The sequence below is a fragment of the Symphodus melops genome, assembly GCF_947650265.1.
Source record: "Symphodus melops genome assembly, chromosome: 13".
NCBI classification, from domain to species: domain Eukaryota; kingdom Metazoa; phylum Chordata; class Actinopteri; order Labriformes; family Labridae; genus Symphodus; species Symphodus melops.
In genome coordinates, this window is record NC_136703.1 from 15,510,837 (window position 1) to 15,638,302 (window position 127,466).

The 127,466-nt window shown below is 40.7% G+C and overlaps 11 protein-coding genes across 15 annotated transcripts in view; all 11 read left to right on the forward strand.

Moving 5' to 3' along the window:
* The window catches only part of uba1 (ubiquitin-like modifier activating enzyme 1), a 15,985-nt gene extending 7,026 nt beyond the window's left edge, over positions 1-8,959 (forward strand). For both annotated transcript variants that reach the window (XM_079359361.1, XM_079359362.1), the window contains exons 10-26: positions 1-35; positions 363-539; positions 718-825; positions 929-1,009; positions 1,581-1,733; positions 3,711-3,876; positions 4,009-4,205; positions 4,496-4,560; positions 5,234-5,429; positions 5,905-5,979; positions 6,076-6,265; positions 6,395-6,480; positions 6,622-6,714; positions 6,855-7,046; positions 7,384-7,485; positions 7,584-7,684; positions 7,787-8,959. The exon at positions 1-35 is cut by the window's left edge and continues 112 nt beyond it. In XM_079359361.1, the coding sequence (XP_079215487.1) occupies positions 1-35; positions 363-539; positions 718-825; positions 929-1,009; positions 1,581-1,733; positions 3,711-3,876; positions 4,009-4,205; positions 4,496-4,560; positions 5,234-5,429; positions 5,905-5,979; positions 6,076-6,265; positions 6,395-6,480; positions 6,622-6,714; positions 6,855-7,046; positions 7,384-7,485; positions 7,584-7,684; positions 7,787-7,922 (2,153 nt within the window). In that variant the 3' untranslated portion in view covers positions 7,923-8,959. The remainder of the gene's footprint in view (positions 36-362; positions 540-717; positions 826-928; positions 1,010-1,580; positions 1,734-3,710; positions 3,877-4,008; positions 4,206-4,495; positions 4,561-5,233; positions 5,430-5,904; positions 5,980-6,075; positions 6,266-6,394; positions 6,481-6,621; positions 6,715-6,854; positions 7,047-7,383; positions 7,486-7,583; positions 7,685-7,786) is intronic.
* An 82-nt stretch (positions 8,960-9,041) lies between these two features.
* Positions 9,042-14,909, forward strand: arhgef3l (Rho guanine nucleotide exchange factor (GEF) 3, like). Of its 2 annotated transcripts, none has more exons than XM_079359363.1 (13): positions 9,042-9,607; positions 9,914-9,959; positions 10,081-10,131; positions 10,649-10,702; positions 10,851-10,958; positions 11,058-11,216; positions 11,532-11,594; positions 11,728-11,824; positions 12,071-12,147; positions 12,348-12,605; positions 13,380-13,550; positions 13,782-13,971; positions 14,396-14,909. In XM_079359363.1, exons 1-13 carry the CDS (start codon positions 9,570-9,572, stop codon positions 14,641-14,643), a joined length of 1,560 nt encoding a protein of 519 aa, XP_079215489.1. In that variant the 5' UTR covers positions 9,042-9,569; the 3' UTR covers positions 14,644-14,909. The 2 variants fall into 2 exon arrangements, with proteins under 2 accessions (XP_079215489.1, XP_079215490.1); XM_079359364.1 differs by having other exon boundaries at positions 10,084-10,131.
* Positions 14,910-15,139: 230 nt separating this feature from the next.
* On the forward strand, positions 15,140-21,646 carry usp21 (ubiquitin specific peptidase 21). Its single transcript, XM_079360432.1, has 12 exons — positions 15,140-15,297; positions 15,685-16,070; positions 16,493-16,549; positions 16,640-16,757; positions 16,861-16,972; positions 17,230-17,349; positions 18,008-18,072; positions 18,173-18,360; positions 18,991-19,069; positions 19,172-19,279; positions 20,688-20,802; positions 20,978-21,646. The coding sequence occupies exons 2-12, from the start codon at positions 15,915-15,917 to the stop codon at positions 21,075-21,077; spliced, it is 1,218 nt and encodes a 405-aa protein (XP_079216558.1). The 5' UTR covers positions 15,140-15,297; positions 15,685-15,914; the 3' UTR covers positions 21,078-21,646.
* Positions 21,647-21,978: 332 nt separating this feature from the next.
* LOC306834027 (rho-related GTP-binding protein RhoA-C-like) lies at positions 21,979-27,014 on the forward strand. 2 transcript variants are annotated; one of them, XM_079359756.1, is made up of 5 exons: positions 21,979-22,068; positions 23,288-23,443; positions 24,699-24,819; positions 24,926-25,056; positions 25,150-27,014. In XM_079359756.1, exons 2-5 carry the CDS (start codon positions 23,288-23,290, stop codon positions 25,321-25,323), a joined length of 582 nt encoding a protein of 193 aa, XP_079215882.1. In that variant the 5' UTR covers positions 21,979-22,068; the 3' UTR covers positions 25,324-27,014. The 2 variants fall into 2 exon arrangements, with proteins under 2 accessions (XP_079215882.1, XP_079215881.1); XM_079359755.1 differs by lacking the exon at positions 21,979-22,068 and adding an exon at positions 22,081-22,312.
* A 136-nt stretch (positions 27,015-27,150) lies between these two features.
* Positions 27,151-37,770, forward strand: rbm10 (RNA binding motif protein 10). 2 transcript variants are annotated; one of them, XM_079359168.1, is made up of 23 exons: positions 27,151-27,317; positions 27,747-27,827; positions 27,927-28,476; positions 28,585-28,755; positions 28,862-28,931; positions 31,294-31,367; positions 32,278-32,364; positions 32,503-32,563; positions 32,696-32,854; positions 33,045-33,205; positions 33,316-33,413; positions 33,514-33,601; positions 33,729-33,933; positions 34,031-34,113; positions 34,195-34,276; positions 35,057-35,148; positions 35,238-35,432; positions 35,598-35,792; positions 35,951-36,007; positions 36,156-36,350; positions 36,507-36,554; positions 36,674-36,729; positions 36,964-37,770. In XM_079359168.1, exons 2-23 carry the CDS (start codon positions 27,811-27,813, stop codon positions 37,052-37,054), a joined length of 2,835 nt encoding a protein of 944 aa, XP_079215294.1. In that variant the 5' UTR covers positions 27,151-27,317; positions 27,747-27,810; the 3' UTR covers positions 37,055-37,770. The 2 variants fall into 2 exon arrangements, with proteins under 2 accessions (XP_079215294.1, XP_079215295.1); XM_079359169.1 differs by having other exon boundaries at positions 27,930-28,476.
* A 1,271-nt stretch (positions 37,771-39,041) lies between these two features.
* Positions 39,042-40,887, forward strand: lrrc23 (leucine rich repeat containing 23; the record flags this gene model as incomplete). Its single annotated transcript, XM_079359172.1, has 7 exons — positions 39,042-39,184; positions 39,312-39,432; positions 39,540-39,681; positions 39,915-40,045; positions 40,144-40,280; positions 40,402-40,606; positions 40,698-40,887. The coding sequence occupies 7 exons, from the start codon at positions 39,042-39,044 to the stop codon at positions 40,728-40,730; spliced, it is 912 nt and encodes a 303-aa protein (XP_079215298.1). The 3' UTR covers positions 40,731-40,887.
* A 750-nt stretch (positions 40,888-41,637) lies between these two features.
* On the forward strand, positions 41,638-50,235 carry tktb (transketolase b). The gene is made up of 14 exons (XM_079359170.1): positions 41,638-41,941; positions 44,113-44,230; positions 44,709-44,822; positions 44,927-45,024; positions 45,906-46,097; positions 47,200-47,327; positions 47,417-47,613; positions 47,744-47,908; positions 48,113-48,269; positions 48,351-48,481; positions 48,581-48,664; positions 48,777-48,873; positions 48,989-49,108; positions 49,338-50,235. The coding sequence occupies exons 1-14, from the start codon at positions 41,835-41,837 to the stop codon at positions 49,508-49,510; spliced, it is 1,881 nt and encodes a 626-aa protein (XP_079215296.1). The 5' UTR covers positions 41,638-41,834; the 3' UTR covers positions 49,511-50,235.
* A 2,925-nt stretch (positions 50,236-53,160) lies between these two features.
* Positions 53,161-65,530, forward strand: LOC306834242 (extracellular matrix protein 2; the record flags this gene model as incomplete). Its single annotated transcript, XM_079360078.1, has 9 exons — positions 53,161-53,250; positions 53,337-53,570; positions 53,663-53,909; positions 54,187-54,302; positions 56,918-57,050; positions 57,133-57,290; positions 57,434-57,573; positions 64,711-65,037; positions 65,345-65,530. 9 exons carry the CDS (start codon positions 53,161-53,163, stop codon positions 65,511-65,513), a joined length of 1,614 nt encoding a protein of 537 aa, XP_079216204.1. The 3' UTR covers positions 65,514-65,530.
* A 4,915-nt stretch (positions 65,531-70,445) lies between these two features.
* bgnb (biglycan b) lies at positions 70,446-85,534 on the forward strand. The gene is made up of 8 exons (XM_079360165.1): positions 70,446-70,702; positions 76,890-77,154; positions 81,409-81,521; positions 82,125-82,338; positions 82,491-82,601; positions 83,201-83,294; positions 83,891-84,029; positions 84,125-85,534. The coding sequence occupies exons 2-8, from the start codon at positions 76,905-76,907 to the stop codon at positions 84,320-84,322; spliced, it is 1,119 nt and encodes a 372-aa protein (XP_079216291.1). The 5' UTR covers positions 70,446-70,702; positions 76,890-76,904; the 3' UTR covers positions 84,323-85,534.
* A 1,240-nt stretch (positions 85,535-86,774) lies between these two features.
* b4galt3 (UDP-Gal:betaGlcNAc beta 1,4- galactosyltransferase, polypeptide 3) lies at positions 86,775-97,145 on the forward strand. The gene is made up of 8 exons (XM_079360262.1): positions 86,775-87,104; positions 87,632-87,724; positions 87,811-88,347; positions 88,467-88,702; positions 89,934-90,124; positions 90,210-90,332; positions 91,061-91,165; positions 94,010-97,145. The coding sequence occupies exons 3-8, from the start codon at positions 88,065-88,067 to the stop codon at positions 94,365-94,367; spliced, it is 1,296 nt and encodes a 431-aa protein (XP_079216388.1). The 5' UTR covers positions 86,775-87,104; positions 87,632-87,724; positions 87,811-88,064; the 3' UTR covers positions 94,368-97,145.
* Positions 97,146-99,922: 2,777 nt separating this feature from the next.
* LOC306833704 (V-type proton ATPase subunit S1-like) lies at positions 99,923-112,841 on the forward strand. The gene is made up of 7 exons (XM_079359173.1): positions 99,923-100,132; positions 108,306-108,343; positions 108,898-108,980; positions 109,808-110,046; positions 111,122-111,172; positions 111,296-111,539; positions 111,872-112,841. Exons 1-7 carry the CDS (start codon positions 99,999-100,001, stop codon positions 112,106-112,108), a joined length of 1,026 nt encoding a protein of 341 aa, XP_079215299.1. The 5' UTR covers positions 99,923-99,998; the 3' UTR covers positions 112,109-112,841.
* The last annotated feature ends 14,625 nt before the right edge of the window (positions 112,842-127,466 follow it).

Consider the following 127,466-nt stretch of genomic DNA (forward strand, 5'->3'; position numbering starts at 1 on the left):
AGAAACACAACCACCTTCCTACACCTTGGAGCCAGGTAAAACACACCCACAATGGAAATTGATAAGCTTATGGTTATGGTTTAAAATAAACAGAATCACTATTAATGACTGGTTATAGATGCACTATGATCACTATGGCTATCAGTGTATTAAGGAATAGACTATTGACCTTCTTAGTTACCCATTTTTTCATTTCTTAGCAATAACAATTTTTCCCCTTCCAAGCTAAATCATGTAATTCAGCCTCATTGCTTACAGATATAACGACTGTACAATAACCTGTGACTAAATGGAGCACAGCATGAAAGCAATCACGCAGCTTTTGTTCCATGTTGTAACATACCGAGCCGCATGTATTCCAGGCTGATGGTGATGAGCTCTTGGCATTGGCCAAAGAGGTGAACTCGGCCCAGACCGGTTCAGCCAAAGTGGAGCAGCTGGATGAAGGTCTCATCAAAAAGTTGTCCTATGTTGCTGCTGGTGATCTCGCCCCCGTCACCGCCTTCATTGGGGGTCTGGCTGCACAGGAAGTGATGAAGGTAGGTCACTATGACAGTATATTCTGTTTTTTGTTTTTTTTTTAAATGAGACTCCTTTGGGAACACTGTGTGACCTGGTCATGGATTACCGGTCTTTGATGAGACATGCCCGGACATGTACTGCTGTAACCTGTCAGAAATGATTCTTAACCTGTTTGAATGCTCTTTGTCCTCGTAGGCGTGCACAGGAAAGTTTATGCCCATCATGCAGTGGCTATACTTTGACGCCCTGGAGTGCCTGGCTGAGGAGGACGACGTCATGTTAACGGAGGAAGAGTGCGCCCCTGTAAGGCTGCAGCATTACTCGCACACTGCTGCTGATGTCTAATACACTTTATGGTGACCGTATGTGTTAAACCTTCCCCACTGTCTCTTACCTGTTCTCCCAGAGGAACAGCCGATACGATGGGCAAATTGCTGTGTTTGGCACCAAGCTGCAGGATATGCTTGGCAAACAGCGCTACTTCCTGGTGAGTGGGCCAATGGCCATTTTCCCATTTCCTCCTGTGGTGTTAGTTAATGGAGAAAGAAAGGATGTTTTCTTGTAATATTTTCTACATATCCGTATATGCTCAAAAATCAGCAACTGTTTGAATGGAAAAGGCCAACTAGATATTAGAAACGATGCTTTCAATTGACTTTTGTGCTAAATGATGATGGCTTTATTAGTTTGTAAAAAGCAGCGATAAATAACACGTTTACATTTCTAAAGTGTTCATGTGATTTTCTATTTTAGTAATGTTAAAGTAATGCAAAATCTGGATTATTTCTCAAACTATAATCAAGATTTCAAAATTGTTGAGTCCTTCTCTTCAACATATTTTAGGGATTTACTTATGACATTAAGCTAAAAAAAGAAAAAGTTAATGTTGGAAGATCTGAGTCTCAAGTGCAAACAAATCAGTTTTGTGTTGACAGTCAAACTGTGGCTAGTATTGCCTGTCTTGTGCTGCTCTATCAGAAAAGAATAATGCTCATCCACTTGAGTGTTTTTTATTTTGTTTGTGTTTCATGCTAACAGAAGTTTGTATGAAATTCCAGGTTGGAGCTGGTGCTATTGGCTGTGAGCTGTTGAAAAACTTTGCCATGATTGGACTGGCAGCCGGTGAGGGAGAGGTTATAGTGACGGACATGGACACCATAGAGAAGTCCAACCTCAACAGACAGTTCCTCTTCAGACCCTCAGACGTGACGGTCAGTGTCTTGTTTGCTCAGCTTTGTCCGTTTGGAGATTATGAAGTGGCACGCAAGTTGGCACTTTATTCGCTAAACATGGTACTGCCAAGAAGCGCTGTGTATGGATTATGTAATCACTGCAACTCTTCTGGAGTACTCTCAATCTCCCCACTGCAGATAGCTGATGATATTGTGACGTGTCAGATGGATGATGCAGCACCGGCTCATTCATAGATATTTGAACTATATCAAGGTTTCATAAAACGGTTGCTTCAGTTGATTAAACAGTGATATGATGTTTCACAAGAAATTGTGGGAGAATTAACCACATCTGGCTTATTATGCGTTAATAAGCTTTAATCCCTGTTTGCTAACTTTGTTGAGTTCAATATTGGGTCATGGAATACAAACTTGTATAAAGGGGACAGATCAGTCAACGGCCATCCCAGTTTTTAAGCATGTGTGTTCTATAGCCAGGGTTGGTTTTGTAACTTTGGGAATATAAATTGAACCCGTCCAGTTTTCTGTGCGCATGTGAAGTTGTGTTTTTTTCAAGTTCCATCTGCTTTCACTTTGTGGAGTTTGCACTCCTACTACCAGCTACAGTATGGTAGTTGAGCTCTGAGCTGACCCACCTTCACTGGTCACTTGTTGCCTTTGAAGCAAATGAGCACTCCACAAGGTTCAATTCCTGAACCATCGTTTCTCTCTATGTCCTAATGAGGGAGAAAAGTGGCACTGCCAGCCTGGCCTGTGTATCCCATAGTGGTGGGAATCACCCCAAGATACGATATCAGGATACTTGAGAAACTGATTCTATTACGATTTTAACTATTTTGCGATATGCATATGAGAATTGTGATTCAGTATATTGCGATTAAGCTTTTTAACTGTGAAGTATGTCACTACACTAAATCAAGAACTGTTCTGTCAATAAGAGAAAAATATGTCAGATCAAGTTCACAGACCGATCAACACTGGTCAAATCAAAAGACTGTGTACCTCACAGTGGGCCTCATTCAGTAATATGTGCGTAGAAATGTTCTTAATCACCTCTTAAAATAAGTGCATATGCAAAGTCACTGTCGGACATGTGCACACCAGAGTGTGTTAGTGAATCTGAATCATTGTAAATCGTCGGGCGTGTGCCCACAACCTGCACTCGGCATACTACCACACCCCTATGACTCCATATACGAACATCTGATTGGTGTATCAGGACGAGAGCAGAGAGGTGGAGACGCGTGGGAGATGTGTGTTTGGGGGCTTAGATGCCGTTACAGTGAATGACATGGTTGCAGTTGTATTGCATAGGCAGTGGGAGTCAGCTGATCACTCATCTCTTCTGTCATGTTTCTACAATCTGATGCACTTTCTTCTAAAGGCTGCAGCAAGGCTGGATCTTAACACTTTTTGAGACATAAATCCCAATTGTGTATATGTTCCCCTCATGCTCTTAAATAGGCTCCAATCAATCAGCTGGTTTTAATAACAGATGTGATATTTCATGGCAGTGGGAGTGGTCGACGATTAGATTTTAGATCAAAGGATGAAAAGGCAAACATTTCATGATTACCGGTACTTACATTTAGTCAATGGATTAGTTAATTCCTGTTTTTAATGCTCGTCTTTTCAAAAATAAAAGGTGTGTATATATTTTATGTTTTCAATTTCATACATTTAGTAAAAAGAGTGTATGTTAACATTTTACAAGGAAGCTGGTCAATCATTTCTGCGGATGCATGGTCTGAGGAGGTTCTACATTTAGTTCAGAGTTGAATAAATTCAGGTAAAAACATTGATCTCAGATTTGTGCTTCAAATGTTCGTACGCACCGTTTGAGCACAAGTGAATGAGGCATTTCATAAGGCCCCAACGACGGCACATGTCAGCATTTCAGAGGACGCAGCTGACTTTGTTTACAACAAAATAACTATTAAAAGTGCAACTTTCTTTTCCTTCAGTGTTTGATTAATTTTGTTTCTGTGATCACAGAAAATGAAGAGTGACACAGCTGCTGCCGCAGTGAAACAGATGAACCCTTCCATCAGGATCACCGGTCACCAGAACAGAGTGGGTCCCGACACAGAGAGGGTCTACGACGACGACTTCTTTGAAAGCCTTGACGGAGTGGCGAATGCACTAGATAATGTCGACGCACGTAAGAGACACTGCACTTTGAACGCATTCAAATGTTTCTCCCTCTCAAAGAAAGAGGTTGATGTCCAAATTAAGGTGTGAAGATCGTGCATTTGAATGTTCTAAGAAATGTTTCTCCTCTCCACCATTCAAGGTATGTACATGGATCGGAGGTGCGTGTACTACCGCAAACCGTTACTGGAGTCTGGTACTCTTGGCACCAAAGGCAATGTCCAGGTTGTGATCCCCTTCCTCACAGAGTCATACAGCTCCAGCCAAGATCCGCCTGAGAAGTCCATCCCCATCTGCACCCTCAAGAACTTCCCCAATGCCATTGAACACACACTGCAGGTCAGTAGAGGTCACACACATACACACGGCTGCATTTTAGAACAGCACAGGGCGGAGGGCCGGACACCAATACAGTCGTAGTGGATGTAAAGATTTCTGCAAAAAGTCTTTGATCAAAGGAAACTTTAGGATCATCGGCGAGAAACTGTACTGCCTCTAAAAACATTTAAACTTCAGGGAGGGTTTTTTTTTTCTTCCCATGCATGGTGTAACAAAATTGCCGAAATAGTTTTTCACATTTACTGTCGAAAATGTAAATTAGCAGTTTCATGAATGAATCTTCTTTTCAGTGGGCCCGTGATGAGTTTGAGGGACTATTCAAACAACCCCCAGAGAACGCCATACAGTACCTCACGTAAGTCGACTTCACAGCACTTACAACACTTACAACACGAGCTGCTTAATTCAATCATTTAGAGGTTTAAAGAGAGCATTTTTCTCTTATGCGCTTGTTATCATCAAACGCCCCTCTGCTCTCCGATGATGATCCAGCCATGCTAATACCGATACACTGTGGAGATAGTGTCTATCTGCCTGGGTGTAAGTGAGTTGAACTCACCTTCTCACGCTGATGGTTTCAGTGTGTGCTGAGGAGAAAAACAGAAAAGTAATCACTGTTTGTGATGTCTTTCTCAATCTTTTTTATTTTTCTACGAGATTCATGCAAAGTTATTTTTTATTTTTTTAGGTCCAAACAACGTTCATATAGACAATGGATTATTTAGAAGCTGCGGCTCATGGTACTGTTTTTAGAGATTGTTGGAACATTTTGTTGATCTCATGAACACATGAACATGCAGATGTAATAGCTGTACCAATCTGTGAATAGTGCAGCGTGGACCCCTTTTGTTAAGGTTTAATAAGAAGGTACTTTAAATATCGATCTTTATAGGGAATAAATCCAAATCCTATTTAATTTATTTTTTTTATTCCTCAAACTGCTGGTAGAACAACGGACGAACAAAAAGTGACTGCTCCTCTGAAGTTTAAAATCAGCTTCTTGGGTTTCTTGCTCATTGTCCCTGCAGAGATCCAAAGTTCATGGAGCGTACTCTGAAGCTTCCTGGAGCGCAGCCTGTGGAGGTGCTGGAGGCTGTTTACAAGTGTCTCGTCACAGACTGTCCCCACAGCTGGGCGGACTGTGTGGCGTGGGCACGCAACCACTGGCAGGTCCAGTACAGCAACAACATCAGCCAGCTGCTGCACAACTTCCCCCCAGATCAGGTAAATACTGAGGAACACTGCAGTCGCTTGCTGCCTTGTATCTCTAACTATTGTATGAACCAATGACTTGTGTTCAGATAGCAGGTTCAGTGTATCCAGTTTGGTTTGCACAAACGGTATCTCACAGCTATTCAACCCCAGCAGCATGTAATCGACTGCTGGGCATAGTCACATGAGGATTAGAAGCGTTTAGTTAAAAGCCTATGTCTCGCAATTGTTGGTTTGTAACAAACAAATGACTGTTACTACGGGACATTGCAGACACGACTCTTGTGAAACTGCTTCTATTCAGCAAACAATTTAGGTAAAGGAGAGACGTGGTGTTCCTGCAAGATGTTAACTTCTCTCCTCATCTGTTATTTTATTCATCATTGACATGTCTGTGTCGTCTCTGTGAACTGAACGCTCTTCTTTTTCATAGGGTTTTGAATCACTGTGGTCCTAACACATAGCCTTTCAATGTTTTGTCCTTCAGCTTACCAGCTCTGGCGCCCCCTTCTGGTCTGGCCCAAAAAGGTGTCCTCACCCCCTAGAATTCAGCACTAGCAACGTAAGTTTGGGTGCATTCCATTTCTCATTCATACTTAGGTCCAGTCAGTTTTTTCATTTTGTTCTTAAGATAATGACGAAGGCTGCTCTTTTGTAGGAGCTGCACATGGATTATGTCATGGCAGCAGCGAACCTGTATGCCCAGACGTACGGCGTACAGGGCAGCACTGACCGTGGAGCTCTAGTCAAGATCCTGCAGGAGGTCAAGGTGCCTGTATTTACCCCTCGTTCAGGAGTAAAAATCCATGTTTCAGACCAGGACCTGCAGAACAGCAATTCCTCTGTTGGTAAGATGACAGTATATGAATGTACATGAGAAAGTATTTGTCATGAGATTTTTATTTTATTTTTTATTTTTTTTGTTTGGCTGATCCTCATTATACTGACTCGGGTGTTTCACTGATTTGTCCATATAGATGACTCGAGACTGGATGAGCTGAAGGTCCAGCTGCCTTCTTCTGAATCTTCCCAGTTCAAACTCAATGCCATTGACTTTGAGAAGGTACACACTCTCTCTCTTCTCCCCCCCCCCCCCCCCCCCCCTCGCATCAGAAGTTTTCTTATAAAGCCTAAATGATGATGTTAGTCTTCAATGCATCCTGAAGCTGCAATAATGGAAGTCCTGTTAACCTTGTGTTTCAAGGATGACGACACCAACTTCCACATGGACTTCATCGTAGCAGCGTCCAACCTGAGGGCAGAGAACTACGACATTCCCCCCACAGACAGACACAAGGTGTGGGCAAATGTTTTACACTGACTAATGGCTTCTAAAGGAAATCAGTAAAAACAGAATGTTCTATTTCATTTTTTTTGTTTTACTGATACCGTCTTGTCATGCGACTAACTGGTTTTTTTTCTCTTATTCCAATTAAGAGCAAACTCATAGCTGGCAAGATCATTCCTGCCATTGCCACCACCACGGCAGCTGTGGTTGGCCTCGTCTGCCTGGAGCTCATCAAAATTGTTCAAGGACACAAGAAGCTGGAGTCGTTCAAGAACGGCTTCATGAACTTGGCCCTGCCTTTCTTCGCCTTCTCCGAGCCCATCGCTGCTCCCAGACACAAGGTTGGTCCCTGCACACGAATCACAGCTTGATATAGGTCACAAAAAAGTGCACCCTTTTACATATTGTATGGTCTAATGCCTCTTAAGGGCTACCCCCAAAGAGGTTTTTCCACTCCGATGATGATCCAGCCATGCTAATACTGATGCACCAGCCAGATGGCGTTCATCTGCCTGGGTGTACATGAGTTCAGCTCACTTTCTCACGCTGATTGTGTCAGTGTGTGCTGAGGAGAAAAATCAGTGTCTTCATGCCTTTTTTTGCGTTGTTGCCAAGAACAGTAAATAAGAGTGTGCCGTTTGTTGTGTCTTCCTCAGTCTTTGCTCTTTGTCTCTGCAGTACTATGAGATTGATTGGTCATTGTGGGATCGCTTTGAGGTCACGGGGTTGCAGTCCAATGGGGAGGAAATGACACTCCGACAGTTCCTGGACTACTTTAAAGTATGTTGTCCTCGACGGGTCGACTTTCTCTGTGCAAAATGTCACCCCTCGAGTTTGCTGTACAATTAACCATTTTACCCCTTCTGTCCTTTTGCCAGAATGAGCATAAGTTGGAAATCACCATGCTTTCTCAGGGAGTGTCCATGCTCTATTCATTTTTCATGCCTGCTGCCAAACTCAAAGAGAGACTGGACCTGCCGTAAGTACACATTCACATTACACTAAATCACCTCTTTCAGCTCGAGTTGCATGCGACGAGCGTCTCCCTTATTGATGTAACTGTTGTCCGTGTCTCCTGCAGGATGACGGAGATTGTGACCAAGGTGTCCAAAAAGAAGCTCGGCAAGCACGTAAAAGCGCTGGTGTTCGAGCTCTGCTGTAATGACCTGTCAGATGAAGACGTGGAAGTGCCCTATGTCAGATACACCATCCGCTGAGTCCCATGTTGAACCCAACCGACTGTAGGGTGGGGGTTGCGGGGGTGGAGAAAGGGGGGTGGGGTGTTCTGAGTGAAGAGTTGGGGTGGGGTGAGTTGCTCCAGGTCAACTCTACTGGATCAATCAGTTTTTTTTTAAAGGCGTGTGGTTTGTGTAAACCTGTGCCTGAGTGTATATAGACCCTGTAAGCTGATTTAAGAAAACCTGTACGTGTGTTATGGATCCAGCTGGTGCATCGCTGTGGGATCAGGGGTGTCACTGGAAGAAGGGAGCATGTATACTGGACCTCCTGATGTTTCTCAGTAGCAGAACCTCTCAGCTGAGTTTAATTCTAAGCCTTAGTGTTCTCTTGACATTCTCTCTGAAATGTCCTCACTCTCTAACTAGCATTCAGCACAACAGAGGGACCTTTTCTCTCTCTTCCACTCTACTTGTTCCCTTCCTTCCTTTTTGTCCCCCGTCTCCTAGACCTGATCCCACATCACTGTTTTTTTGTTCGTTTGGTTTTTTTTAAAATTTTATTTCAAAGATGCTCCTCATTTAAAAAAAAAAAAAAAAAAAAAGTCAGTCGAGAAGAATCCCTGAAATGTGTCACATTCATTGAGAATCCATTGTGCTCCCCCAGGCCATATCACTGCCCTTAACTCTACCTGACACCCCAGATTGGAAAGGCATAGAGGCACTCAAAAGATACAACCAAGACTGAATCAACAACTTCTGCAGACTGGAAAATAATCTGAGTATCTCATGCTGGAACTGTTGCCCTTACACCCACTTCATCCAGCACTCTGTGGCTTTGGAGGGGCTCTTGCACATTACATCACTTCTCTTTATTCTCTTTGCATTTCATGTGTATCGTTAATTTCTATTATATTTTGGGGGGTGAACAGTGGTTTTGGCACACACACCTTCTCCATCATTAACTGTCTTCTTTCTACTTTAACTCCAAATGACATTGCAGTATAAGAACAAGGCAATGAGATGTATCTTGAAATGGGAGCACTTAGTGTGATAGTGAATAAACAGGTAAAAACATACCTGAATTTGTGTGCGTCTTCTTTTAATATTGTCCATTTGTCTTCACTTCTGGTTTAGCACTTAGCTCACACTGACTTGTACAAGTTTGACATTTTCCTCCGACCTGCTTGTGGCTTTTTCATCAAAGGTTTCATTTCAGATCATATCCGGGAAGCTTGAATCAGCTAAATGCCTACCTGACTTAAAACGAAAACTAATCAGATGGTGACTTTTTAAAATCCGGATCGCATACAGAAAGATCAGGGAAGCTGATGTACTTTTAAAATGAAGTTATTAATTTATGCTTGAGTAATCCTGTGCTGCGCAATATTTTGATTACCTCAAAGTTTAAAGTTCCCTCAATTGAAAGAGGTTTGAACACGTTTGCACAAGCTTGAATTTTAAACCTTCCTCCCCTCGAAGAGCGGATACATGAGTATGTGCAACTCAAAAGGATGTGGTCGATTGTGAGATGAGGAAGAAAGTGAGGAGGAAGGAGTGCACTGAACTCTGACAAACAAAAACGTTTGTTAGTGGAACAGAACTCGGTGTAAAGTTGGATCGTGTGGACCGGTCTTATTCAGAAAATGTGTTGTGATTCTGTGGAGATGCACTGAAGACAAAGACGCGATGGAAGTGGAGGAGACTGGTGAAACAAGGACTTCCTGGTATGATACCTCGTATGTTTTTACGAGTAGTTTTCAAACATCCTACATATTGACAGTCAATGCTAAGCAATGACTGAGGAATGGATTATTGTTTATAGAATGATTTAAGTATCTTTTAGGAATATCACTGTTTAGTTTTACACTTTGAAAATACAATTCACTCTAGTGAGACTAGAAATAATGAAAAGTCACATTGAACACTAATTGTGTGCTTTAATACAAGATTTTCCAAACCATAATAAAGACAAGAATTTATTAGAATAATGAGAATAATTCTATTTGAATAATTCAGTGTTGCTCGTTTAGGTCCACAGCAACAGAAGAGAGACACATCCTGTGTGACCATGCTGGGGTATTTTTTTTTTTTTGTTAGCAATTTATCGCTGTAAACTTTTTAACCTCCTTCCCTTGTCTGAAGCCTTTCTCTTAAACAAACAAAAAAAAGTGAACCTAACAGAAAATTCTTCTTTTAGAAGAAGAGAAAACAAGACCCAGGCCCTGCACCTGTGATCAGAATCACAGAGGTGAGTGTTAAATCTCATATGAACAATCAAACTGCATTTCTTCGCTTGTTCTTCATGTCTCTCTGTAACTAGCGGAAGTTATTCAACCGTACCTTTGTGACCACAATACTCAGTGCAGAGCTAACCAGAGAAGTTAAGCTGTGCACCCACAGAGGCTTTTTAGACGAACAAAACTTCAATTCCTTTTATACTACGCCTAGTTGTTTCAGAATTAGCATTTGCTCGTTATGTCTATAAACAAAAATAGAAACATTCAGAGTTAAGCACCTTTTCTTACTGCACTGAATAAACTAAACGGCTGATGTGGTATTTAAGTCAAAAGAAACAAGCATACATCTTGTGTTTTACTACACAGGCACAGTTTCAACCTTCTTCCTCTTTGAAAGTGTCACACAGGAAACGAGAGATCTGCACCATGCAACATCTCTCAACCCTCCAAATATCTCACCCTCTCTCTATTTGACCTGAAAAATATTCTGTACTGTGACCTGCAGTGTGACTTGTGCTGTTTAATTAGGATGAAGAGGAAGCTGAGGAGGGTGAAATGTCTGACCACATGAAGGATTCAGAGGTAAGGTTTCTGATCTGCAGGTGTGACGTGGGTTAATACGTTTACGTCTCGTGTAGTCACTCGTCGTCTACCTTGGTAAACTCGGGGATCACTAGTTTGCATGTGTCAAATCCAAAATTAGTAACTTTTTAACGTTGATTTCACTCAGGAGCCCAGCAATAAGAGGGTCAAACCAGTGGTCAAGTCAAACAGCCTAACAGGGCTCATAACCCCAACGAAGACCCCCGCCCTGAAACGCATTGGACAGTCCATTTCGGTAACAAAGACTAAGCACACTTGCACTCTCTCTGTCACACTGAATGAGGGACAAATGTATTTTACGTGCTTGCATTTGACTGCTCACCTCTTTTTACAGCGCTCTATCAGTTTTCGCACAGAGGCTCGACCTTTGCCCCCAGCCCCCCTGCGCACTCGCACCAAGGCCTCGTCGTTTCCACGCAGACGAAATAGCCAATGCTGGAGTGACACCGTGGAGAGTCATGACCTGACCGCAAAGGAGATCAAACGGCAAGAGGTGCGTGATGCAGCACACTCATTTTCCTCTCATGCACCTTTTAAGCAGGTGTATTTATTTCATAAGGTGCCATGTGTTTTTTAAAGGGATATTTGGGTCGTGCTGTGGTTGCATTGTGGGGCTGGCTTACCAGTGCCTGCGCTATGTTTCTGTGAAGCAGCTCTACACAGCAATTACGAAAGAGGATGTGAGCTGGCACTTTAGGCTCAACTTCCTTCATCGAACAATCAGCTGTGAAAGCTCCTGCTGCCTTGTAGGCGAGACTGTGTTTGCATGACATCCTGTACACATGATGGTGTTCCTCCTCTTCTGCAGGTGATCTATGAGCTCACTCAGGGAGAAAGACAACTCATCGATGACCTCAGTCTGGTCAAGAAGGTACAAATGCATTTCGTAATATCAGAACGCATTCTGCTGCTGCAAGTTCTCTGAATTGAATAACACATACTGGCATTTATTTCTTATTTTTTTCTATACTTATTCTATCCTTACAATTGATTCATGTTACTAGGTGTATTATGAGCCCATGCTGAAGTTGGATATTATGACAGAAAGTGAACTTGGACAAATCTTCGGTACACTCGACTCTCTCATCCCTTTGCATGAAGGTAAACCATCTTTCTGCTTTGCACCTCTTACTGCATAAAGTTAAACAAAGAGACTGTTCATTCATGCACTTACGGTTGCATTTGACGACTGCAACGTGGGTTTGCCATTGTCATGTTTGTCATGTTTGGACTCCAAATGAGCGTAGTGAGGTGTTTCGTCAAGCTGTAGTAACACCAGTGTTTAGTCAGCAAAAAAAAAATAAAAAATCAATGCCATTTAGTTAGTTCTTTTTTTGTTTGCTCTAGATCTCCTGAGTCGTCTGGAGAGGCTGAGGGGATCAGAAAAGACAGTCGGACAAGTGGGACCTACTCTGATGAACTGGGTGGGTATCTCCATGGAAACAAAGGACAGAAAGATAGAGGAGGACAAAAAAGGGTACAACCCACCTTCCCTCACTCCAGTTCCTGCGTTTTCTCAGTTTTGTTCCTCAATGTCACAGAGTTCCGATTATGTGCATCTCTGCTTTTATCTGACACATTTCTCGTCTTGTCCCTCCTCCCCTCTCCCTCATCCTTCCTGTAGTTTCCTTATTTGGAGGCCTATGTAACATATTGCTGTAACCAGGTGGAGGCTAAAGCTCTGCTGGACCAAAAGAAGCAAGAGAAAAGAGTGGAGCACTTCCTGCGCCTGTGTCAGGAGTCTTCATTTAGCAGGAAACTGGACTTGTGGAACTTCTTAGATCTCCCCCGAAGTCGTTTAGTAAAATACCCGCTGCTGTTGAAAGAGATTCAGAAGTGCACACCTCCAGATCACCCAGACGAGGACACATTACCTGACGCTGTAAGTTTGTGTTCACACATGCACATGCATAAAAAAAAGTTTAACACCTGTTCAAAGTAAATGCTGAGTTTAAATGTGCAGCAGACCTAGTCTAGTACAGTATTGTGTTAAAGTTGATGAATGATGAAGCGAAACTGCAATCCGAATTCATTTGACTTACATGGAAATTTGAAAACACTGAAAAAATCTTCTATTTATTGCTCCCTTTTGCTTTATTTTCCAATTTCACAGCTTGTCAGATTTTTTAGAAGCACAAAGGCTGCGGTTGTCATCATGCTGTAGGTCCAACTCCCTGTCTTGATGTTGTTTGGTGCACGTCACCTCGTACTTTCTCTCCTCACATTTCCTGTCACTCTCACTGGAAAAAAAAAAAAAATCCATCAGTTTGCAAGCAAGGCAATTTGGCTAAAGCTCCATTATACAAATCTGAAGCACTTCACACTGAACTGCGTCCAATTGGCAGCAAACAATGTTGTTAGCTGACACTGCAGGGGCCAGTAATCCTGTGATATGACAGCAGTAATATGAAAATAACAAGGTCATTATGACTACCGGTTTGGCTGGTTCATTGTTTCTTCTAATATCTGCCAGTTCAGATGACGGTTTTCAATATAAGGCGCCTTCAATCTTCAAGTCATGGGCAATAATTACTCGTATTGGAATCAGTATAGAGCATGGTTTTTTTTTACACTTAGCACATTTCATAGGACATTTCTTTCTTAATCAACCAAATGATAAAAACTTTAATTCTACATCACACTTTGTTGTGTTCAGTTGGAGTTAATCCAGAGCATTGTGGGGGAGGTGGACAAGAAGACAGGAGAGGCCGAGTGTCAGTTCTACAGGCGAGGTCTCAGCTACCTCGATGAGAGTCAGAGACTACCAGAGATCCAGATGTCCCGCTTCCTGTACTGCCACGGAGAGCTGAAGAACAACAAGGGCCAGGTAACTTCACCCTGTTGCCGTGTGTTAACACACTTACATTTCAGTGAGACACATCTTTGGATTCCAAGGCAGAGTAAATCTCATTTACACATCTTTGCACCTCTTTGCCCCTACTGTGAACGTATTTGTTATCCGCCAGCACTTCAGCACTGCATATCTTGTTCCATGGCTCTTCTTAATGTCGCTCTGTGTATTGATGAATACAGTTCAAACATCTGTCTTCTTTGGCAGCGGCTGCATGTCTTCCTGTTTGAGTTGGCGTTGGTGCTGTCCAGACCAGGGGAGGACAAGGATGGAGGTCAGGTGTTCAATGTGTACAGACAGCCTCTTCCCAATGCCCTGATTAATCTGGAGGAGATCCCAGACGGGGAGGCCGCTGGAGGGGGCTCCTTCAGGGGGGCATTCACTGGAAATGATAAAGGTAACTTCTACATGCTGCGAAACAAACATAAATATTGTTAAACTGATTATTTCTGCCCTGTAGTGTTCATTGATAACTTAATACAGTATATGAACAACAGTGTAGAAGGAAAGATTCAAACTCAAAAGGTCAATTTGTCAAACGGTTTCATTTCTCTGAGCACTTATTCCAAACCAAATAATGATTTATTGTAATTAAAAAGGAAAGATTGTAGGTTAACAAGATGGTTAAATTGCACACATTTTAGGCTCATTTATATTTTGCTGGAGAAATAATGGACAGGATAGTTACGCTAAGGCAACAGCAAAGCCCATAAATTAGGGAAACAGATTGCCACACTACCCAACGAGTTGAAGAAATACCCTCATACGCACTTTCACTAAACGCCCTTCCTTCACCTCTCTCTTTCTCTCCTTCTCTTTAGTGAGGAACTGTTTCCGTGTGAGCAGCAGAGGGCGCTCCAAAGCAAACCCTTACAGCCTGCAGGCCAACGACTCCTTCAGCAAGCAGCAGTGGATCACTTGTCTGCGCCAGGCCATCGTCCAGTCCAGAGACCGCACAGCTCAGACCAGACAGTCGCAGCTCTCCCCCCATACTGATCCCGCCCTCTACCACATAGCCGAGCTTAGCCTCAGCTCGGACACGGACATGGAGGACCACACCGGCCGCTAACTTCCTTTTTTTGAAGACTGAACACAAGTGGGCCTTTGGGATGTCTATAGATCTGTACATTGAATTTGTTGTAAATAAAATATGAAGGACAATTGTGGTTAGACATCTGCCTTGAATTTCCAACTTGGGTGGTTTTCATGATTGGGATGTAGTGTGTTACACATCTTTAACAGTATTATTGAATGTGGACTCTCTTGGTAAAGTTGTTTTTTTCTATTATTGTTGTTGATGTTTTTTTTTAAATAAACTGACACTGGAAGCATGTACAGGTACTCTTGGCAAAGTACACAAAGACAAGTCTAAGTATAGACGACAAGATTTAGAAAGAAAAGATTAGTGATGCTTATCCCCCTTGTTCTCGCTCTCTTTCTCTCTCTCTCTCTCTCTCTCCCTCTCCCTCTCTCTCTCTCTCTCTGTCTCTCTCTCTCTCTCTCTCTCTCTACCTACCTACCTATCTCTTTATCTCCCTTTGACACCAGTGACACGGCAGGAGAGAGACAGAGAGAGAGAGAGGTAGACTTTCAGTTCTAGCCTACAGTCAGTGCTTACAGTGTAACAGTAGACGTCCCCTTCTGCATTTTTAACAGCTCAGCAGGTGATGGGAACAGTTCAGTGGGGACAGTTTGTCCACAGATAGAGTGACTGAATGATCAGGTGAGTCCAAACTGCTCTGTTTATTTGTCAATGTAATGTATTTGTAAACTAACTTTGTAAGATTTCTTCCACTTACTAGTATGAAACAACAGCGAGAGTGTGCTAACACCTCAAAACAAAGTTCGACAGTAGTTGTAACATTAGCATGCACTGTTTCGTAGACCACTTTATTCATTGATGAAACTTGAATTTTCATCTTCAAATAGCATTTCATTTTGTCAATATATGAAGTCATCAAGGCCTCTGTCAGACCTTGACTCTATGAGCTTCTCTACATGCTGTAATTATGGCCGAGAGAAAGTGAGCCAGAGTGGATCAACTCGATCTATTCAAGACAAGGATTTACCTTTAAGGGACGCTCATTTACAAATGTTCTTTTTCCCTCAGCTGTGAATGACGTCCCTCGTTATTTGCCTGGAAACAGATCATTTGCTTCATACTTTCATTAAAGCAAGAGGAAATTGTGACTCTGCTAAACAGCTCTTGACCTTCCATCTCTTTGCATTCACCTGTGACCCTGCATGTGGAAAAAGCTGAGGTGCAAAACCACCTATTTGTCATATCTCAAGGAAGCCTTTCTGAGGCTAAACACATCTCCTGAGGTTTAGTGAAACAGGATGCCCGGAGCCAGTGGCGTCAACATAGAGCCCTCCTGCAAGGCCTTGTGTCGAACCCTGGTGTCTCAGAACGGTCTGCAAAGAGAGACCGCCGACATTTCCCAGTCTGTCCTCTACACCTCACTGATGGGGCTGCTTCTGGTCGCTGACAATGAGGTGGGTAAAACACAACACTGTAAAAACTGTTATCGTATGCACAGGCATAGAGAACAGGTGTTAAAAGATTTCAGTAAAGTGGGATTCATGGGACGCCAAGGAGACAAACGTGAACACAGACAGAGATATTGTGTAAAGGAATTAATGGAGAGTACACATTGACACACACGTGTTTAAACCCCTGTCAGCACTCCCTGGGTTTCTAATAGGATGAGTGCTTGGGACTGACCTCCTTTTAGCCTCTCTTGTTATGTTAATGTGATAAGAGGGCTAAATCTGTCCCATCTATTCTGTACACACACAGACATTATGGGGTTAAAGAAGACAGACAAGTACCATGTTGTCGGGCCCTTGCCATGGATCACATTGGTCTTGATCAATTTTTGGGTAAATAACTTCCTTTTTTTCAAATGTATTTTTAGAAAGAGCAGCTCACCTTGGGAGTTGGAAGGGTCGGCCTTAGAAACATAGGAAACACAGTAAGTTTCATGATGAAGAAAATGCTTTAAACATATTTACAAAGCTTTCATGTGTGAACATACCATTTCTTAATTTTTTCTCAATGCCAGTGTTTCCTGAACGCAGTAGTTCAATGTTTGTCTCACACACATGGCCTACGAGACTACTGCCTCCTCAAGTCCTACAAACAGGAAAAGTTCTCCAAAGAGGATGCTAAACTCATGGAAGGTACCCTACCCTCAGATCGCTCCTCTGCTATTATATTATTTCCAAATAGTGATTTTCTTCATTTTTTGTTTTTGTTTACTTTGACGTGTCCCTCTGCATCCAGCCTTCTCCCAGGTGCTGTCAGGCCTCTGGGATGTCAGTGACGGAAACACAGTCAACCCGCGCCAGTTTTACAGCCTATTCAAAGAAGCAGTGCCTTACTTCAGTGGTTACAGGTAAGAATGTACTGTCAATGTTTTTTTTCTTTTCCTAAAGGTAAGCTGCTCTCATTAGACTTGTGTGTAAAAGGCATTAGTGCTGCACAAAGCAAACACACACATGAGTCTGTGAATCACAAAGCTTTTAAAATATTGTGCTACAAATGAAATGCAGTCAACTTCTGTGTCACAACAACAGCTTGAGGGCAAGGGAGGAACTTCTGTCTGTACCCAAGGCATTTAGACATCTCACTGTGTGTCTCTGTTTATTCCAGTCAACAAGATGCTCAGGAGTTTCTGAGGTTCCTTTTGGACAAGCTGCACACAGAAATCAACCGCAGACCCTATGTTCGACGAACAGGGAAGGACCCTGAACAGAAATATGCCAGATTTAGGTGTGTACTCGGGCTGTGTATTGGCAAGTATCTTATGATGGGGGCGGCAGTATCTCAGTATGTAGGGACTTGGTCGCCAGTTCAACTCCCGATGCGGATCAAAAAATGGAAGTTGGTCTGGCAGCTGGAGAGGTGCAAGACCACTTCTCGAGCACTGTCGAAGTGCCCTTGAGCAAAGCACTGAACCACCAGTAGCTGAGGGGGCGCCTCTGCAACCGCACCTTGAAATCTCTCCATTAATGCATGTCCACAGGTCCTGCTTGTGCATGTGTGTGATTCAGGCCTGTGTGTGTGAGAAGCATGTCTCTAAGATAACAGGGTGCGAACCAGAATTTCTCCTTCGGGGATTTATAAAGTATATACACATTTTTTAAAAATAATAATGAGATAGAGATTATGGTACATTAGTTAGGATTCTATATATTGTGATATAATTCCAACTCTATACCAACAATTCAAAAAGGAAGGGGATATAATGCATCAGTAATGTTAAGTATATCTCTGCATGTAAACAATTACTTCCAGATTTTTCTTTTTGGAGAATAAGATTAAATTTCTTTAGAGAGAGGCGGTTCAGCATTCCAATATGAATATGGATTTAATGGAGGAAAAAAAGATAGAAGTTTATCATAATTTTGACTCTTTTTCCTCCTCCCAGGATTTCAGAAGAGGCAGCAGCCATGTGGAAGAAACACTTGGAGAGAGATGATAGCAGAATAGTGGGTAAGGAGAGCAATCCAGTCTCGGTTATCCCTCAGTCTCAACTGTACTCTAAGGTTTAAAGAAGGAAATGTATTCATTATTCCCACCATCCTCTTCACAGATCTGTTCTCGGGCCAGTTGCGGAGCTCGCTGCATTGCTCTGTGTGTTCCCACTACTCCAACACATTCGATGTGTTCTGTGACCTATCCCTGCCTATTCCTAAGAAGAGCTCCTCAGGGGAGGTGACGCTGAGGCAGTGCCTGGACCTCTTCTCTCAGGAGGAGAAACTGGACAAGGAGAATTCACCTGTAAGAGCAAAACCAAGGGATTACATTCGGTCTTGAGGTCAATGACAAGCACAGTTGAGCTAGGAACACAATAAAGCAAGGTTTCTTTAACAGCTATTTTCAATTTCTATTTTCGACTTTATTTGTGAGGGACATTGTGCAATAAAAAAACATAAATATAACCATTTCAAGCATTGCACCAGAGCTAGCTTTAGGCTAATTTACATCTGCAGTCCTTATAGCGAATTGATACTTTTGTTATTGTATACATTCAGTTAATTATATTTTTGCATATTTGCTATTTATGGGGAGTAATACTAACAACTGCATCAGTAGATGTGTGCAGAGAAAGTAGGAAGAAAGTTGCTTTTACGTTGTCTTCATCAATGTAAAACAATTAATTCACATATATCACAGACATCAGACGAGGCAGAAGAAATAGAAATAGCACATGAGGAATTTAGCAATCGAACTAATTTAAAAATGTGTCATTGTTCATTTACTTGAGTCTTCTAGATATGGAGGGTTGAACTCTATGCCAACAAATACTTACACACAAACAATTGCTCATTGAATAGTTAACAGCTACAATTCAGTCTGTGTTTCAAGATATGGAGTTGTTTTTTTTGTTTTGTTTTTGGTGTATTTCAGATGTGTGAGAGGTGTAACAGACATACGGAGTGCACAAAGCGGCTGTCCATCCAAAGGTTTCCCCAGGTTATTGTCATCCGTATCCTTTGAAGTATTGAAGTATTTTTTTAGGATACTTACCTAATCAGAAACTTGTGTTTGTCTTCAAGAGGTTATGATGAAGCTTAACTTTCTCCATCAGATTTGAATCGATTCACAATGTCTCGGTGGTCGATCAGTAAAAGTACTACATACGTGTCCTTCCCACTCACTAATCTGGACCTTGGACCTTACGGGCCTCTCGACTGTGGTAACAAAACAAATGCTTTCCTCAAGTTTATCCTTCCGCAGGTTTCATCTTTTCCCTGGGCCTAATCTCCTTTTGTAAACATAGAATAGAATGTCTTTATTGTTATTATACGATTATATAACGAAATTAAAGCTTCACCTTAAAGTTCATACATACAGTCAGCCACAAAACAACAAAAACTCCAATTCAGGTGTATTGTAGAGTATGTGTAGAGTATTTACATCAGATAGTATAAAAAAGTGTCTTGCCAGATAGCAAATATTAAATAAATACAGAAACACACACACACACACACACACACACACACACACACACACACACACACACACACACACACACAGACATCTTTTATTTGAGGTTAGTCAAAAAGACAAAACATGAAGCCAGAGGTCAAACCTTTATAGGAAAGTAACTCTCTGTAACTATCTGCCATCATAACTACATAAAGGTTTTTTTTAAATGATCTGCCGAAAAATCTCCAGCCATACTCAACAACAGATTTAGACGTTAGACTTTATTGTCCCCGAGGGGAAATTCTTTTTCACCATACAGTACAATTTAAGGGCTGCGCGCCAACAAAGAATGACAGGGGGACATACCTGGGGGACAACAGGACATACAGTGCATATGGAAAGACAGGTGAATGGGACTGAGGTGGATCTATGTTGAGGACTGCAATGGCTGCGGGCACTAGACTTTCGCCGTATTGCACCCTCCTGCACAACAGGGACCTGTATCTGCGTCCGGAAAGCATGATGGTGAGGTGGCAGTTGAGAGGGTGAAAGATGTCTAGTGCTATTGTGTGTGCAATGCGTGAGATGGCCTTTGCGTGGAGTTCTGACAGGGTTGGGTGTGGGGAGTCCGATTAGTGTGACTGCAATGTCTGTGACACGTGTGAGTTTGACCTGGTTTTTGACTGTAAGCATATTGAAGAAGCAGGAGGAACAGTAAAGCAGGACAATGCTTTGATATAACAGTAGGAGGAGATGGGGGGGGCGACATAGAGTCCTTTCTATAGAGAAAGATAGAGTTCTATAGAGTTTCCAGATGGCATGCAGTCTTTGGTGGTTCCTTTTTTTGAATGTCCGTTGTGTGATTTATTATGTTGGCTATTTCATGTCTCATAATTAAATGTAAGATGCTTGATTTTATGATGTGAAAAGTTGACTGTGAAAGTTTACCAAAAGATATGGTTTACTGTTGAATAATTGAAGTAATCAACCGACTAATACATAATAATAATAATAAAATGATAACATTGAAAATTAGCAAATAATCACTAGCACATCTAGAGCTTAGTGTCACTTTCTCATCGCCTATTTAAAGTTCTTTGCATGTGATCAATTACTTTATTTGTGAGATTTTTTTCAAAAAGTTGGTAATTATATCTTTTTTGATATCTCTACAGGCCCAGTTCTTTATGATTTATATGCAATCTGTAACCATGCTGGAACGGTGAACATGGGTCACTATACTGCCTGCTGTTCAGATGAAAGTGGTTGGTGTTTCTACAATGACTCCAGGTAACTTTTATCTTGCACTCAAATTATTTTTTCAAATGTGTTCCCAGCCAACTACTTGTAGAAGACCATCTTTTATAAAGAGTATTGTGTCTTTGGGCCATCTGTAATGAGACATCTTTTAAATAAATCTGAACAGTTTCACAGTTTGTGACCAAGTCCTCCTGCCTTCCTACAGTGTGACTCCAGTCTCAGAGAATCAGCTTCAGACCAATCAAGCCTACGTGCTGTTCTACCAGCGCAGCAACAGCACCACCACAACCACCGCCAGAAAGTAGACCTGAGACTGGCTGAGCTGAAGAGCCAATCAGAGCAACTTTACCTCCAGTGTCCATAGAAACAAATGAAGCAAAGCAGGAGTATGCTACTCTGGAATCTGGGAACTTCTCAATCTCATTAGATTAAATAAACTCTGAGGAGGAGGATGACATTGAGAGGGGATGCACACTAACTTTAAGGGTGCTGTCAGAGATAAGCTACTTTCATGGAGAAGCTTTTGAAGAATCTCAGTGTGATAACTGATACAGTTCAGACAGACTCCGTGCCCTGGTCCTCAAGGCACAGAAGAGTCCTCTGTTCCCCTTGCTGGAGTGAGAGATATAAATGCATGTGAGGCAGAGAAGACTGGGATTCATAAATTCAAATGTGAAAAATAAATCTCAGCTGGCTAGATGTAGTAGTCATGATTGTGAGCAATTTTTGTGGTACTTCAAATAAATATAAATTAATAATCTGCAACTGATACTATATATATGCTGTCTTTCATACATATTGAGATGTAAATACATAAAGTCCTTTACATCTAAATTAGCCTTCCCATGGATGGATAACTATGATGGTTGAAAAAAAACAACCCAAAAATGGTCATATAGTACATAAATCCATAATATGACAAAATAATGTATCAATTTTTTAAACAAAAAATGTGTCTTCTTCAAATATACATATGGACGGAGAATGAATTAAATATATTGTATTATTTATATATACTTTATATACATTTATTTATAATCAATAAAAAAAGTAAAGTTTTATATTATCATTTGATGTGTATTGTAGATGTTTTTTGTTATATTACTATATATTAATTATATACTTATATGATGTCCTTAATTGATTCAAATTCATTTTTAACTGAATTTATAAATATCGCTTTAAGGAAATGTGACGTAGCCTTCTAACTGATGACGTATTACGCCTTTTGAGAAGTGGGCGGAGTTTTCCAGTCGGTCAGGAAGAGGAGAAAGGCGGACACAGAAACATCAAGCGGTAACCACTCTTTGAGATAGCTTGTAATCTTTAAGCCGGTTATTGCTTCGGTAACATACGTTTCTCAGCTGTACCATGAATAACTGTAGTTTCGGTTTTAGGGAGAAAACTCTGAATGACAGCAGTTGAAAACCATTGAGGCTAGGTTAGCTCTCTTGCTAACCTAGCTAATGTTAGCTGGTTTGACAGGCCCGGACTGAACTACAAATGGGAACACTGCATGGAAATGTTATGTTTACACCCTGTACTTCCGAGGCCGATCCTCTGTTTGCATGCATGTTATTTTGTGTTTTTGCGGGTCGTAACTCTGGACAGTTTAAAGTAATTATGAAGTTTTAAGGACACTAGTCTTTATCGTTTCTAACGGGACTTGAAGCATCCCTCCGAAAGATGGTAGGACCCTTGAACTGATGGTTTTTATATCTGGTTCATACAAAGACCACATAAACCTCTCAAAACCCCCGTAAGAGCCTAATGCTTCTTCAGGGGTTGGAAAATATTTCGCTTTAAACGTTTACCTTTTCTCAATTACTGTATCACGTCGTCAAGTTAAACAAACGAACTTCGTTAAACTGGAAGTTCATTTCAAAATAAAAGCACGTCTTTATCAAACCAGAAGCAAAATAGCCTTAACTTAGCACTTTCTACAAATACAAAACAGAAGCAGGACAAATAGCATTATCTTGAGAAAGTCCCATAGATTTATAGCCAACCTTACTTACATTACTTCTGATGTTCTGGTGAAGTAATGTTTTGGTGTATTATTAGTGAAGAGTCGTTCAGTTACCTGTAGAGATTTACTCAACGTATGATACGATTCACGATACTGAGTTCACGATGCGTCCTTCTCATGATTTATTTTTAGAGAATCTGGAGGTTATTGAAGCTTCTCATTGTGCTGTCGATTTAAATGCTGCATAATGTTGTTTGTGAAGTTCTCTGTCTTGTTGTAATATTCACACTCGGTGTTTGTCTTTTATTTTCTGTCTTTGGAAGCCAAAATGCTTTCACTGTCATGATAACACCTGCTTATTATAACCAACCCCCTCTGCTCTACAGCTGCCGATGCGTCACGATATTACTGGGATTAATTTTTCAGAGAACCGATTCGAACATTGACACCTTTGAATCGATTTTTAACCATGATTAATCTTTACAGCCCTAGTTAATTTGATAACTTGAGTTACGTGTTAACTTCCTTTGAACTTTTTTTTCACAGATGGCTGCTATCAGAAAGAAGTTGGTGATAGTTGGAGATGGTGCATGTGGGAAAACTTGTCTGCTCATCGTCTTCAGTAAGGACCAGTTCCCAGAGGTCTACGTCCCCACTGTGTTTGAGAACTATGTGGCAGACATTGAGGTGGATGGGAAACAGGTGAGATTTTTTAGGGGGCAAGATCGCAAGGGGAGTGCACAGGGGATTTTCATATATATATATATATATATATATATATATATACTATTTACCATTTTCTTAGGGTATACTATATATTTGTATATTATGTTTCTATTTATATCAAATATGTTTTTCCCCCCTCAACATTAATATAGCAGGCTGTGAGATGACGTTGCTATTGTTGTGTCAGCTACAGAAATGGTGAGAGTAAACGGAGTGAAGTCGAACCGACAGTTTGACTAGATCACGTGTGTTCTTGACTCGATCTGTGTGCTTTTATACTAAAAGTAAAAAGGTGCCTGTGGTGGCTGTCGCTCAGTGCGTGTTTGTGCAACGTTGCGCTGTATGTTGGTGTGTCTCAGCGTGCTCCGCTATGATAACACTGTTACGACAGCAGGGAGAGGAGCAGGGAACAGTAGTTGCAGCTTCATGAAACGCACTTAGTACTCATATCTCACACACTCTGTGTCTGCATGCGCTGCTGGTGCAAACATAAGATAGCGAGATAGACTTTATATGGCATGGATATCACAGCCAGATACATTGGACGAACCAGATGCAGTGTTTAAGTGTTTTAGCATACATGCTAATTCTCACCCCCTGTCCACAGGAGGCATAAAGAAGTGTCAAGCTTGCGTTGGTAATCAGGCTTGAGGAAGCTTGCAACTTGGTGTTTGAGGTGACATTGAGGCAAAATTAAGAAGCTCTGCCCCTAGAAGTGCACGCTCTCTGCAGGACGCATACTCGCACAAGTTAACCTGAGTTTTTTTGGAACCTGCCTGTCCAGCAGGAAGCAGGCCAACACAAGTCTCACCCTGTCTCTGGAACGAGCTTTATTTGCTTGGCGTTTCACTTCACAATGATGATGTTTTTTTCTGTTCTTAGCCACTATGTCCACCATATTCGCCAGTTCGGATCATGTCCAGTTGCAGAATTGTATCCACTTCCAAAGTCACTTGAGCGCTCAGTCATTTGCTGAGGGAAAAACACCAGCTCCATGCCCAGAACCAGAACATACCGAACTTTAAAACACGGGCAGGGACAGTGTCTTTTAAGACACAGTGACTACCACACATGTATGAAGGCTCATAAGTGATGCAGTGATGTACATCACTTTAGTTTAAGTCTATATTTGAATTTTTTCAGTAAAAAATCTACTGACAACCTTTAAGTTGAAACTTAAATGCTTTATTTGTTTGTGTTAGTCCTTACATGTAGCTCTGTCTCATTTCAGGTAGAGCTAGCACTTTGGGATACAGCGGGTCAGGAGGACTATGACAGACTGCGGCCTCTTTCCTACCCTGACACTGATGTCATTCTTATGTGCTTCTCAGTCGACAGCCCTGACAGTTTAGGTATTGTCTTTGTTTGCACTGGTTGTATCATTTATACTGAACGCCTTGCAATTGTGACAACGTTTACCTATTTTTTAAAATTACTGCATTTTTCCTTTTACCGTAGAAAATATTCCAGAAAAGTGGACACCTGAAGTGAAGCACTTCTGCCCGAATGTTCCCATCATCCTGGTTGGCAATAAGAAGGATTTGCGCAATGATGAACACACCCGACGAGAGCTTGCCAAAATGAAACAGGTTTTTTTTTTTTGTGTGTTTTTGTTCAAAACTGATGCCGTTTGTTCACATCGTTAATGTGATGTTAACCTGCACATTCATATTTGTCTTCAGGAGCCAGTTAAATATGAGGATGGCAAAGAAATGGCCTCCCGCATCACTGCAAGTGGATACCAAGAATGTTCTGCCAAATCCAAAGATGGTGTGAGGGAAGTCTTTGAGATGGCAACTAGGGCAGCGCTGGCTGCCAAGAAACGTTGCAGGAAGTCCACCTGCCTTCTGTTATAGGCTCAGGGAGAGGAGGGGGCTGCTGTCAAGAACCGATGAGAGGGCAGCTTCCATTGAGACTTGACATTTGGGAGAGTTTTGGGAAGGGCCCAGAAAAGTTTTGCAGATGCTCAATTTGTCATCACCCAGTTATCCCTGGCAAATTAATGCAGATCTTAAATGATTTGATGCTGTCGGCTTCTACACCTCAATCCTTGGTCTCTACATTGGTTATGTACCATTTTTGGTTACAAAATGAAATCTCTAAGGGCAGATGGTCGGGGGTGATTTGAAGTTGAGTACATGTAAACTTGTTGAAATGTGCCATGATTTGAATGAAGTTGGAAACGGTCATAACCAGGCCAAAGACGATGGGGACGTGAAAAAAGATGGAAAAAAAATTATGTTAATGTAAAATGGGTTAAATTAAGACAATGTCTAAGTGGATTATACACAGTATCACCTACATTTAGTGCCTTGAGAGCAGGGGTCAAGAAGAGAACATTTAGGGGTTATGGTTCATAACTTGAGACGGGGTATCATTTTGTCATTTGTGTCCATACATCACATTTGTGAATGCTTTCTCCCCCGTCATTGGCTTGGCTCCTTCAGGCATATATTCTGACTCAGGCGCTATGCAGGGGTAAACTAGATTGTATGAGATATTTTCCCATGCCGAAATATTTACATGTACTTACAAGTGTGAGTGTGAGTGTGTGCGTGTGTGTGTGTGTGTGTGTGTGTGTGTGCGTGCGTGTGTGCGTGTGTGTGTGTGGTTTGTTTTCTCCAGTGCAGGTCTGCATGCAGTGAATGTGTGTCTATTTGTGTGGGTGGGTAATAAGTGTCTACGTACTGTATGCATGTAAAGGCCTTCTGCGTCACTGACCTAACCCATTGTTTTCATGCCAAAGTTACCCCCTGAAAGCCACATTTTACGGCTCAGATGGGTAATGGAATAAACAGCTACTCAGAGTGACATAGAATCCACCACTTTACTGGAAGACATTGTACTCTACATAGAGGCACAATCAGGTTAATCATGTTAAGTTGAGTTTTTAGGACCTTTTTTTGTGTACTAGAGATTCATTTGATTGTGTTAATCAGTTGGTTGAACATGAGTGATGTATTTCACAAGTTCAATATTTTTTCTTTAGACAATAGCCTTCTCTTCTATAAAGTATATTATGTACTGTATGTCTTACAAGGCCTTGTAAGGACATGTTATTGATGTGTGTTTCAAATTTGCCTTTAACTCTCTCCATCTCCCCTTTTAATGATACTGACCTTATTGTACTATATCTTTTTATTGTTGATATCTTTAATTCTCGTAGTAAATCTTAATCGTTTTACATAATCCTGCTGTCATCAGCTTATGTCAGTTTACTGAAAAACAAATTGTAACCTTAGACTTGTTTTGTTTGATTAAAGGTCAACCTTAGGGTGCATGGCTGGCAGTTGCAAAGGTGAGATACAAAAACAGTTATTGTACCCATGTTTTATTTTGCCGTTTGTTTTTTTTTTACTTTGACACATTAGGATATTTGGATTTCTGCTTCCAAGTAAAGGTGATAGTAGGGTTTCTTTCTTTTTTAAAGGTATTTATGTGTTTCTTGGATCCATTCATTTGTTTATGCTTGCAACAGTCCACACTATATTTCTGGCATTAATTTACTATGTTTCCCTAAAATAAAACATCCATAACCTGAAAAAAATGTGTGATTTAATTTCATTTGATATGAAAATATGTGTGGTCGTTTCAGTTCATCCTTGGCTTCAGGGTTGGCGTGCTTGTCTTGTCCAATCATATTTGTCGTTAAATGTTTTCGCGTTCCAAAGACCAATCACATGTCAGAGTCGGTTATTGGTCCCTCCTACTTTTGAAATGTCTTGCTGTAGCCATTTTACACTTGTTCCCTGAAAACATATTTGCACTTGTGTCCTTGGAATGAAATATTAACACCATTTCAACCTTCACTTCAACGTGTCAGAACAGTTGTCAGTGATATGTGTCAGTGGTAAGTGAGAGTTTTTCGTGTTTAAGCAGCCGCTCCTCTGGCTTAGCGAGTTAGCAAACATCAGGCTAAGAGAGTTAGCATGCCTGCTAAGCGAACGTCATTGTTAAACACTCAGATTTTGTTTTTTAGTTTATGCATGTTCCCGACTAAGAGACATGCTTATTGTTGATGCAGGCTTATGCATCTTTTTTTTCCATGTGTTGCTTTTTGTGCATTGGTTTCCAGATTGATGTCAGTCTAAGTTGTAGAAGGGTTGTGTTCAAGTTATCTAGCTAACCTGGGGAGATGCACCACAAACAGGCTGCGCCTCATATTTTACTGTGATGTAGTCGCTGTTTAGTGTTGACTGCGTTTTCATATAAGGCCTTACAGTCTTGCTGTCAAGTAAACGTTGCTTTTCCAATATTAAATTGTTTCTGTTTTTTTTAGAATCTCTATTGTTGTAATTAAACAGAAAAAGGACAGGGACCAGAAGCAGAGTCTGTTCATCAATATGGACTATGAGCGGAGGTAAGTGAAGCGGTCAGATTATATGGTTCCCCCATGCACAGAGAGAAGGTGTGTTTGAGTACGTAACATTAAAAAGCACACCTTATCTGTTATGGTCAGCAGGGGTGGGCGAGGAGATCGCACAGGTCGCTATGGAAACACCCACAACGATCACAACTTTCGGGACATGGACTATCGAGGTTATGGCCAAGAAGACGAGGAGGCTGGGACGGGATTTGATGTCAGACCAGACGGGGACAGACCTTACATTCAGGAGGAGCAGTCCCTGGGTGTTTTTGACTTCTCTCCAGGTCGACCCCTAGGCAGGGGGGGTTTTCACCAGAGAGGAGAGGGACGAGGGGACGTGGTGGGGCGTGATGGGAAGAGACATATGTGGCCTCCTTGCACTCAGTCTCAGCCTGATCAAGCCATTCCCATGCTCCAGAAAGAGGAAGAGGGATCAAGTCGGGAGTACGAACAGTTACACACAGGTCCACATGAAAGGAGTCGGGGGAAAGGTGGAAGAGTTTTTCCAGAGAACAGTGCCTCACATGCAGGGGTCAAGGATGGCTTCTGGGGTTGTGGGAGCATCCATTCTGATCAGATGGAATACAATACAGCAAGACCAAGAGAGGAGGATATGTTCCCTCATGGGGCCATGAAGAGGAGGGTGAGTCATATGTTATTTCTGTTTGGGTTTTTTTTTTCTTTTTTCTTAGAGCAGCTTCACTTTTGTTCTTGTCTTTACATGCTGCTTATTTGTGACTGTCCTGTGCAGTCTTTTCCTGCGGGGGAAGAGGAGCACAGTTGTGAGAGTGCAGGACCAGATCTCTCACTTGATGAGTTGGATCAGAGGGACCAGGACTACCGTGCAGATCTAGACCACAACCAGAGGCCAAGCAACATCATAATGCTTCGGATGTTGCCTCCCAATGCCACCACCAATGAGGTAAGTGTACATCTCCTTTGCACGTTTTTTGTGTTTTTACAATAATCTGATGTTTAAAGTTTTTGTCATTAAGCTTGAATTGGAATAAAGCCTCTTTTGTTCATAGATCCGCGCACAACTCCAGGAACAGGGGATCCAGCCGAGAGAAGTTCGCTTGATGAGGAACAAATCTTCAGGTGAGAATTTGTCCTATGCCCGGTTATTTTTGTTGTTGTTTACTCTCCCCTTTCATCCCACCGATTCATTACCAGCTCTTCCATTTTCATTGCTCTGCCCAGTCTACTAATTAATGTCAGCTTTTCTTCTCCACCTCTCCGACTGTCACTATCTGTCATCATACTCTGAGTTATAGCTGATGCAAAGAAGACTAATTTATGTACTGCGATACAGGCTTCTGCTCAGATTGCTGCTTTGGTCTGCTGGAGTCTTAATTTTTTGCCAGTGCCCACCGGGCAACAAAACATCCAAGTCTTCCTCAAAAAAAAAGAGTCCTATGAACATTTTCCAGAAAAAATAATGCATGCATGCTAGGGGTGTAGCGGTACAGAGTAGTCATGGTTCAATTTGTGCCCAGGTTTTGGTGTCATGGTTCCGTACAATTTTGGTACAACGATGCATAACTCAAGGATTCTCTCATTTATTTTGAACAAACAGTGGTGCAAGTTGAAAGGTTTGTTTTTGGACTTTTCATGCCTTTGTTGAGAGATAGTAAAGTGAATAGAGTCAGAACTCTAGGAGAGAGAGAGAGAGTGGGGGAAGATAGCCACAGATCTGCTTCAAATCCAAACTATATTCTCTGTACATGGAAACTAACCACTATGCTACCAGCATCCCAGCCTGTAGTGTATTTAACTTTAACCAATAAAAAGACAAACTAAAACAAACGATTCAAAATGAAAAGGCAACACAGAAAAGAAGAACATTTACTGATTTGAACATGAAGAAATAAATAAAATGGAAGACATAATACAAAACAAAATGCATACCTTTTAAAGACATGTATTACATTTTTTATAAACTTCTGAGTCTGTCAGTTGAATATGCACTTCTCACAAAGTGTATAATGATCACTCCAAGTTGTTAAAGTTGTGCAGTCTGTGAGATAAACAGTGGGATGAAGTTACCTGTTGTCTTTGTCTTTCGCCGTGCTCCGGCGATGGCACCTCTGGGTCATGGCGTCTAATGTTCATTATCATATTTGTTTCCAACGATACCTCACTAGATTCAAGCTTTCCCCAACTTGTTTAAAGAAGCAGGCAGGTCTTCGAGTTCTGCTGGGTCATTTGACAATATTGCACTTCTTCTTCTTGTGTTTTGTTGCGTCTGCATCTTCTTCTGCGATCATTGCCGCCACCTGCATTGGGAAGTGGATGCTACCTTACCTCCACTTAGACGTGTTTGTTGTATGACTGCATGCACCAAACCATGACGTCTGTACCATCAGACGAATACAAATACCGTTACAGCCCTAACGCATGCAGTCATAGGTCCCAGACCTTTGCCACATTGCTTGAGTTTTTTTCTTTCTACCTGGCATTCTCACTGTCTTTACCTTTCCATAATTCAGCCTCATCCATCATGAAGTGAGTTCTGTCTGAGTAGTAGTGAATAATGTTAGACGTGAGCAGAATGACAATTAGTTTGAAACAATAGCTATGTTTGAATGTGTGAGTGTTGCAGATATGTGTACATGCCATCCATACCCACTCAGAACAGCTTTTTCTTAAGGTGTCCTTTTAAGGTCATTGTCTTATTGGCCACCTTTCCTGCTAACTCAGTGGTTGCCTGTGAAGTGTGCCTATCTGACTCAGGTATACTTTAAGTCTTCCTGCGCTGCTCTGTCTCTCTCACTCCTACATCCCTGTTCCTCTGTGTAACTAATGACCGTTTCTGATTACTGTCCATGTGATACCATACACCAGTGCTGTTTTAAGAAGCTTATGAATCTAAATATGCTGTCATTCATTTATAGTACTGCATGGACAGGATATGGATCCTAAAGAGACATTACACCACAGTGCTACATAGTTCAATCTGCACTCTGACTCTCCAGAGGTTCAGAGTTGTGTGTGTGTGTGTGTGTGTGTGTGTGTGTGTGTGTGTGTGTGTGTGTGTGTGTGTGTGTGTGTGTGTGTGTGTGTGTGTGTGTGTGTGTGTGTGTGTGTGTGTGTGTGTGTGTGTGTGTGTGTGTGTGTGTGTGTGTGTGTGTGTGTGTGTTCTGACTGGGTGCTTCATCATTCAAAGCCACAGAGCTCAAACTGATGAGTGGGTAGGATCTCCCCCCCTCTCTCCCTCATTCCCGGACCCTGTGGAGATACTTGACATTGTGTCCTCCCACCCTTGAGGAGAATTTGACAGCAGCTCTCAAACTGTGTCAAAGTGTGTTGCTCCCAAGGGAGGGAGGAAGCAATGACTTGAATTTATTAGTGCTGATACAGGGCCTCTCTCTCTCCTCTGGACATGAAGCACTAACCCCTCACTGCGTTGTTGTCATGTTGTTGTTGTTGTTCGGTTACCATGGCGCTGGGCGGTGTCCAGGTCAGAGCAGAGGATTCGCCTTCGTCGAGTTTAATGTCATACAGGAGGCCAACCGCTGGATGGAGACCAACCAGGTCACTCTCCCCTACACAGACACACATACAAATACACACAAACAATGAGATGAATGGGTTACATATCAGGTCCAGAGCACAGTCACACCATGCCCTCCCAAGTGCACATGATGCATTCCAGTATGGCTTACATAACAGAGGTAGGTAGGTAGGTAAGTGTTATCCTTTGATGGGGAAATTCTCTCTATATATATTCTACTTAAACAGAATTCCACAAACAGGCAAATGATAAGTTGCTATCCGTCTGTCTGGGACAAAATGAATTAGTTGCATACATGGGTCCTCCCTGTCACATTTGCACATTATCTGTCCAAAACAACCTTCTTTTTGACTCCGTTACATGTTCCTCACTCGCTGTCCTCCAAGTCTACACTACCATCACCACTAATAGAATGGCAGTCAAGCTAAATTAAATTTTTTCACATGGTATATTGTATGTTCAATCTGAACCAATGCCGTGCTTCATTTTCATTTTAACATACATGATTACATCTTTAGCAGGGAGCTATCGTCAATTTGGGGGGCAAAGGTGGTGACAGTGGGAAGGATGTGTGGAAAACTGTGAAAAGGTTTCCCCTTAAGGGGGGAGGGATGACACAGACGAACAGATTGATTGTGTCCTTAAAAATGGACTCAACTCACAAAACTACACATACACCATCTCAGTCCGTCCCAGTTTCCTAAGCTGAAGGTTGCAATTCTCTTGTGTACTCTTTCTTTCAGCCTCAGTTCTACTCTCTCTCTCTCGCTCGCTCTCTCTCTCTGTCCCCCTTTCTCTCTTCTATCCCTCCCTCTCTCTCTCTCTCTCTCATCTCTTGTGAGATGAGGCCTTTCTCTGGCATGTGTGACCCAATTATCTTTGATAATCATTCTTTGTTTCCTCTCTCTTTCTCTCTTCCTTTTCTTTCAGGGAGTGCTGTCGATTCTGGGACAAAGAGTGTCGATGCACTACAGCGACCCGAAACCACGTGCCAATGAGGACTGGCTCTGCAACAAGGTTGTGTGTTTGTGATGCGTGAATATGTGGAGATCTAAATATGTATGCCTGTATAGTGTGTGTGTGTGTGTGTATCATAAACTGTAAGGTGTGCTTTTGTAACACTTCTAACGGTTGCCCTTTTCACATTTTTTACAGTGTGGGGTGCAAAACTTTAAAAGGAGAGAAAAGTGCTTCAAATGCAGTGTGCCTAAATCAGGTAAAGCTAAGTTATACCTGGATATTGTGAATCTTCACCCTGTACTATAACGCAGGCCGTCTTTCACTATGTGATGATACATATCATTTCACTATTTCATGATAAGTAGGTAGCATTGTGTTCCCCTCACAGAAGCTGAGCTGAAGTTGCCCCAGCTGCAGAGGGATTTGCCTGTTGGTCTTCAGAAGGAGGGTGCCCAGGGCTTGTTGCCGTTGCCTGCACCATACAACACTTCTAGTCCTACTGTCAACCCAGGACAGGCTACACAGCAGGCAGATGTTGCCAATGACAGTGAGTCTATTTCTTTACATGATTTATCCCTACAGCAATCTGTTCTTCCATTCACTGTGAGTAACCTTGTCTAAAACTTGTAAAGAAGAAGGAGGCTCAACAGTGTACATACTTTACACCAGTGTGTTACTATGTCCTTAAAATGAGAGTGTTTAATGAAATAACATTCTGTCATCCTCTCCTGCACCAGCTCTGATACTGAGAAACCTGGGTCCACACACTTCACTGGATGCCATCTTATCGGCTCTGGCTCCGTTTGCTACCCTTTCCCCTTCCAATGTTCGTCTGATAAAGGACAAGCACACACATCTGAACAGGGGCTTTGCCTTTCTGCAGCTCTCTACCATAGTGGTAAGAAACTTGAATAGGCAGGTGGATGATGAAGCCTTCTCCTTCACATACATACCCATGCACAATTGCACTCGCACAAACTCAGAGTTCTCTGTTTGTGTTATCAACAGGAGGCCTCACAACTGCTCCAGATCTTACAGGCTCTTCAGCCAGCTCTCTCTATTGACGGGAAAACGATTGTGGTGGAGTTTGCCAAAGGCTCCAAACGGTAAACAATACTACCCAATTAAAGGAAACACAAAGGCAGATGCATTTTAGCTTTTTCACAAAGAAACTCAAACGGTCTCTTTGTGTCTTTTCAATACTAGTGATGTGTTCCTGACAGACGGAAGCAGAGTGAGTGCTGCTACAGTAGCCAGCACTGCTATAGCTGCAGCACAGTGGGCGGTCACGCAGGTAACCTTTCGAGATGATTTATCAGCGTGACATCAGAGTGAATCACATCTTCATTTTCTAATTGTTTGAATATTTATTGAATACAAGTGTTTTTTGCTTCATCTTTCGGAATATTTTGTATTTTCAGACGGCTCAGAATGGATCGGGTGGAGGCCAGAGTGTAGATACAACTGTGTATCAGCAGGGGGCAGCAGTGACCTATAGTCAGGAGGGAACTGAATATTCTGGACTAGATGGCACAAGTTTCAAAGCACAGGCGGACATCACAGTTGCTGCTTTGCCCAGTTCAGGGGCAGCCCTGATGGGGGCATACACAGGAGGAGCAGCCACAGGTCGGTTTAAAATATTTTTAGTATAGAGAGAATTATAAATGTAAGAGTTACATCGTTAGCACTTGTTTTTGTGTTCATTCACATGTGTTTGATACAGGGACACCAGGATCAGTGCAGCAGCCTCTCATCAAAACACAGACCGCTCTCCTCACCACAGCGAACACCACACAAGTCACACAGGTGCCATTTGAATGCATGCGTATAATCTTCAATTCTTGTCGTCTTGCATTTTTTAAAATGTTGTTGCTTCTGTTTCTGCAGGTTGAGATTGTGGGAAAACCACAACCAGCTGCTCCCAGCCAACCTGCCACCCCAGGGACTGAACATGAGCTCCAGCAATACCGTAAGAATCACAATCAAAAAACTAACTTAATCCCAGGGGGATTCTTGGTCATTACAGTTTCTCTTAAGTACAATATAACGCTAGAAAATCTAGCAGATATATATTAAAAGATCAAATGAAATGCAATTTACAGAATAGAATAGGTAAAGAGTACAAAGGGAAAGTATCTGAAGAATAATAAGCCACATAGAAGCATATCAGTTTTGCACACGTGTCTGAACAAATGTTGATGTTGGTTTATGGACAGATGAACAGTTAAAATAGGTAAACGCATAATACAGCTGAGAAGTTTCCAGTTGTTGACTTTGAGCTAAAATAAGTCCAGGAAGCTTAGACTAAGTGTCTGGAGTTACAGCGTTTGATGGCCACAGGCTGGAATGAACTCTGTGGTGCATTGTGGGGACTGAAGTCTTGCACTGAATCCGCTGCTGTGTTTTGCCAGCATGTCGTACAGTGGGTGGGAGTCATTGTCCAATAACTGGCAACTTAGACAGTAACCTCCTCTCTGACACCACCATTGGAGAGTCCACCTCCACCCCCACAATGTGACTGGCCCTGTGAATCAGTTCATTGACTCCAGCTTTATGTGTAAAGTGTTCCTTACGAGTTATACATGTAATCATGGTCTTAAACTATTTTAAAGCAATTTATGTCGCCCTACTGTATTTCTCTATATGCATATTAACTGTGATACTGCTGATTTCCACTTTTATGATCAACTAAAGGGATTTTATTTTGAAATCTTACCCTGCCAGAAATGTATTGTGTGTTTCATTGTAGCTGTGCCAGATGTGTCCACATACCAGTATGATGAAAGCTCGGGGTACTATTACGACCCACTTACAGGTCTCTACTATGACCCTACCTCCCAGGTAACAAGCTTTAAATCTGCTGCCTTCTTTATGTTTGATGAAAACTTCCGCAGTATTGAGTTTTATTGTTGTGCCCCTTCTCTTTGCAGTACTACTACAACCCTCACTCTCAGCAGTACATGTACTGGGATGGAGAGAAACACACCTACATCCCTGCTGCTGCTGCTGGACAGTCAAATAGTGAAGGGGCTGCTCACGCTGGTGAAGCTCCTTCAGACTCCCTTTTCGCCTCTCCTGGCAGTAAGGAGAAGAAAGACAAGCCCAGAAACAAAACGGCTCAACAGGTAATCTACATCCTCGATACTACTTGAGAACTGACCGGTTTGCACATTCATTATCTTGTACTGATGTTTTTTTTTTTTTTTTGGAGTAACCCCTGGATTTCAACATTTTAAAATTACAAATCTTCCTCAAGTCATTTCCATTTCTCTTATGTCTTATATAAATAGATTGCCAAAGACATGGAGCGCTGGGCTAAGAGTCTGAATAGACAGAAGGAGAACATGCGCTCTGTCTCTTCTTCCCCAGCTGTTGGCTCCACTGCTCCACCACCAGGTTTCACTAGGACACCTGGACACAGTCGCTTGGACGACCGGCGAGAATCTGCCAGCGCTGATGCAGGTTATGCTGTTCTGGAAAAAAAGGTATATAAGGCCCACAGAAATCCTTAGCTGTTAACATCTATGTATCAGGTTAGCATAGTGACTCGGAGGAATGTTTATCAACTTGAGGGCTCAGGCTTAGGTGTCTGCAACACCTAAGTAAAAACACATTCTCACTACTTTGCTTTTCTGTCCTACAGGGGGCACTGTCTGAACGGCCTCAGATTTTTCTGGACCAGATCCGACATAGTACAGAAGTAAGGAAAAGGCCACAGTGATGTATTTGTGAAACTTCTGTCTCTTTCTGCAGAGAATCTTGCAGAGCTTTTATATTTCGGAAAAATTTTACTCTGCATTTTGGTTTTTAACCTCAGTGTTTAATGATCTAACATGTTATTTCTGCAGCGATCCCCACCTCTGCAGCAGGGCCTGGTCCCAGCCTACAGTGGAGAAACTGACAGTGAAGAAGAAGGAGGCGACAAAGATGAGAAGGAAGGGCGAATGACAGATTGGGTTAAACTCGCCTGTCTGCTTTGTAGGAGGCAGTTCCCCAGCAAGGAGGCCCTTATCAGACACCAGCAGCTGTCTGAGCTACACAAGGTGCTAACACACTTCAAATATAGTTTGAATGATAAGTAAGAAATACATGTTTGTGTTTTTATGAAGGAACAAGGGTCCTGGACTACAAAGATGACTAAACACAGTCAATGTGTGATGTAGTAAAATGACCACCTCTTTACCTCTTTCTGCCCTCAGCAAAACTTGGAGCAAAGAAGATTACATCAGGAAGTCACAGGCAAAGAGGTTAGTCAAGCCTCATGATCTGAGTGTAGGAGTTACAGAAAGGTGTATGAAATAGGTATCTTTGTAACTGCATTAATCCAGATAATAACAATTTCACTGTCCCGTTTTTCTTGTTGCAGAGACATGTAGATGGACCTGAGGCTCCTGATGCTAAGAGGAGGAAGTTTAACCCGATGTAAGTTTCCAGGAATAAAAAGACCCTGCATGAACACACTCTTAGAGTTATTTGAGTTTAACAATTGCTGTACAATGCAAAGTGGTTAACAAGACTTTATGACCAAACATGCTCCTGTTCGGTTCAGGGTTTTTTTTTTTGTTTAATTATGACTACAGTAATACATATAGTAGATAGCAAAGTTCTTGATTTGTGTTTTTGCTCAGTGTTTTTTTTTCTTTTTTCTCTTTTTAGTGATGGGATCAGTGGCACTAGTCTTGGGGCCAGGATGCTACAAGGAGGCGTGAAAAAAGGGCTTCTGTTGCGACATATGCAAGTGGAATGAGCTAAAGAAGGAAAATGACAGTACCTAGCTCGCAAGACTTCACTTTTATGGTCATACAGATATCTATACATGAACCTTTTAGTTTGGTTTGACATCACAATTACCTCAACAGTGGTAATACACTCAAATGAACTGATCCTGTAGAAGAGGATTACAGGATATTGCACAGATTGCACTTTTTTTTGGCTTTCTTCCTGAATGATGCAGTTATGGGTTCTCACTTGCTTTGATGCTTGTCTGTGATAAACAAGCCTAATGTGGTTGGGAAACATTTGCTGTGGGAAATGAAAGATTAGTACAGATCTTAATGCAGTGAATGGGCTTTTTTAATAATACTGTCTATGCACCATAGATTTTTTTTTTAAATTTTGTTTTAAAGATATTTGCCTCGTCATTCAGTGAATGACTGATCAGGGCATGAACTGTGTAAACATTTTTAAAAAAGACTGTGGGCTCATGAACTTTATGGGTCACACTAACACTATTGTGTAGTTAAGAAGAACAAGTGTCATATTGCAGGTTTGAATTCACATTGTAATAGATAAAAAAGTTATTTTTTATTTCTATGATTTTTCAATGTGACTGTGTTTTTGTCAAGCTTATGTGAATTAATTCTGAATAACACAATTTCATCATTATAATTGATTTATGTCTTCTTTGTTCAAGTCATTATGCTTGAGCAAATCATTTCAACATTTAAACTTGACATTTCCAAAGCTGTTTTTGCAAACCTGTGGTTTTTTGTTTTTTTTTCCTTTTCTGAAGGGTTTATAACGTAACTCTTGTTATGAGGCCTTTACTGCAACTTTCTGCAGAAATCGTTGCTGTTTCACACTTACACTGTCTCTGAAATGTGTTCACAACACCTGTGCTTATGTTAAGGCAATAGACCAGGGGTGTCCAAAGTGTGGCCCGGGGGCCATTTGTGGCCCTTGAGTGGATTTTTTGTGGCCCTTGACTTCAAATCGAAGAATCAGAAGATTTTGGCCCCAGGCCTCATCAGATGGCATATTTCGTTCTTTTTTTCTTTTTCATGTTAGCGAGGGAGACCTATAAAAGCCTGACTATTCTATCCAAAAAATGTGAACAACAGTTTCCCACTGCAATTAGTTATTGTGTATTTACATTATTTTTTGAAGAGGTCAAAAAAGAAAGTTCCCTCCAATATTTAAAGAAAACAAACAAAAAAAACCCTGTGGCCCGTGAGCGATTCTAACGCGACAATTTTGGCCCGAAAGAAAAAAAGTTTGGACACCACTGCAATAGACCGTAGGTTACTCGGGCTGACTAGTTCCCATGGCAACGACAAACGCGGTTGCTTGTTTGCTTGGGGGAGGGGAGTATAGATATACCAGTTAGCTTCGTAATCATTAAAATTGATTGCTAAAATAACAAGATCAAAGTCGATATCTTAACTTGTAAAGTTGCCGTTCAACAGTCCCGTTTTGTACAATTAGCGTGATTAACCAATTTCTGAAGGCATCACAGGACGAGCTAACTACCTGTAGCCGGTTACTTTTTGTAATACTAAAGTGAGCAGCATGTCTGACATGGAGGAAGATGCCCTGTCGGACGTAGAAGGAGGTGAAGAAACAAACCAAGAGGGAGCAGGGGAGGAGGAGAAGAAGGTATGCCTATAACATCATGAATGTTTTTTACAGTATATTAGTCATGATTTAGGCTAAAGAGCTCACCCTTTTGACCAAGACCTCAAAGTCAACAGAAAAGTAAGTCTCGGAATGGAAATAGACACGAGCATAAGTTGTGGAGAGTAATCATGTTATGACTAGTAAGGTATTTACATAAACCCTGAAGGTTGCATTCCTAAAGCAAGTTTTTCTTGCAGGTTTGAACTTTAAAACACAGATTATGTCATTTTAGCTTAATTTAGGAGTAATCTTTCCTTCACTTGTAACATGTTCACAAACTTGTAGCCTTAATGTTTCAATCCTTGATCAATCTGTGCCACAAAAAAAGAGTTTGAAAAATGCAAATCCTATTGATGTCTTCTCTCTTGCAGGTAGAGGCTTGCCATTTGACCCTAGAAACCATCAGTCAAGGACTTTCATTACTGTGTCGAACAGGCAATGGACTTGGACATGCTTTTGTCAAAATGGACCTAAAAGATTGGTGAGGTTGCAAAAGAATACATGAAAACGAAATTTGCCCTTTAAATATATATAAGAATATTTCTCCATAAGTATGGCCATCTCTTGGATACTATTCTAATTTCCTCTCTCATCTCTGTCCTCCTCAGTGGACTCAAGGACATAACTGAAATCAGCAGTTTTATTTACATACGTACTCTGGATCTATCCAACAACCAGATCACTGATCTTTCTCCTCTGGCATCTTTGACCCAGCTGCTCTGGTTGAAGGCAAGGATAGTTTTTTCTTAATTCAATTAGAAAAAGACACCTCTAGGCAATCACGGTAGTATCACTCACTCTGTGGGTAAACCTCAAATGCAACTCTGCCTCTGTAGGTAGACAACAATGCTGTGGCGGGCTTCAACCGGCATACTTTCGAAAAGTTTACCTACCTGCAGTGGCTGAGTATGGCAGGGAACAAGCTTACAGATGTGAAAGGCCTGGTTGGCCCTGCCTTGGAGCGCCTCAATCTTGCAGGTTAGTATTTTTTTTTTGTTATATCAGGTTGTGCTCATTTTGAGTTTCCGATAGAGATCTCAGTCAAATGACAAATATTTTGTCAAATCTTTAATATTTGAAATGAGAGAAGTGGTCACAAACTCAGCAGTGATTTTTTTATATAGTATTCTCTGTTTTGTCACTCAGTCTTTGGGAAGACAACTTTCATCAGTATATTTTAATTCAAAAAAATGTTTTAACCTCTCTGGCAGGTAATGGTATTCAAAGACTGAATGGACTTCAAGGTAGCTGCTTTGCTAACCTGGTAACTTTAGAGCTGAGGGGAAATAACCTGGATACCACAGATGGCATCAACCTCCCCAACCTGCAGCATTTATATCTGGTAAAAAAAACAAAAAACGAACATGCTTGATGAAGAGATTGGTTTATTTTAACTCAGAGAAAACTGTGCCTGTAACTATGTTTGGTGCAACTATACAGGCTCAGACCACTATAAAACGTCTGGAAGGTTTGGAGGGATTAAAAAGCCTCACTACCCTTCACCTGCGAGACAACCAGCTTGATACTCTGGAAGGTCTTAGCTCCAACATGAAGTGTCTCCAATACCTCAATGTCCGGTACACAGCTGCATCATAACAAGACATTAGAAATGCAAAAAAAAAAAAAAAAAAATCATCAAATCACTTCACACCAAATATGCACAATGACATATCTCATATGTTTGTCTCTCTCCCTCAGAGGAAATCTATTGTCAGGCAAGAACTCCATTCAGTCTCTTGGACGTGTATCAAAAACTCTAAAGACTTTGGTCCTTTCTGAGAATCCTCTGATGGAAACCACAGACTACCGCCTGGGCGTACTGATTCTCCTGCCGAAGCTGGAACGACTGGACAAAGACCTCGTCTCCCCTGAGGAGACGACTGAGGCCTTAGAGAGAAGAATGGTGACCTTAAGGAGCATCTCATTTCTCTGTATGACACATACAATAATCTGCTTGTTTGCAGGTTGTTCTAATGGCATGCATATCCTTTCAGGAACTAACAAAAGAGGAAATACCTGGCCCATGAGATTTGCAATGTTGACCAACATGAGGAAGTGCTTGACTTCCTTGAAAAGTCAAGCTTGGTGTAATTGTGTTCTATGGAAGGTATCATAATTGTGAAAGATTTTTTTTTTTTTTTTTTTTTTGTGGTGCTTTGCCCATCCATAAATCCTTACACTTAAGTTTCTTGTGTCCTTTTCTTACATTGTTGATCTATTTTTTAAATAATTGTCTTTTTGATGTATTTTTACATGTCCAGATGCATATATTGCACTTGAGATAAAGACATGCTTCAGAATGACTTGTGAATGAATCATGAGGGATTACTTGAACCCTTTGTTGTCAGCCAAACAGTCCTGTGTTTCACGCTGAGTAAGGATGAGAGGGCAAAATCTGCCTCCATTTCCCTGTTGGCTGTCGTCCAGAAAAAGTTTTAAAGCGACAGTGACTTGGACAGGTTATGGAAAGAAGATACATACACAAGTACACTTCGTAGCCCACTACTACCGTGCTCCTTTTCAGAAGTATGCCCTTTATGTCTCATGACAGTTTCTACATTAATAAATACTCTGGAGTTGTTGATAATGTAGGCTATAGCATATCGGCCTATATTATAGGCCTATACATAAACTGTTTCTATACATTATATGTATCTACAAAGTTAAGTGCGATATTCTGTGAGTTCATATAACCTATTTACAGTATGTAGTTTTAATCTTAAAATGTACCAACAATATAACTAAATGTCAACCTCGATACACTGGCTTCCTAAATATGAGGGCTAAGTCTATTATAATAGAGAGCGGAAATGATAAACGCTGAGTGAAATCATATCCGCATTTTCACTGTCTGAAAATAAAGCTGCTTCTTCTGTACAAATTGCACCTATATAGACTGTAAAAGCCCCCAAAGACTGTTCTCCCAATGATTGGATTAGGTGGGAGTGGCTGTCACAGCAGACATAAGTCTCCCTCCTCTCTCCTCGTCCTCCTCCTCCTCGGTTGTACTTGCACTGGGTAGCTTAGCTGCAGCGTAGCACAACCTTTAACTATCACACTTGGGGTAGTATCTGTGTAACTAATTCAACCGAATTTAACATTTCACGCGGACAAGAAACAACCAAGACACCATGACCAGCTACCACAAACCCGATGAGAAAACTCTGCAGGGACTGAAAGACGTCGCTAACAAGCTCCGGATCAACTCTATCAAGGCAACATGCGCCTCCAACTCTGGGTGAGTTGTTTAAAGTTATGCCTGTTTAAAATCTATAAAGAAGAGTTGGGCACGAAGATAATACGCCATATTTTTACAATGTTACAATAAACTAGCAACCGCGCGCGTTATATCCACGGGGCCCTAATGCACGTGCTGCTGATTATTCTCACGCGGTGGACACAACGTAGCCACAGCAGACAGCTAGCAAGAAATTATTCATACTGTTGAAATAAACATTTTATATGAACGTGAGCTGAGCCTGAAGACTAAGCTAAGACTAGCCTACGCTGAAATGTGTTGTTATTTTGATGCAGATATAAAACACGTTGTGTCTGACGCTGTGGATAGTTTGATTGACTATACACTTAAGGCAAGCTAGCCGAGACTGGTGCATGGTTTCATCCTCAGTGAAGGTAGAAACTCAATGAAACAGCATTGGCCTACTTTCCTTATCTATTCAAAATCACATGATCGAGATAAAATACGAGCCTCTTAGTTGGACGACCTGTTTGAAAGTTGCAGATCCTGAAATGCTACAAAAATATTCTCATGCACATCATTTGAATCAGTCTAAAGAAATGTCTAGTATCCAATGGGACAGTCAAAGGGCACAGGTGGTGTTGCTTCATTTCAACTGCCAGGTTTGGCAACCTGACTAGTTCCTCTGCAGTGGAAGGGCCACTGTTGAAACAGGTCCAGGACTACATGAATAGTAACGTTGTTGAAAGGGGTGTAATTTAACAGCTTGTATAGATTATTGTGGCTGCCCTTTGCCTTCTCAGTCTTCAGTCAGGTTTATGATTGGGCTAAGCTGAAAGTAACTAATGAACTCAGTCCTGTGATTAAATCATTTATGGTGGATGACTGTCAATTAACACTCTGTTGTCTGCTATATGAATCCTTAAGTCTATTTCTGTACCATTGTTTTAAGTGTGGACACTTGGAACTACAATGTGTTTTCATGCTGTGAAGCTTGTTACACGTATGACACGGTTAAACCGTTGCAAAGTGTTGTTTAAACTTTTAATAGAATAGAAACCCTTAAAGTTATTAAACAATTTTACAATGAAATTAGAAATACTGTACGTTAAAGTGCACAAACGTACTCAATTCACAGCTTCAAACAACTTATATTGAAGATAAATACTAAGTACAATGTTTATGTGGAAAATATTTTGTGCCTGTCTTGGACAGAACTCCTTATTTGGTTAGTAAGCAAATAGTTAAGGTAGATGATCACACATTCTGTCAATCCCCAGGCTTGTTCCTCACTTATAGATTGTCCCTGTGCAATTCCACTGTTGAGTAAATGTACTTTGTATTGCATAATGGTAACCTAAAGGCAACTTCCAAACAAAAGAGGTTTGTGGGTAAACCTGTTTTGTGCCATTTCCTTGTCCAATGACACGGATGTGAATGTATTTTCTTCCTTGTGTCCTCACTATCAGGCATTTTTAATCTGATAACGTTGACACCTTTTAACAAAAGGTGTCTTCTAGTTTTGACACTCATCACGTGTAGTTCCTCATTATGTGACTGATATGGAACAGTGCATCTGGGCATCTGATTTCTTTTTGTATGGGATGTCTTGAATTTACTTCAGTTTATTTCCCACCAGGTTATCACTCAACAACGGACAAGTGGTAAACGGAGCACGCTGTACATTTTAATTTCAAAGTGAACCCATGATTTTTGTATTTATTAGATTACTGTGTGTTCCCAGCATGGTTGAGATGATACCATTTTTAAAATGTTACCCGCTTAGAGAAGCTGCGATGCTGTTGAGTAATGTGGGGATTTCTAAACGCGTCTATCACAATTTTTGGACCACAATGCAGCAACTAACAGTTAACTCTTCCTTCTTAGTATTTTTTAGGTGTCTTGAGTGTGGTAATCTAACTGACTTGAGTTTGTTGCCGATTAATAAACAATTTGAAATGTTCCTAATAAGAGTGATTTTCCTTATTGACTCATTGCTTGCCCAATGTATTATAGTGAACAACTCCACTGCACTGACTGATTGTGTTCCAGAAGTCCTTTCTGATTGTTAAACTAAACCAAAGTGCAATGATTCCTGAATGTAGCAACACATGCATGGTGTGATTTTTTTTTTATTTATTTTTTTTAAGTATTTTTTCTAAAGTATTGAATTGTCATGAACAATGTCTCCTTTCCCCCCCTCTCCTCAGTCACCCCACGTCATGCTGCAGTGCAGCAGAGCTCATGTCTGTGCTCTTCTTCCACACCATGCGCTACAAAGCAAAGGACCCTCGCAACCAGTGTAACGACCGCTTTGTTCTCTCAAAGGTCAGTAAAAACCTCTTATGTGGTGTTTATTTCACCATGACACCTAACTTTGGGTGATTGCTTATCTTAGAATACTTCCTTTTTTTTGGGGGGGGGGGGGGGGGGGGGGTGAATCTTTCTGTGATTGTCACATAAATGGCATATTAATGTGCTATTCATAAACATTAGGCATTAGTGTCAATCGCTCTGTATTGGGCTGTTCTTGTTTAATTGAGTTTTGAAGTTGATAAACATTTACGTCAACTGGCAGGCCCCTAAGCTCACCGTGCTAGTGAGAGGTAAAAGGTCAAGCTCAGTCTTGCAACATTGAAGACGCGAAACACGATGTGCAAGATAGGAAGTCGAACCTCACTGAACTGTTTGATGACTTTCCTGATCCTGGGCTCTGTGGACCACTGACTCGGCGCTTTAAATATCAGTTACCGATTTCAGTTCAGGTTTATCTTTACACCACTGTCCTTTTCCCCATCTCGTGTAGGGTCATGCTGCACCTGTCCTGTATGCCGCCTGGGCCGAGGCTGGTTTTGTGAAGGAGTCTGATCTGCTCAACCTGCGCAAGATTGACAGTGACCTCGAGGGCCACCCCACTCCTGTAAGTAACGGCTCCTCTCTGTTTGTTCTTCTCTTTGAAAACAGAGAGTCGTGTCAAAGTAACATTTATAACTGGTAAATGGCTTCTTTTCTCTTTTTCACCAGAAACTGGAGTTTGTTGATGTGGCTACAGGATCTCTAGGACAGGGACTCGGGGCTGCCTGTGGGATGGCCTACACTGGCAAACATTTTGACAAATCCAGGTGAGTGAATATACAGGAGAAATGCAGATTCTTTGAGCTTTAAGCTTAAATTATTCCTGCATTGAGTCGTCATTTTTAATTATTGGTTAACTCTTCTGCGGTGTATGAAGATTACTTGAGGGCAGGGGTTGTCTGCTCTCCAAATACTGTTTGTTTGTATTTTGTAAAGGTGGGATGTCATACATTCTGTGTAAACAAAGCTTGTTGAAACAATGCTGAGTCAACAACAGAGTGCAAGGCCTTCTCCAGCAGACGAGGACCTGCACCGTTTCAAAGCTGTGACTGATGCTCTGTAATCTGTTTAATGGAGGAACCTGTACTAGTGTAGTTGTAATTGGGTTAAATAACTCTCCCGACAAGAACCTGTAATGTAGCCAAAAGTGACCTGCACTGCTGAAACGCAGCAGTAACACTCTAGGGAGAAAAGGCTAGTGTAAAATGAATGGCCCCTATAAGTCAGTTAAAGCTGTTGGCTGTTGTCGTGATGAATTTGAATTGCTAACTATTAGCTGCCATTTAATAGTGATTGTTTCTTAAAGACAACTATAAGTCACATAGGGACCTGAAGTAGTTTGCATCTGTTGAGCCTCATAGACACACGTTTTATAAATAAAATGTGTCAAGGGTTCAGCTCAATAAATCAGACTTTGTGATCTCATATGGACACTTTGTTTGGGTCGACAGTTTTGTTTGTATCATTACACGTGCCAGTGATTCAAATGATTAGACTGGTTTGGCTGCACTTGTCCGGCAGAAATTCTGCTGTCTTGTGTTCTTTCTTTTTCTTGAGTTTAAGTCATGCACCTCAGAACTATATTGTTCATGTATCTGTGTGAATAATTTTTGGAGACACTAAAATCCTGTCTTGCATCATTTCGTAGTTACCGTGTGTACTGCATGATGGGTGATGGAGAGTGTTCAGAGGGCTCTGTGTGGGAGGCCATGGCCTTCGCCTCCTACTACAAGCTGGACAACTTGGTGGCGATCATGGATGTCAACAGGCTCGGTCAGAGTGAGGCTGCACCCCTGAAACACGACATGGAGACCTACCGCAAGCGCTGCGAAGCCTTCGGGTCAGTATCATACTTAACTGCCTTTTTTTTTCTTTTCTTTTTTTCCACAAGACATTTACAGACATTTTTATTTATCCAGGAAAGTCTTATTGAGGTTAAAAAAAACTTTTTCAAGGGAGCCGCCATGGGGAGGATTTTTGCTGATTTTAAAAAAACAAACTCCTCCTCCTCCCAGTCTTCCACATCACTGTCCAGTTCATGACATGATTGCTAAGGGTTTAAATCTCTCCTTTGAAAGATGGTTCAATCAGAGTCCATTCCTTAGAGCTACGATCTGATTCAGGGATTTTTAATTCAAATTCAGAACAATCTTAAATTCCTCAAAGATGCAAAAAATAGATCGAATTTTAACCCTAAAGAGTGAAATGATAAATGCTTCAAGAAATGTTTTCATTTAATAATTACATTACATTCAGGCATCAGTTGTGATTGAAACTCGTTCTACATCAGAGAGTTCTTTTTTTTTTTTAACTTTTCACTGAGAACAGTCACTCTCAAAAACACCATTGGGTCGTTGACTTTAGCCATACGGCTAGAGCCGCTACTGTTGACATCCTAGCACAGCTTTTACTTTACCATCTCAACAGGTGACCTTTGTCATTCTGTCGCTGTGTTTAATAATTTTTAGAAAGCGTAAACCTTCAGGAAGTCTCTTTTCTTCCATATCGGTTCAAATGACTTTTCTGATTTTGTAGAACTACAAACTGTTGACTTTGGGTGTTGTCTTGTCCTTGTAAGATAACTTTCGCTAGCTAGTTGATAGTCTAACTAGCAAGCATCCTAAGCTTGCATCACTGTAGTGAGAGTTCAAAGTCCTGCAAGATCAGAGACACGGTGATGGCAGCAGAACTTCATTGAACTGGTTCATATGTTTAAAACCAAGAAACCGTTCAAATCGTTTGCATCACTGATGATTGGCCTTTTTTTAAACTTTATTGAAACTTAATTGGTATGCCTGTATTCTTTACTGGCACTACTTTGCATCACTGGTTAATAAATTTGATGTTTAACATGTTTATTCAGCACTTAATGTCCCCATGTTTTGGGTTAATATTTGTCATAAAGTGTGTTTTGCTGTTAATGTGGAGCACTTTCTGTGCAGGTGGAACACGTATGTCGTGGATGGACATGATGTGGAGGAGCTGTGCAAAGCTTTCTGGCAGGCTCAGCAGGTCAAGGACAAACCCACCTGCATTGTAGCAAAAACATTCAAGGGCAGAGGACTTAAAAGTATGTTTGTTTTTTTTCTTTCGTATTTGCTTATTGTTCTCCTTTTCTTCAGATGCATTTATGAGACTTTTTATCATCCCTCGCTGTAGATATTGAGGATCTTGATAACTGGCATGGAAAGCCCATCCCCAAGGACAAGGTTGACAACATCCTGAGTGACCTGCAGGCTCAGATCCAAGTCCCCAACAAGACCCTGTGCCCTGAACTGCCCAAAGAGGACACGGCACCTGCAGACCTCAGCCCCATCCTGCTGCCTTCACCTCCAGCATACAAAAAGGGAGATAAGGTACGCGTTGGGACACTTGAAGCATGTGAGCTGTTGATATAGAATGTCTTTCTGTTTTATGGGGGTTTCCCTCTCCAATAATGTCATAGCCTTTGAAATTATCGATCTTGTCTCCCTCTCACACAATCAGATGGCTACAAGGCGTGCGTACGGTACGGCCCTGGCTAGGCTGGGCCAGTCCAGTCAGAGAGTGGTGGCCCTTGACGGGGACACGAAAAACTCCACCTTCTCAGAGACCTTCAAGAAGGCGTTCCCTGACCGCTACATTGAGTGCTTCATTGCTGAACAGAACATGGTAAACTACCAACTTATGAAAGAGGGATAAACGTCGCTCAGTTCACACTTCTTACCATAATCTGCTCCAACTTGGTCTAATCTGTTACTATTCATTCTCCTAGCATGATAATCCCATCCTCACACTGCTGCTTTGGTCCAGTTTAAGTGCCCTTCTGTTGTTAACGCTGTCCCCTGACACTCATGTCTTTGCTTCACGCTATAGGTCGGAGTGGCCATCGGCTGTGCCACCAGAGATCGCACTGTTGCATTTGCCAGCACCTTCTCTGCCTTCTTGGCTCGAGCATATGACCAGATCCGTATGGGAGCAATCTCCCAGACCAATGTCAACCTGGTGGGCTCCCACTGCGGCGTCTCCATCGGTAAGCTTCATGCTGAAACAACCGCAGTTTTCTTATGAGCAGAATATGCCCTGTTCCTAACAGATCTCCTGCCCCACTCAGGTGAGGACGGTCCTTCACAGATGGCCCTAGAGGACTTGGCCATGTTCCGTGCTATCCCAACATGCACTGTGTTTTACCCCAGTGACGCAGTGTCAGCTGAGAGAGCTGTGGAGCTGTCGGCCAACACAAAGGTTGATAAACGGCTTGTTGTAGGGTTTCTCCACAAAATTGTGTTTCCAAAAAGGGGCTAAAAAATATCCTTGTTGTAAACATTTTCTCTTCGTTCTCAGGGCATCTGTTTCATTCGCACCAGTAGACCAGAAACTGCGGTCATTTATTCTCCAGATGAGAAGTTTGAAGTGGGCATTGCCAAGGTAAAGATCAATCTCGTGATTTCCTACGAGCTCATCTTTGTGTATAAGTTGCTGTTAGAAATGGACACCAGAAAAAATGTTCATCTATAAACTATGAAGTCTGTTCTTAAAGGTGGTTCGTCAGTCTGACAACGATCAGGTCACTGTTGTTGGTGCTGGTATCACACTCCACGAGGCCCTGGCTGCTGCCGACATGCTGGCCAGTGAAGGTAAGACTCACATTGCCCTCTAGTGGATAGAAAACGGCATTAAAGTCACAGCCATCCTTAACTCCACTGTTAAGATATCCATGGGATTAATCTAATGTTTAATCAAATTCTGTAGGGAAGAACATTCGCGTGATCGACCCCTTCACCATTAAGCCCCTTGACGCCGCTACTATTCTGGAGAGTGCCAGAGCTACAGGGGGAAAGATCATCACTGTGGAGGACCACTACAAGGAGGGTGGGTTGTTTTGTTGACTCTCTTGAGTGTCAATTACCTTGATGTTCAAAGAGTTGGCAGACTTTGACTCTCCTTACTTGCCGTTTCTTTTTTTGCATTTTTTTGTTCTTTATGTATCATGGTCTTAAAAGAGCTAAACACTGTCTGTAGTTACTTTTACCACTCCACTAATAAGACTTGCGTATTGATGAATTGTCGTCCTCTCTATCGGTCTGCCCCCTCCTCACAGGTGGTCTTGGTGAAGCAGTACTGTCCGCAGTGGGGGAGGAGCCCGGCATTGTTGTAACCCGGCTGGCAGTGACCGGCGTTCCCCGCAGCGGGAAGCCCCTCGAGCTTCTCGACATATTTGGCATCAGCGCCAAGCACATTGCTAATGCTGTGCGTCAGACCTTTGCAAACTAAGGACTGCACACAGGATCCTCCGCTTCCTTATCTGTTGCATTACAACTACCCGTCTGTCCAATGTGCAGCTACCTGACCTGACCTGATCATGTGAAGCCCTGTAAACTTTTCTGGTTTAAAGTGCCATCTTCTGGCATCACTCAAGTGCAGTGTTCGTCCTCTAATATTATTATTGCAAAGAGATCTCAATAGAAGTGCAGTGTTGTTGAAGCCTGTTGTGCTAACATTTCTCCCTCTTGCGCACCTTCTTCTCCCTGCAGGTTCTAACATTCATTTTCTGATACACTTGTTTAAAATGGTATCTTGAAATTGACTGAGCCTAAATTTCTACAAAATAATAATTAAATGATTAAAATCTGTTCCAGCAGCTCATCTAGGTTTTGGTCTATTGTGAAATGTCAGTCCATGACCTCATTCCAACATTACCCTCCACATTCCTTTCCATCCATCATGCCCCATGTTTTCTCCCATAGTGTTCCTAATTCACTTTGTCTGGTATACGCCTTTTTATTAAATCATTTTTAGTTTTCACTTACAGCTTTTAGCACTTAACTGGGTTAAAAAACGTTTTCTTTAAACTCTGTGTGTAAGTGACTTTAGTTACAAACGGTTTGAACATTCCTTCAGTGATTCCAGGCCACACAGCATCACACTGTTACTGATGTTCCATGTCACCAGTGTTATCCTGTCATAGCTGTTGTGCTAAATAAAAAAGAATAACCAAATTCAATTGTCTGTTTGTTTTACCTGACGAGCTTCGTAACCTGTCTCTGTGAAGTGTTTTTAACTGGTCCACGTCCACCACCTTGTTCAGTAATACCGACGTGTTTCCCCATCCTTAAAAGTCCTCAAACTCTAATGAAGAGGGCTGGTATTTCCTCTTTTTATTAGATGGAGACCACTGCACAAGCTCCTTGTGAAAGACATGGTATGAATGTGTAAAAATAAATAGAAAAGAAATGAACATGGTCCCATTTGTTTAACAAAAAAAAATAAATAAAACCTGATCACTCGCAGTCAAAATGACTCCATGTCAAGCATTGAAATGGAGCGTCCATTCTATCCTCTGACTTTGATCTGTCACAATGGGGTTTAAAAAGGTGCAATTCTCTCACCTTTTATACAGGTACAATAACAAAACAGTCACAAGGGTTGACACTTGTTGCTGCTACCAAAAATGTCGCATTTTTGCCACTAAATAACTACACTAAGGTATCTCCAATTATCATGATACCTTGCTTACACTCCTAAGATTGTGATCATGCTAAACTTCCAAGACATGTAAGAAGCTAGATTGAAGCACCACTGTTCACAAGTACATCTTGACAGATGGAGACATGGCTGCAGACTTTGTTTAAAACGTGTGCTGCATGTGGCTTTTGCAGATACGTGTTTAACATGTAGAGCTGTAAGTGGTCACGTTGTCTGGGGTATCTTTAAATTTGAGTTGGAGCAGTTGAGCTCAGATAGACCTGAAAGGAGAATGTGTATTATATGTCGGGTGACTCGTAGGCTTGTGAACTGAGCAGTGGAAATTTTAAAGTCAGGGTGTTGTCTGACTGAGGTTTAGGAAGGGGTTGAATGTGGTCGGTGGATTACTGCATGTTCCTGTCAACATTAAAATGAATAGTCTCTGGAAACATCACTGTTTAACTTGGAATAGCACATTGTTTCAGTATTGAGTGTTAAATTGTCCAAAATACCATTTGGGATATGTTTGGATTTTACAGTTGTCTCTGTGTCATCAGCTGAGAAAGAAAAAAGGTGCAGAAAAAATAACAATTCATTAGCCTGTTGTTTATTCATTAACTAAATTCCTTTAATAAGTCACCTTGACAATCACAAATCTGTGGTCTTGTACATAATAATGACATGAGTTTGTGTGTACGTGTGTGAGTGCGTGCGTGTTTGAGGGTCTGTCAGCAGGTTTCACCCAGCTGTGAAAACCCCTGTCTGGCTCAACTCTGAGCTGGTGGCACCTGCTTGGCTTGGCAGTGAGTGTATTGCCCACACACTCCAGAGTACATGTTTAAGCATTGGAGTCTACGTGTGTAAAGAGCGAATATATACGTACACAATGTAAAGACGGGCTCGTTGTTCATTCCTCCTAGGTCGTGTTTGATTTCATACATACATGCCAGTGGAGCTTGGCCAAACACGGTTGACTCCGACCTGAACTGTCTGCCAACCCTGTCTCCTCCTGGAAAATGTTTTTTTCAAGTCAGGAGAAAAACCAAGCTGACAGCGGATCAACCCACAATATAATGTTGGATGTTGTCCAACTAGAATCTGTCACTGGGATATGAAACGTGTTTTGTCTAAGTTTCTATCATTGCTATTTGCGTCTGTCTCCACTTTCCACCTCATGTGAGCAGACAGTTATGACAGAGTGAGGAGAAAAGGTGGAGCAGGGCAGGTCTGTATATTTAATGGTAAGATGAGCGACGGCCTTTATTTACAATGTGAGAGTTTTGGGGGTTATTTTATGTCTCCACCTTCTCGATATTCCTGCCCATCTTTTACTCTTCACTTTCAGTTGAGGGCGTGTGCAATAGTTTAGTATTTCTTTTGGCTGGCTGGCATTAGAGACTCTGCAACCCAGCATTTAGTATAAGTGCTCATAATCTCAAATTTTCTGGTTTTCTGGACATCCTCACGTGTAAACTCTCTCATGTTGATTGCTACTCAGATTTTCTTCCCTGTGACATAACCGTCTGTCCTCTCAGTGGACTTGCTTTATTCTTTGAGTCTACCTTCAAGATCTCAAAGCTCTGAATTTCTCTGTCCAGCCAAACAGCCGAAATACAGTTAAAATCCAACAATGCAGATACCAACGACATGGACCTTTTTCATTTATCTTTGTGGCAACTTTTTTTCAGGAAGAACTCAAAATGTTTTGAATCACATGGGTGCAAATTTTGTCAATTTGGAGACACATGAGATTGAAAAGGCACCCGTTCATCAAACAGAAGCAGCTTTATCGGATCCTTTTGTTTTAAATGCAATCGTCCCTGCTGGTAAGAAACTGTTTTTTGTCTTCCAAATACTCACTTTCCTTGTATGATCTTAAGAAACTGTTAAAAACTGAAATATTTTAAGGTTATTTAGCAGGTAATTTTAAACCAGGGGAATGAGTTGCTGTATTTAATTTGTTATTTGTGTTTCCACTGAAAGACCTTTCCCTTTAGGAAAAGGGACTTTTGAGGTAGTTCATGCATTTCCACCACTATGAAAAGGATCTTGATAAAGTCTGGGAACTTTATTTTTCCCACAAAAGTTCCCTGCTCTGAGGGTGGTCCGTCCAATAGTACATGGACTTTTGGAATCGGACACTTTTGGTAGGGACATTGTTTTAATATAAAGCAACAAGACTGGGATTGTTATAGATTAAAAAAAGAGAAGGGTCTGGCACATTATGTTGGCTAAACTTCCCCTTTGTATTTTTGTGTACAAGAAAATAACAATGGGCTGAAGGAACCTTTTCCTGTCTTGAAATAAAGATCCTTGGACTTTAACATTCCTGGTACTTTTGGTGGAAATAGAATTCTGTAATTGTTTTTGTTGTCTCTTTTTTGGTTTGTGATGAAGAGGGTGGGTATGAGCAGCTCCTCGTTGAGGCAGAGGAAGCGAGAGACAGCCAAGCAGTTGATATGAGGAAGGTGGAGGCTGGTAGAAGAAGAAGAGCTGCTTGGGGGAAGAGGAAACATGCGGAAAAAGTGGAGGCTGTGGCATATAGAATAGTATGGCATTCGATTTTTAACATGTTTTTACGCATGTCGTTCTCTTATTTAAAACTGTGTTTGTGATCAAGTATTGATTCTTGTAGGCGGGGTTGGGGAAACCCTTGAATGGCTGGAGGAAAAGAGGAAAAGCAGAACAGGAGACCAGCACTCTCCTAAATGTACTGAAGGAGCTTCATGATGAAAAACGACGACTGATGGATGAAGGGAAAGCTAAACAGGAAGAAGAGGAGGATGATGATGATGATGATGATGATGATGATGATGATGACGATGACGATGACGACGATGATGACGATGATGATGAAGAGGAGGAAGAGGTTGAAAGGATTTTGTATGAATAAGGCTGCTTTAGTTTACTGAATCCCCTTGTTGAGTTAATTGAATGTAAATATATATTTTTTTCTGAGAGGAGGAAGAAGAGGAGGAGGAGGAAGAAGAGGAGGAGGAAGAAGAAGAAGAAGAGGAGGAGGAGGAAGAAGAAGAAGAAGAGGAAGCTACTGAGGCTCCAGGAAATGAAACAGAAACAAACTACAGCTACACAGAGTCTCCTCTCAGAGAATGCCAGACTGCAAACAGAGAGATCAGCTGCAGGAGCATCGGCCTCACTCATCTGCCAATCATGCATAACCTAGAGGCCACGAAGCTGGATGTTGCAGGTGTGTGAGTTTTCGTGCGTGCGTGTGTGTGCATGTGTATTTGTTGTTAAGTAAAACAGCTATAAATGTAATTCTGCTGTAATATATTGTGACAACATTAAAACTTAATTGTGAAATTGTAGGCTCTAATAGCCAATTTTGTGTCAACAGCAGTGTATGCTATTTATTTATATGTTCATGAATAGCTTCATTGATGAATTGTAGAGTCAAGTCTCTTTGTACACTTTAATTATTCATTTACTGATTTACATGTCTTACCATTCTATTTATCTTTAAGAGAACAACATCAGAGTTATCGCTCCACACGCTTTTGCTGGTCTGCCGAGCCTGGACTCCCTGGACTTGAGCAAAAACCAATTGGATGATGAGTCATTCAGACAAAACCCCCTATCTGTGAGTAACACCCCTCAGCGTGTATATGATCTATAGCAAATATCAAATCACTGCACTGAGGTACCTTTTGAGGGTTATCTGTTCTTCTTTAAACATTTCACTGTTGCACAGTGTACATGCCATGTGATGTTTACACATCACAAATTAGCACTGCCGAGCAAGAGCAAGTTGACTTCTTCTGTATGTGCTTCTAAATGGTGACATTGCTACTCTAGAAATCTCCTTTTTGTTTTTATACTGTACATGGAATGTGAGTTTAAAAAAAACAAAAACTGTAAATATTTACCAGGGTTAAGAATTGTTCCATTATAAATTAATCATAATCATAGTAATCATAGTACTTTCCGTACAGGGAGCTTTTTTACCCCAAACCCCGACTGTTATAATGCACCCAAACCCAATATCAATATTCTCTAACTGCAGATCTGCTGCTGTGTTAGCAGCCTCATACCCGCAAGTCCAAACTTGAAGGACCAGTCCAGCTAACTCCGCCTGCGGGCAACAATCCGTACTGGTCTTTTTGTCCGTACTGTTGCTTTCTGGGGTTTCTTTGTTTTTTGTTTTTTCATATACTTTGTCATAATGTTCATTTGAACACGTTTTATTATAGAGCGAGATAAAGTTTCATTAGACTGTATATTCCCACTGGAGAAACAAGGAAGGGCCTTCACTGACATTTATTTGTCTATGATAATAATGAAAGGGCCAAGCCAGAAATACAACAAATTTAACATTTTCAGTTACTTAATTCAAACCAACTCCCACAAAAAAAAGCACTAACAAATATTTACGTATAGTTGTTTGACTTTAAGTGTTTTAAAAGCTTCGTTTTAAAAGAGGAATTGAATTGAACTGAATCAATTGATGCGATTTAACATAGCTCCAAACAGAGCAAGAAACTGATGCGCTGATGAGTTTATAGTGATTACTAATGCACAACTCCTGTCCCTACTTGGGCCTATAACTATCCTTTATTCATAACCATTTTTATTTTCAAGATCAAGATAAACTTTATTGTCTTACAAAGGGAGTTTTGTCTTAGGTTCTTCACCCATGCTGCAGCCATAAAAAAAATCAACAATGATGATCATCATTCACATCAAACATACAACAATAAACATTGTATTTAATGATAAATATTAATTAAGTATATGAATACATAAATACATTTGGCTCTGAAAATACCAGTGCAAACACTCAAAGACAATACCAGTGCCTATCAGTCTTGCCACTATTAAACCGTTTTTTTTTTTGGAAACAGGAATAAGTTAATGATTTCTTTCTAACCTTTCAAAGGAAAACATGATGTTTAATGCTGTTTTTTGTTTGTTTTTGTTTTTAAATTTTAAGTTTGCTCAATATTGTCAGGAAGTTCTGATCTCTAACCTTAACCTATATAGACAGCTGTGGCTCACTTGGTAGAGTCAGTCGTCTCTTAACAGTGAGTTCAGGTGTTCGATCCCCAGCTCCTGCAGCTACATATCTGATGTAATGAAATGATTACTTGCCATTGGGTAAGAAACTTAACCCCAAGTTTCTTCCACTGTTTTGTTGGTGGTGTATGAATAAGATTATTTACTTCTGATGGTCGCTTTACATATAATAATAATAATAATAGTGTGTGACTGTGGAGGTGTGACATGCCGTGTAAAAGCACTTTGAGTAGTCAGAAAACTAGTTAAGCACTAAACAAGCTCAAGTCTATTTACTGTCTACCATTTAATTTCACACACACACACACACACACACACACACACACACACACACACACACACACACGCACACACGTAGTATACATCACTGACTGCAGAGGGTGCTAAAGTTATACATTTCTGAATTTTATTTCCAGTAGGAGGCAACATAAAAAGTCTCATCTGCAGATCTAAACTGCAGGAAGAACAATTTATATTTCTAATATGTAGGAAAGATGAACCTGTGCAAGAAAGGTCTGGTATTGAGCCAAAAGGCTTCTTGTTAAGGGAATCTGCAGTCTTCAAAGGTGAATGATTTTGTCCCTTCCAAAGAAGTTTTATAATTTACTCTGCATCTAATTAAGATAAAAAGCATGCTGCAGGCTGCATCCTGTATCATTACTTTAATAAAAGAGCACAGAGGTTGCATAAAGAAATCCTTTCTAAAAATAACCTATTGGTCTAACCTCTAAATGACTCACCAAACACAGATTCTAACCAAATTCTGACCAATCATTACCCACCACCATCAGGTTGCCTTCCCAGGATTGGCTGGACAGACCAGTCGGAAAGAAGCAGCAGCCAATGGTTGGAAGATTAAAGGAAATTATTTATAGTGGAAGCTTTTCCTTCACTTTCTCTCAATAACTCCCAGTAATGACAGAGAACTGATGGAATGGTTTGATGGATACTGCAAAAGAGTACTTAACACACATCTACCACAGCAGCTTTCACTGAAGAGCAACACGTAGCAACTTCACTAAAAATGATGACATGGAAGGGATTCACCGATTTGACTTTCTATAATTGTGTGTATTTCTAAGAACTTAAAATGGGATGTAAGGTTATAGAATTTGAGAATTGTGTCCCTTTTGAGTGATTTATCAAACTGAGCTGTCTACTTTGTTAATGGATTTTATTTAGAATTTGACTTATCTGAAGAAGCTGAACCTAGATGATAACCAGTTTACCAGGATCCCAGCTCTGCCTTCATCTCTGGAGGAGCTCAAGATGAACAGAAACAAGCTCACGACACTCACCCATTTATGTTTCCAAGGTAGGACTTGAGTCTGTGTTCTTGGGAAAGAAATATCTTTTTATGAAGACACTTCTAACAATAATGAAGTATTCCCTTTCAGGATTAACAAACCTATTGAATCTGGAGCTTGAACAGAATATGCTCCGTGAAGGCAGTGTGTCACCACTATCCTTTAGACCTTTGGAGAGACTCCTGGATCTCCAGTTGGACAACAACCACTTCCGTTCTCTTCCACTTGGCCTTCCTCCTTCTCTTCAGGTACACTGGTATCACATCACTGAAGAGAGTGTTATGATAAGGCAGATTTTTTTTAAGGAACAGAGCTGCACCTCCTCCATGCCCTTAGTGAGGAATCCCCCTGTCCTGTTTTTTATTTATTTATTTATTTATTTTTTTAATAGGGGCTCGAGATGAATGGAAATCTGATTGAGGAAGTGAAATCAGAGGCACTGAGAGGCTGCATCCATCTGAGAGCATTGGACTTGAGTCACAACCTGCTACATGAGCAACGTATTGAAACCAATGCATGGAGCCGCCTCAAGTATGTCCATCCATCCATCCATTCACACATTGATTCTTTAATCATCATCAGCTAGTTGTCCCAACCATCCATCCATACATACAACCATCCATCCATACATACAACCATACATACAACCATACATACAACCATACATACAACCATACATACATACAACCATCCATACATACAACCATACATACAACCATACATACAACCATACATACAACCATACATACATACAACCATACATACATACAACCATACATACAACCATACATACAACCATACATACATACAACCATACATACATACATACAACCATACATACAACCATATATACAACCATACATACATACATACATACATCCATACATACAACCATACATACATACATCCATACATACAACCATACATACATACATACATACATACATACAACCATACATACATACAACCATACATACATACAACCATACATACAACCATACATACACACAACCATACATACATACAACCATACATACAACCATACATACATACAACCATACATACAACCATACATACATACAACCATACATACATACAACCATACATACAACCATACATACATACAACCATACATACAACCATACATACAACCAACCATCCATACAACCATCCATCCATCCATCCATCCATCCATACATACATACATACATACATACATACATACATACATACATACATACATACATACATACATACATACATCTGTCTGTTCAGCCAATAGCCACAAGAGGGCATCCTGGAGTTGTTCAGTATTTGGAGTACTTTTACTGTATGATTACTCGTCACTTTATTGTGGCACGTCAAAGGTTTTAAACATTGCACTTCCACAATAAATTACAAAGTTGTTTTTTTTCATTCCAATCATCACTATCAACTGAGTGTGATGCTTTAGTGAACACAAAATGTGCAATAACACACATACCCAAAAGTGCAAAAATTATGTTTGAGCTACTTCATGAAATATGTTGTCTTTGTATAGATACTGAGAACACAAATCTAGAATCCTTTTTTCGAAGATTATTTGTTGCTCATCACTCCCAGAATGAAAGTCTTAAAAGCAAACTCAAGACCTATACCTTTTTAGTCTAGCTTTTAACTGAATCTCATTTTATCTAAATTTGCTGTATTCCATTAACCTCCAGTGCTTCCTCATTAAGAATTAATGATAGCGTTTCCATGGTCCGTCGGGACCTGTTTTAATATAGTTATTTTACCTTAGTTTTTGAATTGTGAGGTGGGGAGGGAGCTGTGTTGTTGCTGTTTGATTCATTATGATGTAAAAGCACTTTGTCATACATCTTTGTAAGAAAAGTGCTATACAAATAAAGTTTGACTGATGAATTGAATGGCACACATAGCATGCATCAAAATATCAAAAGAGTTACAGCTGAATTTGTGTACTGAGTCGGTGGGTGAGGGACAGCTTGAGGGCAACTATGTGCCTGTATGTGTGTTTGTGTATGTCAGCTTGTCTGTGTGTGTGTGTGTGTGTGTGTGTGTGTGTGTGTGTGTGTGTGTGTGTGTGTGTGTGTGTGTGTGTGTGTGTGTGAGAGTGAGAGTGAGAGTGAGAGTGAGTGAGTGAATGAGAGTGTGAGTGTGAGTGAGTGAGTGAGTGTGCATGTGTTGTTTAAATATAGTGAATTCCAGTGGGTTTTTCTATGCTCCCTGGGATCCTTGTGAACCACAGTGGGAGCTTCAGGAAAATCTGAGGAAAAGGACATGCTTAAGAAACAAAGATAAGAAAGTGCATTTGGAGAAACCTTAGATCAGTGGTTCTCAACTGGTGGGTCAGGACCCAAAAGTGGGTCGCCATGCTGTTTTCAGTGGGTTGCAAATGTGTGCTTGGAAAAAAAGGCGTCAAACACCTTCTGAAGTTCCAACTGCAAATGTTTTAATGAAATGAATTGGATTGGTTTAAAAATATTTTAATTTTGGGTTGCAGGTTTTCATGAAGGAGGTGGTGGTGCGTCCTGAAGCTAGTCCAGATGAAAATCAGTGCCTTAGATGACACAAAATTGCTGAATTACAACATTAGGGGAAAATATATTGAATTATTAAATCGAGAAAATATATAAATCCTATTCTAGCAGGGGAAAAGGACCATTTTGAGTGAATGAAGTGAACAAAATTCCCCAGGGTTACACGTTAAGCCTTCATTTGACATCTGACTCCAATGTATTTGACTCCTGACATTTGACCTCATTTGTGATGAGAGCAGCAGGCTTCTCATTGGCACAGTGGGATTATTAGCTGCTCCTCTATTTTAAAAGCCTCCTTCTGCAATGCATAGACACCATAGTGAGAACATAATTCAACTTGAACTTAAGCCCACAAACGTGGCAGGAGCTGAAGCCTTTAAGAGCAACAGTTTTAAGTGAGACTCGAGTGACGGAAAACCAAAGTGCTCCATGTAGTTGGATAATATGTTAGTCTGACAACCTTTATAATTACATTCACCTTAATGCACTCACAGAGAGAAGTATAATCATGTAGAACCTGCAGTGCTGTGTGGACAGATAGACAGATGTATTCATAAAACATGGAGAAACAGAATGCAAAGTAAATTGCTTAGTATCAGAATAAAGTGTAGCTGGCATGTATTTGTGGAGCGCCTCTGTTCCATGTCATACAGCTGGAGTTTTTGGTGAGTCCAGTGGGAGGTCCAGTCATTTGAGAACACTGTGTTGGAAATTATAGGGATCTGGGGAGGGTAGTTTGGACCTGGGATCAGTCCAAGGCAGACTAGACGAGCTGCCAGCGTCTTACCTCATTATCTAACTAGTTAATACATTTCATAAATAAATGTATATTGCATCGTCACTTCTTCTCATCCAATGTTTTTACTCAGTTTATTAACACCAGAACTTTCGTTAATTTGTTTTTCCTTTGAGTGTTTCAACATTTGCTTTCAATTTGTGGACATCGCTTAGGTTTACATGTGCTTACCAGTTAGTGGTGGAAATGGTGTACTAACATTCAAAGTATATTTTTTTGGTTATTTCACTTTACTTGAGAGAGGCAAGATGCACATGGACCACTTCATGGATGTTGTTGTACTGTTGCAAGCTTGAGATGAATCCTCTCGTGAGATATTGAATTTCTCCTGATGGAATAGAGTGTGAATGAGCCCTTGCATGAAACAATCATGTGAAGTAGTGAATTCTGACATGTAAAAGCTCCTTGAATGGTCAGAGGACTCCCAAAGTATAAGCACAATCTATTTTTCATTTAATGTTTATTTAAGGTTTCTGAATACACAGAGGACCGTTTACAGACTAAATATGAAATGTAGAAAACAGTAAATATGTATAGCTGGGGACTAAAGAGTCAATATTGGTTATCTAGCTCCAAACCAGTCAGTTACCACATTAGAAAGCCTTGTTTACATTAAAGTATAAGAAATTGTTATTTAATAGTCAATGCATAATTACATCTCCCTGATGGGGATCCTTTTTTGCATAATGAATTCTGATAAACTATATCAAATCACACTCTGACACTTAAAGGTTCATTTCCTAATATTAAGTATGAAATTAGCCACTAGGGGTGAAAACAAGCAGCTTTCACATTTAATCACTCTGATGCATGTGTGTAGAAATACACACTCAAACACACTGTCCCGCTCTTCAAGAACCTGTCAGCTCTGATATCAGTCTTAAATGCCTTCATATTCGTTCTTGCTGCAGTCAGTCAAAACCTAAAAGGGATCGCATCACTGCAACCAGCTTACAGATCTTACTCCAAGCTACAAATGTTCTCTGACAGAGCAAGACAAGTTTGAAATTACTTCCACAGGCTAAAGCTACATAAACATCACTCTTCCCAAAAGTGCAAATCAATGCAGATTTTGAGAGACTTGTTTCCAATTGTAGATTTTTTTAAATGCCATTAAATGTTTTTATCAGGAACATGTTTATTATTATGGACTTTCTCCTTAAATTATTATTGCTTAACACTTATGGGTATTCTCTAGTTTAAAATAAAGCATTATCCAGAAAAGGTGCACTTTAAATATTAAGTAATAAATGACAGAGAAGTGTTGTTTAATTTTTTTTATTGGATAAGCGCAGAGCGATTGTGTAGTTTACTTGCATAGATGGAGGGCAATCACATATGCACACAACACTGAACCGAGACACAACTGCTGTGCTAAAGTATAACAGATGTCAAGGGGAAAACCTCTTCAAGTTAAGTTCAGATCTTTGGTTTTATTCCAAAATGCAGTTTATCTAGCATTGAAAGTATGAATTAACACTGCATATACACACAAATATTTACAATAAAGGAAGATATTTCATTCAAAGTACACACACATGTCCCACTGCTATAAATCATTAAAACATTTTCTTTATATAAATGAATCCAAATATGCCTCAATCTGTTTTCAGCAGATGCTCTCAGACATTAGCTGCACACTAAAGCCTTCAAGTTCCTGACATTTGTAGTATAAGCCATGTGCTTCCAGCATATATCCATCAGTTCATGTATTAAAGTCCACATTTAAGTCTAACAAGGTTGCTGGTCACAGCTGCTCTGCCTGGCGACAGCGTGTATCCTTATTTATATTTATGTATTATACTTTTGTACTTGTGCTTCCATGTCTGAATGTGTTAGGGAAATCAAGAAAAGCTCTCTGTGTGCTGGTTCTTCTTAGAACATAACACCTTGGGCCCTATTGTTTGAAAAACAACTGGATCCAATCTTGACATCGGGTTGTTCCAAGAAAAAGTGTAAGGATAAACTTTGTTGATGCCCAATGGGGGAAATTTAGTTGCAACAGCTCAAAAACAGGCAATAAACAGCATAAAAAAGAAGGGTATTATGCAATCGGATGTGATCGTGTTAACAGATCCTGTTTTAATCGATGTATTGTTTAAAAATGTATTAGGCTAACTTTGATCTAGAATATCAGCAGAGCCAAAAACTAAAAGAAAACTATTTAAAATGTTCAAACAATACACCATTTTTTATAAGGTCGTTGATATTATAGGACTTTTTCCCAAACAATAAGTGCACAAATGCTGTTTTGCTTCATTGAAATGATTCACCGGGAAAGCCTCGTCGAGAATTTTGTTTTACAAGAGTGTCCTGGCTAAAAAGGGCAGCAGCACAATTTAACAATTTACAAACATACAACACAACACAATTACAATCCCTGATCAACCATTAAATGACGTACACATTATGGCTGTAAATAATTGAAAGGTTTTGTCCTAGTAAGATATTTCACCAATACAGCATCAAAGCAAAAATTAAATATCTAATATAAAGCATCTTTGAGGAACGACCAATGTGTGAAGTCCCCTTCAAAGCACTGGTACTCCAGGTTTGGTAGTCCTTAACTATTTTGTCCCCTACCATTTTTTTTAACAAAAACAAGGAAAAAAAACAAGGTGTGTGTGTGTGTGTGTGTGTGTGTGTGTGTGTGTGTGTGTGTGTGTGTGTGCGTGTGCGTGTGCTTGTGCGTGTGTGTGTGTGTGTGTGTGTGTGTGTGTGTATGTAGGTGCCAGTGGATGGGAGTGTACGAGGAGGGTGAAAGACTTTTAGAAAACGGGTGGACTGTATGTCCCTCGCTCGTTAATACCATGTGGTTCTCTGAGCAGTGGTGGACTGCTGCTGAGCTACCTGGCAATGATTTGGAATACAAATTAGCAGCTCACAACTAGTCTGAACTAGAATGGAGAAATAGTGTTAGATGTTTATTCAAAGTATTAAATGCCGAAGCAGGGACCCTTTTTTCATACAGTGTCAGTTTTCATTTGTGACACATTGCACATTACAAATGAAAACCTATGTGCTCCCGTTCTGTGTCCTCTTTGTTTTCAGTAAAACATTGATGGTTGTTTTAATGTGGTGTTTTATTATACCTCTGTTAAGGCAAAAGTGAATACACAATCTGAAAAGTTACCAGTATATCCTGCACTCTTGCAGGTATTTTTTTTTACTGCTTTACATTGTTACTCATGAGCAACCTCATTGCAATCCAAATAGCAAAAACCAGTCCAAGTAACTTGGTGGTTGCAAAGTTCAAGGGAGGAGAGTTAATGCAATGGTCTTACTGTAAATCCCCTTTATGATAGGCAGAAATACTGAGGCATGAACATCAGTGAGACAGATGACAGTCAGATTCTATGCAGTCCACTTTCTGTCTCGTCATTGTTCCCACTTTCCCTTCCCTATGTGGTTATTTCTCTGGGCCCATTTGCTGCCGACTGTGTTCTATGAATGAAGAACGGACAGGAAATGAGGTTCTTCTCCTGCTGTGAGCAGTACTGTAAACTCACAACAGATGTGCAGGATCTTCCAACAAAAACACTAAACCCCTGTACTACATCTTTTCCTCAGAACCTCTAAAACTCTGGTCATTTCTCTATTACTCCCCACTCTTCCATACAAAACAAACATTTCAGTCCCCTTATCTAACAATCAGGCACAATTTCCCCTTCAGTCTGCCACGCTCTTTTACAGTGTACCCCTTAGGCCCCATTATTTCCCCCCTTCTGCTGCTGCCCATGAATCCCCCGGAGTCAAGCCTCCCACTCTGTACTCGTGCCTCCCCAACAGCGCTTTGCAGGAGTCTAGTAACTATAAAACAGGAGGTCTGCTGGGAAAAGCCTTGGAATCAGAAAGGAAATAGGCATCCATCATTATATTTAATCTGATCAATCTGAGACCTGTTAAGCATTAGGCAAGTTGGCATGCTGATATTAAACTGGTCTTAAATTTACCCAACTCACAATCTAAGGTCCAACGTGTAGTAGAAGAGAGGATTATTTTTGTAGTTTTTTATCATCAAGTAAATGTAATAATCCAAAAGATAAAAAGTCAATGGACCAGTAAAGTTCTTGATATTCAACTTAAAGGACCCATGAGTGTCCCAAGGGCCATAGAAATCCTTTCAGTAGTTTAAAAGTGAGACATTCAACTAAAAATCAAAAACACCGACCTCATAGTGGAACCATAGAAAAACAAGTAAATCATTTTAACAGACCTACATTGGAGTGCTGGCTGTGTGAATGACCTTTCGACTTTCAACTCTACATCTTTCATTTCAAAGTGTTCTTGTAGATTTTAGATTGAGATTCACGATTCTTCGTTCTCTTTCAGGTCCCTGGAAACCTTGGATCTGTCTTACAATCAGTTCACCTCTGTACCCATGAATCTGCCTCGCCCTCTCCGTAAACTGGACCTCCAAAATAACAGCATCAGTCACATCCCAGCTTTCGCCTTCAGACACATGAAGCCGGGCCTCCAGTCCCTGATTCTGTCCCACAATGCCTTGAGCAATGAGGGGACCGAGAGAGTCTCTTTTGTTGGAACATACCGATCGCTTGGTGAGCTACTGTTGGACAACAATCGTCTCAGGGAGGTTCCTAAAAGCGTTCGTCAGTTTAAGAACTTGCAGACACTGAAACTTGACAACAACCAGATCAGGTACACTTACAAAGAATTTTTTAGAGTCAAAATGGGTTTTCATAATTTAGTAAAAAGCTTCTTTTATTCAGTCCTATTGTAAAATTATTTGCTCTGCTGCTGCAATTGCCTTTCAAAATGATTTATTTTTTATATGTTCAAGGTGTTTATGGGAAAGTTGTTGCACCACATAAGTTAATACAATGTTTGTTTATTTCAACATGAATGCAATGTCAACATTATAGGAAATGTCATTGGATCTCCAAATGTGCAGAATTCAAATGTTGAACGTCTACATCTTTATTGTCCATGTTTGTTGTTGTTGCAGATTCGTGAGACAGTGGGGGGTGTGCCATCCTCGTAACTCAGGCTCCACCCTGGCTTCAGTCCACTTGGAAAACAATCTGCTGGAAGTGGAGAGGATTCCCCAAAAAGCTTTCTCCTGTTTGATTGATCCTCTGGGATTGGTCCTCTATCCACAGCAGCAGCACTTATAAAACCAGTAATTGACATTGTGGGATGGAAATTCATAGAAGGATATAAACCCACATTACACTCATGTGCAGCATCAAACAGAACCTTTTTTTTAGTCTGGAGTTTTCAGTATCATTTAATTTGCTAGATTAGACAGTGATATGAATTCATCAACTTTCAATCCAAGGTTTTTTTTCCCCACATATTGGTTTATAACGATCACAACTGTATTTTTTTGTTTGTTTGTAAGAATGTAAATGCTATTATTGTAGTACTGATATACAATGTTATGTGTTAAAAAGAAGAAAAAAACCATTGTGTTGCAGCTGAAATACTTCTTTTCACTTTAAATATATGCACAAAAGGTATGATGCAAGGTAACATAAAGGTCATGGAACAGTCCAATCTTTGCCCTGCTGCCTCGGGTCCCTGAAAGAGAGAGTGAAAATGTCTGGTGACAGTGTGAACCTAAGGGACCCATTAGGAAGGAAAACATAAACATAAAGCAGGTTCTCCATCACCAGATGAGCTCCAACATAAACATCCACCACCAGCCGTGCAGCCAAATACATAACAAGTCATTCTGACTGTAGGCCTGTAGACTGGGGCCCACCGTCAGGGCCTCCTAACATGTAAAAGGTGACATCAGTCTCTGTAAGATTATGTACAATGATTGGGGTGCAGGTATTTGTGTGTGTGACAGGGTTGGAGCAGCCCATTACTTTGATGAGCAGCAGGGAAAATGAGAAAAAGGCAAGGAACATGCTGGCTAAGGACAACATAAAAGCTGGCTTTTCAGATACAATACAGTGATTGTTCTAAAAGTCTTAGCTGGTCAGTGAAAGATGATCAGAGCAGCAGCAGCTCAAGTCCAGTTAAGTCCAATAAGATGTGGCCAAAAGCAGATTTAATAAAGAAGAAAGAATGGCAGAGCTTGGGCATGTTTAGTGATTTTTCCTTTTCAGGCTTTAGATGCAGAATGGGAGCTCTGGTGTCCTGCCAACCACGCTGACTTCAAGGATCCTACTGTCCTATTTTTCTCTTTTTTGTGTATCTTTCTCCACTATCTTAAAGTTTGTCCCCTGTCGTTTATCCGTTTTCCTAAGCTTTTTTATCTCACCTCTTCCTGCACAGTTAGGTACCAACAAGCTAACAATGCACCATCTTTCTGTCTCAACACACAGTATCTCCAATCTCGGCCCCTTAAGAGATGCTTAGATCTCTGTGACAAGAAACAAAGCCTTGAACATTTCTGTGGTGGGCACCCATAAAGTCGTCTTCGTAAGAACATTACAGAGTCTCAGAAAGAAGGACAAACATTCTTACACTCTGAGACAACAACCACTCTTTTTAATTCTCTCATCCTGTATAATTGAAAAAAGCTAATCTAAGCACCACAATTTATAGACAGACTACTTGTAGACAGACAACTTCTTTGATGATCATGTGGCTCTTTATCAAATCCTTTTGCAACAAAGTTAATAATATCTGTATTTGCAGTTTAAGGGGATAAAAGTAACACTAAACATTTGATGAAAGCCGTTTGGGTAATGAAGATGATTAAGATGGTAAAATGTGGAGTCATTTCAGTGTATGAAGTCGTGATTTACTGTGCACTTGCTGTGTGGCTCTGGGTATAAGTTTTCAGTACAGAGAGCCCTGTTCCTGCAGCTCTAAATGAAGAACAGAAGGTCCCCTGCAGACGCTAGAGTTACAAGAGAGAGAGGGAGGGAGGCAGAGGGAGAGTTAATAAGAGTGAATGAGGCTAGGTTATTAAGAGGCAAACAGATGACAAAGATAACATTATGAAAGCGAAGTGCATGCATGGTCACAATATTCAATGTGAATACACTCAAATACTCATAGTTTGCATTCTCTCAACCTGGGCATGTAATCACACGTTAGATTTCTGCTTTCAGTCTTGTGCATGTGGTGCAGTCTCCATAATTGTACAGTCATTTTACAAACAGCACATTACTGTCTAAGAAACTAAACGGTCCCATTTATACTAGAAGTCTTACACGTACAGACAGAGGCGAAGCTTTGCACCCAAATTCAACTGCGTCAGCTCTCTTTCTGCAGTTTCCATCTTTGTAGTTTTGCACAGATGGATGCAGAAGCTTTGATCTTAAATCCTTAAAGCTTCCCTCCATTGCAAAGCTTGTCACATGGGTTACTTTTAAATTTGACAAGCTTGCCACTTCAGCTCTGTCCGTCACATTGCGTGTGACATGACTAAACTGTTAAACCGACATCACATCACGCCCAACAGATGTTTTGCATCCCATCGAGCTGAGGCCAGAGCCTGTTGACCATACAGCAGAGTAGTGCTTTTCTTCTCCCAAGCTCTGTCTGTTCTACCCGGCGACAGCAGCTTCCTGTGTTTGTTATTGGAGGAGTGGGGGATTGCTGGCTGATAAAATAAAAAGCACAGTGCACACAGAGAAAAGCAGCCAAAGAATCCCTTTCCCAAAGTCAGATGGACGTCAGAATCAAGCAGATAAAAAAAGCAAGGATGACCAAGTGAGGACTGTTCCTTTGCTTGATCATGAGATTGGTTTCCCGTGTTAAGGGTCAACTATTTAGGGTCAACAAGAATGTGCTTACAGCCATGTGAAGCACAACTAACTGCTCGGCCATCAGCCCCAATTGTGTGATATCCAGAAATATTAACGAGTATTAAGTAAATATTTATGGAGATGAAATCCAAATCTAGAAACATGTAATCAACAATATGCTCTGCGTGGCAGCCATTACCCTCAAGTCACAGAGTGTGAAGCTATAATTATGTTGTGCTGTGGATTCAAACTGTGCAGATCATAAACCCCATAAACATAGGGGTTGGCAAATAGTGATTATTGATCATCATATGTCAGGATAATGTCCATAGTGAAAGCACAGGGACTTAGGTTAATACAACATACTTGATAACCCACTGTAACTGTTAGAAAACAGCTAACATTCGCATTCAACAGCTAGCTTAGAGTACACAATATAATTTTGTGTCACAATTCAAAACAGAGATAATAAATACAAATAGATAACAGAAAGTTAATACTAACATTCAGTAGTGATATTAGGTTAGTTGAATGCCAACTAAAGCTTTTAGACCACGATTTCAGTAGCTAATAGGGAGCTATTTTAAACCAGGATAAAAGCCATACAACATTACAGAATTTACACATGAAGAAAAAAGGGCCACCGTGAGAATATGGTCAATATTCTTCTCTCTCTCCTCTCCTCATACTCTCTGCAAGGCAGCACCCACGCAAGAGCTAGAAAGTGGGTGTGCTAATCTCTGGAGACATGTTAGCTGAACACTGGTAGGACAAAAAGAGTTTAATTTGGATGCCAAGGCCTCGAGCTACAGACCAACACCATAATCAAGTGAACCACAGCAAGAGGGAAAGAGGGAGGAAGGGAGACGGTAAATGAAGAGTGAGAAAGAGAACGACTACAACTATAAAATGAGAGAGAGAGAGAGGAAGCAGAGAAAAGAGGAATGTTATGTGTAAAGACCTTTATCAAAACTCAATCCCTTGCCAACACCCCTGCAGGGCATGGGTCTGGTCTGTGTGGCTTTTATGCCAATATGAGCACGTCACAAAGCCCTTTAACTTGATAACTTATTTTGCAACTATATGATCTTTATTTGATGCTAGTAGTCCTGAGAATAAAGACCTCATGGATAATGTGATAACTGTAAATCTCTTTGTGGCCAACTTTGCACAAGGACGGGAAAGCTCCCACATGGTGTGGCTCGCCAAATTCACTGCCTCTCTCTTGGTGCTGGCAATGTGTGGTGGAAATCAGATAGCCAGGGAGAAAAACACTTCATCCTGCCAGAACAAAATTTAATAGAAAAGTGCGAGAAAACACAAAATAATATGTTTTATAAACACAGTCCTAGAAATACTTTCTCTGCATGATTTTGGTGGAGTGGTATGGCCATGTGCTCTCCCAGTACTAATCAGAGGGAAATGTGTTGACCATTGTTGTGCAATTACGGATTTGATTCAAAAAGATCAAAGTGAATTATGACTCAGAAATCTTAACAGAAAAACTAAAGTTGTTCCAAAGTCAACAACCAGACACTGATTCTGATACATAGACTTAAAAATACATGCAGAACATAAAACAATGCAAAGTCAAAAATGAAGAAAACCCAGAAAATATATACAAAATAAAAATGCTACAAATGAAGTCATTACTAGAAGTGTTCAGAGCTGAAGTCAAGTGTCGGTTCTGATACAAGCTAAGGATATAACTTTTGGGCTTTTTGCAGCCCTTTCATATTTGCATCCTTTTTTTCCCCGTTTGTTTTGCATGCTTTTTTGACTTTGAATTATTTCTGAATTTGTGGCCTTTGTCGTCAAAGGGAAATTGTTTGAGCTATGCATGGAAACTCATGTTTTGTTATTTTTGTCAGTAGATTTGTCTCCCTGTCTGTATGCTTAATGAAAGAATGAAGTCAGTCTGAAACCAAGACATTATGTGGCAGTTTTAAAATGATTGTGTCTATTATCAAAATTAATTAAAGATCTCAGACACATGTAGGCCTATGTCACCTTTATTTTTACTTTTTTTGTTTTGACATCCCAGTTTAGTATTTCAAATATATCTTTCATTATAATAACAAGAGTTGATCTTTCTGTTGTAGATCAATGACAGAAGCACCTGTTTTTACATTAAATATTTACCATTTTATTTTTCATTGTTGTTATATTTTTGCCTATATGTTGCCATTTGCATTATGCACTATATTATTGTTAAAGTATTATCAACTTTAAATTATATCTGGTAGGTTATTACTGTGCAGCTGGCACAGCAGCATTTTACTCAGGCCTCTCCCCCCCCCTCCTCCTCCTCCACATTCTCCTCCTCCATCCTTCTCCAAAGGGGAGAAAGGAGGCTGGCTTGTTCACTTTTGTGGGCTTGACCCCCCCTTTGCTCCCTCCAATCGTTTCCTCGGTTTGGACTGAGAGGAGCACACAGGGTGCCCTGACACGGTTTTCATCGCAGTGGCACAGTGTGCAGGCGGAGGAGCTGCGGCTGGATGTCAGAGGAGCACGGGAAAATACTGCAATAATCCCTTAATGTGATGAAAATATAGAATAACTTTTTAGATACAGAACTTTAGGATAATCTGGCGCACTGAGGGAGTAAACATCCAGTAACCCGAGTTGGGAATTAGCATCTTTCTGTCAACAAGGTAGGGAAATCAGTTGTTTTATTGCGTTTTTTGGTGACATTTTTCATTTTGCCATCTGGGCTCACTTACCCCATGGACGAAATGTTTTGATTCGTATGCAAAGTTTATGAATTATAACGTGTGTGTTACATTTAACACTTTTGAAATACAACTAATAGCCTCGTGCTGTTAATGGATCTTTGCATTAACCTCCAATAGAACGTCTGCTTTATCGCTTTAATTTTGTATTTTTCGTATTAACACAGTTGTATAGCCTAATTTATGAAATACTGTTGTATTTTCATAAACAGAACACGTTGTTTGTTTGCACCACGAAATGTATCAAAATATCATGTACTATTTACCCTCATTTAATTAATATCCGCCTCCGTCATCTCATCAAGTCAATTAACTGCAACCTGTTGCACTCCGCTTCTGACGCTGATGATTCTAATAGCCCTTACTCTGTAGTTCCACTAGATGGCGCAGCTAGTCTCCAAAGACTTGACAATAAGAGATGTCAGTGAAAGGGAGACCATGAAGTAAAACTTTTATTTTCCACGGCGTGTGGGCTGTATTTATTCGGCTTCTGCATCGTGATTTTCAAACGAGACGTGCTAGTAAGTCACCTATGACCATTCTCTACCCTGAAATCCAGGGCCTGTGTAGGCCTATTCACTTTGATGAAGATGTGGAGAGAAAATGTAGTAAAAAGTGATCATGCTTTACCTTTCCCTCGTTTTATGTTTGGCGCATAGTAAGATGCAAATAAGAGGTCTAGTCCATGGAAAGACTCATCTATGATCCTATTCAGTCCTGTGGTTATGATGTCAGGTATACTGCGATGGTTAAACTAACCCATTAGACATTGGTACTGGTGTATTTAACTATGTAAAGCGTAGTGTACAAAGACAAACAAAACAGTGTCTGACTGTGGAGCCAAGACGATTTTAAACTGCCTTTTTCCTGACTTCACAGCCTGAGTACCTATTTGCCGACCACCCTGCACCTGCTGTCTGTCTGCACTCTGTCTCAGCACCAATGTTTGTGTCAGGTTCATTTGCTGTTATACATTCAAACTTTTTTATTTTTAGCTCTCTATTCCTCCTTTTAGTTTGATGCCAAATCAATGGTTACATGCTCCTTAACATTTCCAATTTGAGTTAAATACGATCTCTTTGTCTAAGTTTTGTGCTATGTGATGATTGTTTAACAACGCTTCTTAAAAATGCTGCAATTGTTTCCAGTCTCTATATCCCAATTAAAACTGGCCCATACTTTGGAACAGTCCACATAGCCTATAGGCTACTTTGATTGAGGCTCCTCTGCCCACAGGCATGGATGCTCAGGTCAGCTTCGGCCCTTTTTTTGTCTTTCTGTATCGCTCTTCTCTCTGTCCCTCTATGGTCAGGCCCTCGCCTCCATGCACTTGAGCGGCTTGCCACCACATCCAAGCTTGGCGGCAACAGAGAAGCTGCCAAATAGTTCCTTTTTTTAGGGACAGCAGTCACCAAATTACAGCTGCTGGGGCAGTTAACTCCACCCAAGCGCTCCTACCGGATACGCCTAGCACCAACTTGAACACATGAATTTGTGTGTGTGTGTGTGTGTGTGTGTGTGTGGCAGTCTGTAGGTGTGGAGGGAAGAAGACATGGCATAAGGAAATGAGGGAGTCCAGATGACCAGATACATTTGGAGGTGGATCTCAAATTTTGAGAACAAAATACACTGTTGGTTTGCACGCAGTATGTGTGTCTGTATATGAGTGTACATTTGGGTCAGCTTGCATCCCCAAAAACAAACATTTATGTGAGTTTTATGTTGTGGTTTTTTACATTTCAAAGTTTTTAACAGTTTGGATCCTGCTCAGAATAACATGATGGGTTTGGAAAAAAACACAAAAGTGATTAAACCTTTTGGTGGAAAAACAAAACAAACATCCTCTCAATTAAAATCAGAGTTATTCTCTGCCACATAATTTAACTTAATTTTAATATGTAGTGCTGTGTTAGCACTTTGATCTCTTGTCGCCACCATGTTAAGTTAATGAGATCTGAGTGTTGACGTGGCAGCAGCCAATAGACCAGAGTTGTGGCGCCAGCTGGCACACTCGGTGAGCTCCGTGCCCCACCTTAACTCTGCTGACACTATGCCAACAGAAGCCCAAGAGCAGAGCTGCTCATCATACGTAGACAGAGTTTAAGTGAGCCAGCATTATATACCCCGACTGAACCATAATGGATTCTGTGCGTGTATTGGGATGGCAAATGATTCAACACTTCCTGAAAACACAGTCAAGAACACGAGTGTGTTGCTAAATGTGTTGTTGAAATGCAATGATTTTACTCCTATTAAAATCAGAACTACTTCTGTGTGGACAAACGGCAGCTGCAAGAAGGAAATGCATGGTTGGTTATGACTTGACATCAGGTTATAGTGACACCTTTTTAAGCATGTGGTCATGAGAAAATTATTATTCTTGGCAACCCAGAGAGGATATAGCTTAAACATACATTTGTTTAGCTTGACAGTGGCAGAGGAGGCCTTGTGGGAACTCTACTCACATCAAAGTGATTGCAATGGCTGTGAGGCCTGACAAGCACCCAGCACTTGATGGATCGCGCATATAGGATATGTAAAGCTGATCTCAGACAACTGAGTGTGGGAAACTCAAACAACTAATGTTCTTGGGTTGGTTGTTCACCAGATGGTGCATTCAGGAACACTGCAACATTATAATCTCAGCTGGGATCAATCTGTTCATATATCCATCCCTGAATGTTGTTTCATTTCATGTCTGCTGGTCTGTCTCCTTTTTTTTAAAAATCTTTTTGGATTTGATAGTCAACCCCTGGAATTCACTTTTTCATTAAGGTGTCTGTCTTTTGGTGCCTGTTATGACAGCTTTAACTACCTTTGGGGTATTATGAGTGTATGTGTGCGCGCACAAGCTGACACACCTTTGACATAGAAGGGAATTTCCTCCTGGCTTATTTGTTTTTCACAGAGGAAAATGATGATTGCTGCAGAGACAAGAGAAGCCTCCATCTTGTTAAATGTAAAACTGATTCTGGGCTAGGACTAGTGACACAGGGATCGCCCAATATATGTGAACCGTATTTGTTGCCTGTCAGAAGAATTACTCAGACAGGGCACTGATGAGAAGTGGTTAGCGTTTTTTCCCAAAGCTGTTAAATTCTTTACATTTCAGTTTTTTTCTATTTGAATGTACAGCATCTTTTAGACAAACAGCAAGCGTGACAAGAATAGCTGCCAGACAGTCTATCCATTAAACCCCTCTTGGATTTGGGATAGAGCCGAGGAAATAACACTTGGAGCTTTGAGCCCTTGTTTGTCTTTGTCTCAGATTGAAGGACATGGCAGGATTCATATTGACGCACACAAACAGACAAGAGGGCCTGTTAAAAGTGGCAGTTACAGTCGGAGAGGCTGCTTGATTGTGGGATATGGAGTTTAGTCTTATTGTCAGTTTGTTTAGAGAAGCCTTAAACGTTTTCCTGGATGATGGTAGACTGTTTCTTTTCCTGTCTCCTTTTTATTTAATATCATCTTCATCCACTGCCACATCTCTACAGCTGGCGGACAGATCATCCGCTTGACCAATGAAAAATGGCTACACAGATTAGAATATGCATGCTACATTTATAGATTTACGATAAACACTTGTTCAACTCCCATATTGTTGCAAAGCACAGTTTGCAGAAATTGTAGGTGTATAAATAAGTCTGGTGGTGTCTTCTGTGTATATCAGACTCTTTTGTGTGTTTGCGTGTCATTGTGTGATGCTGACTTTATATACCCTCGATGTGTCCTTTTGGCTGCATTCTTCTGGCCGAGCCAAGGCCAGTGGTGTTTTTTCTTCTCTGCAAAATGGTATAATTTGCCAGCTATTTTTATTGCAGAGCAGACTGCAGGGGCCAGTTCCCCATGCTTCCAGGCCAGGTCCACATCATGTGCAGGCTCATTGTTTGACTGGTTTTTATTTCCCTTAATAATAACACTTCATATCTCTGAATAAAACCCATGAACCCTATAGTTGCAGAGGATGGCATAAGCTTTAATTTAACTTTAAAACACAATGGTGACAGAGAAAAAGCTTCTTTTGTACATCCAGTCGTATACAATCATTAAGTGTTGAAGTGTCTTTGATAGGGTCATCCCCCACATACTGGACTGTATATTCTTTGGCCACCAACTAGGACTTTTCTGTATTATGTTTTGGCTCTACTTTTGTAATTTATAGGATCAGTATCTGCAAGAGAATATTTTTTCATGGAGTGTGGAATGAGAAGCATTTCCCCCAGCATAAAAAACTCTTGAAACATTATTTTGGCTGCCTCTCTTTAAGCCAATCATAGTCTAGAATCAATCCAAAAGAATGGCAAAAATCACCAAAGGGTTTGAATGGTGTCAGATCAGGACAATAGGATTGTAGGGTTGAATTTCTCCCTAAATTTCTGTTATTCAATCTTCACCTACTCTGTCTTTTCATCCATCTAGGTCCTGTTAAAGCTGAAAGCCTAATTTTACCTTCCTTTGCTACCAATGAAAGCAATATTTTTTCAACCACGGAGCCTAAAACATCCTTTGAAAGTCAATGTTAAAGCCAACCATTGGTTTTGACACATTCTGTCTGAAGGATTATGGAGCTGAGGATCACGAAAAGGTTAATGAAAGGTTAGAGATTATCAGGGTTTTAGGTCCCACAGGATCTAACGTAGGACTGGGTGTCAACGCATAGGATTAGCTGCAGGTTAAGGGTCATGATTTCCTGCAGTAATGACCAATTAGCCTGGTAATAGTTTGTTTTTCTTGGAAGGAGATATTGGTTTGAGTGTTTGAAGTGTTAGTCAGGTCAGTGCATGAAGGATTAAGAAAGGAAACAGACATGCACATGTTAGCATGTCTGGTGACCTCAATTAACAGCTATGACATCATGGAGTCTGAGTTTCATGACATGCAGGCACATGTTCACTTACACAGACACACTTGCACAGTGTTTCCCCTCGAAATGAATAGAAGCATTGTTTGACTGTTCAGCTGCAGAAATAAAGTTTTCCACCGCTGAGGTGATGTTCTCGTCACTATCTGATTGGTTGATGGGGAGAGACTTACTTTCCTTACTCCTGGGGTGTGCAGGAAGCAGACAGTGACACTGTGTCACTTGTGGTTTAGGTGACTTTCCTTCCCAGAGTTTGTACTTGGAAAGTTTACCCTGGGGGAATGAGTCCATTTCTCCTCCTCTCCAGACACCAGCTCCTGTTCTGCCGGTGACTAACATGTGGTATAAACAGTAGCGCTTTGTAATTAAGAATTAACAGACCATTACATAATATTCCAATGTCCATTTATAACTGACCATCAAACCAAGCTAAAGCACTGGATCACACTCAAACACACCATCCCCTACTGGACACAAAAGTTTACATTAAATACAGCACACACAACAGGACATTATAGGACAGAATCATAAATATTCCTGAAAAAAACAGCGCTTCCGTAGTGGGATGGTACGACGTGGCATACAAAAAGTTAGACTTAGCCAACGTGACTTCACCTGTTGGTTTGGGGATCCCTGTTTTAAAGTCTCAAGCCTGCACTAACTGTTCCTTTTAAACTATTTGAAAACAGAAGATAACTTCTGATAAGATTTTGAAGAGCATATTTGAGATGGATATACATTGTAAAGCCTCTATCCTTGTCTGCAGTTGACCAAGGCGGTGACTTATTCAGCACAGGTAGTCCAGCCAAGTATAAGCGTGTGTTATTTTTAATTATACTCTATTTGCAGTGTATAGATATTCACACCCAGAGGAAAATGCACCATTTAGAAATGATTCAAAAGTAAAGCTATTCGAATTTACTTAGATAGCATAAGATAAAGTTAACATTGCTCACATTGTAGTTTAGTTATGAGAAATAAACTACTGCAGAAATTTGCATTTAACTGAATTATTAACTGAAACAAGAACTGATACACTGTGATTTAGGGGCACTTGGAGCCCATGTAGTGTCTGGGGCTGCAGGGCTGCAGAGTGTTTCCATTGTAATGCAATTTGATAGGCAAAACAAACTTACAGCAACCCTCCAAAAACTATTCCTCTGACTGGATTAGTTCAATATTTTTTGCAAATGATTTAATATCATTTTTCCAGTGAAATTAATCCTTGACTTTTTGTGTTTTCAGGTGCATAATTTCAAGATGTTGCCATATTGCTGCTTCCCATTTTTGCTATGCTTTTTCCGGCTGCTCAGCACCTCCTCGGCCCTGCCCTTTGAGCAGAGAGGTTTCTGGGATTTTGCCATGGACAGTATGGACAGTGACAAGATGATGACAATGATGCAGGACGAGGAAGAAGGCTCGGCCGTGGAGGAGATCCTCCCACCATTCGCACAGACGTGCCCCTTCGGCTGCCACTGTCAGCTCCGGGTCGTCCAATGCTCTGACCTCGGTAAGTGTGTGTGTGTGCACACGTGTGCATGCGTGTGAGAGAGACAGAGACAGAAGAAAACAAATTTTGAGTTGAGTGAGCAAGCATGACCTGAACCTTGCATGTATTTCATGGCTCAATATAAAGGCCCCTGTTGGGGAGAGAGGAATTTCATTTCTAAAGATAATGCTGGTGTGTTTTTACAGGGAAAGACACGCCTTTGAGGGATTTTGTGTTCCAGACATTGTGTGTAGATAGTAGGTGGGAGAGAGGAGGTGGTTTGGTAAAGGAAGAAAAGACTGAGACAGGTGAAGGAAAAGAGAAGCAGTAGAGAATGAAGGTAGTGAGAAAGAAACAGCTTTTCAGACAAAGAGAGGGACTATTTAATAGGAGGAGAGGAAAATGGAAGGATTTCCTTGGTGACTTTAAGGAGCTGTTGCATGTGTCTTTTTGAAAGTGGACAGAAAGTTTAATAGAAACCCAAAACAGAAAACCAGGATGGAGGTATAAATGAGTATATTTGAAGGGATTTTAAGATGAAAAGACAGGAGTTATTTTTTATCTATACAGCTGTTTTATTATTAGGATAAGGAAGTAAGCATGAGAAATATTTTCTTTTAGTTCCACTTGAATAAATGATTGAAAAAACTTATTTGGTGGCCCTTTTAGGAATACATTTTCATTGAACTATACTCTGTAAAGCTGAATTTTGGATTTTTCCTCATGGGTTTTAAATGGACTAAAACCAGATCATCAGCAACACGATTGCCTTCTATGATCCTTTAATATCAAAAACTGCTGCCATGGGGCAGGTGTCAGATAAAGTGATTAATAGCACTCTGTAGAAACCGATTCACAGTAAATGATAGGCTACATTTGACTGTTTAAAAAGTACAGGACAAGATCTGCATAGAGATTCGAGTCACTACTTTGTGCATAGGGGGCGCCAAAATCAACTCAAACCAAAGGTTCCTTATGGGAGTGCTAAAAAGCTTATTTAGTAATGAGAGAAGGATGCAAAAAAAAGTAACGATGTTATGCTAATTCAAATTTGATTTGCATGATGTTTGATAGTCTCATCATTTTTTGTGATTTTTTTTTATATAAGCAGATGATATAATTTCCTGACAGTGGACATTTATTAATTTGTTATTCTTAAAGCAAAAGAACTGGCATTCAGTAGTATTTATGGATATACTAAATCGTCGCATTACACCGGCTATGCAACTCTAATAGGCTGTCTGTGTTTAGACATAATGGTTTTGTCGAATCATCATTTTACAACCTCTATATATTTACTGTCCCTGGTCTTACTGCAGCGGGTAAAAGTGGAAGGGTATAATTTCCACAATGTCAAGTGCTTATTTGGAACAGATGTATTTTAACGGTGGCGTCTGTCTCCTCTCGGTGTGCATCCCAGCATTATGTTGGGTGTATGTGTTGAGGGGTTCTGGGGTTACAGAGGGTGCTAGTTTTCTCAGTTTGTGGTGCAGACTGGAAGATTTGCGGCAGATATGGTTGAAGCGCTGTGGTTTTGGGGTTTAGTGGGTTAAGGGATTCAGATAATCAGTGTGTTCGTGGAAGAGTTGAGCAGGTTTCTTTTCATGTCAGATGCAGGCATACAAATTTGCAGCTGGCAGGATACATGTGGAAAGCTGCAGGTAAACGTTTTCTACCACATGAATGCACAAAATGGTAACATCCTGAAGCTCTCACAGCAGCTTTAATAACTGTATTACTGAGAATAGGAAATCATAGAGATGTTAGAGGGTTTGCTCCTTTAATTTGAATAAGTATACCTTGGATGAATTTCTAACTCTATTAATGTGATTCATTCATATCTGCTCTTTAAATACACAGTCAGGCGTAATACTTGAATAAGGCTATAAAGTTCCTCTTCAGCACTTTGTGGACGTGGTACGGGCAGAATGCTACAGGGGGTAGCTGAAAGTTTGATCCTGTGTGGTGACATGGAGGGTGTGGCTCAGTACAGGCAAAGCCATATATCTAAACATAACTCTGGACAGGCAGCTCTGGGTAGAGTCTTGTGGGTCAGATGTGGTTTTTTGGCAAACTGGATCCCAGTGGGACAGCTGGCCTTCTCTCTCGCTCTCAGCAGGTCTGGTTGCATCATGGTCTTGGTCCAGATGAGGTTTGGGTTTCTCTTACCATGGCCTGTCTGCTCCATTGACCACATCAGATACACTCGTCCACGTGGCTCTGTGATGTGGTGTCATTAATGATATCTGGTTTCTCTCTGTTTGTGTGTGTGAGAGTAACTTTTCCAGAGAGTGGAGCAATGCAGGTGAACATCTATTATAAGCCTATTCTTTGTCTTCATACATTTATTTATAAGCATAGCAGAAAAAACAGACTTTGGTGCAAATTCTCACCACTTCTTATGATGTGTTTCTGTTACATTAGGACATGAATGGTCTGTAAAAAAAAATCATCGGCAGCTTAAGGCTCACCTCATCAAGGTTATACTGTAAATACAATAATACACTTTAATACTAAAGATTATTTTCATCAGTTTTCGTTTTAATTTATTTAAAGTTAAACAAAATCACTTAAGTTTTATTTAGTTAATGAATTCATTTCAAGGTTTATTTTTGGGCTTTTTACGCTCTTTATTTAGAGATACAGTTGGACAGTGGACAGAGGGAGTAGGAATAACTTCGGGAAAGGAACCACAGGTCAGATTTGAACCCGGACAATGGTGAGGCCCAAAGGCTAAAAAAAAGTATTTTGTCCTAAAAACTCAAAACATCATACCATTTTAAAACGTGTAATAAAATACAGAAGATGAACTACCAAAACAATCCTATAAAGACAAACCACAAGTCGCTCAACATAAAAATAAAAATAAAAACTGGCAAAGACAAACCGGAAGAAATCTTCTTTATGATTTAGTTTAGCAGTTTAATTCAGTAAACATATTTTTGTGAAAATGTTTTTCACAATCTTGTTTTTTTGATGCAGGTTGGTTTTGGATAATAACCTAGCATCTCACACAATAACAAGCTTGTATTTCTCTTTTCATCCAGTATGTGACAGTGTTGTGTCTCCCTTCATCAGAATCAACTTTATTGGCCAGGTGTGTTTAACACACAAGGAATTTAACTTCAGTACATTTGCTCTCTCTGTACAATGTAAACATTAAATAATAACAATTAACTAAAAATACAAGTGGTATTTAAATACTAATATGTACAATAATAAAAAAGATAATAGTGCAGTGGTGAGTAGTGCTAAAGGATGATGAAGTAAACATTAGGTAGATATCTTTTACAGTATTTACATAATAGAGTGTGCGTAGATGATCATTTAAATTAAATAATACATGTACATTCACAGTGACAGTTTAGTTCCAGGGTTATTTCACAGCAGCAGGTCTGACACTCTGTGACTGTTTAGTGTTTATCAGAGTGACAGCCTGGGGGAAGAAACTGTTCTTATGACGGGTTGTTTTGGCGCACAGTGATCTGTAACGGCTGCCGGAGGGGAGGAGCTTAAACAGTTTGTGTCCAGGGTGTGAGGGGTCTGCAGTGATGATACCCGTCTGTTTCCTGACCCTAGACCAGTATTAGGCCTGGATGGGGGGAAGGTCATCACCGATGATCTTTTCTGCAGTCCTGATTGTCCGTTGCAGTCTGTGTTTCTGTCCAGTTTGGTTGCAGATCCAAAGCACACAGTGATGGAGGTGCACAGAACAGACTGAATGATGGAGGTGTAAAACATGATCAGCAGCTCCTGGGGCAGGTTGAACTTCCTGAGCTGACGCAGGAAGTACATCCTCTGCTGTGCCTCATTATTTATGTGGATTGTGTGTTTAACGCACATCCTTTGTGACTTCTGTTTAATAGCAACCGGATGGAAAACATCTGGTGGCCCCATATGTGTGAGTAGAATTTGTGCATGTGAGTTTTTGTGCCAGTCTTAGTCAGTGACAAAACCAGTAATGCCAGTTATATACCACTTTGACGTCTCTGTGTGCCCTCCACAGTTGTGTCTACATCCACCTCTTATTACAATAATAGATGTGGGGACACAAAGTGCTCATTTGAGACCACATGGGAGGTTTTTTTAGGCTCTATGACGGATTTAAAACACACGCTGACTATTTATTTTCCAAAGTCTACGTTTGACGACGATATCCTGAAAGTGTGCCCATTGACAGCATACTGGTTTTAAGGGTGTTGGTTCACAGTCATCCACACAAGCATTTAATGGAATACAAATCCTTTTTTTGTGTTTTTATTGGTATGTTTTCAGGTCTGACCGAGGTGCCGAAGAATATTCCTCTGGACACCAAGTTCCTGGACCTGCAGAACAACCGTATCACCGAGCTTAAAGAGAATGACTTCAAAGGCCTCACTAACTTATACGTAAGAGACACACTGACAGTATAGAGCTCACAATTATAATGTCCCTCTGAGCATTAAATCAGCACCACTTTTAGATGTTTTAACTCAATTTGTATTGGCTACACTAGTGTGAAATATTATTACAGTTCAGTGTCCTCTGGAGATTTACTTCCTGTCTTTTGTTTACCCTCCACCGCCCAAGGCTCTGAGAGCTTTATTATATTAAGTTAGAGCCTGAGGCCAAAAGGGAGTATTCAAGCTTACATCCCGCCTCACTTAGTCAGAAGGCTTTCTCACTCTTGACCTGTATTCAAGAGCACTGACCAAGAGCAATATTAAGTCTGGCAGCTAAGGAAACTCAGACATGACATTATACACAACATCTCTATTGAGAGCTGTTTATGTTAGTTCTCTGTCCCCACTTTTTTTTAGCCAACACAGGTAAAGAGAGAGTGTGCTGTTTGGCTGGATTTGTTTAAATCCCCTCAAACTCATTTAGACAGAGGATGTATAAACATCTCTTTTCCATTTTAGTTTTCCCTCCTTTTTTCAAGTGTCTTGTTTTCACATAGATAAAATAAAGTGGAAGTTTAATTTTGCTTTCCTTTGGTTGCTGTTTTTTAGGGTTTGTCTTTAAGGAATAACCTTATTTCCAAAGTCCACCCCAGAACATTTGTTCCTCTGAAGCACATGCAGAAGCTTTACTTCTCCAAAAATCTGCTGACCACCATCCCCAAGAACTTGCCCGCCTCTCTGGTCGAGATGAGGATCCATGAGAACCGCATCAAGAAGGTGGCAGCTGGGGCCTTTTCAGGACTGGGCAACATGAACTGCATAGGTCAGAAATGACGATGACTTCATCAAATCTATGGCTTTCGAATGTGGTGTTCACCACTGCCTCTGCCTCTCTATACCCCTGGCATCGAACGTTTGAAGATTAAAGAGACTGTATTTTTATTTCATGCCACAAATATCCCCTTCATGTTGCAGAAATGGGAGCAAACCCTATCCAGAACAGCGGTTTTGAACCAGGAGCCTTCAAGGGACTGAAACTGAATTATCTGCGTATATCGGAGGCCAAACTGACAGGAGTGCCAAAAGGTAACAATTTGTCTTTCGCTACAAATGCCAATATGTAAATTACAAATCTCTTAATCTTTTACCAAATAGTTCAGCATTTTTGTGTTTTCATTTTAAATGATGCATGGCATTATCAATACCACTCTCATGCCTATACATTGACAATGATACCAAGAGCCAATCAGGCCTTAACAAAAAAACAGAAACATAAAGCTTTGTTACTTCAAAAAAACTGTCCACCCAGCTCACAAGTTTAAATGATATGCAATTTAAATTGATAAATAAATCATACATAGGTGCTGCTTGACACTTTTTTTTTTACATTTAAAAAAATGTGCATCATGATAGCTTTTATTGCCTTAATAAAAAAAATTACATCTGCACCCAGCTTGATTTACTTGAGAGGGTGAAACTGCCTATTGGTCATCAAACTTGACACTTGTCAGGCACACCGGGACTGACAGTAGCTTCAGAAATCCTCGTCTAACGTCTCCTTTCTCCTCTTATAAAGAAGAGTATTGGTGATAAAGGACTTACAGTAAAGGACACAACAAAGTAATGACTAAACTACAGAATCTCTCTGAAGTGGAGCCTTAGAGATGTGATGTTCTGGCTTTCAGATCTCCCAGACAGTCTCCATGAGCTTCATCTAGACCACAACCAGATCCAGGCTGTGGAACTGGAGGATCTGAGCCGCTACAAAAACCTGTACAGGTACAGCACGTTTCAAACATCAGCAGAACTCTATAACCACAACTAATTACTTGCACCCTAGAGAGATATTGCAATTATCCTGTGGTTTTTAAAAAATATATCCCAAGTCAGCAGTGCCCCACAGGGGTTATATAATGAATTACATTGACATGCACTTAAAAGACACAGGATCATGGTTCGTTTATTCTTCTTGTGTGAGCTTCTCATTGGCTGACTGTTTCTAATAGCATCAAATCAAGGCTGAAAATATTCTCACTTGTAACTTGTAGTCTCACTTGTAGCTGATTTCTGTAACTAGGTCTTGGTCACTGCATACATTTAGTCTTGTATTAGAGAAAGGTAGCACAGACCTCTTTTCTTTGTTCTCCTCTAACTTCTATGTACATTTACCTTCTTTCCACACCTCTTAAGTGATTATTTATGGTCATTGGAGTATAGCCAGGCAGCTTTGGACCTACTTTTCACCGAGCCTAATAACCCTCTCTCACAAACACATTTATCAAGGAATTTGCAGTTTAGTTTAAAAACTTAATGTAGCATGCTGTGGTCTGTTTTCTGCCTGGTAAATGTTTCGCCCCATTTCTCACTTTTTCCAGGTTGGGCCTTGGCTTCAACCATATTCGTAACATAGAGAACGGCAGTCTGTCTTACCTTCCCAGGCTGAGAGAGCTGCATCTGGACAACAATCGGCTCACTGGTGTTCCCAAAGGTCTCCCTAATATGAAATACCTGCAGGTGAGTATAACATGCAAACATCTTATTTGCCATTTTAGACTTCATATTTTACTTGATGCTCCAATTACCTTTTATTTTTTACTACTCTATACTAGGTGGTTTACCTCCATTCCAACAATATCAACCACGTAGGTGTGGATGACTTCTGCCCTCGAGGATTTGGGATGAAGAGGACATTCTATAACGGCATCAGCCTGTTTGGAAACCCTGTCAACTACTGGGAGGTGCAGCCTGCGACGTTCCGCTGCGTCAGTGACCGGCTCGCCATTCAGTTTGGAAACTACAAAAAGTAAAGACAGGGGATAATGAGAGATGGAGAGAGTGATAGAAAATGGCCGGAAAAGGAGGAGATAATTTAAATAGTAAATAGAGAGTTTTGGAGATAGCTTGAGAGGGACTGATGAAATACAAAGAGAAGTGGAAAACACAATCACATAACTTGAATGGAGTGGGAAGCAATGCTCTTTACGTATTACACCAGAGTTTTTGCATTCTTAAATTTGAAGGTCTTGAAAGTTTTGCCATCAGAAATGGATCAAACGGAAGAGACTGTTTGAGATGAATGTTTTGCCCAAGCCTTAAATCAATGGAGAAAAAAAACGAGTCCTGAAAACTTGTGAAGCATTTCATTCCATTTTTTACACACTTGCGCTTTATTTGATAGGTGTCACTTTGGTTTTATTAACATTTTTCAGATTACTTTTAAGAAGGTAGAAAAGCAATGCATTATAGTTTTATACATAAAAATTGTGATCTGTATGACTTTCTGTGTGCTAATTTGAGAAATATATCACAATGTGCCGGTTTGGTCCTTAAACTGTGAATTAATTATTTTATTAACTAATAATAGTCACAGATTCAGGGCCATTTCCAACATGACAGGCATACAAAATGGAATAAATGCATCAATTATTCAATTTTTACAGTTTAGAAACATTGTGTACATATCATGGCAGTTGAATGATTAAAATAGTAATATGTACATTTTTCCCCTCGAGTGGTAAACACTTTTTGTTATTGATGTGAGGTAACTGAAGCACCAGCCTGTCTGTGTAAGGACTCTATTCTGTGCCTTTAATAATACTGTTCTGTCTTTATACTTTAATGCAGTATTCCTCGAGGGGACACTGAGTTAGTGGGGCTTTGCCCTAGTTAAAGAAAAAAAACACACATCCGCTTTGCTTTGACACAATGAAGGCAGTGTGTTTACTTAGTGCTACATACTAAAGTAGTGTTGTTGCATTGTTTTGCACAGTTTTTCTGTAATGCTTTATCTGCTTCAGGGTTATTGGAGGAATAGTCTGTTTAAATGAGTAAACCTATGTGGATCTACTTTATCCATTTACTTATTCTTTTCTGTTTCTGCTCTGTAATCTGACCAGCTACTGCTGCATGTGAATAAAGAATTTTTTACCCTGCTACATAAAGCCAGATAACAACTGATGCCCTTATAGGTTAGTTGCTGTGTGAGAAATAAAGAAAAAAAATCACTTGTGTAGATAAAATTGAGTCCACACTTCATCATACAAATACTTGTATAAAAATGAATACTTTAAACTTTTCTGTGACTATTGAAAAAAAGAAAAAGATGTCAATTTAATTTCATGTGGCAAGTAAGTCATCAGATCCTGGAAAAGCTCTACATGTTAACACTTTAAATTATTATTCATTAGCCTGTTGCTTATTAGCGTTCTAATTAGTAGCAGACTGGTTGCTTATTAGTCACTGAGACCTTATTAGTATCTTACTCTATATGACAATAGTCTAGCTTGGCCTTTAACTAAAAGTGTTTGCCCTCAATACCCTCCTTATTCCTGCTCATTGATTAAACAGTATGTTTGGAAGTCTTGTGCATAACTTATGTTCTCAATACTGTATGCTTTTGTTTAATTCTACCTTATAAAGTCCATACTAAGCAACACATTAAGATCTGTAATTCATGTTCAACAACTTTTTAACTGATCAACAAGCACTAATTAAGAGGGTGTTAGGGCAAAGTTGATGTCCTGTTAACTATAGATAGTCATAGATATTAAGGTATGAGCACTTCATAATGACTGGTTATCGGTAAATATTGTGACCTTCACTTAAAGTGTTACTAAATGTTTTACTTAAAGTTTACTTATCTGACCTGAAATCTTAATGTCACAAATGTTAATCCACATGTTGATTTCAAGTGGCACATTTAATTCTAATATGTAAGTAGCATTTTTTGCCCGGCTGTTTTCATTGATGAAAAGACATTAAACATTGTTTAATGGATGTTTAATAGCTGTTAGTTTTTCCTGTTTTAATTTTTTAACCTTACAGTGTATAGAGACTTTTCAGGCCATATCTCCAATTCACTGAGAATTCTTTGTCTCTTCGGACATTTTCATGCTCTTTCATTTTTTTTTATTTTTTTTTTTTAGATTGGGGCTTTCCTACTGAACCTCCTTGACCACTAATGTAAATGCAATACAAAGAGAGAGAAACAAAATAAGGATGGGTAAAAGAGAAATCAATACACTTAACCTTAGTGAGTCTTTATTAGGGCCATCTTATCCTATAATAGACACTACAGTGTCTCTTTAACGTTTTCACATTTAATGCTATTTGAATGCAATGAATGTGAAACCACTTTGCACACAGGTTATTTTAAGCAGCATTTATTCATAGGCCTATATTTTAAAACGTCAGTATTTGATATTTCAAATGTGCCGCTTGTGACGTCACCGCGCTGCGCCTCACAGCGCGGAGCTGACGATGAGGCACAGAGCGCTTCTCGCCTGTGTTGACACTGGACCGATATGCGGCGATGCTCTTGCGTGTGAAAGCGTTTGCAGCGGTCTCTAAGCGGCTACGAAGTGACTTCACCTCGGATGAGAGATTAGGAGCTGCTGGTGGCGGAGGAGAGGGAGGAGGAGGAGGAGGAGGAATAGGTAGAGGAGGAGGAAAAGCGAGCAGCATCAGTAGAACAAAACTAAACCTGTTATCCTTTGGTCCATCGCGTCTCCTCCTCGGTTGCAGTTGTTGGCCCGTCGACTGTGAGAGGAAGCCGGGGGGCTGGATTTGAAATATCGCAGGGATGTGCTGGTGAGTCTGCTGGTGCTGCACAGCGTCTTTACAGTCTACAATAAAAAAAAACACAAGCAAATAAAAAAAACAGCCCTTTTCGTCGAAAAAAAGAGACATTGAAGGGGGTATAATGTCGAATAATGTCATGTGCATATTTGCTATTGTTACGCTAATAGCTACTATACATGAGTGCTTGTACACAGGCCTGTAGATGCAGAAAGGCTAATCACCTGCACTGAATGCTATCTGTAGCATAGGCATAACTCTTGTTGTAGTAAATACAACTCAAGCTTTCTACATTAAGCTTATGTCGTTCATGTTTTCAGGGAACCATGATATCTGATTAGTAAATGTGCAGGCTCCAGCTCCCTTCTAAAAGCGTCCCATGAAAATGTCAAAGCTAAAATAATCCATTCTAAAAATAAATTAAAAAAAGCAAACGTGACATTTGTCAATCCCTGGTTTCCCATTCGCTTACAGTAGGCTACTACTGAGATAAACCCAGTGCTGCTTATTACTTACTGTGTTTTTTTTCCATTTTATAGAGAAATTGATGATGAAAGGAGGAAGAGGAGGAGAGATTGGAGTGAGCACTTCCTGGTTCAAAATAGGTTATAATTAGACCCTTGCAAAACCAGGTACCCTGCATTTGGCTATACACATGTACTTTAATCATAAACAGGTGTATAAAACTCATAATCTTTATTTGCCTTTCTCTGTGCAGTCTCTGGTCAGGAGGTGATGGCGGTACTCACTGAGCTTCACCACCACTACAACCCATTCATAAAAATGGACACCCCTCGTCTGCACTCCCGAGTCTGACCTCAGTGCTGCCTCCTTCCCCTTTTCTCCTTTTGCCTCTCCTTGCTCATCCCAATCATCCCCCCCCCCCCCCCCCCTCCATCTCTTTTCCACAACACTCCATTTATTTTCCCCACACTGAATCTCCCCGTACCTCTTTTCCAATCTTTCTTCATAATGGCAATGTGTGGACGGTCTTTGGACTCCCCATGCACACTGGCCTTACTAGTGGGGTTCCAGTTTGCCTTTGTTCTCTACTTCTCCCTCGGGGGCTTCAAAGGCTTGGTGTCTGTCTTGGTGCACACAACAGAGCCAGAGTTCGATTACTCTCGACCTCATGACGTCTATACCAACCTCAGTCATCTGGGAATACCACCTCCTCCACCCCGCAACTCTGGCACTGGACCCCCTGCGACAGCACCACCGCTGAGAGACTGCCAGATCCCCTCCCCACTACTAGGTGACAGAGATATGACTTCTTAGATGTTGCTTTTGTATGTATTGCATGCATTTTATGTGTAAAAAGCACAATATTATCAGTACCTATTTTGTTAGACGTTTGTTTTTCCTTTCCTCCAGTTGGACCCGTGTCAGTCCATCTTTCCTCTTCTCTGTCTATGGAGGAGATCAGACAGAGAAACCCTTTAGTGTCATCAGGCGGACGCTACAGGCCCCCGGACTGTGAACCCCGCCACCACACAGCGATAGTGGTACCATACCGGAATCGGCAGACCCACCTCAGAGCCCTCCTCTACCACCTGCACCCCTTTTTGCAAAGACAGCAGATCCACTACAGCATCTATATTGTACAGCAGGTCAGGTCGTGTGTGAGTGTGTGTTTTATGTATCAGTGTGCATGAATCACTCGTTTTTATTAGGGTAATTTGTTTTTACTGAGAAGAAAAAATAGTATTGTGTGGATGTAATATCAACACATAACTTGCATAAAGCTAGATAGATAGAAAGATATACAGCTTTATATATTTGTATATTAGTGGCACAATTGCATCAAGTGATCAAGGTGTTACTACTGTTACAACTCCAATACTGTATAATGATGTTCCTGTAACTGCTGTATGTCTACAGCTACAGTATGAATTTTAAGGTTACATATTATGTTTTTCCAACAAATATTATATATTTCCAATAAATGTGTCCTTAGTCTGTCTACAACCCCCCCAATTGAGTCCACCCTCTCTGTCTATTACCTGCTTCACTTTTCAGAAAATGTGTGCTCAAGCAGGCCATTTTGGAGATTTTCCATTTATGACATCACAAAGGGCAGTAACCCCTCCCCCGTATGTATGACACTCCCACAGCTAGGTGTTTATTCTGCCAGTCTTCCTTTTCAACATAAACAATCGGGCATGGTGCAATAAAGCCACGTCCCTTTCCAGAGAGGGGCGTAGACACAGCTCATTTGTATTTAAAGCTACAGAAACAGAAACAACCTCTACTGAACAGGGTTGAAATAAAGGGGTAATAATAGGCATGATCAAATCAAGATCAGAGTGGATTTTTGTCGAGACACTTCAGCTCTGAGACTTATTTAAACCTGTTGAAAAGGAGGATGTTTAACATAACAATAGAGTGCCAATAATATAGTGTGAAATAAATGGGATGCAACTCATGGTAAATTTGTGTTGCACAAAATGTTGGTGTTTTGCTAACATATCAAAGATTCAAAACTTGTATATTCTCCCCCTGCCAAAAAAAGTACAAGAAAACAAAAAAAGCCAAACACAAAAACTCATGTTCTTCATATTCTCTTCTTTTTAAACACAGTACAATTTTGGGTTTATCTGTCCAGGTTACAACATACATTTATGACCCTGAGATGCTATGGCAACCAAGAAAATAAATGGAAATTATGGAATTAGCTTCAAGGTGGTTACAGCTCTGACAAAAAATCCACACTAATGTGCCTCTCAACAACAACCTTGGGTTGGGTAAAAAAGGTAAAGGTTGTCCCTGAGCCAATCAGATTTGAGTACTTAACAAATACTGTGTTATTGGAGATGGGTACATTTCTGTGTCTTTCCTCAGTGGGGGAACAGTACCTTTAACCGAGCCAAGCTGCTGAACGTTGGGGTGCGGGAGGCCCTCAAAGATGAAGACTGGAGCTGCATCTTCCTTCATGACGTCGACTTGCTGCCTGAGAATGACCACAACACCTACACCTGCCACAAGCAGTTCCCCACACATCTGTCTGTGGCCATGGACAAGTTCAGATACAGGTAGAATGTGTGTATGGAAAGACTTTTCCAGAAGTGTCTTTCTCTACTGAGACTTGTTTGTAAATTGATGATGCAACCCTCTCAGGCTGCCGTACCCACAGTATTTTGGAGGGGTGTCTGCGGTGACACCAGACCAGTACATGAAGATGAATGGTTTCCCTAACCAGTACTGGGGCTGGGGTGGAGAAGATGATGACATCGCTGCGAGGTGAGTATGATGAAAGGGGCAGAGTTCCATATCCCACATAATGACACAGTGAACTGTGCATGTTTACATGTGTGTTCAGCATCAGAACGATGTGCACGATTATTTCATCCACTCCGCCTTTTGTTCTTTGGCTCAACTCATTCATCTACTTCTTTAAAGTCTACGGTTTCCATACCAAATATTTTACTTTTCTTTGATGGTTTTATAACAATTTTCATCTTTCATCTTCACCTCCCCTCCCTCTCCTGTGGCTTTGCTGTGTATCTCTCTCAGTGGGCTCAGTGAGTATGTTCACGTGGAGTAATTGACAGATTTAGGCTTGGCGATGTGTTTCAGACTTATCAAGCTCATCCCCTTTCTGTGCTCTGTGATACCCTGTCTCCACTCTCTTGCACTCTATGGTATAAAACTTAAAATATATATCATATACTGGACATTGGTCACATGTGAACTGGGGTTGTAAAGCAACACCAGAGATAGAAAGAGGAGACCACAGTGTTTTCCACCACCTATAGGCCATAAAAGTATGGTATTGTCATACATCACCCACAATTCTATGTTTCCTTTCTTTATTTCCTGCCTTTAAATGTATCCCTTAGAGAATACATGTACTGTGCTGCAGTTTTGAGTTCTAGAAAATTGCATAAATAGTATAGTGCCAGGTTCAGTGTGCCTCTGGATGAGAATATGTTGTTTCTGTTGACCCCTGTTGTGTGCCGTCTGTCCAGAGTACGCCTGTCTGGTATGAAGATCATGCGCCCCCCAGTGGCCATTGGTCATTACAAGATGATCAAGCATAAAGGAGATCGAGGCAATGAGCAAAACCCACGCAGGTACTAATGAACAGGAAACAAAAGGTTGTTGTACTATTGGAAAGTATTTAAACTATGTCTCTACACTTTCTACTGTCTTATCTGTCTGCCATTAATATTTGTCCTGGCTTCATTCCTGGGGGACAGGAAACAGAGTTCTGCTGCCTGCCGCCCTCTTCTTATCACCTTTTCTTCACAAGATTAGTTTTGACAAAAAAAAAAAAAAAAAAACATTATTTAATTTTTGTAGACACTTCTTTGTGTTAGGTTGGCTTTTTTTTTTCTGCTCACTCTGTTGAGCCAAATATTTCTGCTGCCTCAGGCTGCATTCTCATTTGTTTTCTCATTTAAAATACATTACATTTTTCCTGCCTGTGTTGCACTACTTGAGAAAGATGTCATAAAAATAAGTTCAGGCAAATCCACTGAAACACCGCAGGAAATATTCGCACTAGTTATGTCTCCAACATTATTAATACAAAGATATTAGTGCAGAAGCACATTATTATCTTTTATTGCAGGGGCTATATTTACATATGTTTTTTAAAGTTATATTGTTGGGCACAATTTTAACTCTGTTGGATAGGACGGCTGAAAAGAGACAGGAAATGTTGGGAGGAGAGAGTTGGGGGATGACAATGCAGTAAAGATTCCAACCCACGGCAACGACAATGAAGAATACAGCCTCTGTACGTGTGACCGCTATGCTATCTGGCGCCCCGCAAGAGGAACATTTTGACATTTTCTGTACACACATTTAGGTTCCGTTGGGAATCTTTAGGCTAAATTGATGCCACTCCTGTGTCTTTATGTGGCAATTTAAGTAAGTAGGCTTGTAGGCCTAGCTTTGGCTCAAGACTTGAAGCACAGGAAAACAGTTTGCCGATCACTGTCAAAAGCTCACATTTTTCTCTTTCACACAATGCACAAAAACAAGTGTTTACAATATACACTCAACAAAAATATAAACGCAACACTTTTGTTTTTGCTCCCATTTGTCATGAGATGGACTCAAAGATCTAAAATTCATTCCAGATACACAATATTACCATTTCTCTCAAACATTGTTCATAAATCTGTCTAAATGTGTGATAGTGAGCACTTTTGCTTTGCTGAGACAATCCATCCCACCTCACAGGTGTGCCACATCAAGATGCTCATCAGACACCATGATTAGTGCACAGGTGTACCTTATACTGCCCACAATAAAAGGCCACTCTGAAATGTGCAGTTTTGTCTCACAGCAAAATGCCACAGATGGCGCAAGCATTGAGGGAGCGTGCAATTGGCATGCTGACAGCAGGAATGTCAACCAGATCTGTTGCTCGGGCATTGAATGTTCATTTCTCCACCATAAGCCGTCTCCAAAGGCGTTTCAGAGAATATGGCAGTACATCCAACCGGCCTCACAACCGCAGACCACGTGTAACCACACCAGCCCAGGACCTCCACATCCAGCAGGTTCACCTCCAAGATCGTCTGAGACCAGCTACTCAGACAGCTGCTGAAACAATTGGTTTGCATAACCAAAGAATTTCTGCACAAACTGTCAGAAACCGTCTCAGGGAAGCTCAACTGCATGCTCGTCGTCCTCATCGGGGTCTTAACCTGACTCCAGATCGTCGCCGTAACAGACTTGAGTGGGCAAATGCTCACATTCGATGGCGTCTGGCACGTTGGAGAGGTGTTCTCTTCACGGATGAATCTCGGTTTACATTGTTCAGGGCAGATGGCAGACAGCGTGTGTGGCGTCGTGTGGGTGAGCGCTTTGCTGATGTCAATGTTGTGGATCGAGTGGCCCATGGTGGTGGTGGGGTTATGGTATGGGCAGGCATCTGTTATGGACGAAGAACACAGGTGCATTTTATTGATGGCATTTTGAATGCACAGAGATACCGTGATGAGATCCTGAGGCCCATTGTTGTGCCATACATCCATGAACATCACCTCATGTTTCAGCAAGATAATGCACGGCCCCATGTTGCAAGGATCTGTACACAATTCTTGGAAGCTGAAAATGTCCCAGTTCTTGCATGGCCAGCATACTCACCGGACATGTCACCCATTGAGCATGTTTGGGATGTGCTTGACCGGCGTATACGACAGCGCGTACCAGTTCCCACTAATATCCAGCAACTTCGCACAGCCATTGAAGAGGAGTGGACCAACATTCCACAGGCCACAATTGACAATCTGATAAACTCTATGCGAAGAAGATGTGTTGCACTGCATGAGGCAAATGGTGGTCACACCAGATACTGACTGGTTCTGAGTCCCCAGACCCTCAATAAAGCAAAAACTGCACATTTCAGGGTGGCCTTTTATTGTGGACAGTCTAAGGTACACCTATGCACTAATCATGGTGTCTGATGAGCATCTTGATGTGGCACACCTGTGAGGTGGGATGGATTGTCTCAGCAAAGCAAAAGTGCTCACTATCACACATTTAGACAGATTTATGAACAATGTTTGAGAGAAATGGTAATATTGTGTATCTGGAATGAATTTTAGATCTTTGAGTCCATCTCATGACAAATGGGAGCAAAAACAAAAGTGTTGCGTTTATATTTTTGTTGAGTGTAAGTTAATGTTTTACAGAAGATGTGTAGTTCCAAACAAAAACTCCAGGAAGTCAACGCATCTAGCTGGCAAATACTTGTATTGGCAGATTGATTTTTCAACTGTGCTAACATTTCCTGGTTGTAGCTTAATACGAAGCAGACACACATCAGAGTAGTATCGATCTCTTCATCTGACTCTCTGTTAGAACAGAATTTTAAATAAATCTCCACAATGAGAAACTTTTCATTGAACGTTTGACCCTGCAACACACTAAAACCCGGGATGTCGTATCCATCTTTCTAGATTTGACCTTCTGAAAAGGACCAGGCTAAACTGGCGTTCCGACGGCCTCAACTCTCTGACGTACGAGCTCCTCTCCAAAGAGCTGGAGCCTCTCTACACCAACCTCACTGTAAACATTGGAGATGATCCCCGTCTGCCCCCGGGGAAGGCACCTATCCCTGGGAAAACAACAACTCCTGTCCACCAACGTATCATCAGCAGCAAGAGCGAGAGCACAGCCAAACAGGAACAGAGGCAAGAGAGCAAAAAAGGGGCTGAGGCAGCAAATCTGCTCAAGTCAGCTGATGACAAGACAGAACCAGCTCAATCCAAGGCAGCAAATCAAACGACACAGGAGAAGACAGGCGTGATGAAGTAGATTGAGTTGTATAAAATAGGGACTGCATCACATCTGTAGCATGGAGCAGGATGTCAAAAACACCAGCTTTTTGTGCTCAGTGCAGGTTTCGCAACAGATCAAAATGTAGATTCAAGGGTGCATTGAAGAACATGACTGAGTCCCCTGTTGGTTGTCATCCACTAAATGTGACGCAGGCCTTTTGCTGACTGACACGAGTCTGCCAGTTGGAGCCAAGAGAACAGTGGTGCAGGACTCAATCGAATCCATGTAGAGGTCCAACACAAGCGAAGCGAAAATGAGACAGCAAATATACAAATATCTGCCCTTTTCCAGGCAACCCATCTGTTGCCAGCAGACCTGCGGCTTCATCCAATTTGCTCCTAAAAAAAAAACCTGCTGCTGTCAGTCCGTCCTACTCCACGGTGGGTTTGTGTTTCTGTGCCTTCTCTCTTATAATGCGCATTTTGTAGACTGGTATAGTTGCATTTAGACGCTGATCTGGGGTTCAGTTTTTCTGTTCGAAAACAGGGAGGCTCAAGCTGATCCGAGACCAGAGCAAACGATTTGTTCCAGGACTGCTGTTTTCTATTTGTGGGTATCAAGCGCTGGCAGAGTCCATAGATATCAGACTATTCTAGAGTTTATATTTCTATCAAGAGACTTCTTTATTTGTTTACTGATTCGTTTCCTTCCCTTACAGTCTGGTGCCTCTCTCTGTTTAGTTTCTAGACAATCAAATCATATGGTAAGACTATCTGTATCCAACTACATAACAAAGTGAGAAGATATTATCAGGACCATCTCGACACCTGCCAGTCAAACATAGATATGGCATGATAGTTTTTGTCTAGCTCGACTATTCTATCCATCAATGGATAGACCTGTGCTTCTGATGTTATGTGCAATGTTATTATTGTCTTTAGAATATAGTCTGATATGGAAAAAAAGCAAACCTGCAGACAATAGTGTCAAATTTGCTAGTTTAAGATCGTGTTTCCAACAATTAAAAATAGTTACGATAAAGCACTGTGTATAGAACTAGGTCAGCGAGCAAGCCTGACATCAAACAGCTATGAAGAAGTGTCTGCCTCTCCTTGGTCTGTATCTGTTTGCGAGATGAAGCTATGTTTCTTTAAGGAAAGGGAGCAAGGAAAGAAAGAAGTGTACGGCACAGGATGAAGTAGTTTTAGGCCTGCCAAATTAGGACTTGCATGTAGGTTATTTGTGTAAAAGAAAAAATCAGCTACATTTCCGATGTAAAAACTACTTCTGTTTTTAGAGATTCTGTTTGTTTTCCATACAAGCCATGTGGAATGTATTCTTTTTTTTTTTTGGTTTAAATACACATTTACCTTTTGTGAAGAAAGCAGGTGAGCTTATTTAGAGAACAGGGACTTAAATCTAATCAAGGTTTAGGATTTCTTGCTGCTATTTGAGTAGGAAACGGTTAACTCTTTAATGAATCAGCTCGAGATTTTCCATATCGTAACACTCATTTTCTAGGGTGGAACTGCGATAATCAGGATACCAGGTAATGTATTGCTCATGTTCTGAATGTATTTAATTTATTGATTTGTGTATTGACTCACTGATAGAGCTAAACACAGACTTCTAGAGTTATCAGGGTCTTACTCATCATCCTTATTTATTCTGTATCTCCATGCTCCTTATGTTAACATTGTGCCTCATGAAGTTAGCCCACATCACTGAGGATGGATTGAAGGCCTTTGTCTGGGTTACATGAGTGCGCCCTCAAGTGGCTCAGTGCGGTACAGCACAAGCAGAGAGGTATGGAGGACTGAATGAAACTGCAGTGTTGTGACTTGAATGTTAAATATTAATGTTGGCCATTCACAGGTTTCAGCCAATCATAGCTTTGCTTTGCTCTGTTTGGAGGGTTTCTTGTGTGCGTAGTATCACATGATTGATCCTGTCAGTTTAAAGGTGCAGAGCATCTCACGGAATTAAATTAGTAAATAGAGCCAAAAGAAACAAACATTATGGGTGTTTTATGAATGGGTCTAGTTTTATAGAAGGAGTCTATGTTTATATTATGATAAAAAAAAAAAAAGTCACCTGTTCCAAACTGTCAACCTAATCTGTATTGACACAATGAGAGTCAAAAAGGACGCATTTCTTATCTTTATACGACATTAGAATCTAGTTACATAACAATAGATATTATATTCTCTATTTATCATATTGCCTGTGAAAATGCCTGTATGACATGAAGCAGTGACACACTGAAAGTTTTAAAGGACATTATGTAGATTATCAGTATACTATATGTGCATACCTGGAGATTGTTCTATATTTAATAAACAGGCTAGTTTTTATAAAGGATGTTTTTTTTTTTTGTTTTTTTTTTGCATAAGTGATGGAAATATATTCTGTGTAGTTGAATGCAAATTGAATTAACCAGCTTGGGTTAGAATTTTTGATTTGATTTTTGTGTGTGTGTGTGTCCATAAACACACATTTGAGAAGTGTTGCTGAGAACAAAATGACAAGACGAGTGGGTTGTTTTTGTTCATGGCAAATGAGTCATATCTAATAATTGACATTATTTATAATGGAGGATGCGGATGTTAGTATCATGCACTGTACCTGTGGGTTTCTTGGGTCGCCTTATTTACTGACCTTGTTCTCAAAATGACAAAGTGTGTGTGTTCTGTGTGTGTGCTCTCTGTTTGTGAGCCAGGTCATCAAAAAAGGCAACAGAAGCAGCAAACTATGATTGACAGTGTTGTGACAGAAAGCAAATATGTCTATCAATAAAACACATAATCAAAACAATGTGTTCCTTCCTACATTTTCTATCAAAACAGATTTATACAATCACTTCAATCGGGAGCTTAACTGACACTTAAAGAAACACCGTTCTATAAATAAATATAAATACTCATAGTGATGCACTTACTCCCCCACAACACCCCAGGCCTCTTAATGAAACCATTGCGCATTTTGATAAATGCTTCTACAGCTGTAAGATTGCAGAGATCAGACACTCATGCTATCTGGCAGATTAACAGTCGTATATCATCATCAACACGAGCGATCTAAAACATCAGTAACCTGTTACATCACACTGTGTGTCGCAGGCCTCGCTGTTCTATGTAGGCATAAAGAGCAGGATTAAAAAGTTGGATGTGAGATCATACCTATAAATAGACAGTAACCCCCAGCTCTGTATGTTCGATCTGTTTCATAATGTAAAATGCTGCATGACTCACCAGGAGAGGCCAAACAAAAACCAAGGAACTGGGTGGCCAAAACAAGAACACCTCACTACCAGTCGCTGTGCAACACATCACACACAGACTACAGTCTCATGTAGAACCATAGAGTAGAAACAGCTGATAACACAAACCAACAACAGCCTCATAAAAGGATATCAATCTATTATTATTAATCTGTTTCTATTTTGGTTCTGGTTATATTAACAGGGTTTTTTCTGTTATTTCATTAATGATAGCATGGTACAGTGGCTTTAAAAAAAAGTGTTGAGTTGTTTAAGTTGTTGAAAGTTCCCACACATGAACGTGATGAATGTTGAACGCTGAAAACAAAGTGAAACAATAGAACAATGACACAAAGTCTCTTAAATGTCCCGTGGTCAACATTAGCTAGGACTGACCACCAAAACCACTGGCAGCTTATGCTCGCTTTTATAAGTTTATTATTATTATTTTTTTAACAGATATATATATATCTTAACTCAAAGAAATATTGACGGTGAATCGAAGCGTTGGTGTCTGATATCTCTTATGGACTTGAATTGTAAGTGAATGTTCTTACACAGCATGCATGAAATAAAAAGTACATAAAAACAACAACATAAGTGACATAAGCAGTTTCTACGAACAAACCATTATAGATTTTGTTTGTATCTTTAGTTATGGGACATCCTAGCATCATGTCCTCTTTTAAAAGTGGTCACCACTGGTCGTCTTTCTGCGGGATGTTCTTTGATGTCACACTGTGATGGCAGCAGTGACAGGCTAGTTTGCACTTTCCCTCCAGTGGACTGACACACTGGCCTGCTGCAGTGAGCGTGGCAGGCAGGCAGACGCAGAGGGCTGAGGCAGCCGTTAGTCACCTCTTGTTACTGTATGACCTAGGAGACACAGCTGACCTCTCACACCCTCAGCAATACTTAAGACTCCTTAACCGACGCACACAGACACATGCAGACTGAATGATACTCTACGAATGGTTGCACGAGGATGCTCATTATAATGGCGGAACTTAGTCACACAAAATAAACACCGAGAAAGAAATAGAGAATGATAAGAAGGTTGTTGCAAATTATTGCTGCACATGATCAAAATAGAATGCAGCTATCCCACCAGCAGGTAGTTATTACAAAGACATATTCTGGAGACCGTGCATTGTTGGCATCTATTTCTAAACATGTCACGCTGGATTACAGGGCAACGCATGTAAAAGAAAAAGTAAACATATTGTGTCGTGAGCTCTAACATGCACCTCATTATAAGCTAAATTATGAATGAAAATAGATTAAAAAATGGTGTTTGAGGAATCTTTTGTCTGTTTCATGGTTTCATTTTTCATGTCCTTTAACAGATGAACTACAGAAGGAATCTACATTTTGGTCTCTGCAGTCACTCTCTCAGTGTGAATCACCATGCATCAATGTGAATATCCATGATAGTAGGTCAAAACATTTGGTTATATAAGCACTCTTGGCGTTCTGCTCTAAAAATCATCAAATCATCTGATATGGAAAAAAAAAAAAAATCTGAGAGGATGTATCAAGATCCTGAGGCATCACATGCATGGGGGGCTAAATAATGAGCAGGAAACGGGATCAGCCGTCAGGGTCATCAGTGTTTGGCTCTCGTTCCTGTCTCATCCCACGGCTGCTCAGCTGTTCTTGTCATCCATATTTGCAGCCTCAGTGGACAATTTTCTCAGCCGCGGGCCCTCTCAGTGTTCACAACAACACATACATCAAGTGAATTAATTCTGCTTTTGTGGCAGCGGGCTGCAGATCTAGGTCACGCAGTCATGGCTCCTTTTTTTGTCACCTCCTAAAGTCATGTCAACATCTTTCTTTCCTCCTACACAGTCTGACCTTGACATTCCCAGGTGATTTTCCACAGAGGTGTCTGTGAGTGTGTGTGTGTGTGTGTGTGTCTGCAAGGGACAGTGTGCTTGTCTGTGCAGGCCTTTGTGCCTGTTTCTCTTTGGCTACATGTGTGAGAATGTGTGTGTACATCATACTATTTGTAGGTAACATAGGTACGAGATGTGTTATGAAAAATGAAAGATCTGCTGTCTATACTTAGGACTGGCCTGCGGCTATGTGTGCATGTAGGAGACGATAGAGAGCACAGGAGTAGATGTGGGAGGGTGAGAGAAGAGAATGAGAGAAGCAGAGGGAGGATGACAGAGGAGGGAGTAGGGTGGGAGGGAGAGGAGAGGAGAAGAGGAGAGAAGGAGGGAGGGAGAGTGCAGCGAGGGGGTGTGGGGGGGAGGGGGGACTGTGACGCACGCTTATCGTCTTTGCTCGCAGCCTATTGGCCGTTGCGTCTGCCAGTCAGAAGGAGCTGGGAGTCAGGCACTGCTAGGAGAGCAGATTATGAAGCGGAGCTCGACCAGCGGCAGTCTCCTTTCATTGTCTCAATGGCTGCACACGCGTTCCTCCTCTGCTCCCTCGCCTTGCTGTCTGCTCTCAGCCGGCCTGGGCTCTCCTTCACAGAGGACGAGTTGCAGCCGGGACTCACCTATGACGAAGTGCCTGAAATCCTGGACCGAAGGTAAAAATTCTGCTCACAGATAGAGGAGAGGGGTGTAGGGGAGGAGGGGGGGAGGGGTATGGGGAAGATGCAGGCAGGGATGCTGGGATGCAGATGTGTTCTCTGAGGGTCTTTCTTTCCCCCTGTCTTCCTTCTCTCCATTTCACCTTCACATATGGTGAATGCAGGCAGTGATGGTGTATCAGAGGGAGAGCTCAGCGGAGAGGCTTTGTTTATCTCATTGTTGCGGACTGCATCAGACAGACGCTGCTCATCGATCACTGATGGGGCTGTTGTCTTTATACAGTAGTGTTGGTCTGGCAGGAGGGAGCTGAATAAGGCAGTGGGCCTGCAGGAGAGGAATAGAGAGAGAAGAAAGGAAAGAGGAGAGGGTATGAGGTAAGGTAAACAAGGATGGGACGTGGAGGAGAGAGAGAGGATGCATCAGGGATGGTCTGCTGGGGTCTGTTTACTGATGCAGTCATAGAGAGAGAGAGAGACAGAGAGAGAGAGAAAGGGAGAGAGAGGGGGGGGGAAGAGACAGGAATTCTAGCCGGCCATGTCTGCATAATGCACATGCAGTCCTGCAGGTCAAATCTGGATAAAATATTCAGCTCTCCAACCTGGAGGGACACACTACAGTGTCACATGGATGGCACTGAGTAAGAAGCCAGGACCTTTGCCTTAGCACCAGGTCTTCCATACTTACAGTGACATCAGTGCAAAGAGCAGTTACACTGTGCCAAAGCCATGTAAGACTCTTGAAACTGTGCCATGCATGGTGCCTGACACAATCCTCCATGGGGCAAATGGGTCCAAGCTGCAGTATCTGACACAATGACACTTGTTATGGCACTTCCAAGACAGTCATACACTCTGGAGGATGACATATTATTACAATCATGCTTTCGTTGACTGTGCAAACAATCTTATCTGTGTGTAAAGCACAGATAGCTTGGATTTACAATTCAATATATGAAGTCTCGTAAGATTTTTCTCATTCCAGCTTAATCTTGCGTTTGCGAAACCCTGACAGATCCCTATCTCAACTTTCCACCGCAGTCACTCAGATACAGAATGGTTAAAGTCATGTCTTATTGGAGACTGGATCAAACTTTATACATAACTATGCAACATAACAGTTGCTGTCCCGTCACAGCGCCTGTTCTTGCCTTTGACACACTCCGAGACACTGTTATATAATAGCAGCATTTTATTTCAGAGGCCTTGCTGGGTGCACAGCATGCAGGAGGAAAGGTAGAAGGTAGTTGGAAGTCTCTAGTGCTAATGGACTTGTATTCAGAGCAAGATAATGAAAGGAAGATGTTGGATTACTTTGTTTAAGATTCTTTGGTAACTGTAAATTACTCCGACAAATATGGAACTAGTCAAATATTAAAAGCAAAGAGCTCTATAAAACTATTAAATATGGCAGTCAGAAAGAACCAACAGTTCAGTTCATTTTCTCTGCCTTAACGCCTTCATTTAGTATCATCCGACTGCTTTCCAGGAAATTTGTTTAAAGTACTTTAATGTCTCTCCAGGAATTTCTTACCAGGTTAAAAACTAAAAAAATTAAAGCTCAAAAAGGTCATGAATAACACATTTTTACATAACTGTTGTAATCTGTCTGCTTGTAATATTTATAAAACTATCCAGGCATAACACATTTCTGCTGATGAATATGAACATGCTCCAAAAAAAGAAAGCCCAGATTAGGAGCCCTAAATCTAAGTTGTCATTTTGGAAATGACCTCTTCAATCATCCGCTTTGAGACTATCACCAGGAAAACAGGGAAACGACTGGAATGAGATTTCACAGCTATAGTTTGGAGTTGTTTGCAAATGAAATGTTGATGTTACAGCATGCTTGTTCTTAATATCGAGACTCTGAGGACAGCAACAGAAACAAAATGGATATTATCCAAAGCTGTTTACAAATGCTGTAATAAGTTACATGAACATTCAAAAGCCTCGATGGCTAAGAATCAAGGGCCGGGATTACTGAATAGCATAGTGACACACACAGCTTTTGGTGTAACATTTTAAAATGTGTCAGTCAAATAAAATGGGTAAATGGGTTCAATCTTTTAAAAAATCTATATATCTTTATAAACACAGCTAGGACACAGGTTTAAAAGTTGCATTTTAATAAAATGTAAGATAAAACAAGTTCGGCTAACCTGGTATAGCCATTTCTCCAACGATAAAACTATTTCATTAAATCTATATAAAATAAACAAATTACATTTTACCGTTAAAGAAAATTAGACACCAATATGCTTACTGAGACTCATGGAGTCAGCACAATTAAACAAGCTTAAGAACCGCACATCCTTCGATATTAACTCTTTCTAGAGCTACAAAGATCACGTGAAACTTTCAAAATGAAAATACTTTATCCACTTTAAAAGATGTTCAGAAGCAACAAACTGGATCGCAAGCCATATTTCGTAGTTTTCCTTGTTGTTCAGAAGAAACATAACACGGGGTCAAATGTATTATGCATTTTGTTTGTAGCTTTAAAGGTCGAACAGCCACAGAATGTAGTCAACATGTGCTTATATTTACCTTTAAACTGTTAAACTGAGACAAAAAGAGCCAGATATTGACACAGCTTAGGGGTCAAGTATTGGATTTCAAGTGGAGGATTGATCAGTAAACCTCTTACAAAGAAAGGTTAAAGAGTTAGCAATATGAAATGTGTGTGTGTTGTTTCTTTTAGTTGCTGATGGACAGGTTGTGAAAACAAGTGGATGAGAGTTGAGACAAGATCAAGCCAAAGGCAAATAATCATGAGTATAAAAATGTGTACAATTCCCTGTCTGGATATGGATATATTAGGGTGCACACACCCGCACCGATGCATCTGATCTCAGAGGAAAAGAAAGATTCAAACAACTCGAGCACTTGACCTGAGGTCAGAGACGCTGAAGAGTCACTGGAATGGCAGCGGAGCTCTGAGCTGCATCTTAGTAAACTCCTGGAGCTTAATCTGCACTAATAAATCTATTAATAGGCTAGAACCTGCACGGAGAAGGAGGAGAAGGACATGTTTACCTGCCTTGTTGAGGACATAATAATTCAACCCAACAACTTAGTACTTTTGAATTATTAAAATGAGAAAACTAATTAGTTTGTATAAGAAGATCAAACTGTAAATTGTGAAATATTGTAAGAGCTGGGTTTGAAATTACAAGTAGGCAACACTACATTGTAGTCTGATACATTATAAGACAAGCAAAATGACAATGATTTTGAGCTCAGAAATCTGAATTTAATAATTCTTAATTTCATTTAATTTGTGCTCTTGTAAAAAAAGATAAATCTGCACCGTAAGCTAAAGGTCTTAAAAAGTTAATAAAGCTCAAAACTACATAACTGAGTATTAATTATATTTGAGTAAAAGTATGCAGAAGCTTGGACTGAATGATGATGTTGTACTGACAGTCGAAGTGCAGTGGCTCAGCACTCAGTGGTAGCAGAGGCGAGAAGGCTTTGTTTACAAGTTTAGGGAGCAGGAACCACACCTTCTCTCTGCGCAGTAGCACCGTGACTGATGATGAAAAATAGACAGTGGTCCATTCACAGACTTAAGCAGGGATGTCAAGTGAATACGTATTCATCAAGTTAACATGAATACTATAAATGATTCCCACAAGTTATTATCTAAAATCAGATTGGAAGCCTAAGAAGATTATTTGTACTCATAACAGGCTAACACTCATCATTATGTATTGAGGACAGTCTTGCACCAGTACTTTGTATCGGTGCTGTTTGCAAATACGTAAGTGGACATATTTAAGAATGTATGCTGTGAGGTAAGGCAAGGAGTGGCTCTGGCATGGCTTTGATTATATAAAGGGCCTGTTCTGCACCCAGGCACCGTGTGACAGGCTGAACCAATGACGGGGCTGCAGCAGTCCTGGGTTGCTGACCTCGCGAAACTGGCACAGGAACAAACGCCTGGGCTTTAGTTAGCACTCACACACTCATACTCGCACAGACTCCTCTGGCTCCTCTTGGCCAGCTGAGGCCTGGGAAGGTGCAGAGGAAGGAGTGCTTATTCACTGGTGTTTGGGATGGGCTATGGTGCAAATGCAGCTTGTTTTCAATAGCACACACACAGTTGGTAAGCAAAACCTGTAGCACATTTGACGGTAATTCACAAAGATGTAGGTAAATGAAAAAAAAATCAATGTCGAGGGGGGATTCTTTTTAGCCTTTTTGTTTCTATGATATAAACAAGCTGTCACATTTTCTCTCAGTTGACAAGTAATCTCGGTCCAAGTATCTTCCACGCTACTGAGGTTTCAGACGCAACAGCCAGCTGCCAAAGCAGTAGTGCTTTTGCCAGCTACTGTATTTTTGAATACAAACACGCTTACCCAGCATTCACCTGGGTAAATGTAATATTTAGTAAACTGTCATTTTGTTACCTTTGAAGCACTCAGTGCAGACATTGCAGTAGTTCATATGTATGAAGGAAATTCTGATTGGTCAGACAAACACACCCCTGTCACAGGAAGTGTAGTTTAGCCAATTACGATGCTGACCTAGACAAAGACAATAGAATGTAGGTTGAAGTGCCAGTACACAGGAAATGACGGTATAGATACTTAAGTTATAAACCCTCCAGCTTCATTTCAACTAACATCATCATTCATTGTTCAGCTGGACAGAAGATGCATGCTCTTTTATTCGCTTTATTGGGAAAACCCCGCTGATTGCTCAACAGCTGTGTGATAGGTGATCAGTCAAAATCAATGTTGTACAACATGATGAAAGCCCACATCTAGTATTGCATTCCATCAGCTTCTCTTACAGCAGAATCTGATACTGTGGATGACTACATCCTTTTCTCATGCACCTTTTTTTAACTTCCTCAGCTGAGAACATTTTGTTCTTTTATCCAAAACTGAAAAATACTGTAGCAAACATCTCCTATTAAAAATAATCAATTATGACATTATTGTAGTAACATCACAACATGAGGGATTTATTTTCATCGAATCATAAAGGCCACATGTAAAGACAAATGTGAATTACCGTAAATTCCGGACTATAAGCCGCTACTTTTTTCTCACACTTCGAGCACTGCGGCTTCTACTCCGGTGCGGCTAATGCATGGATTTTTTATGGGGGACAATGAGCTTCTGCCGCAAAAACATTTGACTTCGTCACGTCGGATCTTAATATCAGTCATTTTGCGCTTCATGCACGCACCCTCATGATGGAAAACACACGGAGAAATACATATGATGCAGCTTTCAAGTTAAAGGCGATCGACCTGGCTGTCAAAGAAGCTAACAGAGCTGCTGCACGTTAAGATGACACTGACAGCGACAACAGAGACTGAGGAAGTGAGTAATGAAGTCATTCTGAGGCAGTGAATGGATGGACTTTTTCTTGTGAAATATATTACGGTCATCTTTTTCATCAGCCGTGTTACAGACACCGTCGGCTAGGCTTCGTATTGTAACGGTTCATGTTGTAAAGTCAGTAGTTGATAATGTGTTCATAATTCCGATTATGTGGAGAGTCAGTGAATGCACCAGCGAGAACGTGTTGAGTGGCTGTATGAGAGAACGCTGGGGGAGAGAGTTGGATTGTTACGGCAAGTTATGGTTTTGCTCTCTGCTGTAAACGGCGTGGTCACGGCCGACAGTGATCGGGTTATTAAGTTATTATTTGAACGCTCTCGTCGTCCTTTAACGTCCGTACGGACGCTACAGTATTTGCGGATGTTACCGGTAGCCTACGTCTGTGTAAATAGCTCTTGTTATAGCGTGGACACCTGCGGCTTATAATCAAGTGCGGCTTATATATGTACAAATACATTTATTTACTTATTTTTAGCCGGTGCGGCTTATATCCAGGTGCGCTCAATAGTACGGAATTTACGGTACACTAAACAAATACATAGTCTAGCAAATAAGAATTGAATGTTGATTGTGTCCTTGTATGTCCAGAAAGGTGCTTATAAATACAATGTATTATTAAAAGATGAAACAGTAAGATAATTGAATTAAATAATGTTAAACTGCTCCATTCAGAGACCAAAAAGTCCTGTATGGGTGGTTTACCCTACCTGGAAGGTCGGTTCAAATTAATTAGCACTTGAACTGTCCAGAACACTGTCAGCTTTGACATCATGCCTTAATCCCTTCATCTCGTTCAGGGACTACGCCTCTCCATATTTGGGCTCCAAATGGACCTGGCCTGGACTTAATCCTAATCCATTTGGCACTAAACTAAATAATATTACCTTTGTGGAAACCGCACCAGATGGGTAGATAACTGCTGCAGGCTGCTGGGACTGATATGTCTGGCAACCTACTCTAAACCTATCAACCCCAGAGACCTCCTGATACCCTATCATTTGTTCAACACTGCCAAAGTCTGCTGTCCTGTTTTTTTGTAGTAATAACACAACAACCCAGGAACGATAAGTTCTATTTTATGACAGTCAGAAAGGACCATTTCCATCGATTTAACTTCAAATGTAAACAGCTGTGTTACAGATATTGTGCATGACATCTATAAATGGCTCGAATGAACAAGCCAACAATAGAGCCCTTGAGCTCGGCAGTGAAAATGTCAAAGTGACGTGATTCGTAGCTTAATTTAAATCTGGAAAAAAGCCAGTCCAACAGTTGGAGATTTGGAGCATGAAAGGCAAACAAAAGCCCCCAAATCCCTTGATGTTATGGTAAAAGGAATATGATAAAAACTGCAGCTTAACCCCACCAGTGAAACAAGAGTACAACTTTACATGAGAGCAGATTGTACACGTTGGCTTCTGAGGGAGGTAAGGTAGTTTTTCAGTCATTTTAAAGTAACTGAGTTTCCATTTTCAGACGTTTATTACAAAATGAAGTCTGGAGTTGTACTGAAATATCTCCAAATACAGTTTAGACGAGGTTTCCACTTGTGTTTGTAAGAAGCGGAGTGTGAATACAGCCTGAATTTAGTGTGAATGTTAAGGTCATCCTCAGTCCATCTTGTGCAGCCTTCCCAAAAAGGCTTTCCTACAATACCACCACAATTCTATTCAAGTAAATATCACAAACACAGTATCAATCATAGATGAAGACCTGCACAGACAGACTTTTGTTACGCTTCAATTCTTGAAATAAAATAATAAAATACACTGAAGTAATACATGGTGACGTCTCACAGAAGTTGTCTTACTCACACATACAGGTTTTAAGGATTTACCTTTTACAAGCCCATTATCAGTGGCTATTGTGTGGAGATTAGTAAGCCAACCACCAAGATCATTAAAGATAAGGCAGGACAGTCTGCACAGTCAGAACTCGGGACTGACCACCACAACAAGCAAAACCGGCCATGTCAGCGTCGCTCAGTAAGCCCATTGCTAGCGCATTAGGTCTCTGATTAGACGGTTAAAAGGATCAGGATTAGCTTGAAGGAGTCTGAATCTATGCAGAGGTTACCAGCTAGACTGGGAGGATGTCTGTTGGGTTAACACATGGAGGAAAAGAAATGGTCTGTCATCTGTCCCTTGTGCATTATGTAGGTCAGGCCTACATTAAGGATCAGCCATTTAGGAAAAACAACAAACAATAGAAAGACTGTGTTCCTGCACACACCTACTTACTGGACAATTCTGTGGGAAGAGAACATTATGTTTATAGTGAGTGATCTGCATTTGTGCAATGTCAAATCCTGTTTCAATGTAAAAGAAATCTTTATGGTTAAAATGTTCCGAATTTATGATCATTTTACATTTTACACAAAATTAGTTACTTTACATCATAGCAAATTATTTAGTGGCTACATATTTTACATGGCATGTCATTATGGGTGGAATTGAAAAATGAAAGCCTTTAAAGCTTTACCTGTTCAAAATGTTTGGTAAACCGTGGTTAAGTTGCACATAAGTAAATTTATATGTTGTGTAAAATGTGTATTGAAGTCAGCATAATCATTTTTGACCAATTTTACCGGTGAATGAACATTTTAAAACATATAATGTTTTGCTTTTTTGTGTGGATACACTGCAAAAGCTTTTATTGTCTCTACGTTTGCAGAAGCTGCATGACTATCAAATTTACTTTCCCCTTTAAGGGAAAATGCCGTTTAAGCATCCTGTACATGTTTGAAGGGATCCTCATCCTGTCCCTCGTTCCTGCTAAGACCTCATTGTGTCTTCTCTCTTTTTCCACAGCAAAGTGAACCCCAAACAAGCAACAAGAGTCACATCAAGTAAGTAACAAATGTGGTGTGACACCAGACCTGATTCAATCAAACCTGCCACGGTCATTTTGATGTTGATTTGCTGGATAGCTGCTCCTGACAACTGCCTTTCACTCTTAATGCTGGAGACATCTTTCCCCTTTTCAAAGCAAACAGATTTTGAAGTGTGGTGTGTGTATGTAGCTATATTTATGTCCCTTGACAAAAAGGCAGACAAATTATGGAGACGTTTCTTTAAATATATGTTTGCAAAATTATATGTTGCTGGAACAAGATGAAAAGGATTTGTACACACTGAATAATGCTGCCTTAAACAGGAAATAAACTGCTGATGATTCACTGCGATGACATAAAACAACTGGAAATAGATAGGCGCCCGAGCAGGGAGGTGTATGCACAATCTGGTTTTGCTTTTGTGCGTGTGTGTGTGTGTATATGCATGTGTAGATTCAGCTGAAGTTCATGACTATGTAGCAATCTGCAATGTAGCACTGCAATCAGCTTATCATGTACGCGAAAATAATCTTTCATGGAGCAGTAATGTATGTATGTTGTGATTCCAGGTCAAGATGGTGGGTACGGATTAGAGAGTGAAGAGGTTATTTTGTCGCCTGAAGATGAAAACCCTCTCAGGAGAATACTGCAGGTATACCCCCCCCCCCCCCCCCCATGCATCAAGGCACAGTTACATCTGTTTTATGGAGATGCACTTCTTTCTTGTTCAAAGGTACTTTAAACTACAGTAACAAGTAGTCCTTTAAGCATAGAGATTAAAAGTAAGACGGAGTGTTTACATCTACATTTAATGCAGTTTAAAATGCACATTTTAAAAGCTCCAGGGTAAATGTGCAAAATTAAAGAAGTTCCTGTGTTTTTCAAAGACGACAACACTGCTCTCTTCTTGTTTGAGATTCAAAAGGGGTTGGAACATTTACTCACTAATGACATATTGCGATCTTAAAGACAAGCTTAGAAACTTAGTGTCTTTTGGGTCCTTATGAATTAAAACAGCACGGGTAATATGGAGGTAACCTGGGTTGTCCACCAAAACAAGCTTGGTTTGGAGTTATGCGGTTTAAATTAAGAGCTGCAATATTTGTCCTTGTTCAGTTGTTTTTTTTCCTTTAAATTCTGAATTTCCAGACTGCACTCACACAATTTGCCATTCTTATGAGTCCCAAGTGGCCCATATGAGGTAAACTTTCTGCTGACAAACAATAGTTATACAATACAACACCCACACATTTTAGCTTCGGAGCTCAATCTGCACATTTAAGGCGCACGTTTATAACCACATATTCCTTCATCGTATCAAGCCCTTTAAATGGGGCACAGATTACAAGTATGTCATTGTATAATAATCTGATTGCACTCAATGCAAAACTGTTTCTGCTCGCCCTATTGTTTGCAAGTAAACCCCATTCATCTTAATTCTTCCTCTGCTTAAAATTGTTTTGTTTTTTGTGTTCACAGCCTTTTAAATGGCATCAAGCAGGGATGTCTCACAGTAAGAGGAAGCTACTGCAGTCTTTGATGGGGCCTTATGGCCCACTGAGTGTGTCTTACAATGGGAAGACCTGCATTCTGTTCAAGGCAAAGCGCCTGGCAATCCGGTACAGGAACCATACCTTTATTGACCTGACTGAAAGGGTCTTCAACCCCAACGTACCTGTGGACACTAAAGGCTCCATCTGCACCAAAGAGAAAGCTACGTGAGTCAAACTTTTATATATTACACAATATGACTAATGAGGTTTGCTAGACAAAAACTGTAAAAAAGAGTATTCGATAACAAAAGCCTTTTGTTGTATTTTACAAGGCTGCCAATATTGATGTGTGTTGACTGAAGAAATGCAAATGAATCATATGTCCTGGTTCAAGAGAAAATTAAAACAGAGCCATGTGCAACTTAATTATTCAAAAAAAAAAGATGCAGACTCAGCAGATAGAAGGAGACATGCACAATCAATCAAACTGATAAAATACTTTATCATGACGCCTGACATTCCTCTATCATTCTGTGGGTTATCAGTGAACTGTGAAGACTTTGCTGCAGACTCAAGTGTCTTTACCATCAAACAGCAGAAAAAAGATCAGTGTCATTAACACAGAGATCCCTGTTAGAAACATGTCTCCTCCCCGTGCTGCATTGTCATAAAGTCGCAGGTCACATCTCACAATGAAATTACAATGAGGCAGTCTGGCTTCAAAACCGTGCCATGAAAAGATATTGAACCTCTCTGCTATCTGTCAGTATTATAATGAACAAGATAAGCATTAACTGTCTTTCATTTCATGGGCAGTAATAGAAGGCTAAATATACATCATGTATCATATATCATGCTCATGTTGGAGAGTGTTTGGAAACATTTGGCTTAAATCGTACAAAGTGCAGAAATAGTTGTCTGAGTGGTCCTGTGTTTGCATCCATAATGTTATGTAAGAGGCGCTCCTGTATGGGTATTGATGAGCATGATGAGCTGGATGGGCTCAGTTAATTATGGCTGGATGACAGCGGTGGATCCAGGGAGGCCTTGGTCCCAGTTGAAATCTGAGTGGCCTTCCCAGGTGCCACCCCAAAAGCTTAAATATAATATATTTGGGCTCTGCTGCAACAGGCTGCTAGTAGTTTTGTTTCCATAACATTGTGATACGTGTTTTTAATTGTTATTATTCATGATTAGCACATCTTCTACTGTGATTTATCACCATTATTCTTCATACCCAATTGACAACACTGGTAAAAAATAGTTGTTTTATGTTTTATGTAATTTTATTTTTCAACAGGCTTTCATTACGATTTGGTGATGTGGAGGACTTACGAGGTCTAGTAATCAGGTAAAACTCAAAAAAGTTTATTTTAAATATTTGTCTTTATATTCAAACAATTGAGCAGTTCAGTATAGAAGGGTATGCTCTTGGTTGGACTGTGTATATATCCAAACTTGTGTCCTCTGCCAGGCTTCAAATGTCAAACACCTTTTATGAGGCAGCTGGTCAAAACTGGTTCACACTAGACAGCGTTCACATCCACTACAACTGGACCCAAGAGGCTACGTTCAACGCCAGCGAGGTCTACGCTCCTGCCACTTCGTCGTACCATTGCCAGCACGTCAGCAGCCTGCATAAATATGACACCCTGCTCGTGCCCAGCTCCCACACTGACACATCCGCTAACTGGCACATCACTTTCACTGATTTCCAGGTACATTATAGCACAATGGGCCGCCGCCTTACTTGTGCACATTCACTATTGTATTGCAGTGTTTTTCCCATTTTTTCCAAAAATATGTGCATGTTTTTGTGTGTTTGCCAGCCAATTTCTTTTGTGTTCCTTCTTTTTGGCTATCTGTCTCTCTGTCTGTCTGTTTACCGTCTGTTTGGCAGTCTGTCAGTCTGTCGTGCACTCTGTTTAGCCATCTGCTAGGCTTTCTCAACCTTTCCATCTGTCTTGCGTCTCTGTGCTTGGTAAGCCCAATAAGAGCCAGTTGTCCTCTTTACTTCAGCCTAATCTCCTCTTTCTCTGTGCTCCTTCAGATCCAGGCCTTCAATGTTCAGTCGGATAAGTTTGCGTCGGCCAGTGACTGTGCCACTTTCCTGACGCCGGCTATCCTGATGGGCCTGGTGACATCGTTGATCCTGCTCCTTGTTTTAGCCTACGCCCTACATATGGTGGTACACCTCAAGCACATCGACCGCTATGAGGAGCACAAAGCCACCGTCTACTTTCCCCGCAGTCCAGAGGCTGAATTGCCCGACAAAAACAGCCTGTGAAAGGAAAAATAAGAGCTGGAGGACAACAGGGGGAGAGAGAGAGAGGAAGAGGAAGCTCAGAAGCAAAGCTGGAGGGAATGCAAGTAATGAAAAGAGGGAAAAAGTATCCTCCACAGAATATATGTTCAACAAAAAGACAACTTTGCCTGTTCTTTTGAAAACCGTATAAGTCTTAACTACTTTAAGTAAATGCAGACCTTGGTTGGATACTTTTTCTTCTTTCCTAATTGACCTGCATCTTGGAATCCACATTTAGGCCTTTGGATGTTCAAGCTCCTCCCTGAGAAATGTGAATTGTCAAGGAGGACCGCCCCAGGGCCCTGAAGGGCAACAGTATTTACAGGCCTTTACCCCAGTCAGCCATTAAAACCACAAAAGACTAGCACTTGTAGCTAATACAGCTAACAATAGATGCTCCTGATTATATGTATGTATTACACTGCTCTCAAGTGTCAAATTACAAGCTCCCATCACACACATTGTCTTTACAGCTTTCATTACAGTGTTCTTTGTCTAATATCGCTGCAAGAAATATATGCTTCAAACGGCCAGCTTTCTAGCTGAAATAGCCGTATTAGCTGCATGCCATAAAAAGGCTGGTCTAACTCCCTAGCACAGTGTTTCCTGATAAAAAGGATTACAGAGAGTCTTGCATGAGTTGCAGCTGAAAAAAAATGGCCAACAGTAGAAGGAGCTTTAAAAGCTAAGGAGTGTAAGCAAATAAAAATATATTGGGAACCACTGGGCTAGCATCTGGCTGGAGTGAATGGACTGACTCGCGTTTCTGGCCCTTCAGAGCCTCTGGCGCCACTCACCCCATCCTGAAAAAGACTGCTGCTTGGAACTTAACTGTGAAACGGCCTTTTACGGAGCAGACAGAAAAAAAGGGGGTTCTACAAACTAGCACAACACTGGTTAGTTGCTCAAGCACTAACTAACTATTCAAAGACTCATACAAGGAACTATGCTGCACACGACTGCCCGTCTGAGGGCATGGCAGGAATGCGGGTCTTGCGATGACTTGTCTCTCTGAGAGTCAAGCGTTGGGACAAGGGGAGGCCGTGGGTCCTCATATTTACACCACTGGGTTTGACTGCCAAAGTGAAGCTTCAAAGGAGTTGCCATAAAATATGGTAAGAGTGAGACAATGTGAAAATGAGAGCGAACCGTTACAGCTATGTACAAAACAAAAACACATACATGTACAGAAGTGTCACTCTGCGGAGGTCTTTTTTTATATACGATGTAATCATGAAATACTATTAGGTACAGGATGACTATGCTAATCCTCATAACCAAAAGGATATTCAAAGCTGTAGATAACTTAAGATCTCTATACGATCATAGCTGTTTACTATCTTCAAATATTGCACAACTAATAAACATAGGTACAAGTAAGACATTGTGCTATGAGGATTGGTAAAAGTATCAATGCATATGATTTTTTCTACAACGTATTAACATATTACAATGTCTGTCTATTTGTTTTAATCTGGCCAGACAATGTCAGTCCAGTTTCATCTAACTGTAAATTACAGTAAAAATTCCTACCATAGAAGGACAATACTATGGAATGCCGTCCACCCATTGGGACTGATAGATGCCATTATTATGCCAGAAGCCACACTAGCAGCAGTAACAACTCAGTAAGTCATTTCTACTGATTAAAACACTCAGCATGACAGTAAATAGATATCTTAACATTCGATATGGCAGTTCTGTCAATCTGTAGCAGTGTGAAATGTGTTCTTTGGTCATAAATGTATCCTACAAACTATGAAATGAGTGGAGGCAGTTTGTCCAAGGACCAACTGATGTAGATTGAACAATAAATGATATTCAGAGGAAAAGCTGTGCTGTGTTTATATGTTAAGACGCTGTATTGTAGCTAAAATATAAAAGGAGCACACTAGTCATATATTTGCAAAGGGCTTCCTTTTAGAAATTAAAAACCTGTCTAGCCAGACCTCATCTGCCAACTCTGTCTCCCCTCCTGAGAACCATCTGCTCTCTACTGTCACCTCGCTTTGACCTAAAATGTCAGGGCTCCTGGCTAGGACAATTTACCTGCCGGCACCATGCAGGCAGACAATTTCGATGAAAACGTCTTAGTAATCTTGTGAATAGCCAAAGCTACATATATGCTCAAAAAAATAAAGGGAACACTTAAACAACACAATTTAATTCCAAGTAAATCACACTTCTGTGTAATCAAACTGTCCACTTAGGAAGCAACAATGATGGACAATCAGTTTCACATGCTGTTGTGCAAATGGAATAGACAACAGGTGGAAAATATAGGCAATTAGCAACACACCCCCAATAAAGGAGTTGTTCTGCAGGTGGTGACCGACTATTTCTTAGTTCCGGTGCTTTCTGGCCGATGTTTTGGTTACTTTTGAATGCTAGCGGTGCTTTCACTCTCGTGGTATCATGAGACGGAGTCTACAACTGACACAAGTGGCTCAGGTAGTGCAGCTCATGCAGGATGGCGCATCAATGCAAGCTGTGGCAGGAAGGTTTGCTGTGTCTGTCAGCGTAGTGTCCAGAGCATGGAGGCGCTACCAGGAGACAGGCCAGTACATCAGGAGATGTAGAGGAGGCCGTAGGAGGGCAACAACCCAGCAGCAGGACTGCTACCTCCGCCTTTGTGCAAGGAGGAACAGGAGGAGCACTGCCAGAGCCCTGTGGGTGGTATGAGGGCCTGACGTCTACAGGTGGGGGTTGTACTTACAGCCCAACAAGAAGTTTGGCATATGCCAGAGAACACCAAGATTGGCAAATTCGCCACTGGCGCCCTGTGCTCTTCACAGAAGAAAGCAGGTTCACACTGAGCTCATGAGACAGACATGACAGAGTCTGGAGAACGCCGTGGAGAACGTTCTGCTGCCTGCAACATCTTCCAGAATGACCGGTTTGGTGGTGGGTCAGTAATGGTGTGGGGTGGCATTTCTTTCGGGGGCCTCACAGCCCTCCATGTGCTCGCTAGAGGTAGCCTGACTGCCATTAGGTACCGAGATGAGATCCTTAGACCCCTTGTGAGACCATATCCTGGTGCGGTTGGCCCTGGGTTCCTCCTAATGCAAGACAATGCTAGACCTCATATGGCTTGAATGTGTCAGCAGTTCCTGCAAGATGAAGGTACTGATGCGATGGACTGGCCCACCTGTTCCCCAGACCTTTTTGAGCAGCGTGTGTATATATATATATATATATATATATCACAGCCATAATGATATCTTTATCCAAGAACCGACACAGTTTCAAGTACGCTAAATGATGCACGTTGAATTACACTAATATGCAATGTCAACAATAAGTTATAGAGTCTGAGAGCTTTCTAATTGACTCAGGTAAAATATAAGTCTCTAAAACATAAGAGGTTTAAACAATATATTCTTTAAGGACAAAGATCACCATTAAACGTTGAATAATATCTGTTTTATTTATCACAATGGGCAGTTGGACTGAATTGAATTTGGTCTTAATTAAATGCAAGACACTGCCATTTGAATTTGAAGGTACTATGGGATAACGTTTGAAGAAATTACATTTCCAATGCATTTCTTTTCTTACTCAGTTGACACGTTAGTAGAAAGCCATATTTTCGTCCTACCCTGACATCTACTGGCCACAAGTGGTCAAAGCAGTTTTGTACAGAATATTGAAAATGAAATCCTGCTGAACATATTCAAGTATTGTCTGAATTTTGAAATGTATAATGTGGCTCAGTTTAGCTGGCTTGTCAAATGTATTTTTGATAGTTGGTGCAAGCATCTTCTCCCAGAGATCTGTTGGCGCACACCGGAAGTGTTCACAGGTGCGAAACGCGGGATAAGCCTCCACAGGTAGGCCTATATTTACCGGTGTTTAGCTTCCTATGAATATCAACTCGAAGCTTTACGGTTATGACGCATATGACTCTGAAATGTATCGGCTACTTGCTGAGGTTAGCATAGTTTCATGAGTTGTCTTGTATCACAAATGAAATTGCATTGGACCTGTTTGTTATTTAACATGCAGCTTACCTGCACCTTTGTTTCTGTGATCTCACAGACATGCTAAGGTCTGGTGTATTATTTGCAAAAACAGGCAACAGTTTCCACCCTCCACAAAACAAGTTGTAGGTTATGTGTGACTATAACACCACGTTGTTAAACCACACCCACAGCCTAATGTTTTCAGGACTCAGATCTCTAGTCTAGGCTACTCATCTCATTAAACATGTTAAGTTTGTTGTTCACAGTGGTTGAAAGCACTTTAAATCTAACTGGGCATTCAGCTTGTTGCCTCTGTGTTTATATTAACAATTTAAGTCGACAATTGTCTCTGCTAATATCTTTAAACATTTCTTATTTCCCTTAGATGTTGCTTTGCCTCTTCTAGCCTAAAAAAGTATTTTTGCAAATTTCATGGAATTGTCATTTGGGTGAGATCCATTGTTCATGGATGGTTGACCCTTAACATGAAAAGTGTTCACATTTATCTGGCTTTAGTCTGATTTATAAGTTGAAGATGAACAGAGGTTACTAACATGCCATGGTTGTTCTTAAGAGGCCTTTCTTACATTTGATGACAGTGTGGTCAGTTTAGTTATTGAGATACCAAAACAACATATCTGCCTAATAATAGGCTAGTCAAACATCGAGACAGTAGAATTGAAGTACACACAACAATACTTAAACTGCATTCATTTAAGATCTACATTCAGGAAAAATGTTCGATTTTTAGTTAAGATTATGGAGGTGCAGTTGCAGACAGCCATACCATATTGATAACCATCCTACAGGACAGTGTCAGGATGGTTTTTGTGATGTTTATTAATACACCGAAGATGTAATGTTATCTAATACCCACCAGAGGTCACAATAGATATGCATTCAGTCAGTTGTGTGTGCTGCAGTAAAGACCTGTATGCTGCATGTGTCTGAAGAATAGTTAAATGTTGTTGGTGTCCTTTCAAAGATAATGTTCTCCTTTTGTATTAGAGATCTTTGTTAAGGATTTTACTTTAATGTGTTTATTTTTTTGCGTAAGCCAAACAACAACAACAACAACAACAACAACAACAACAACAACAACAACAGAGTGGTCTGCTTTTGACTGTTCAAAAGGTTTACCCTTTGAATGATCAGTCCTTTGTTAATTAATAGTAAAGATTTGGGCTCAATTGATGTAAAAAGTTTACTATAAAGATGAAAAATGGGAATTTGTTTTGTTTCAAAATCAGTTCCATTTTGGGAAAAAAGGCTTTTTCTGCTCTGAATGTGCCTCAAATACTGTAGTTCAAATGTTGCTTCATGTATTTGGACGGAGAGTGTACCTGCATTGAACACACTCTAGATGGCAGTGGTTGTTAACTTAGGTCATTGATTCTTTTTACTGCCAGTGTATGTGCTGCATCTCCTCATGAATTATTACAAAGCTTTAAAATGAGTCAAAGTAGAGACAGAGTTTTAAAGGGTTTTGGTTTGTTGCACAGAGTGCCATTGTCAGAATGAGTAACCAAACCTCTGCTCAGACCACGACAGCACTCGAGCTTCATACTGAAAACATTGAGAGAGGAATCAGTCAGATTTCTCAATGATTTGGAAAGGTGGGAGATTCATTGTGTTGATAGTGAAGATGCATGGACACTTTTCTTTGCCCAAACTTCCCTCAGTGGTCTATAATTTCCCCTCCGTCTGAGACATGGACAGAAGAGTCATGTTTAGTGTTTGTTGTTAATCTCTCCCTGTGCAGAACTCCAAAGCGAGAATCCTCCGAGTGTTCCAAGCTGGGGATTCGGACTTTGTGGCCGCAGCCTGTGCAGAGACAGATAGGCCTGCCTGTTTTATATGTAAAGCTTCCAGCCAGAAAGCATAGGCCCGCAAGGCTCTCTGCACAACTCCTTTGTTACAGCCAAACTGTCACAGGGTCCCTCCGTAAGCTGCTTTGCATTCTGGGAGCACAAGAGATGGAAAGGACGGCAAGGATGTAAGGTGGGTAAAAGTTGGACCTATTTAGGAATATGTGTTAACATGCTGTTTACACTGCTGGTTAGGGCCTGGATTGACAGCATCATGTTTAAAAGGATCCCGACAGAAGACAGGACTTTCCCTCCCTCTTTTATCCTTCAAACCTTTTAAGTTCTTCCATTTCATTTTTTTCACTCCTTGTTTGGTGTGTCCACTCTGGTAAACTGTTAAAGATGATATTGCTCAGACCTTCGGTGCCTGGGATTATTTGGAGCTGTCAATCAATGATTTGGCCCAACGGTGCACTTTGATGTGTGTTAGGACTCGCTTAGTTGTCTTTTAATTGAACCTCGCAGTCAAGCCAATCACAGCCTCCCAGCTCCTCATCCTCTATCAGTGCCGCCGCAGTGAACAGCCTCCTTTTAGCCTCTTGGGCATGTTATCATTGCAAATGAGCTTGTTATCAATAAGACAACCTAAAAATAAACAGTGCAAGGGTGGATCAGAGGAGTTTCCCTGCGTGCTTCTCTACAGTAGGTCAGTCATTTTATGTGAACATGACTGGGTTGTTTTATAAATGTTGCATCTTGTTTCTTGGGTTTGGATGGCATGTTGGAGGAATAGTTGCTTTTATGAAAGGAAAGGTGGAAAATTTGTTTTACAGACATTTGTGTTCTGGCTGCATTTCAGACTGCAACAAAACAATGATTATCTATTGTAATGACTGAAGTGTACAGAGAGTGGTCACTTGATTTGCTGCTGTGTAGCACAATGTTGTCAAACCAATACAGACAGAGCAGGAGGCTATAGAAAGAGAGGTGGCCTATCTGCTTGTGCTCAGTCTGCTAGTAATTTCCTGTAACATGAGGCATTGCTCTGGCTCTCTCAGCAAACAGTTCTCCTTTGCAGAATGATTTGAAAATATACATTTTAATAAGGTGCACTGAGGCACAGCCAACGAGACAGAAGAGAAAGATAAAAAGGAGATTGCATATCTGAAATAAGCTGGTGATGGAAGAGAGGGAGTGGCAAAAATAAAGGCTAGACAAAATAATGGGGGTAAGTAGAGGACTTGTAACAGCAAGGTGTTTTTTCTTTAATTGAAGTGGCTGGGGAATGTAAAATAGAACGGCATGCTCTGGGCAAAGCAATTTGAACATGTTGTGAATGTAGAGCACTTTAGCTGAATTTTTAATCTGCTACACAAAATAATGCTAATATAACAGACGTCGGTGCCCGCTGCCTGTTATTCCTCCACATAATGAAGCCACCTCTCCCAAGTTTGCACTTTCAGGCAATCAGACAGCTGCTCGAGTCAATTCAAACTGTTTGTTTGAAGATAGAAATTGACAAGTTTGCTGCCAATATAAAAGTCAGACATTCCCTCATCCCTGCGTTAGTCCTCGCCGTCTTTCTCCGATTTCTAACTCATCTCTTGTTTCCTGACTCCCTCATTCCAACCTGTCTATTTTTAGGAGGGGTGTCTTTAATAATGCATGTTGTCATAGTGCTTTTAGCATTAGTGTCAGTTAAAAAGAGGTGTGTGTATGTGCGTCTATCTGACACACAAAGCACATTCCCTTCCTGCTGGTTGTTTACCTGCCATGCTTTGGTCTTTAACCCGTCATTATGATTGGGGATTCCAACTTCTCCGTTTACATGGATGCTTAATGAAGTGATTGTGTTAAGTCTTGTAAAAAATGCTTAAGCATCAGGATATCGTGTTTTCACATGTGCAGAGCTTGTTCTGTGGATCTAATTTATCAGAATTGACCGCAGAAGAAGCTCTTTCTTCCTCTTAACATCAACAACAAAAAATGCTCTCATTTGTGGGAAAGTGATCTCTGTTCTGTGTTGAAATAGCAACGAAGTGGAGAGTGGCAGCAGCCAGTAGGGATGTAAAGTCCTCTAAACCAAAATGAGGATTTTAAATGGGTTTGTGGTTAGATGCCTGAAATAAGTTCTGTGGTTAACACGAGCTTAAGAGTTGTTTGCATTATGTTAGACCACATTAACTACATGAGGTAATACCCCCACTTTTGAATTTTAATTTTTGTACGCCTCCTCAAGAAAGCGGTTGCTAACAAGTGGCTAAATGGGACTACATTGGTTGTCATTAAAATCATCATGTCGGACACAAATGCCGGAAACTCTTTCACTCGACTTGGACTTTCTTTATAGGCTAGTCTGTTTTATGTCTCCTGCATGTTTAATCTTTGGGTTAAGGCAAGTATGTGGTAAGTAAACTATGTATTAAAGGTCCTGTATTCAGCTTTTTCTGGTTTGCTCTTTAGTGTGTTTTCCAGGTGTCTTGCGCATGTATAGGCACATCTATGTGCAAAAATTCAAAGTCCACGAAAACTCAGCTTCTACTACCTCCTCCTGTTAGCAGTAGCAATAGCCGCATAAAACGCTCGCAGTCTCTAGCCCTCATTAAAAATGGACTGACATCACAAGACAAAGACGTCACTGATCCAAGCCCATTGGCTCGTTGTAGTAAGAACAAGCCCCCCTGGACTGTGGCATTCCCAATATGGTAAAAGGGGTGGGACATATCCGAGAGCAAAACCGAACAACTAACCAATTATGAGAGAGCAGATCAGCCAACCAATCATATCAGACTCGGTTCAGGCGGGGACCCTTTATTTTGTCTTTTTCTCTTCGTTGGGGTTTGTTAGAAATACAGGCAGATGAGAGAGCCTGCATGGAGTGGCAGGACATGAAACCAGACATTTTTTTCAAACATTAGTGATGGTGAACGTACTTCAGTAGACACATAAATCAAATGAACCCCAAAAAAGACATATGGGCCATTTAAGCTACAATTTGTGTTAGCATGTCAAAACCGCTGATTAGCTTGTCGGAGATTGTCTGAAGCAGAATGGTAGTGATGTCAAAATCATCCGCCAGTTCCTGGTTGGCCCACTGTACAAAGATACGCCATTTGGTTTGTTCTCTATACCTATTATTATTACTATCGGTCTAGCTTTGGGGATGCACGCCAGAGTCACTGTTCTAATTGACTCTGTTATCTTTATCAGTAGTACCCACTGTTTGGATTGTGAATTTATTTATAACCCTAACACTTTTTTTAAACTGGTTGATGCTTAGATTTTGCTTCAGCTCTACATTTAAAGATAAGTTTTGGGGTGCAGTAGCTCAGTCCGTAGGGACTTGGGTTGGGAACCAGAGGTTCACTGGTTCAAGTCCTAGTGCAGACCAAATACTGTATGGAGATTGCTCTGGGAGCTGGAGAGGTTTCAGACCACCTCCTGAGCACTGCCAGGGTGCTCCTGAGCAAGCCCCTGAGCAAGCCACCAAATCCCCCCCTCCACCCCAGCCTTGGAGCGCCTGCCGGGGGCAACTCCGTCACATTGACATCTCTACATTAGTGCATGCTCATCAGATCCTGTTTGTATATTTCAGTGTGATCAGAGTGTAAACAGAATTTCCCCTATAGGCTTACGGGATCAAATAGTAAATCTTCCAAAGTTCCAACCCATGACGTTTGCGTGTGACGTAGGCTTTCAGCGCCCTTCAGCCTGCCTCTCTATCAGACCTTCTTCTTTCTTTCAATCATTAATGCCATTAAGAGCATGTGACTTCCTCCTGTCTGCCCCAGTCTCTGTGTCATCCTCGTACCCGATCCCTCCAGTTCAACAGTTTTTCCCCCCCCATCTTCTTATACATCCTCATTTTTCTATTTTTTCTTGTCAAACTCTATCTAACCTCGTTCCTCTTCTGCTTCTTTCCTCTCCTCACTGACCATCTCTCCCCCTACTCTCCTGGAAGCTTCTTTGTTTTGATATATGACCTAATTACTAGACTAATTGAGGTTCTTGTAGCTGCCACACAGTTTTGTGGTTGGGAATTCTATCTGGTTGGCTCTACAGTGAATGTAAAGGTCAAAGTCGTGGCGATCATGTGCCAAATATTCCCTATTTCTTCTCAGCCAAAGGTTCTTTTATTGTCTTTATTGACACACATTAAAATCATTTTTGGAATCACACTGCAGGCACAAAGATTATCCAGAACATTATTATTTATTATTTTTATTACAAACATATTTCTTACTTTTATGATGTATTGTATAGAAAGTCGGCAAATACCACTGTTCCCCTGGGCTTTATGGGACCTGCATTCTTCCATCAGCTAATTTCCCTTTAATAAACGGCTTTAAGTTCTGATTCTTAACTCAAAGAAATCAACCACTGTAAAATTGCTTTTAATGACAATTATGTTCACTTATATGCATCCCATTGTGCAGATTCTTTTTAATGACAAATTCATCTGTGGGGTCCTTTTAGAGAGCCAGAAGCACTCAATTCACTCTCTCCTCCCTTTCTTCTCTTTTTAATTTCCACTCTTCATTTCCAACTCTTTAATTTTATTTCGCTGAACAAGCTTTTTCCTTTTCTTACTATATTGACAGCTTGTCAGACAGCTGCAGAAGTAAGAATGAGACAAGGCTCCTCCCATCTAACTGCAGTGCTGGACCTTTTCTCTACTTTTACTTCTACTATTAGGCTTTATTTTAATTAAGTAAAGACAAAAATGACACATAACAGGCCTACTAGTAAGCCATGAGAATATAACAACAAAGTAAGTCAAGTTTAAAAATAGGAAGAGGAACTAAACTCTAGGGATTTCTCTGAGAACTACCCGCCATGGAAAAAAAAATCTGTCTGAATGTTCAGTGCCATGGTATCGCCTTAAAAAGGTCCCTCCAAACAGGGTTCTGGGAACTCAAATACTTCATGAGAATGAATAAAAAAGGAGGAGGGTTCCAACAGTGCCTAGAACTATAAAGGAGTAAGCGTGGTCCGAAAAGAATTCTTTTGGAAAGCAGGTAGAGCACATCTAAGAGTTTATATACAATATTCACATTTTAGTTTTAGGGTAGTGGTCTTTTTTTGTTAAGTTGATACCTTAAACAGGTCTTCTGAGACTTACTACATTTATGAACTCTTAAGTTCTTAGATATAACACAGACCTTCTGAGTATGTGCAGCTGCACAACTTCCAATCTAAAACAATATCTGTTTAGTAAAGTTCACTAAAGTGCAAACATACATATTAAAAAAGATTATTAATTCAAATGCCTGAATAATTAAAAACTTGACTAGATTAATTTAATTTTATAATCTGCTCCTGGAGGCCTCGGAGCCTTAAGCAGCTGCTAGATGTATCCTGGTTTCGCCTCGGGTCAGCTTTACAGCAGTCTCAGGTGAAGCTGCAGAGAAAAAGAGAACATTAGCCACCATTTATTCTCTTGTTCTGTATATAAAAGGAGGAACTTCTGAACTTGTGTTCAGCATGGAACCACTTTATGTCTTACAAACTAAAATGCATATTATAAGTGAGGTTTTTTTTCTGATTAGGTTATTAAACATTGCTGAAGTATAGATGTCTGATTTCATGTGAAAAATAATGAGCAGTTTCCGAGACTTGAATGGTATCCTGTGGGGGAAAAACTTTCTCTCCTTTTGAAAATGTGTTGAAATGGCATCAAAACATCCTAGGCAATTTTCTGAAGAAGTGTTGCCAGTCTGTAAAAAAAAAAAAAAAAGAAAAAGAAAAAATTAGGCTACCTTTCACCAGCACAGGAGGAATCTCTCAAGAGTCCAAGCAAATCTCTGAGCGTCAGCGTTTTAATCAGCTATTCAATCTAGTGTACTGACATCCCCTATTGAAGATGATTTCTCCCAAAAGCCTTCGTTCGTGTTCCATCTGCTTTAACATTCCTTTTCCAAAAACTTCCTTGTACTATAGCAGCCTTTGCCAACGTCAGAAATCAAATGTTTGGTTCAAGGACAGTTTCCAGTAAAGGAGGACGACAGCCTGGTAATCATTTATTTTTCCCATCCTGATTTCAAAGGTGACATTACCAGGGGATAAGCTCACCTCTATCACGTCAAGCTTCAACCACCCCCTGCTGTTCATCCTGGCTAAGCTCGGCACAGTTTGTCCTTGTTTTCCGAGTCCACGAATCCTGCATGCGGTTGATATTTTGATCCATGACAGTGCATTCTTTCGCAGACTGCAAGCCATGTTCCATCTTATCAAATACAGCCCTCTGTTTCCCTGCCGGTGCTGATGGAGGAAAGCCGTTGGCATCTCATTATTAATTGAATTAAGGGAGGTATTTCTGGAACAAGGTGAATTCTGGGCAAGTTAACTAAGAATTATTTATAGTGTACTTTGAAAATTCCCATGCTCTAATGGGACTGAGCCCATTACTGTCTTTGTGGATAAGAACATCGATGCTCACACGTGGGAGCAGTCTCTCGACTCCTGCCTTCTTGTGGAATTACAAACCAGCCTGGATGGAGATGCTTTTGGCTCTGGAATAGCTTGAAGTATAAATGCAAGAAGCACATCCTACATTATTTTACACGTCAAATAAGCAAAGTGACTAGATACCTCATTAGGATTGTATTCAATAGTGGCAGAAAGCTGGTCATAATGACTGCAGTTTGAACCTACTTAATGTAGGTACCATACATAAAAAAATAATGCAACACAAATGCCATCTCACGGTTCCAAAGATTAGAAGCTCTGAGAATGAAGCTCATTGAGTTATTGAGCTATCAAATCATTGCATCATTCCAATACAAGACCTATAACCTGTCTCACTGGTCCCTCACGCTCATGCTGTTATTAAATTGATCTTGATGCTGATGAGTTGATAAAACTATAGCTTCTTCTGGCGCCCAGAGATAAAACCATCGTCTGTAAATATTAATAGGCAGATCCTGAGTGATGTCACCCATCTATACGGCAGGGGGGCTTGGGAGGCTCACCGGCAGCAGCCGCCATTCTGGAAATGCTGTTTCACCCTAACTTTCAGTCACCTGAACGACAGGCTGAGAGCTGATTTTAAGCCTTAAGACAACATTATATCATGACCTCCTGTCATTCATGTCAGCTATGGGCCTGACTATGGCTAACGCGTATCACTGATCAAAACAGAGCTGTTTAAAAAATAAAAAAAAACAAAAAAACAAACCGACGTAAAGTGTAATAACTGATCAGACATACTGTACTGTATATAGTCTTTTGTATCAATCTGTTAACGTTTACATTTCTGCTGTGAAAACAAGCTCTTTTTTTGGCTGGACTTCCAGTGCTCTTGGAGTTACCTTCAAGCTGCAGGATTTTTCACTGGCTTCATTTTTGAAGACTGGAGGTGTCTGCTTGAGTGAAACTTGAGGTAAACAGAGGAGGAAACATGACCAAAACCATGGAGCTCCAACTCTGATCATATTTTCTTGTAACATATTTTTAAGTGATTTTCTTCTTGGAGAGAAATCTTCTCGTAAGTTTGTTAAGTTTAAACCCTCCAGGACTGACACAAAGACAGAGCATATAGAAACTTCTCAGTGAAAGCATGAAAAGCAATTCCACGTTTTAACTACAACGTTTTGGGTGTTTTAAAAACAACTCTCAAGTGCCTGTAATCCCCTGATAAGCACATGAAATACACTTCACATTGAACGTATTGTAATCTTGTCTGCATGTAAGATGACCTCAAAGACTAAAGAATGTATTTTTTGTGAGATGAGCGCTGCTAATGTTTTCTTTCTCAGAATCAAAGGAGAGTACTAAGTGAGTGTGACACAACAGATGTAAAAGATAAATGATGTCTTCCAAGTTTCTGACTAATAGATGAAGTGAAGTAAGATGGGACATCAGGGACCATTCTGTACTTGAAAAATTACTTCCTGTGAAATATGAAGACAAAAAAACAATCTGTATACGAATAAACGCTTTGAAAGATATTCAAGAAGGATTGGATTGGTTTCTTCAGCCACAGATTTGATGTAGGGAGAGGAACTGAAAGCAAACCTTTTTGATGTAAAGCTCATATTGACCCTGTAGTTGTGAGAATGTGTTTTGCTTTATGGTCATGGTACAACACAGTTACCGCCACTTAGGTACACACTGCTTTCCAAAGTATGATTACAGCATTCAGAGTGGATTAAATGGAGGGTTAGAGGAAAAACAAGAGGATGGTGGGCGTGTGAAGATGGAGAGGAGTTCTGGGTCATTAGTCTTTGATGTTTTTTTCTCCCTCTGATGTGACCCATGACTAATTCTCCTTCACATTTCTAACATTGGAACGGGTGTGCAGGACTTCATTATCATAGAATATATTCATGTTATTTATCAATGCATTCTTGCTTTTTTTGTGGTATGTCCTCAGGTATTTATTCAGGTAATTTCAGGTCTTGCTCACCCAATTAAAAACCTCAGCCTCAGTGAAAAGTGTACACTCAGCTCTGGTTTCAAGGATGACTATATGGTGTAACAATCCCTCGCTAATCTAGACTCCTGCCTCAACCCCCCCCCCCCCCCCCCCCCCCCCCAATCCCCACAAAACCCCCCATTACAGAAAATCTCCTGGGATATGCCTCCCCCTCCTTCTATTATTAGGTTTTATTTGGAAAAGTGCCCATCAGACTCCTGTAACCAGAACTGAAACTTTTTATGTCAATGAATTACACCACTTGAGCAATGTGATTTTCTTACACTGTGTTTTGAGACAAGGCTACAAGCTATTATACTATTAGATTAGTGATCATGAGGGACTAATTGGGTCCTGTGAGACAAACTGTTATACAGTGGGAGCGAAGCCTCAGCAGTTGATGTGAAAAATGTAGAATTTATCTTAAATAGCCTCATTGATATCTTGTTTACTTTGACTTTATTTCATCATGAGTTTTTGCTCTACAAACATTTAGAAAAGCAGCTTCATAAAAGGATTTGCAGTCAGATTAGTGTCATGCCTTTACTATACGATGACCCTATTAGATCTAGCCTTTGTGTAAATAATTTCCTGGTGTAAAAGAAATGATCTGGAGGAGAAATCAGAATTAGGAAGAGGAGAATAATTAAAACATTTGAAACTTCTTTACATTGTGCTGAACTGCAAAGTTATTTGTTTGTTTTTATTGGACCATTCACCCTAATAATATTAATAGATTTTATTCATATAGCACTCTACATTCATGAATCTCAAAGTGCTTACAGAGTTTCCCTCAGGGTGTTTGCTATCATTCAGATAGTGCTGTCAAGTGATATGACCTTACTTTATAAACAAAAACACTTCTTCTCTCTAAGAACTCTCAAAGGACTTTGGTCTTCGCAGATTAAAAGAAAATATCAGTCAGTGAATAAAAGAAAATCAGTCCAACTGCCACTACTGAAAATGTTTGTTGTATTTTGTCTGGTTTCCAGGAGCAAAGTGACTAAATGCAGTATCTATGCTGTTTGTCATCTCTTAACCTCAGGGAAGATGCTGAACCCGTCGTCAACTCTGCAATCCTTTTTATCGTACTGTCTGGCTGCCATCATGTTGCAGAAAAAAGAAGGTAAAAACCATAAAAGTTTAACTTATGA

Coding starts and splice junctions, on each gene's coding strand:
- arhgef3l (XM_079359363.1), top strand. CDS start 9,570: ATGGAAGTGGAGGAGACTGGTGAAACAAGGACTTCCTG. Junction 11,825..12,070: donor TCTCATCCCTTTGCATGAAG/GTAAACCATCTT, acceptor TGTTTGCTCTAG/ATCTCCTGAGTCGTCTGGAG. Junction 13,551..13,781: donor TGAAGAACAACAAGGGCCAG/GTAACTTCACCC, acceptor CTTCTTTGGCAG/CGGCTGCATGTCTTCCTGTT.
- usp21 (XM_079360432.1), top strand. CDS start 15,915: ATGCCCGGAGCCAGTGGCGTCAACATAGAGCCCTCCTGCAAGGCCTTG. Junction 16,071..16,492: donor TTCTGGTCGCTGACAATGAG/GTGGGTAAAACA, acceptor ATGTATTTTTAG/AAAGAGCAGCTCACCTTGGG. Junction 18,073..18,172: donor AGATGATAGCAGAATAGTGG/GTAAGGAGAGCA, acceptor TCCTCTTCACAG/ATCTGTTCTCGGGCCAGTTG.
- LOC306834027 (XM_079359755.1), top strand. CDS start 22,289: ATGGAAATGTTATGTTTACACCCT. Junction 22,313..23,287: donor AAATGTTATGTTTACACCCT/GTACTTCCGAGG, acceptor TTTTTTTCACAG/ATGGCTGCTATCAGAAAGAA. Junction 24,820..24,925: donor CGACAGCCCTGACAGTTTAG/GTATTGTCTTTG, acceptor CTTTTACCGTAG/AAAATATTCCAGAAAAGTGG.
- rbm10 (XM_079359168.1), top strand. Junction 28,932..31,293: donor GATGAGGAACAAATCTTCAG/GTGAGAATTTGT, acceptor GGCGGTGTCCAG/GTCAGAGCAGAGGATTCGCC. Junction 36,008..36,155: donor AGATCCGACATAGTACAGAA/GTAAGGAAAAGG, acceptor TTATTTCTGCAG/CGATCCCCACCTCTGCAGCA.
- tktb (XM_079359170.1), top strand. CDS start 41,835: ATGACCAGCTACCACAAACCCGATGAGAAAACTCTGCAGGGACTGAAA. Junction 44,231..44,708: donor ACCGCTTTGTTCTCTCAAAG/GTCAGTAAAAAC, acceptor CATCTCGTGTAG/GGTCATGCTGCACCTGTCCT. Junction 44,823..44,926: donor TCGAGGGCCACCCCACTCCT/GTAAGTAACGGC, acceptor CTTTTTCACCAG/AAACTGGAGTTTGTTGATGT.
- bgnb (XM_079360165.1), top strand. CDS start 76,905: ATGTTGCCATATTGCTGCTTCCCATTTTTGCTATGCTTTTTCCGGCTG. Junction 82,339..82,490: donor GGGCAACATGAACTGCATAG/GTCAGAAATGAC, acceptor TTCATGTTGCAG/AAATGGGAGCAAACCCTATC. Junction 83,295..83,890: donor CGCTACAAAAACCTGTACAG/GTACAGCACGTT, acceptor CACTTTTTCCAG/GTTGGGCCTTGGCTTCAACC.
- b4galt3 (XM_079360262.1), top strand. CDS start 88,065: ATGGCAATGTGTGGACGGTCTTTGGACTCCCCATGCACACTGGCCTTA. Junction 88,703..89,933: donor GCATCTATATTGTACAGCAG/GTCAGGTCGTGT, acceptor GTCTTTCCTCAG/TGGGGGAACAGTACCTTTAA. Junction 90,125..90,209: donor ATGGACAAGTTCAGATACAG/GTAGAATGTGTG, acceptor CAACCCTCTCAG/GCTGCCGTACCCACAGTATT.
- LOC306833704 (XM_079359173.1), top strand. CDS start 99,999: ATGGCTGCACACGCGTTCCTCCTCTGCTCCCTCGCCTTGCTGTCTGCT. Junction 108,344..108,897: donor AGCAACAAGAGTCACATCAA/GTAAGTAACAAA, acceptor TTGTGATTCCAG/GTCAAGATGGTGGGTACGGA. Junction 111,173..111,295: donor TTACGAGGTCTAGTAATCAG/GTAAAACTCAAA, acceptor GTCCTCTGCCAG/GCTTCAAATGTCAAACACCT.